Below are 134,744 nucleotides of genomic sequence, written 5' to 3' on the forward strand. Positions count from 1 at the left end.
CATGGCTCAGAGATGGCCAGGATTGATAGCTTAATGTTCCAGGATACAAATGCTACAGGAAGGATAGAAAGGGAGGCAAGAGAGGAGGGGGAGTGGCATTTTTGATAAGGGATAGCATTACAGCTGTGCTGAGGGAGGATATTCCCGGAAATACATCCAGGGAAGTTATTTGGGTGGAACTGAGAAATAATAAAGGGATGATCACCTTATTGGGATTGTATTATAGACCCCCCAATAGTCAGAGAGAAATCGAGAAACAAACTTGTAAGGAGATCTCAGCTATCTGTAAGAATAATAGGGTGGTTATGGTAGGGGATTTTAACTTTCCAAACATAGACTGGGACTGCCATAGTGTTAAGAGTTTAGATGGAGAGGAATTTCTTAAGTGTGTACAAGACAATTTTCTGATTCAGTATGTGGATGTACCTACTAGAGAAGGTGCAAACCTTGACCTACTCTTGGGAAATAAAGCAGGGCAGGTGACTGAGGTGTCAGTGGAGGAGCACTTTTAGGCCAGTGACCATAATTCTATCAGTTTTAAAATAGTGATGGAAAAGGATAGACCAGATCTAAAAGTTGAAGTTCTAAATTGGAGGAAGGCCAATTTTGACAGTATTAGGCAAGCACTTTCGAAAGCTGATTGGAGGCAGATATTTGCAGGTAAAGAGGCGGCTGGAAAATGGGAAGCCTTCAGAAATGAGATAACAAGATTCCAGAGAAAGTATATTCCTGTTAGGCTAAAAAGAAAGGCTGGTAGGTAAAGGGAATGCTGGATGACTAAAGAAATTGAGGGTTTGGTTAAGAAAAAAAGGAAGCATATGTCAGGTACAGGCAGGATAGATCGAGTGAATCCTTAGAAGAGTACAAAGGCAGTAGGAGTACACGAAAGAGGGAAATCAGGAGGGCAAAAAGGGGATAGGAGATAGCTTTGGCAAATAGAGTTAAGGAGAATGCAAAGAGTTTTTACAAATACATTAAGGACAAAAGGGTAGCTAGGGATAGAATAGGGCAAGGCAGATTTTGTGTGGAGTCGCAGAAAATGGGGGAGATGCTAAATGAGTATTTTGCATCAATGTTTAATGTGGAAAAGGACATGGGAGATATAGACTGCAGGGAAATAGATGGTGACATCTTGGAAAATGTCCACATTACAGAGGAGGAAGTGCTGCATGTCTTGAAATGCAAAAAAGTGGATAAATCCCGAAGACCTGATCAGGTGTATCCTAGAACTCTGGGAAGCTAGAGAAGTGATTGCTGGGCCTCTTACTGAGATATTTATATCATCGATAGTCACAGGAGAGGTGCCAGAAGACTGGAGGTTGACTAACATGGTGCCACTGTTTAAGAAGGGTGGTGAGGACAAGCCAGGGAACTATAGACCAGTGAGCCTGACCTTGGTGGTGGGCAAGTTGTTAGAGGGAATCCTGAGAGACAGGATGTACATATATTTGGTAAGGTAAGGACTGATTAGGGATAGTCAACACGGCTTTGTGTGTGGACAATCATGTTTCACAAACATGATTGAGTTTTTTGAAGAAGTAACAAAGAGGATTGATGAGGGTAGAGTGGTAGATGTGATCTATACAGACTTCAGTGAGGCGTTTGACAAGTTTCCCCATGGGAAACTGGTTCACAAGGTTAGATCTCACAGAATGCAGGGAGAACTAGCCATTTGGATACAGAACTGGCTCAAAGGTAGGGGGTGGTGGAGGGTTGTTTTTCAACTGGAGCAAAAGTGAGGACTGCAGATGCTGGAAATCAGAGTCGAGATTAGAGTGTTGCTGGAAAAGCACAGCAGGTCAAGCTGCCTCCGAGGAGCAGGAAAATCGATGTTTCGGGCAAAAGCCCTTCATCTCATTCCTGATGAATACAAGGAGAACTAGTCATTTGGATACAGAACTGGTTCAAAGGTAGAAGACAGAGGGTGGTGGTGGAGGGTTGTTTTTCAGACTGGAGGCCTGTGACCAGTGGAGTGCCACAAGGATCGGTGCTGGGTCCATTACTTTTCATTATTTATATAAATGATTTGGCTGTGACCATAAGAGGTACAGTTAGTAAGTTTGCAGATGACACCAAAATTGGAGGTGTAGTGGACAGCGAAGAGGGTTACCTCAGATTACAATGGAATCTTGATCAGATGGGTCCAATAGGCTGAGAAGTGGCAGATGGAGTTTAATTTAGATAAATGTGAGGTGCTGCATTTTGGGAAAGTAAATCTTAGCAGGACTTATACACTTAATGGTAAGGTCCTAGGGAGTGTTGCTAAACAAAGAGACCTTGGAGTGCAGGTTCATAACTCCTTGAAAGTGGAGTCGCAGGTGGATAGGATAGTGAAGAAGGTGTTTGGTATGCTTTCCTTTATTGGTCAGAGTATTGAGTACAGGAGTTGGGAGGTCATGTTGCGGCTGTACAGGACATTGGTCAGGCCACTGTTGGAATATTGCGTGCAATTCTGGTCTCCTTCCAATTGGAAATATTTTGTGAAACATGAAAGAGTTCAGAAAAGATTTACACGGTTGTTGCAAGGTTTGGAGGATCTGAGCTGTAGGGAGAGACTGAACAGGCTGGGGCTGTTTTCCCTGGAGCATCGGAGGCTGAGGGGTGACCTTATAGAGGTTAATAAAATCATGAGGGGCATGGATAGGTTAAATAGACAAAGTCATAGATAAATAGACAAAGTCTTTTCCTGGGGTGGGGAAGTCCAGAACTAAATGGCATAGGTTTAGGGTGGGAGGGGAAAGATACAAAAGAGACCTACGGGGCAACTTTTTCACGTAAAGGGTGGTACGTGTATGGAATGAGCTGCCAGAGGGAATAGTGAAGGCTAGTACAAGTGCAACATTTAAGAGGCATCTGGATGGATATATGAATAGGAAGGGTTTGGAGGGATATGGGCCGGGTGCTGGCAGGTGGGACTAGATTGGGTTGGGATATCTGGTCGGCGTGGACGGTTTGTACTGAAGGGTCTGTTTCCATGCTGTTTCCATCTCTATGACTTTAATGACCCCTCTTCCCCACTGCCTATTAAAACAGAGAGTTCCAAAGCCTCTGAGAGAAATAATTCCCCTCATTTCAGTCCTGAGAAGAATGGGCCTTAATTTTAAAACAGTTCTTCCTAGTTCTGGACTGATCCACAGGAGAATATATCCATAAAACCACAAGATATAGGAGCAGAATTAGGCCATTAGGCCATTTGGCACATCAAGTCTGGCTAATATGTTTCTCAACCCCATTCTCCTGCCTTCTCCCCTATTCTTGATCCCCTTACCAAACCCCCTCAAAATATTTTAAGTAGGTAGCCCAGACCCTAATATTTTCTTATGTTAAAAGTAAATGTAAAGAGTTGCATTCCAGATTGGTCAAACTATCAGCTTTAAGCAAAACACACTTTATTTTTACACGACTATTAAAATACAGACAAAATAAAAATAAAATAAAAGAATTGGCTTAACTATAACTCTATCAAAATGCCACACAAAATACTGTATATTAACTACTATTAATTAACTGTTCCAATATTGTTACATCTCATAAGCACACTCTTGGCAAAGGCAAATTCAGTAAAATAGTTTGTCTCATATGCAATCCTAGCAGCAGGAAGAGTACTCAGCTTTTAGTTCTAATGGAGAGAGGAATAAAAGCTTCCACCTCCAGCTTCAAGACCCCAGCAACTGCAGAAAGCTAAAACTAAAAACCTTGGTTCTGTGGGAAACTGACCCACCCATTCAGGCTGCTTCTATTGTTCCAAATTTACAAAAAAACACTCAAGGTCTGTTGTTTACTTTATGGGCTTTGAGAAGACCAGTTGGTATCTCGGTCTCAACATTTCTTCACAAAAAATCCAGGACAAAATACATCTCTAAAACCCATAGTATCGTCACATTAATCAAGAACCTATCTATCTCTATCTCAAATACATTCATTGAATTGGCCTCCACAGCCTTGTGCAGCAATCAGTTCCACAGTCACCACACACTAGCTGAAGAAATTCCTCCCCATCTCAGTTCTAAAAGGTCATACCTTCACTCTGAGGCTCTGCCCTTGGGCCCTATCCTTCTCCATGTCCACTCCATCCCGGCCTCTCAGTATTCTGCAAATTGCAATCAGATCACCCCCTTATCCTTCTAAACTTTATCAAGTCCAAACCCAGACTCCTCAAATGCTCCTCATATGACATGCCCTTCATCTCTGGAATCATTTTTGTGAGAATCCTCTGGACCCTCTCCAATGCCAGCATTCCTTAGATATAGGGCCAGAAACTGCTCACAATATTCCAAATACAGTCTGACCAGAGCCTTGTACAGGGAGAAAGCGAGGACTGCAGATTCTGGAGATCAGAGTCAAGAGTGCAGTGCTGGAAAAGCACAGCAGGTCAGGTAGCATCTGAGGAGCAGGAGAATCAACGTTTTGGGCATAAGCCTCTGATGAAGGGCTTATGCTCGAAACGTCGATTCTCTTGCTCCTCAGGTGCTGCCAGACTGGCTGCGCTTTTCCAGCACCGAACTCTTGACAGAGTCTTATACAGCCTCAGCAGTACATTCTTTCCATGTTCACCTTGCTGTGACATTTCAGGATCTTAAGCAGTTCAATCAGGTCACCCCTCACTCATTTATACTCGAATGAAAATAAGCCCAGTCTGTCTAACCTATCCTCATCAAACAACACACTCATTCCAGGTATCAGTCTCATGAAGAAAACAACAAATGCTGGAGATCACAGCGGGTCAGGCAGCATCAGTGGAGAGAGAGCAGGCTAAGGGCGGCATGGTAGCTCAGTGATTAACATTGCTGCCACACAGCGCCAGGGACCTGGGTTCAATCCCAGCCTCGGGCTGTGTGGAGTATGCACATTCTCTCTGTGTCTGCGTGGGTTTCCTCCTGGTGTTCTGATTTTCTCCCGCAGCCCAAAGGTGTGTTGTTCAGGTGAATTGACTGTGCTAAATTGCCCGTAGTGTGAGGTGCATTCATCAGGGGTGACTCTAGGGAAAATGAGTCTGGGTGGGTTACCCTTCAGAGGTTCGGTGTGGACTTGTTGGGCTGAAGGGCCTGTTTCCAGACTGTAGGGAATCTAATTTATGCAATAGTGGCAGTATTTATGCAATAGTGGATGCTGCCTGATCTCTGGCATGTTTTGTTTTCAGTACAGATTCCAGCATCTACAGTGATTCACTCCATCAATCTAATAAACGTATAAAACTCAACCTGCCCCATTATTTCCATTTGAGACTGTGCCAGAAAATACCGCCTTAAATGAAGCAGTGTCATTTTTTTCCATCAGTACCCAGTGGAACACCATAGATCACCGTCAGTGACACTGCAATCTGTATCTGAGTAACTCCAGCCATTGAACGCTAAGGGAAATGAGAAGATTTGTTTCATTCCAATTGAACTTTCCAAGTCTATATCTGAGCCACCACACAGCCAGAAGGATAGGTGCATACAGTGCCAGACTTTCCCTCTAAGGACGGGAGTGGATTTCTGGACAGGTAGCAACATAGGAACAGGAGGAGGCCATTCAGCCCCTCGAATGATATCATGGCTGGTCTGCGACATAACTCCATACACCTGCCTTTGGCCCATATCCCTTTACTTAACAAAACATTATGTATATTAGATTTAAAATTTACAACTGATCCAGACCTAATATTATTTGAGAGTTCCAAACATCTCCTACCCTTTGTGTGTAGAAGTACTTCTAGAACAGTCTGGCCCTAGTCCTCAGACTATGCCCCTAAATCTAGAATTCCCGAGCAGTGGAAATAATTTATCTTTATCTACCCTTTCTTTTCCTGTTGATATCTTGAAGACTTCAATCAGATTATCCCTGAACTTTCTAAATTCCAGAGAAAACAGGCCTAATTGGTGTAATCTCAGTTCCCAGGTCCCAGATCTATCATGAGGGAAAAGTCACCAGTCCATGTATCCTGGAGCCATCCCACTTAATGGGCAGAGATGGGAGTGGATGGGTTTGGGGGGGGGTGCGGTGGTGTGTGGCTCTCAAGGCTGGGGGTCTCTCTTGCCTCCCATTAACTGAGAAATGATATATTGATATTGGAGGCAACTCAGAGAAAGTTGACTAGATTGATTCTGCGATTCGGAATGGGACTATTTGGCGCCAATCATTTGGCCCCACCATTTTAGCTCTAAACTATTTTGGCGCTCATTACTTTGGCACTGAGCTGTTTTGGCGCCAATACATATAGATAACCATCGAGTGAAAATTTTGGTTTGTCTCTCTTGCTTAGAATGTTTTCAGCCATTTCTGGTATGGGCTCTACAAGAAAATAGAAAGAAAATTGTATTACAGCTTTCCAATATGAAGACAGAAGGGCTTAAGTATCATCAAGGTAGTAGATGACTATTAACAATTGTTAAATGAGAAAATGATTACAAAACGAAATTTGAATCTACAGTGGGTCATTACAGCTTTGACTATCAACTCTTGCTAGTTGAGAAGATAACATCCTCTCTTCTTTAACCAAACAAGACTTTTTTTTAATTCTGAATTGGCGCCAAAACAGCTCAGCGCCAAAGTAATGAGCGCCAAAATAGTTTAGAGCCAAAGCGGCAGGGGCCAAATGATCGGCGCCAAAAGGGCAGCACCAAAACATACCCGACCCCTGGGATTGGAGGGACTGTTTAATGAGGAGAGGTTAAGTAAGTTGGGCTGGTAGTCATTGAAGTTTAGAAGAGTGAGCGTAGGCGTTATTGAAACATTCGGGAGTTTCTCAGCACAGGGGCAGAGAGATTATTTCCCCTTGTGGGAGAAACTAGGACCAGAGGACCGAAACTCAAAATGAAGGATTGCCAATTTAAAAGAGATGAGGAAGAATTTCTTCTCTCAGAGGGTAATCACTCTGTGAAATTCTTCATCACAGAGGTGCGTCAAGGCTGGGCTGTTGAGTACATTCAAGGCAGATTTTTGATCAGGAAGTGGATTCCGGGTCATAGGGGAAAGGCAGGAAAGTGGAGTTGGGAATTATTAGAACCTATTGAATGGTGGAATGAGTTTGATGGACAGATTGGCTGACTTCCACTCCCATGTTTTAGGGCCTTATAGATCAGACAATTTGTGATGTTGAGGGGAGTAATATTGACTGAATCAAGCTACCCCTTCCCTTCTTCAAAATAATGCTGTGAGATCTTTTACCTCCCCATGAGGGGGCAGTTTGTTTAACACTTGACATAACAATGAGGAAAGGGTGAGCAGGTTAGGCCAGTATCTATTGGAATGCAGAAGAACGTAGCTCCTTGAAAGTGGACTCGCGGGTAGATAGGATAGTGAAGAAGGCGTTTGGTATGCTTTCCTTTATTGGTCAGAGTACTGAGTACAGGAGTTGGCTGGTCATGTTGCAACTGTAGAGAGCGTTGGTTAGGCCATTGTTGGAATACAGTGTGCATTTCTGGTCTCCTTCCTATTGGAAAGATGTTGTGAAACTTGAAAGAGTTCAGAAAAGATTTACAAGGATGTTGCCAGGGTTGGAGGATCTGAGCTATAGGGAGAGGCTGAACAGGCTGGGTTTGTTTTCCCTGGAGCGTCAGAGGCTGAGGGGTTATCTTATAGAGGTTTACAAAATTATGAGGGGCCTGGATAGGATAAATCGACAAAGTCTTTTCCCTGGGGTGGGGGAGTCCAGAATTAGAGGGCATAAGTTAGGGTGAGAGGGGAAAGATATAAAAGAGACCTAAGGGGCAATGTTTTCACACAGGGTGGTACGTGTATGGAATGAGCTGCCAGATGATGTGATGGAGGCTAATACAATTGCAACATTTAAAAGGCATTTGAATGGATATATGAATAGGAAGGGTTTGGAGGGATATGGGCTGGGTGCTGGAGGGTGGGACTAGATTGGGTTGGGATATCTGGTCGGCATGAACGGGTTGGACCGAAGGGTCTGTTTCCGTGCTGTACATCTCTATGACTCTATGACTCTAAGAGTGAGGGGATGATCTTATTGAAACTTTGATAATCTTGTAGAGACTGGATAGCATACTTGCCAAAAGGGTGTTTCTTCTTATGAGGGAGACTAGGATGAGGGAATGGAGTCCAAGAGGTCTTGTTTAAGACAGAGCTGGGCAGATTTTTATTCTCTCAGAGAGTTGTTACAGTGCGGAACCATCTTGTGTAGATGGTAGTGGAGGCTGGCAGCTCATTCCATACGCGCACCACCCTCTACATGAAAAGGTTGCACTGTAGGTTCCTTGTAAATCTTTCCCCTCTCACTTTTTACCTGTACCCTCTCGTTTTGGACTCCCCCATCCCAGGGCAAAGACCTTTGCTATTCACCCTATCCATGCCCCTCATGATATTATAAACCTCTATAAGGTCACCCCTCAGCCTCTGACGCTCCAGGGAAAACAGCCCCAGCCGATTTAACCTCTCCCTGTCGCTCAAACTCTCCAACCCCGGCAACATCCATGGAAATCTTTCCTGAACCCTTTCAAGTTTCCCAACATCTTTCTTACAGCAGGGAGACCAGAATTGTATGCAGTATTCCAAAGTCAAAACATGCAGGATTCTTGGGGATCTTGGCATGGTAAACGCTGAGAAGTTGTTTCTCCTTGTGGGAGAGTCTAGGACCAGAGGGTATCATCTCAGAATAAAGGGTCGCACATTTAAAACAAAGATGTGGAGGAAGTTTTTTCTCTCAGACAGAGTGAATCTTTGGAATTCTTTGCCGGAGAGGACTTTCAAGGCTGGGTCATTAAGTATATTCAAGGCTGAGATAGAGAGATTTCTAATCAGTAAAGAAATCAAGGGGTTGTGGGGAAAAGGTGGGAGAGTGGAGGTGAGGATTACCAGATCAGGCATGATCTTACTGACTGGTGGAGCAGACTCAGTGGGCTGAATGATCTACCTCTGCACCTATATCTTATGGTCTTAGGACCCAGGAAACCCACATTAAGTCACTATGCAAAGGATATTGTCAGTTTGCAACCATGTAGTTGACCAGTTGGATGAGGTGACATGGTGGAACCATCTGTGGAACTGGTCACCCATACAGAAGACGTTTTGTGTGAACCCTGGGAAATCCCTGTTCAGAGTTTTCTTGCTGATTAAAGACGAGCAACTCCAATGCTGTAAGTGGTTGTACCTTTCTGTAACTCTGTGACCCTTGACCCACTGCACAGACTGGCAAATTGTAGCCTACACTTCCACTGACCAACTGTATCATCCCCACAAAGACGTAAACGAATTCGAATGCAAGGCAAAAACACTCAGTGAACAAAAAACATCTCTGAAGTGAAGAGCACACAGCTGTGTGTGGAGGTGGAGTGGGAGAGCAGGGAGATAAAACAGAGGCTAAGAAAGTTAACAGTGAGACTAAATAATGCAGCCCCAAGGCCATCATTAGGCCAGACATTATTCCCCGGGATAAGGCGATTGAGCTCAAAGTGTGGGAAACAAGAGACGTGGAGTCATACAGCACCAAAACAGACCCTTCGGTCTAACTCATCCATGCCGATCACGTTCCCAAACTAAACCGGGACTGGGCAGACATCGCAGCATTGTTGCAGCATGGAAGGAGACCAGTCAGCACATCATCCCTGCACCTGGTCTATTACTTCATGCCAATCTCCTACCCCTCCCCCATATCCGTACAGACTCTTTATATCCAAATAATTATCTTATGCCCCTCTTGAACTTCTCAGTAGAAACTGCACACGCCACATTATCCAGGCCATGTATTCCTGACCCTAATCACTTGCTTTGTGAAAAGATGTTTCCCTCAGGCCAGTTTCTCACATCACTGTAAATCTAAGCCCCCTCGTTCTTTTCTCTTTCATGAGCAGAAACAATCTCTCCACGTCTACTCGTGATTTTGAAATCCTTCATCACGTCCCCTCTCAGCCTTCGTCCCCCGAAGGAGAACTGTCCCAACTTCTTCAATCGCTGAAGGTTCTCATGCCCAGAATCATTTTTATAAATTGGCATCTTTGGTCATCGGACCTTCAAAGTCGATGTCATGCAAGGATCAGGTTGAATGGGCCTCCACAGAGTTTATCGTGACAAGGGACATGTAAAGAAGTCTCGCTAACTGGGAGGGGGAATGTCAGGATGGGGAAGGAGAATTATCTGATCAGAGAAGGTTTGGAATCAGCCCCCTGTGGGGGAGAGGTGCTACACGGAAAGATGGGACTGGCAAATGTGAGCGACACCGTGATTCTGGTTAGCACTGTTGCATCAATCCCAGCCAACGATGACTGTCTGTGTGGAGTTTGCACATTCTCCTCGTGTCTGTGTGGGTTTCCTCTGGGTGCTCTGGTTTCCTCCCACAATCCAAAGATGTGCAGGTTAGGGTGGATTGGCCATGTTAAATTGCCCAGAGTGTTCAGGGATGTGTAGGCTAGGTGCAATAGTCGAATTAAAAGTAGGATAGGGGAATGGGTCTGGGTGGGTTACTCTTCAGAGAGCAGGTTTGGATTTGTTGAGCCGAAGGGCCTGTTTCCTCACTGTGGGGATTCTATGAATACATGAATACAGGCATCCTGCTGGGAGGGGGGTGTGATGCAAAGCAACTTTCTAAGTTCTTTCAGCCGCTGAAGGGCTGGAAATGGGGTCAACTGAAGCTGCATGTGTGATGTGCAATTGATATAGGAGAGGAGGCAAGAGAGGAGAGGGAGTGGCATTTTTGATAAGGGATAGCATTACAGGTGTGCTGAGGGAGGCTATTCCTGGAAATACATCCAGGGAAGTTATTTGGGTGGAACTGAGAAATAAGAAAGGGAGGATCACCTTATTGGGATTGTATTATAGACCCCCAAATAGTCAGAGGGAAATTGAGAAACAAATTTGTAAGGAGATCTAAGTTATCTGTAAGAATAATAAGGTGGTTATGGTAGGGGATTTTAACTTTTCAAACATAGACTGGGACTGCCATAGTGTTAAGGGTTTATAGAACATAGAACATAGAACATAGAAGAATACAGCACAGTACAGGCCCTTGGGCCCTCGATGTTGCGCCGATCCAAGCCCACCTAAACTACACTAACCCACTATCCTCCATATACCTATCCAATGCCCTCTTAAATGCCCATAAAGAGGGAGAGTCCACCACTGTTACTGGCAGGGCATTCCATGAACTAACGACTCGCTGAGTGAAGAACCTACCCCTAACATCAGTCCTATATCTACCCCCCCTTAATTTAAAGCTATGCCCCCTTGTAATACCCGACTCAATACGCGGGAAAAGGTTCATACTGTCGACCCTATCTAACCCCCTAATCATCTTGTACACCTCAATCAAGTCACCCCTAAACCTTCTTTTCTCTAGTGAAAACAGCCCCAAGTGCCTCAGTCTTTCCTCATACGATTTTCCTTCCATACCAGGCAACATCCTGGTAAACCTCCTCTGCACCCGTTCCAATGCCTCCACATCCTTCCTATAGTATGGCGACCAAAACTGCACACAATATTCCAGATGCGGCCGTACCAGAGTCTTATACAACTGCATCATGACCTCAGGACTCCGGAACTCAATTCCTCTACCAATAAAAGCCAGTACGCCATATGCCTTCCTCACCGCACTATTTACCTGGGTGGCAACTTTCAGAGATCTGTGTACATGGACACCAAGATCCCTCTGCTCATCCACACTACCAAGTATCCGACCATTAGCCCAGTACCCCATCTTTTTGTTATTCTTCCCAAAGTGAATCACCTCGCACTTAGCTACATTGAATTCCATCTGCCACCTTTCTGCCCAGCTCTGCAGCTTCTCTATATCCTGCTGTAACCTGCCACATGCTTCCTCACTGTCAACAACTCCTCCGACTTTCGTATCATCCGCAAACTTGCTCACCCAACCTTCTAACCCCTCTTCCAGGTCATTTATAAAAATGACAAACAGCAATGGTCCCAAAACAGATCCTTGCGGAACACCGCTAGTGACGGCACTCCATGAAGAAACTTTGCCATCAACTACTACCCTCTGTCTTCTTCCATCCAGCCAATTCCTAATCCAAACCTCCAACTCACCCTCAATGCCATATCTCCGTATTTTCTGCAGTAGCCTACCATGGGGAACCTTATCATTTAGATGGAGAGGAATTTGTTAAGTGTGTACAAGAAAGTTTTCTGATTCAGTATGTGGATGTACCGACTAGAGAAGGTGCAAAACTTGACCTACTCTTGGGAAATAAGGCTGGGCAGGTGGCTGAGGTGTCAGTGGGGGAGCACTTTTAGGCCAGTGACCATAATTCTATTAGTTTTAAAATAGTGATGGAAAAGGATAGACCAGATCTAAAAGTTGAAGTTCTAAATTGGGGAAAGGCCAATTTTGACGGTATTAGGCAAGAACTTTCGAAAGCTGATTGGGGACAGATGTTCGCATGGGAGAGTGATTAGCAAGGTTATATCTCATGGAATACAGGGAGAACTAGCCATTTGGATACAGAACTGGCTCAAAGGTAGAAGAAAAAGGGTGGTAGTGGAGGGTTGTTTTTCAGACTGGAGGCCTGTGACCAGTGGAGTGCCACAAGGATCGGTGCTGGGTCCACTACTTTTCATCATTTATATAAATGATTTACATGTGAGCACAAGAGGTATAATTAGTAAGTTTGCAGGTGACACCAAAATTGGAGGTGTAGTGGACAGTGAAGAAGGTTACCTCAGATTACAACAGGATCTGGACCAGATGGGCCAAGGGGCTGAGAAGTGGCAGATGGAGTTTAATTCAGATAAATGTGAGGTGCTGCATTTTGGGAAAGCTAATCTTAGCAGAATTAATACACTTAATGGTAAGGTCTTGGGGAGTGTTGCTGAACAACGAGACCTTGGAGTGCAGGTTCATAGCTCTTTGAAAGTGGATTCGCAGATGGATAGGATAGTGAAGAAGGTGTTTGGTATGCTTTCCTTTATTGGTCAGAGTATTGAGTAGAGGAGTTGGGAGGTCATGTTGTGGCTATACAGGACATTGGTTAGGCCACTGTTGGAATATCGCATGTAATTCTGGTCTCCTTCCTATCGGAAAGATGTTGTGAAACTTGAAAGGGTTCAGAAAGTATTTACAAGAATGTTGCCAGGGTTGGAGGATTTGAGCCATAGGGAGAGGCTGAACAGGCTGGGGCTGTTTTCCCTGGAGCGTTGGAAGCTGAGGGGTGACCTTTTAGAAGATTATAAAATCATGAGGGGCGTGGATAGGATAAATAGACAAAGTTTTTTCCCTGGGGTGGGGGAGTCCAGAACTAGAGGACGTGGGTTTAGGGTGAGAGGGGAAAGACATAAAAGAGATCTAAGAGGCAACGTTTTCACGCAGAGGATGGTACGTGTATGGAATGAGCTGCCAGAGGAAGTGGTGGAGGCAATTGTAGCATTTAAAAGGCATCTGGATGGGTATATGAATAGGAAGGATTTGGAGGGATATGGGCCGGGTGCTGGCTGGTGGGACTAGATTGGGTTGGGATATCTGGTCGGCATGGACGGGTTGGACCGAAGGGTCTGTTTCCGTGCTGTACATCTCTATGAATCTATGACTCTAGGTGATGGCATAGTGATGTTATAATTTGGCCATTATAATGCAGAGACCCAGGTGTTGCTCCAGGTATCTGGCATCAAATCCCACTGTGGCAGCTGATGGAATTTGAATTCAATAAAAATAACAAATCTGGAATTAGGAGTCTAATGATAGCTGTTGTTGATTTTTTGTGGAAACAACTGTTATTTTTATTTGTTCACGGGATGAGGGTGTCACATCCCTACTTGTGAATCCGTTAAGAATCAACCACATGGCTGTGGGTCTGGAGTCATCTAGGAAGGACATTAGTGAACCAGATGGGTTTTTCCCAACGATCCACAATGGATTCATGCTCATCATTAGGTTTCTTCATGTAGATTTTTAATCAAATTTCAAATTCTGCTATCTGCCATGCTGGGATTTGAAGATAGATCCCCAGAACATTACCTGAGTCTCTGGATTAACAGTCCAGCGATAATACCAGCAGGCCATCATCTCCCTGTTTACTATTGCCCACAGAAAAAATAAATTACCATCCTTACCTGGCCTGGGACTACATGCGCTTCCAGACCCATAGCAATGTGGATGACTCTTAACTGTCCTCTGAAATGGGCAATGAAAGCTCGCCTAGCCAATAACACCTACATCTCATGAAAGAACAAAATATATATTGAACACATCTGTAAATATAATGAGTAACATGCAGCCCTGGAAGAAAAGGATTTGGTTTTGTTATTGCTGCAATTTCAACTTTGAATGGTCATGTGATGTACTTTTATAAATTTTATGAATAAAGTATATTTTTTGGGAAAAGAACATGTGAATTTTGCATTGACTGATATAACCATGGAATAATTATGCAGAAACTGGGACAAGGACAGCAGATACATGGGAACTCCATCACCTGTCAGTTCCCCTCCAAACCACTCCCCATCCTGACTTGGAAATATATGGCCTTTCCTTCACTGTCGCTCGGTCAAAAGTCCTGGAGCTCCCTCCTTGATGGCTTATACCACACAGACTGCAGTGGTTCGGGAGAGTAGCTCACCACCAATTTCTCAAAGAGATGGGCAATAGATTCCCACATCTTGCAAAAGGGTGTATTTTAAAAATTAGGCTTCTGTCCATGATGTACGAGAATATTGCTGTGCCTATGTATTACTGTTCAAATGTTAGTCTGCAACAAAATTGCAATAAAATTGAGTGAGTGTTACCAACAATTATTATTTTGAACTTGGGAATGATCAGTTAAAGGGTTAGTTGGAGGGCAATTTAAGGGTTAATTGGATCCCTATGCCCTGAGTTCCAACAGTGTGTAGGAATTGCCAGCAGTAAAGGCAGTAAGACATCAGACGTTCTATGCTGCAAACATTTGCTACAACACAAATACCTTAACTTTCTTTACCTTACTGCGTTAAGTTTCTTTTTTTATTAGTTCACGGCATGTGGTCATCAGCGGCCGGGCCAGCATTTATTGCTTGTCGCTGATTGCCCAGAGGAGCAGGAGTCAGGAGTTACTTGTAAACTTACACTGTTTATATTCATTTCAAAGTGTGTGAGGTCTTTTTAGCTTTTTGCAAGTCGGGTCTACAGGAGAGGTGTTTCGCTCTTTATCTCCGATAGTCTTTGCATTGAACTGAAAATGGCAGGGGGAGTCCAAGCCAGTGTGTTGTGCTGCCTGCAGTCTGTGGGATTGTTAGCTGCTTCTGGCAGTCCAGATGACCACAAACGTGCCAGTACAAACAGTGTGGGCACTGGGGCTTGAAACTTGAGAATGGCTAGTGTCTCCAGGGGCCTGGAGACTATGTGGGTGCCCCATTTTCTGTGTGGTCACCCTATGGGAGCTTCAGAGGAAAGGGGTCAAGTCAAGAGACAGGAAATGCCCAGAGGGCATCCCACCTGAGAGCTGTTTCTCTGTGTCTGAAACTGATGATGGTGCAAGTTCCAATGGAAAAGTGTGGCATGGAGACAGTTCACAGCACAATGGGTGGCCCAGCTGTACAAGATGGGGAGGAGGGGGACAGGAGTAAGACTCCAAGGGAAGCCAAGGTCAGTGACCCTGATAAAAAGGGGGAGTGGATGGGTGTTTCTGCAGCCCGAGGTGGGTTGCACGGTGGCTCAGTGGTTAGCACTGCTGCCTCACAGCGCCACGGACCCAGGTTCGATTGCAGCCTCAGGTGACTGTTTGTTTGGGGTTTGCACATTCTCCTCGTGTCTGCATGGGTTTCCTCCCACAGTCCAAAGATGTGCAGGTGAGGTGAATTGCCCATAGTGTTCAGGGATGTGTGGGTTAGGTGCCATTAGTCGGAGGTAAATATTGAGTAATAGGGTAGGGGAATGTGTCTGGGTGGGTCACTCTTCAGAGGGTCAGTGTGGACTTGTTGAGCTGAAGGGCCTGTTTCCACACTGTAGGGGTTCTATGACTCCAGGTTGGTGTGTTCCCTCCCTGGTGCCAGGGTCAAGAATGTCATTGAATAGCTGCAGGTCATCCATAAGGGGGAGGTTGATGAGCTCACCAACGATATAGGGAGAGTGAGGGATGATGTCTTGCATTGAGAATTCAGGAGCTAGATGATAGATTAAAAAACCGAATCTCAAAGGTTGTAATCGTTAGACAACTCCCAGTGCAGGTGAACACCGTACCACCCATCCCACTAATTCTGAAGAACTCTTTAGCATTGGCAAGCAGATGTGAAATGGGTAGGGCTGGTAGGTTGCCTCAGGAGTTGTTGATCTCATCATGTGGGTTTCACAACCACACAAGATGGAGACCCACTGTCCGAGACCCAATTTTGCTCACCTGCGACCAGGCTGACCCCTCTTTGTTGCTGCCCTCTGCTTCCACTTTGGCCAAGTCTAATGCCTTTTAATAGATTAATTTAAACACACATATATTTTCATCATAGATATGAACTTGGGAGCTGGAGTTGGGAGTGGCTGTGATTTTCATGGCAAGCTGACCGTGAATAAAAACAAGCCTGAGAATGGTGAAATAACAACACGATTATAATATACGCACACATTTTTTTGAAAAAGATGTTACTGCTTTTTCAGCTCACAGAAGAAATCTTGCTGCAATAATATTTGTGCAAAGGATATTGAAGTCAAGGCCATACAAGAGCTCGGAGCATTATTTTGACTTGAATATTCTTGATAATTTTCCCCTTTTCCCTTCCTCTCCCTGAAGCTAATGGTGCCTTGTAGAAAGTTACTGCTATTGTTGTCCTGCATTTACATGACTCTGAACCATAAACTCTGGAAAACAGGCTGATTGACTATGAGGTAAAGTCACCATAATTACTAGCGGGCCATACAGCTGCTCTCTCATAGACACAGAGAGATAGAGAGAGAATTGGTGGTGGTTTAACCTGAGGGCCACCATGCCTCAGGCAAGGAGTGAGGTTGAGAAGGTAGAGACCTTTGCAGTAAACTCTTTGGGAATTGAACCCATTCTGGTGGTGCCACCCATTCCTCCAAGCTAACCGACCCCCCCTCTGGTTATAATGAATGGTGGACCAGGCTGGATGGACCAGATGGACTGCTCCTACTCTGATTTCCTACATTTCGAAACATTTCAAACTGTACACTTATACAGAAACACCAGTCACTAGCAAAGACTTAAGGAACAGAATAGATTTTTGGAAGTTTTGCCTGGAGATAAAGTCTGCTAAGAGAATTAATTATCTTGACACCTTTCAAAAATTCAAATGAAGCATAGACACCCTCATGACACCCTGAGTCTAATCTTTGAATAACATTGAAACTTTGTTCAAAAGTATTTTGTGAACTGTTCATATCACCCAAACAACAAAAAAAATTAATTCTGTCTTCGGATTTACTCCCCAGTCTACACAATGTTCAGACAAATGATTCTTTGTACATCTTGTTAACCTTTATATTAAAAATTATTTTTAGGTGTTTTGCATTTTAGATGCTTGAAATTAGTAAGAGACTGTTTGTGTGGAAGAGTTGTTATTCCAAATGTTGAAAGGTTGTTTCTCAGCTGGAGGTCAGGATACTTAGACTTTTGACTCATAAAAGGTATTGCAATTGTGTCGTTCTGCTGGCACCCAGGTGAGTTTTATTAAGAACCTTGAGTCTTCATTACTCAACTCTCGTACTGTTTAGCATTGCAAACATTTGCAGCTTTGTCACATTTAAACAGGAGAGCAATTCATCCAGAATATGGGCAATATCTCACTGCCAGTTATAGTGTACTCTGTCTTCTAGCGGAGAATAATCTCATGTCTAATCCATATTTGGCAATTCTTCAGTGCAGAGCACCATTAGATACTGAGGGTGTGTCTATCTGACCAAGTGTAAAGAGCCATGCTATATAGAGTCATAGAATCACCGGATGATTAAAGGGTAAAAGGACAGCATTTGATCCATCGTGCCTTTGTTAGTGCTTCCCAAGAGCAGCTCAGCTAGTCTTGCCCTCCCACCTTCTCTCCTATTGATGTCAAGCTAACAAATCTGTAGTTCTTCATTCTCATTTTAAAATAACAGGGTTACACTGACCAAGCCCCCAGTCCAATCATTGAAAGTCGAGCTGGTCTCAGTGCAGCATGTTAGCTTTATATCCCAGATATAGTATTAATTGAATTCAAATTTCGCCATCTTATGATGGAATGTGAACAGGTGGCAAGAGGATATTAGAAGGGACTTGTCCTGCTAGATCAGTGACATTATCATTGTATCATCAGCACCCCAGTGTAAAGCATGGTGCCATTGCAAGAGAGGAGCGAAATGACTCTGGGAGGGCTCTGTGTTAAACATTGTTCTCGTACGGAAATAAAAACTTTTTTTTGTGCAAATTTTAATCTCAATCATTTGATAAGTTTGTTTTTGATGCAAAGGCACTTAAATGGACATAATAAGCTCATATTATGTTCTTCACCAAGGCCACATTTGACCGAGTGTGGGATCAAGGAGCCCTTGCAGAGCTAGGGTCAATAGGAATCTAGAGAAACACTCTCCTCTGGTTGGAGTTGTATCTGGAACAAAAGAAGGTCACTGTGGTTGTGGGCAGTCAGTCATCTCAGCTCCAGGACATCTCTGCATAGTTCCTCAGGGAAGAGTCCTAGCCCCAACCATCTTCAGCTGCTTCATCAATGACCTTCCCTGCATCATAAGGTCAGAAGTGGAGATGTTTGAGTATGTTTATACAATGTTTTGCCCCATTCGTGATACCTCCGATACAGAAGCAGTCTGTGTCCATATATAGCAAGACTTGGACAACATCCAGGTTTGGGCTGACACTTTGCAAATAACAATTGTGCCACCCACGTGCCAGGCTATCTCCAGCAATAAAGAATCTAGCCATCGCTCCTTGACATTCAATGGCATTACCATCACTAAATCTTCCACTGTCAGCATCCTGGGGTTAACATTGACCAGAAACTGAACTGGACAAGCCATACAATACTGTGATTACAAGGGCAGGTCAGGAGTCAATATCTTGGAACTCTATCCCTAACAATGCTGTGTGTGTACCTACACCCCAGGGACTGCAACGGTTCAAGAATACAGATTACCACCACCTTCTTGATGGTCATTAGGGATGGGCAGTTCTGACCCAGCCACTGATGCCCACACCCCATGAATGAATTCAAACAACATTACAAAATTCTAAATTGGCACAGGGTGCAGAATATTGCTCAGCTTTGATAGCCTGTACAATGAATAGCATTCCTGTCTGAGTTGGAACCTCCTTTCAGATCTTCAAACCAGCTGACGGGGTTAAATATGCCAAACCCCCCCCCCAGATCCATGCTTTTAGAAACCAGCAATCGGGCAGTACATTGGGACCTTAACACTTTACTGGTCAGACATGCAAGTTCCTCAGACCTGTTGCGCTGCAATTGACAGATGAGTCAAGGATCCGTGGAAGGAGTTGACAGCTGCATTGGACAGAATATTGCCAAATCACTGCTTTCTCATTAAGTCATCGTTTAGTAATTCAATTAAAATCACAAGGGTTCTTGTGAAAATAATCCACTCTCTATTGTCAAACAGGATCATGTTTGTTTTGTCTATGTACCCAATAGTGGAAAAGAACAGTTGAGGAAATATTTGAAGCTTCTGTGCAGCTGTGATGTTGATTCTTTTTCAAAACCTCAGTGTTTGCATTTTTAACAGGTCCCACCTTATCTAATAATCATTTACAGTCTGCAAGAATAGAGCAGGATTTGTTTTTTTTTGCAAATTATTGATGGAACAGCTCTGAGCTCCTGTGCCAATCCTTTGGCAAAACTGTGGCTGCTGAAGCCTTTACAACTGGCAGTGGGAATAGTTTACAATTTTAACAACATGATGATTTTTATCTCAGATCAATCCCACTGTCGGAATTATCGTTGTATCATAAGCACCCCAGCTGTAAAACATGGTGCCATTGCAAGAGAGGAGTGAAATGACTTTGGGAGGTGTCAGAGAAATTAGCCCAATGAAGCAGAGATCACAAAACACAGATTGAAGTGAAATTGACAAACAGTTCATTAACACAGTGATATTGCAGAAGAGAAATTGACTAAGCTGAAACAGCACAGACAGTCTGTCCAGACAGCTGAAACTCTCTTCCTTGAGCTCAAAATCAAGCCAAGCTTTATAGGAATCGTGTGCAATGATGCTAATTAAATTTAGGGAAAATACAATGTTTTTGAGGTTCGGAGATGCCGGTGTTGGACTGGGGTGTACAAAGTTAAAAATCACACAACACCACGTTATAGTCCAACAGGTTTAATTGGAAGCACTAGCTTTCGGAGCGCCGCTCCTTCATCAGGTGACTGTGGAGGACACAATTGTAAGACATAGAATTTATAGCAAAGGTTCTCAGTGTGATGTAACTGAAATGATACATTGAAAAATACCTTGATTCTTTGTTAAGTCTCTCATCTGTTAGAATGACCATGTTAGTTTCACTTCTTTCATATGTAAATCACAATTTTTTAAAAAAAGTTACATGAGAATGTATTTGAGAATTGAGTAATCCAGTTACGAAGGTGCACAGCAGACATCAGAAAAATGTCCTGATTGTAGGGACAATCTAGCATCCTGGCAGCATCAAACAGTTTTTAATGGGATCGGGAGATTCCAGCTCTCTTCGAGGGGTGGTGAGAATGCCCCTTTTAAAGCAGTAAAGTGTTTCCATTGTTTTTCTCCTGTGAGCGAGGTATTCTGTTGCCTCTCTGTCTGACCTGTCCTTTGTGTGGTTTTGGTTCTACTAGGATACGAGACTGCCCTTAAGGCTTTGGGACAGCTAATTCCTGATGAAGGGCTTTTGCCCGAAATGTCTATTCTCCTGCTCCTCGGATCCTGCCTGACCTGCTGCGCTTTTCCAGCACCACTCTAATCTAGACTCTGGTTTCCAGCATCTGCAGTCCTCACTTTTGCCCTGTGTTGATCGGGTCCAGGAAGCTTATTGTCTTGGGAAGTGTATTCCCTGGTCTGCAAGTGACTATGATCACATCTGGTTTCCCCTGTTTGGTCAGTGCTGAGGCATTCTGTGTGTTTCTTGTATGGTTTGGACAGGCTTGATTTCCTGTGTTCCCTGTGGCTATGCTATGGGTAGGCAGGTTGGCAGATCATTTCCCACAGGAGGGCTCTGTGTTAAACGTTGCTCTCACACACAAATAAAAATGCTTTGTTTGTGCACATTTTAATCTGAATTGTTTGATGAGGATTACAGGGTTGGATCCAAAGGTTCTGATGTTCAAGTGTCTCGAGATTTGCTTGACTCAGAATTAGTTTTTTTTTTAAATGCCGTACACAACAGTGGATAGTTTTACAAATTAATGTCAGGGTCGATCATAGCAGACCTCAAACAAGGGGGAAATGCACAGTTGGGAATTTCTGATCCTCTGATAATGTGCGTTCTGTGATTCTGGGTGAGGCTGCAAGATCAAACTGGAAAAATAACCCTTGAGGAGCCAGTAATTCATACATGATACAGCAGCCAGTCTTAAGGCAGCAGCCTTTTAACCATCCATGGCTGCCAAACAGCCAGCAACTTAGCTATCACATTGTCACGGACATGTCCAATGATGAGAGGCATAGACAGAGTGAATAGCTCTGCTCCCCACTCCGGGAGTCTCCCCACTCCGGGACTATACCCGCTCTGGGAACCTATCCGCTCCAGGACTCTCTCTGCTCCCTCTCTGGGATTCTCTGTTCCCAACTCCGGGACACACTCTGCTCCCCGCTCCGGGACACACTCTGTTCCCCACTCCGGGACTCTCTCTGTTCCACGCTCCGGGACACAGTCTGCTCCCCACTCCGGGACACACTCTGTTCCCCGGTCCGGGACACAGTCTGCTCCCCACTCCAGGACTCTCTCTGTTCCCCACTCCGGGACTCTCTCTGTTCCCCACTCCGGAACACACTCTGTTCCCCACTCCGCGACACACTCTACTCCCCACTCCAGGACACACTCTACTCCCCACTCCGGAACACACTCTGTTCCCCACTCCGCGACACACTCTACTCCCCACTCCAGGACACACTCTACTCCCCACTCTGGGACACACTCTACTCCCCACTCCGGGACACACTCTGTTCCCCACTCCAGGACACACTCTACTCCCCGCTCCGGGACACACTCTACTCCCCACTCCAGGATATACACTGCTCCCTGCTCCGGGACACACTCTGTTCCCCACTCCGGGACTTTCTCTGTTCCCCACTGCAGGACATACTATGCTCCCCACTCTGGGACACACTCTACTCCCTGCTCCGGGACTCTCTCTGCTTCCCGCTCCGGGACACACTCTGTTCCCCGCTCCGGGTCTCTCTCTGTTCCCCACTCCGGGACTCTCTCTGTTCCCCGCTCCAGGACTCTCACTGTTCCCTGCTCCGGGACTTTCTCTGCTCCCCACTCCGGGACTCTCTGTGCTCCGGGTTTCACTCTGCTCCCCAATCAGACGAAGTTAATGCAGTTTCATATTTTAGTGTGGTCTCAGGGATTTTTTTAAGAATGCAACTGATTGATCGCTGAAAGAGAATCAGTCGAGACAAAGTGTCCAGATTTCCCAAAGGAATTCTGGATTCAGGATATGCTTCCGTGGTTAAGAAGCAGCTTTTCCAGATATTTGCTGCAACAGATTTTATTTGGAGAGCTCAGTGAGACAGATCCAAAGTTGCATTTTTTGTTGATTCATTCACTTTGCCATGTCTTCCATGAATTTGATCATTAATCCCCACCCTCCAGCCCCTGCCCCAGTCCCTGCCCGGTATCCTTGGAGACATAGAGAAAACTGTGCTGTTAACCCGGCTAATTCTTAATTTGTTTGGGAATTTGTTTTCATCTGCCCAGTACTAATGGTAGCAGATAGAAAAGTGGAGATCCAGCACTGATTCCTGCTCGTAATGTAGAGCAATCTGGCGACTCCATGAATTGGTACCCAATGTCATCACTAAGTTTTATGAGTGCACCAGATAGTAGTTGTGCCAGTTTACTGATGTAAAAACCAGCTCAAATAGAATGATCAGACAAAGTTAATGCGGTTTCACAAAATAGCACGGTCTCAGGGATTCTTTTAAGGACGTAGCTAGTAGGATCGCTAAAAGGTCAAGACAGACTGTCCAGATTTCCAAAAGGTACTTCACAGAATTGTTACAGCACAGGAGGAAGTCTCTCAGCCTGCAGGGGGCGGTGATCCCAAGTTACTTGCTGCCCTTGTCCCTCTCGATGGAAGTGGTTATGCGTTTGGAAAGTGCTGTCTGAGGATCTTTGGTGAATGCCTGGAGTGCCTCTTGTAGACAGTGCACACTGAGTGTTGGTGCTGAAGCAAGTGGATGCTTGTGAATGTGGTGCCAATCAAGCGGGCTGCTTTGTCCCGGATGGTGCGTTGAACTTCTTGAGTGTTGTTGGAGCTGCACCCATCCAGGCAAGGGGGGGAGTATTCCATCACACTCCTTGTAGATGGCAGATAGGCTTTGGGGAGTCAGGAAGTGAGTTACTCACTGCAGTTATTCTTAGGCTCTGACCTGCTCTTGTAGCCACTGTGGTGAGTCCAGTTGAGTTTCTGGTCAATGGTAACTCCCAGAATGTTGATAATGGGTGATTCAGTGATGGTAACACCACTGAATGTCAAAGGGTGATGATTAGATTGTCTCTAATTGGTGATGGCCATTGCCTGGCATTTGTGTGGCACGAATGTTATTGCCACTTGTTAGCCCAAGCCTGGGTATTGTCCAGATCTTGTTGCACTTGGACATGGACTGCTTCAGTGTCTGAGGACTCATGAATGATGCTGAATATTGTACAATCATTGGTGAACATCCCCATTTCTGACCTTATGATGGAACCAAGGTCATTGATGAAGCAGCTGAAGATGGTTGGGCCGAGGACCTACCCTGAGGAACTCCTCAGAGAGGTCCTGGAGCTGAGATGACTGACCTCCATCAACCAGATTGATTCCTGGGATGACAGGACTGATGTATGAGAAGAGACTCAATGGGCTAGCGCTATATTCACAGGAGTTTAGAACAATGAGGGGACGATCTCATTGAAACCTAAGAGAGGCAGACAGAATTTAATTTGGATATATGTGAGGTATTGCATTTTTGTAAAACGAACAAGGACTGGACTTATACAATTATTGGTAGGAGAAAGTGAGGTCTGCAGATGCTGGAGATCAAAGTTGAAACTTTATTGCTGGAACAGCACAGCAGGTCAGGCAGCATCCAGGGAACTGAAGAAGGGCCTGAAGTCATTCCTGAAGAAGGGCCTGTGCCCGAAACGTCGAATCTCCTGTTCCCTGGATGCTGCCTGACCTGCTGTGCTGTTCCAGCAATAAAGTTTCAACAATTATTGGTAGGACCCTGGATAATGTTGTAGATTAGGGTGACCTCGGGATTCAGATACATAATTCTTTGAAATTTGCCTCACAGGTGGACAGGGTGATTAAGGAGGTATTTAGCCCATTTGCCATCATTGCTCAGATCTTTGAGTATCAGAGTTGGGATGTCATGTTGAGGTTATACAGGACATTGGTGAGGCCACTTCTGGAATACTGTGTCCAGTTCTGGTCACCCTGTTATAAGCATATTAAATCAGAAAAGATTTACCATGATGTTGCCCGAAAGGGAGAGTTTGAGATATAAAAATAGACTGGAAAGGCTGGGACACTTTTCAATGGAGTGTAAGAGATTGAAGGGTGACCTCATAAAAGTTCATAGAATAATGAGGGGCATAGGTCAATGACAAGGGTCTTTTCCTGAGGGTTGGGGCATATTCTTAAAGTGAAAGGAAAAAGATTTAAAAAGTACACAAGGGCAACTTTTTTACACAGAGTGGTTTGTGCGGCCTGCCAGAGGAAGTGCTGGATGGAGGTAAAGTTAAAACATTTAAAAAATATTTGGATAAGTGCGTGAATTGGAAAGGTTTGGAAGGATAAGGGCCAAGTGCAGGCTGATGGGACTAGTTTAGTTTCAGATTAAGGTAGACATGGGCTAGTTGGACTGAATGGCCTGTTTACATGCTGTATGACTCTGACTAGAAAGAACCCTAAGTTTTTGGGATGACTTAGAGGAGCTGGTGTTGGATTGGGATGGACAAAGTTAAAAATCACTCAACACCAGGTTATGTCCAACAGGTTTATTTGGAAGCACTAGCTTTCGAAACGTTGCTCCTTCATCAGGGGCTCATAATCACCTGATGAGGGAGCGGTGCTCTGAAAGTTCGTGCTTCCAAATAAACCTGTTGGACAATAACCTGGTGTTGAGTGATTTTTAACTTGTATGATTTTTAACTAAGTTTTTTGAGGACCTTTGGAACATGAGGAAAGATTACAGTTGACCAAGGCATGAAACAGAGTGGACAAGTTATCAAATTACACACAAGGAGTTCAGCTTTATACCGAATGAGCTGTGTTTAGGAAAAAGATAGAAATACAATTCAAGATTTAAACACAAAGTGGAGATGTTACTTTGACTTTAAAGACTAGAAATACTCACCGATCCAGTTGAATTCCACTGCTGGAATCATAGAATCCCTGCAGTGAGGAACACCAACCCTCTAAACAGCATCCACCCAGTCCCATCTCCATCCCCATATTTCCCATGGCTAATCATCCTAGCACTTTCCTGGATACTGCAGGGAACTTTCAAGGAGCTATGAACCTGCACTCCAAGGTCTCTCTGTTCAGCAACACTCCCTAGGACCTTACCATTAAGTGTATAAGTCCTGCTAAGATTTGCTTTCCCAAAATGCAGCACCTCGCATTTATCTGAATTAAACTCCATCTGCTACTTCTCAGCCCATTGGCCGATCTGGTCCAGATCCTGATATAATCTGAGGTAACCCTCTTCGCTGTCCACTACACCTCCAATTTTGATGTTGTCTGCAAACTTACTAACTGTACCTCTTATGCTCCCATCCAAATCACTTATGTAAAGGACCCAGCACCGATCCTTGTGGCACTCCACTGGTCACAGGCCTCCAGTCTGAAAAACAACCCTCCACCACCACCCTCTGTCTTCTAGCTTTGAGCTAGTTCTGTATCCAAATGGCTAGTTCTCCCTGTATTCTGTGAGATCTAACCTTGCAAATCAGTCTCCCATGGTGAGCCTTGTCGAACGCCTTACTGAAGTCCATATAGATCACATCTACCACTCTGCCCTCATCAATCCTCTTTGTTACTTCTTCAAAAAACTCAATCAAGTTTGTGAGACGTGTTTTCCCACGCACAAAGCCATGTTAATTATCCCTAATCAGTTCTTGCCTTTCCAAATACATGTACATCCTGTCCCTCTGGATTCCCTCCAACAACTTGCCCACCACCGAGGTCAGGCTCACCGGTCTATAGTTCCCTGGCTTGTCTTTACCGCCCTTCTTAAACAGTGACACCACGTTAGCCAACCTCCAGTCTTCCGGCACCTCACCTGTGACTATCGATGATACAAATATCTCAGCAAGACGCCCAGCAATCACTTCTCTAGCTTCCCACAGAGTTCTAGGGTACACCTGATCAGGTCCTGGGGATTTATCCACCTTTACTCATTTCAAGACATCCAGCACTTCCTCCTCTGTAATATGAACATTTTGCAAGATGTCACCATCTATTTCCCTACAGTCTATATCTTCCATATCCCTTGCCAAGGTAAATACTGATGCAAAATACTCATTTAGTATCTCCCCCATTTTCTGCAGCTCCACACAAAGGCCGCCTTGCTGATCTTTGAGGGGCCCTATTTTCTCCCTAGTTATCCTTTTGTCCTTAATATATTTGTAAAAACCCTTTGGATTCTCCTTAATTCTATTTGCCAAAGCAATCTCATGTCCCCTTTTTGCCCTCCTGATTTCCCTCTTAAGTATACTCCTACTGCCTTTATACTCTTCTGAGGATTCACTCGATCTATCCTGTCTATACCTGACATATGCTTCCTTCTTTTTCTTAACCAAATCCTCAATTTCTTTAATCATCCAGCATTCCCTATACCAACCAGCCTTTCCTTTCACCCTAACAGGAATATACTTTCTCTGGATTCTCGTTATCTCATTTCTGAAGGCTTCCCATTTTCCAGCCGTCCCTTTACCTGCGAACATCTGCCCCCAATCAGCTTTTGAAAGTTCATTGAGTAATAGAATCATAGAGATGTACAGCACGGAAACAGACCCTTCAGTCCAACCTGTCCATGCCGACCAAATATCCCAACTCAATCTAGTCCCACCTGCCAGCACCCAGCCCATATCCCTCCAAACCCTTCCTATTCATATACCCATCCAAATGCCTCTTAAATGTTGCATCACATCACATCCTCTGGCAGCTCATTCCATACACGTACCACCCTCTGCGTGAAAAAGTTGCCCCTTAGGTCTCTTTTATATCTTTCCCCTCTCACCCTAAACCTAGTTACAAATCACACAACACCAGGCCATAGTCCAACAGGTCTAACTGGAAGCACACCAGCCCCCGGAGCAAAGCCCCCCCACCAGGCGACAGCGGAGGGCCCGATCGCAACACAGAATCCACAGCAAAAATTTACAGTGTGATGCAACCGAAACCACACATTGCAAAATTGACCGTCTGCCAATTGGCCTTTCTCCAATTTAGAACTTCAACTTTTAGATCTGGTCTATCCTCTTCCATCACTTTTTTAAATCTAATTGCATTACGGTCACTGACCCTAAATTGCTCCCCCAATGATACCTCAGTCACCTGCCCTGCCTTATTTCCCAAGAGTAGGTCAGGTTTTGCACCTTCTCTAGTAGGTACATCCACATACTGAATCAGAAAATTGTCTTGTACACACTTAACAAATTTCTCTTCATCTAAACCTTTAACACTATGGCAGTCCCAGTCTATGTTTGGAAAGTTAAAATCCCCTACCATAACCACCCTATTATTCTTACAGATAGCTGAGATCTCCTTACAAGTTTGTTTATCAATTTCCCTCTGACTATTAGGAGGTCTATAATACAATCCCAATAAGGTGATCATCCCTTTCTTATTTCTCAGTTCCACCCAAATAACTTCCCTGGATGTATTTCCGGGAATATCCTCCCTCAGCACAGCTGTAATGCTATCCCTTATCAAAAATGCCACTCCCTCTCCTCTCTTGCCTCCCTTTCTATCCTTCCTGTAGCATATGTGTCCTGGAACATTAAGCTGCCAGTCCTGCCCGTCCCTGAGTCATGTTTCTGTAATTGCTATGATATCCCAGTCCCATGTTCCTAACCATGCCCTGAGTTCATCTGCCTCCCCTGTTAGGCCCCTTGCATTGAAATAAATGCAGTTTAATTTATTAGTCCTACCTTGTCCCTGCCTGCCCTGACTGTTTGACTTGCTTCTGTTCTCAACTGTACCCGTCTCAGATTGATCTCTTTCCTCACTATCTCCCTGGGTCCAACCACTCCTCCCCACCCCCCCCCACCCCTTTACTAGTTTAAATCCTCCTGAGCAGCTCTAGCAAATTTCCCTGCCAGTATATTAGTCCCCTTCCAATTTAAGTGCAATCCATCCTTCTTGTACAGGTCACTTCTACCCCAAAAGAGGTTCCAATGATCCAAAAATGTGAACCCTTCTCCCATACACCAGCTCCTCAGCCATGCATTCATCTGCTCTATCCTTCTATTCCTGCCCTCACTAGCTTGTAGCACTGGGAGTAATCCAGATATTACTACCCTTGAGGACCTCCTTTTTAAATTTCTGCCTAACTCTCTGTAATCTTCCTTCAGAATCTCAACCTTTTCCTTCCAATGTCGTTGGTTCCAATGTGGACAATGACCTCCTGCTGGCCCCTCTCCCCCGTGAGAACATTCTGCACCGTCTCTGAGACATCCTTGATCCTGGCACCAGGGAAACAACACACCATTCTGCTTTTTCTCTGCTGGCCACAGGAACGTCTGTCTGTACCTCTGACTACAGAATCCCCTAACACAATTGATCTCTTGGAACCCGACGTACCCCTCGTTGCATTAGAGCCAGTCTCAATACCAGAAACTTGGCTGTTCATGCAACGTTCCCCTGAGAATCCATCACCCCCTACATTTTCCAAAACAGCATACCTGTTTGAAATGGGTATATCCACAAAAGAATCCTGCACTAGCTGCCTAGCTCTCTTACCCTTCCTGGAGTTAACCCATCTATGTGACTGTATCTGAGACTTTCCCCCCTTCCTATAACTGCCATCCATTCACATACTGTTGCTGTTGCAAATTCCTCATCGCTTCTATCTGTCTCTCCAACCGACCCACTCGATCTGATAAGATTTGTATCCAACAGCATTTATGGCAGATATAAACCGCAGTAACCCTTAAACTCTCTTTAAACTCCCACATTTGACAAGAAGTACATATCACTCTATTAAAGGCCATTTTTGCTCCTTCACAATCTATAGATCCAGAAAATAACACCATCTTATTCCTCTACAAACACTGCCCCAGGTTAAATTAATAGCTATGGCTTATATTTTAAGTTTAATCAAGAGACATATCTCCACAAACATATAATCAAAAAAGAACCCACTCTACTACTACTGCAGATTCTCTGTGGGCCACATTAAAAACAACGATTAACTTATTTGATTCTGTGATGTGAACTTCACCCAACAGTGTCTTTTCACACAGAGGGTGGTACGTGTATGGAATGAGCTGCCAGAGGAAGTGTTGGAGGCTGGTACAATTGCAACATTTAAAATGCATTTGGATGGGTATATGAATAGGAAGGGTTTGGAGGGATATGGGCCGGGAGCTGGCAGGTGGGACTAGATTGGGTTGGGATTTCTGGTCAGCATGGATGGGTTGGACCGAAGGGTCTGTTTCCATGCTGTACATCTCTATGACTCTAATTTAGACTGGCCAATCCACATCTTTGGACTGTGGAAGGAAACTGAGGCGTTCAAAGGAAACCCACGCCAACAGGGGGAGAATGTGCAAACTCCACACAGACAGTTGCCTGAGGCTGGAATTGAACCTGGGTCGCTGGAGCTGTGAGGCAAAAGTGCTAACCACTGAGCCACCCTGTATCCACCTGGCCAGTCTGTTGATATCCTCCTGACTAACCTCCTCATTAGTTACCACCTTTCCCAATTTTTATGACATCTGTGAACTTCTCCATCATACTCCCTCTGTTTAATTCCAAAGTATTAATATCCACCACTGCGAGCAAGCACCCCAGCCCTGTAGAATACTATTGGAAACATCAGTCTCAGAAACATCCCTCGACCACCACTTTCTTGGCAGCCAATTTTGGATCGGACGTTCCACAATGTCTTAACTCCCAAGAGCTCTTACTTTAGATTACTTTACAGTGTGGAAACAGGCCCTTCGGCCCAACAAGTCCACACCGACCGGCCGAAGCGCAAACCACCCATACCCCTACATTTTCTTGACCAGTCTGCCATGAGGGACCGTGCCAAAAGTTTGGCAAAATTTCATACACATACATTAAATGCATTTCCCTCGTTAGCTCTTTAAAAAAATCGATTAGGTTTGTCAAATCAATTTGTCTCCATCATATTTCTGGCAAAGGGTGGCAACACAGGATTAAGTCATGAGGTATTTCCAGCCTCCAGCAAGCTCACTTCTTCCTATTACGTCACGTCAAGTCTCCCTTTGTCCATCAGAAATAATTCTGTTCAGACAGAGGGTTCTCGTACTGATTTCAAAACTGAGCTGGGAGAGTTCTTGTTCCATCAATCGGAAAAAGTTCTCTTAAGAGTTGCTCCCTTCCTATTGAACATAGAACCCATACTTTCAAGCAATTTGTTTAACTGTTAATATAAAAACGATTAAACAAAAACACAGAAATTGCTCCAAAATCTCACCAGGTCTGGCTGCACCTGTGGAGAGAAATCAGTGTTTCGGGTCCAGTGACTCTTCCTCAGAACTGATGGTAGCTCGGAAAATGGTGGTTTTTATGCAGAAGATAAGGTGGGTGGGGGAAGGGAGGAGGTAAGGAGCGAATGATAGGTGGGGATAGACCCCAAAGAGAGAGGGCAGTTAGACAGACAAAGGAGTGAATAGCAGTCAGCCTGGGAGAATGGAGACTATAGGGACTAACAGTGGGTAGTGTGTAATGGCAGACCATGTGATAACAAGGCCTGGTGTATTGGGGTTGGGGTAAGTACATGGGAGAAAGTGCTTCAGGCTGTAAAATTGTTGAACTCGATATTGAGTTCCCAAGCAGAAAATGAAATGCTGTTCCCCCAGCTTGTGCTGAGCTTCACCGGAGCACAGCAGCAAGCCCGAGACAGAGATGTTGTCCAGGGAACAGGGTGGGATGTTGAAGTGGCAGGCACCTGGAAGCTCAGGGTCTTTTTTACAGGCAGAATGCTGGCGTTCTGAGAAGCCATCCACCCAGTCTACACTTCATTTCGCCAATGTAGAGGACACCACCTTATGAGCAGCGAATACAGTTGAATAGATTGCAGAGCTGAAAATGTGTTGCTGGAAAAGCGCAGCAGGTCAGGCAGCATCCAAGGAACAGGAGAATCGACGTTTCGGGCATAAGCCCTTCTTCAGGAATCCTGAAGCGCTTTTCCAGCAACACATTTTCAGCTCTGATCTCCAGCATCTGCAGTCCTCACTTTCTCCTTGAATAGATTGCAGGTAAAGCGCAATGTGTTTGGGCCCTTGGATACTGAGGAGGGAGGGAGGATGTACATAGGGGTGTGTAACTTCTTCTGTAATTGCAGGGCATGGTAGCATGGGATTGTGGGGGGTTGTTGGGAGTGAAGGTGGAGTGGACCGGGGTGTCCCGGATGGAATGGTCCTTGTGGAAGGGAGGGGAGAGGAATGTGTATCTGGTGGTGGCATCCCATTGGAAGTGATGGAAATGGCAGCTAATGATGCTCTGGATGGAGATGCCAGTGGGATGGTAGGTGAGGACAAGAGGGACTCTAATACTCGTGTGGGAAGGAATGGAGGGGTTGAGGGCTGAAGTGTGGGAAATGATTGGACCCAGTTGAGGGCCCGTCAACTACGGTGCTGGGGACTGCTCGGTTGAGGAAGAAGGAGGACATTTCAGAGCGACACAAATGGGAAGAACTAGAGAATAGAATAAAGTCTTTACAGGAAGCAGGGTGTGAGGATGTACAATAACAGTGGGAGTCAGTGGGTTTGTAGTGGATATTGGTGGCCAACATGTCCCCAGAAATGGAAACAGAGATTTTGAGGAAAGGAAGGGAAGAGTCAGAGATGGAGATCAGTTGAAGATGAGAGCGGGGTGGAAATTGGAAGCGAACTTGATAAACTTTTCCAATTCCGGACAAGAGAGGGAAGCAGTGCCAATGACATCATTAATACATCTGAGAAAGAGTTGTGGATGTGGGCCAGAATAGGTCTGGAAGAAGGAATGTTCCATGTACCCCACAAAGAGACAGGCATCACTGGCCCATGTGGGTACCCATGGCCACCCTCTGACCTGAAGATAGTGACAGGAGTTAAAAGGGAAGTTGTTTGGAGTGAGGACTGGCTCAGCCGGGCAGAATAGGGTGGGAGGGTGTGGGGACCGTTCAGGTCGTTGCTCCAGAAAAATGTGGAGAGCTCTGAGACCATCCTGATGGGGGAATGGACACATAAAGGGATTGTACATCCACAGTAAAAAGGAGGCAGAAATTCCGAAACTGTCACAAAGTGTCAGAGGAATCGCAGATGGAAGTGAGAAGGGACTGGACAAGAGGAGAAAAAAATCAAGCCATGGTAGGTTGGGATGAGTTCAGTGGTGCAGGAGCAGGCAGAAACAATGGGTCTGCCCGGGCAGTCCTCTTTGTGGATTTTGTGAAAGAGGTAGAAATGAGCTGTGTGGGGTTGGAAAACTATGAGCTTGGAGGCAGTGGGGAGGGAGATGACCAGAAGAAATTAGATTAGTGAGCATTGCAGACACAATAGCCTGATGTGCCATGATGGGGTCATGGTCATAGGGGAGATAGGGGGAGGTATTTGAGAGCTGGCACTCAGCTTCTGCAACACAGAGGTCAGTCCACCAGAGAACAACAAGCACCAGCCTTATCGGCACAAGCTTAATAACTAAATCGGGGTTGGACCTGAGAGCACAGAGTGCAGTCAGTTCCCGGGAGGATGTAGGTTGGAATGGGTGATAGGAGAAGGACTACAGAAAAATTGAGGCTGACCAATGTCATATCGACAGCTCTTGATGAAAAGACTAAGTTAGGGGAACAGGCCAGAGGAAGGGATCCAGGTGGGGGGAGAGTGTTGGAGGTGGGCGAAGGGGTCTGAGGGATGGGGAGAGGAGCACGAAAGTGATGGAAGGAGAGTTCAATGCCATGTCATGCCCAAAATTCATTAAAGGTGGGGACGCAGAGGAATAAAGCTGTGACCTTTGTTGAGGACAGAATATTCAGCATTGGACAGCGGAAGGTCAGAAGGGATAGTGAAGAGGTGGGGTTGGGGGAGGGGATTGAGTCAGAGGGAAGGGGAGGGGAGGAATGTTCCAGAGGGCCTGGGTTTTTGCATCTTGTGTTTCTTTAATGCCTGAAAGAAAAAGAAAAAAATTCTTATTAGTACGTCAAATGATAAAAATGGCCCATACTGTTCTTCATGGCTAACAGTGGCAAATCCCTTTGTGGTTCTGTGTCTCAGTATTTAAGGCCTGAAGTCTGTTGTTTGATTGTCTGTAGCTTTGGGCTACAGATCATGTGAGCCTGTCTCCAGGCACTATTTCCCATTCCAGCACACCCTTACTTTATAAGAGACAGTTTAAAATATAAACATTTCTTGAAGTCTCACATTTACTGAGCCTTAGTGAGACCATATCTGCAATACTGTGTACAGGTCTGGTCTCATTTCAAGATGAGTATATGAATAGGTAGACAGATATGGGCCAAGTGCTGGCAAATAGGACTGGATTAGTTTAGGATATCTGGTCAGCATGGATAAGTTTGACCGAAGGGTCTGTTTCCATGCTTTACATCTCTATGACTCTATAACATAAAAACTGGGAGCAGGAGTAGCCCATTAAACCCATTCAATTACAATCATGGCTGATCTCAACACTTCACTTCCCTGCCCGCTCCCAAGAAACCTTCAGCCTATTACTAATTAAAAATCTATCTATCGCCTCCTTAAATTTATTCAATGTCCACATATTCACTAGCCTATGAGAGAAATGATTTCTCTTTAACTCTCTTTCAAATCTGCTACCCCTTATCATAGAATCCCATTTGGCCCATTGAGTCCACACTGACCCTCTGAAGAGCATCCCACCCAGATGCAGACCCCTATCCCATTCCCATAATTTTACCTTCATTCTACCTAGGCTACACATCCCTAGTTACTATGGATAGTTTAGCATAGCCAATTTACCTAACCTGCACATCTTTGAACTAATACCCTATAGATTGCCCCACATGAGGAACAACCACATCTATTTTTGTCAATCCCTTGTAGTATTTTATATACCTCAATTAGATCTCTCCTTGTTCTTCTAGAGCCCAGAGAGTGGAGACTTAAACTGCTCAATCTCTCTTTATAAGACAAACCCTTCATTTCTGGAGTCAATCAAGTAAATCTCTAAGGAAGAATATATTTGCCACAGAGGGAATGCAACAGAGATTCACCAGATTAATCCCTGGGAGGATGGATTTGAGCTAAAAAGAGGAATGAGTAAACTGGTCCTTTATTCTCAATAGTTGAGAAGGAAGAGAGGTAATCTAGGAAACACATTGCCAGAATAAAAAGGAGTATCATTTAAAACTGAGATGGGAAGAAATGTCTTCACTCAGAGGACGGTGAATCTTTGGAATTCACAGAAGCTCAACCATTGAGAAGTTCAAGAAAAACATTGATAGGTTTCTGATGAAGGGCTTTTGCCCAAAACGCCGATGTTCCTGCTCCTCGGATGCTGCCTGACCTGCTGTGCTTTTCCAGCACAACTCTAATCTAAATTCTGATTACCAAAGACAACAAAGGATCGGGAGGGAGTGTAGGCAAGTAACATTGAGATAGATGATCAGTGGCCAGCATTAAGGAGAAGGTGCTGGGTGGCTGAAAGGTCTGAAGGTGGATAAATCTACGACCCAGCATTCTGAAGTAGATAGCTAAGGAGATTGTACAGGCATTGCTTACAGCCCAGAGGGCTCAACATTGAGTTCTCTAATTTCAAATAACCTCCCACCCCATCCCCAGACTCCCTTCCCATCCCCTCCCCTTCCCTGCCTCTGCTCCCTGCCACCAAGCACTGACGTCAAGGAGGGTCCCAGAGAACTGGAAAATGGCTAATCTAACACCCCTGTTTAAGAAGGAAGGGAAGCCAAAAACTGCAGATGTTGGAATCCAAAGTAGACAAGCAGGAAGCTGGAAGAACACAGCAAGCCAGGCAGCATTAGGAGGTGAAGAAGTAAATGTTTCAGGTGTAATCCTTCTTCAGGACTGGGGTGGGTGTAGAGGGAGGCGGGGGCAGGGTGGTGAAGTGGGGATAGGTGAAGACAGGTAGAGGGTATGACCTGGTTGGTCAATGGGAGGAATGGATCCAGTTGGTGGCAGGGAGCAGAGGCAGGGAAGGGGAGGGGATGGGAAGGGAGTCAGGGGATGGGGTGGGAGGTTATTTGAAATTGGAGAACTCAATGTTGAGTCCTCTGGGCTGTAGGCTGCCCAAGCCAAAGATGAGATGTTGTTCCCCCAATATGAGCTGTGTTCATTTTGGCAATGGAGGAGGCCAAGGATGGTCATGTTGGAAAGGGAGTGTTTTGGGGAATTGAAATGGACGGTGACTGGGAGGTCCGGTCGGTCCCTGCAGACCCGACTGCGATGCTCAGGGAGCTGTTCCTTAAGTTTACGTTCGGTCCCCTTGATGTAGAAAAGACGACATCGGGCCTACAGCCCAGAAGACTCAACATTGAGTTCTCCAATTTCAAATAACCTCCCACCCCATCCCCCAACTCCCTTCAAAGCCCCTCCCCCTCCCTTCCACTGCTCCCTGCCACCAACCAGATTCATTCCTCCCATTGACCAACCATGTCATACCCTATATCTGTCTTCACCTATCTCCACTTCACTAGCCTGCCCCCCCACCTCCCCCTTTATCTGCAGCTCTACCCACACCCAACCCCAGTCCTGACGAAGGGTTACACCTGAAATGTTGACTTCTCCACCTCCTGATGCTGCCTGGCTTGCTGCGTTCTTCCAGCCTCCTGCCTGTCTATTAAGAAGGGAGGGAGGCAGAACACATGAAATCATAGACTGGTTAGCCTGACTTTGGTCATTGCTAAGATTTTAGTGTCCATTGTCAGGATGAGATTGCAGACTACTTGGAAGTGCATGATAACATAGGGCTGAGTCAACACAGTTTTGTCAAGGAGAGGGTACACTAGAAATCTGTTAAAACTCTTCAAGGAGGTAGTGTGCAGGTTAGACAAAGGAGAGCCAGTGGATGTGATCTATTTAGATTTTCAGAAGAACTTTGACAAGGTGCTACCCAGGGGGCTGCTAAGTAAGAAAAGAGCCCCTAGTGTTGGGGGAAGGTGCTGGCATGGATAGAGGATTGGCTGATTGGCAGAAGGCAGAGAGTAGGAATAAAGGGATCTTTTTCAGGATGGAAGCAGTGACTGGTGGAGTTCTGGAGGGGTCCTTATTGGGATCACAACTATTCATGTCATACATTAATTATCTGAACGAAGGAACTGAGAGTATTGTTAGTAAGTTTGCAGGTGACAATAAGATGCTTAGAGGGACAGACAGTATTGAGGAAGCGGGGAGGTTGCAGAAAGACAGGAATACTCGGAGAGTGGGCAAAGAGGTGGCAAATGGAATACAATGTGGGAAAGTGTGAGGTTACGCACTTTGGTGGGATAAATAGAGGTGGAGACTATTTCCTAAATGGGGAAAGGTTTCAGAAATCTAAAGCACATTTAGACTTGGGAATTTTAGTTTAGGATTGCTTTAAGGTTAACACGTAGGTTCAGTTGGCAGTTAGGAAGGCAAATGCAATGTTAGCATTTATTTCAAGAGGGCTAGAAGACAAGAGCAGAGATGTACCACTGAGGCTGCATAAGGCTCTGGTCAGACCTCATTTGGAGTATCATGAGCTGCTTTGGGCCCCATATTTAGGGAAGGACATGGTACTGTTGGAGAGGGTCCAGAGGAGTTTTACAAGAATGATCCTGGGGATGAAAGGCTTGTCATATGAGGAGCGGTTGAGGACTCAATGAGGTTTAGGAGGATGAGTGAGGATCTGATTGAAACTTACAGAATACTGAGGGGCCTGTGGAGAAGATGTTTCCATGAGAAGGACAGTCTAGGACCTGAGGGCACAGACTCAGAGTGAAGGGATGACTCTGTAAAACTGAAATGAGGACAGAATTCTTCAGCCAGAGCGTGGTGAATCTGTGCAACTCATTGCTGCGGGGGCCTGTAAAGGTGAAATATTTAAGACAGAGATACATAGGTTCTTGATTAGTAAGAAGATCAAGGATTATGGGGAGCAGGCGGAAGAATGGTGTTGAGAAACATATCGGCCATGATTGAGTGGTGGAGCAGACTTGATGGGTCGAATGGCCTAATTCTGCTTTGTCTTATGGTCGTATATATTTCAACAGCACTGTGAGCTTGATGGACTGAATAACACAAACCTGCTCTTATTTCCTATGACCTCCAACACACCCAAAACAAGTGACCCAAGGGTAATCATGAGAAATTCTGCAATTTGCAAATGCAAATAAATTGATTCACAATGCTATTGCTGAAAATACGGAGGCATGGGATTGAGGTTTGGATCAGAAATTGGCTAGCTGAAAAAAGACAGATGGGAAATGTTCATCCTGGAGTTTAGTTACTAGCAGTGTACCGCAAGGATCTGTTTTGGGGCCACTGCTGTTGTTATAAATGATGTGGATGAGGGCATAGAAGGATGAGTTAGTAAATACGCAGATGACACTAAAGTCGGTGGGGTTGTCGATATGTGGAAGGAATTTGCAGGTTACAGAGGGATATACATAAGCTGCAGAGCTGGGCTGAGAGGTAGGAAATGGAGCTTAATGCCGAAAAATGTAAGGCAAATCACTTTTAATGAAGTAACAGGAATATGGAGCACTGGGCTAATGGTAAGATACTTGGTCGTATGGATGAGCAGAGAGATGTTGGTATCCATGTGCATAGTTCCCTGAAAGTTGTCACCCAAGTTGATAGGGTTGTTAAGAAGGTGTACAGTGTGTTAGCTTTTATTGATAGAAGGATTGAGTTTCAGAGCCATGAGGTCATGTTGCAGCTGTACAAAACTCTGGTGCGGCCGTGCTTGAAGTACTGCACACAGTTCTGGTCACTGCGCTATGGGAAGGACATGGAAGCATTGGAAAGGGTGCAGGGAAGGTTTACCAGGATGTTGCCTGGTATGGAAGAAAGGTCTTATGTAGTGTATCTAGTGTTGGTTAGAGGGACTTGAGACTGCTTTTGTTAGAGAGAAGAAGGTTAAGGGGTGACTTAACAGAGACATACAATATAATCAGAGGGTTAGATAGGGTGGACACTGAGAGCCTTTTTCCTCGGATGGTGATAGCTAGCATAGCTTTAAACTGAGGGGACAAAGCTTTAAACTGAGGGGTGATAGATATAGGACAGATGTCAGAGGTAAATTCATTACTCAGAGAGTGGTAAGGGTGTGGAATGCCCTGCCTGCAACAGTAGTGGACTCACCAACTTTAAGGGCATTTAAATGGTCATTGGATAAATATATGGATGATTATGGAATAGTGTGGGTTAGATGGGCTTCAGATTGGTTTCACAGGTTGGCACAACGTCGAGGGCCAACTGACCTGTACTGTGCTCTTATGTTCTATGATAATGATAAAATGGTAACGAAAAATGATAATGAAATTAAACAAGTGTTTTTTTACATAAACATATTTGGGGAAAAACATCTTAATCAAGTGTTGGTGTTAAAAATTAGGATGGTAAAGTTGTGATCAATGATCAGAAAATTGAATAACAGTGAACATTTTCAGTATTGCGAGCAGGTGGGAGGCGTGGTGGTTCAGTGGTTAGCACTGCTGTCTCACAGCGCCAGGGACCTGGGTTCGATTCTAGCTTTGGGTGACTGTGTGGAGTTGGCACATTCTGTCTGTCTGGGTTTTTACCAAGTGGCCTGGTTTCTTCCTATACTCCAAAAATGTGCAGATTAGGTGGATTAACCATGCTAAATTGCCCATGGTGTGCAGGTCAGAGCAATGAGTCATGGGAAATGCAGAATTACAGGGGTCGGAGTAGGTCTGGTTGGGATGCTCTTTGGAGGGTTGGTGTGAACTTGATGGGCTGAATGGCCTACTCCCACATTGTAGGAATTCTATCAAGTGAATAAAGGACTTTATGTAGACAACAAAATAGAAGATCTATATGTAGAATACAGAGCTAGAATGAATGGAAATAATACTGAAAGCACTAAAAATTTGTCAGATCCCAGAAACCAAAAGAGGTCACCAAGAAATCAAAAACGTGACTAACGTTTCCAGGCTTAGTGACTAATTTTGCAAAACTTCATGAGAGGACAAAGCTGTGTCAATAGGTTGGAAGATGCAGAAATTGTATGCATCAGTTCCGCAAGTAGATAAAAAAAATTGGCAGTTTGCCTATTTGTCAGTGGTAGGAAAATTACTGGACTACCAACTTACATTGTAATTGTCGAAACAACTCAAAGATAGTCAACACAAACTTCTAAAAACCACGCCCCTTTTGTCTACGCTGATAAGAATGCTTTGAATGAATAGCAGAAAGGACGTAGTGGGGAGAGATGCAGCTGAAACTAACTTTCAAAAAGCCTATAATATTGTACCATGTTTAAAAAATAAAAAAATTCACGTTTAGATAATGTTTTAAGACGCCTCAAAATGTTTCTTTTAAGTTAGGCAGACAGAGCAATAAAGGTTAAACTCTCTCAATGTCCCCATAAACAGCGAATGGAGTAATTAACCCATTATTTTCCTTGTTTTCTGGAGCATCACTGGACAGAACACCAATGAAAGGTCCCTCCTTTGTGTGGGAACACTGCTATGGGATCTTTTACATGATGCTTTTCCTCTTTTCAAAGCGCTTGAACACTGAATGCTTTCAGGAAGGGATTCATCGAATCCCTACAGTGTGGAAATAGGCCCAACAAGTCCACATCGACCCACCAAAGAGGAATGCACCCAGGCTCATTCCCCTACCCTATTACTCTACATTTACCCCCTGACTAATGCACCCAACCTACACATCCTTGAACACAACGGACAATTTAGCATGGCCAATTCACCCTAACCTACACATCTTTGGATTGTGGGAGCAAACGAGAGCACCCAGAGGAAACCTACACAGACACAGGGAGTTGCCCGGGGCTGGATTCAAACCAGGGCTCCTGACAATGTGAGGCAGCAGTGCTAACCACTGAGCCACCCATGCTGCCCTACAAGCTAGCTGCAGTTGTTGGGGCTAATGGATTCAAAGGGTTTAGGGAGAAAGCAGGAATTGGATGATCAGCCATGATCATGTTGAATGGCGAAGCAGGTTTGAGGTTTGAGTGACCTACACATGCTACGAGTTTCTATTAGTCTACATCGTCACCTCCTATGTTATGCTCAAACCTGTTGCAGCTCATGCTTAGACCCTTTTGATCAAAATGCTGTCCCTGCTATTGCACAGAAATAGTCCTTTTATATGTCACAAGTGAGAAACTTGTTGACTACAACAGCAATAAACAATTCCTCCTCATGCTCCTTATTACTTTACAGCTTTTGACATGATTGGCAAATATTGAATCACGTTTGCAAATGATGATTTCCAGTCCATAGGTATGACTCCTAAAGTGCCAGAGCCTTGACTTGTCCCAAATTCCTTCACAGTAAGTAAAGTAATCATTTCTGATATACAAACAATTAGCATGTTGACAAACACTGCATTTAATATGCACACAATGAACTCCAGAACAGCAAATGAGATGAACGGCCAGTGAACTTGGGGTTCTGAAGAAGGGTCGTAATTGACTCAAAACGTTAACTCTGCTTTCTCTCCACACATGCTGCCAGAACCGTTGAGTTCCACCAGCAGTTTCTGTTTTTGTTTCACATTGCCAGTATCTGCAGTATTTTGCTATTATTAGCCAGTTTTCTTTTCTTGCTGATGGTTGTGAGGAGAATAAAATAAAGAACTATAGAGAATGATCCATTTTAAAAAGTTTCATTTTAAAAAACACAAGGAATAAGTTTGTGAGCAGACCATTCGGCCCCTCAAGTCTGCTTCATCATTTAATGTGGTTGATCTGTTGCTTCAGTGCCTATGTCTCACCCATTCTCCAAATCCCATTAAATAATGGAAAGAAGGATAGATGCTAATCTGCTTATCAAAACCTGAGTCACAGTTGAGACCCTCATTTTAATTCGTGATATGAATCTTCTAATTACATTCCTTGTCAACCTGTATTCAAAAATGATACATCTAAAGATATAAAATGGAACAAGTCAAGCACAATTGAATTACTCTTTGACTTCTATTGGTAAGTTTCACTAGATTGGTCCCTGGTCTGCCCTCTGATGTAAGGCTGGGTACATTGGAATTCTCTTCTCCAGAGTTTATAAGGATGAAATGGCATCTCATTGAAGGTTTAAAAGGGTTTGGTCCCATTGACACTCATTGGTTCCCCTAGACAGGAATCTTAAAGACAGGGCAAAGTATTAGGTTAAAGGCACAATCATTTAGGAGTGAAATAGGGAGAGATTTCTTCACTCAAAGGGTTGTGAGTCTTTGGAAGTCTCTACACTCAAGGGTTATAAATATGCTTTTGCTGAATAAATTTCAAACTGGGGTAAGCAGTTTCTTAGTTTCTTGTTCTCTCAAGGAATCAAGGGATCTGGGAGCAGTCACGAAAGTGGAGTTGAAGCTCACGATCAGCCAAGACTGTTACTGAACAGCACAGCAGACTGAATGGGCTGAATGGTGTACTCCTGTTCCTATACTGTGCACGTGTGTCTCATTCTACCAGACTGTTATTTGTTCAGCAGTTTCTGGGACCTCTGCTGAGCATGTGGGACAAAGTGGCGAGATGGGTCTGTGTAAAATAACACAGCTACCTGATGAAGGAGCGACGCTCCAAAAGCTAGTGCTTCCAAATAAACCTGTTGGACTATAACCTGGTGTTTGTGTGATTTTTAACTTTGTCCACCCCAGTCCAACACTGGCACCTTCAAATCATTTGTAAAGCAAAACATTAAAGTCACCAGAATCCTACTGGACCATAGGGCTGTGCTCTCACCAGACAGAGAGAGAGAGAGAAACTGGTGGTGCTTTAACCTGAGGGTTACCACACCTCAGGAGAGGGGAGGGAAGGAGCGTGTGGGAATTGTTCTCATGCTGCTGGCATTGCAAACCAGCCTTGCAGCTAATTGCCCCTTTATCTGGGTAAAGCCAACAAATCAAAAGTCAAGAAATGAACCAATAGTCAATTTTAAAAATATACAGAAATATATTTTTGAAGACCTAAGATTTGAGTGCATTTCATAACCACATATAAATTAACAGTATTGTTGTGCTGTTGTATGCCTATAGCAACTTAGTATATGCAATTTCTGTATCACTCATGCAGGACAATTGTGGCTAGGACAATGTGTACATTGAAGTGACTAAAGGCATGGTAATGAGGTGCTATGGAAACACGAGTTCGAGATCTTTTCAGTTTTCAAATTGTACTTTTTGGGGGGCGGGGGGGGGCAAAAAAAACCTCAAAATGTTAATTCATCTTGCTATCAGTCTGGTTCATATAATTGTTCACAGGGGTAATGGTTTGCACTTTGAGGATGTTTCAGTGGAAGTTTTACGTAAGATTATCTTAAATCGTGGGGCTTTGTCCTAGTACTGCAGCAAGCAGATGTAATAAACACGTAGAATTACTGCCCTAATTCCGAACGAATAGGACCAGCACAATTGCCAGAGGATTAAATCCCCTTCAATGAAGCTTTTATTTTGTCAGACCAAGGTCGCAAAATCGGAACCAAATTCCATAAAACCATAAGGACTACAGTTCATCGAAGCATCTGTCTTCCTATACAATACACTGTCCCAACTGAATAAATTCATTGGCAATACAGTTACACCAAATGTTGGCAGAATCCTTATTGGGTCAGCACCATTTTGTGACGCATTACCTAATGTAAGTGCACGCTTCTACCACTATATTCAGCTCAGAACCTGCCTCCCCCTTCCCTAGCTCCATTCTGACCAAGAGGCACCTTCGGGGAAATATTGCTTTGTCCTCACTGTCCCTGACCCACTGGGAGGGGAGAGAGAACGAGAGAGAGAGAAACACCCTGTTTCCCCCCCTGAATTTCTTTTTCACCCAACAGTGCACTGTTGTCGTGGTTAATAAGATTAAAGATTAAACAGCTGATTTATTTTTTTTCTGGCCTGTGATAAATTCCTCGAGATTGTTCTTTTACAACTTTGCACGGACTCAGCAGCGTTTAAGACAGCTGACGGGGAGCAGAGAGCGTCACAGTGCAGTGCAGCCATGGAGGAGGTGAGACCATCGTGGGACAATCCTTTACAGTTTGTATTTGCCTGCATCTCCTTTGCAGTGGGACTAGGCAATGTGTGGCGCTTTCCTTACTTGTGTCAAATGCATGGAGGAGGTGAGTTGGGAATGTTTCATTTTATTTTTCTCTGGATAAAGCTCCAGTTGGATTTGGGAAGGAATTAGCCTTCCCAACGCTCATTCATTCCATACTGTGAGACAACGCCTCGCATCTGAAACCGAAATCCTCTTTACCCCTTAGTAAAATTTACCCCATCGTGTGACTGTTTATGTCCATCTGTAAAAATATTTGATCCTCAGTCACATTCCAAGTAAAGGTTTTTTTTCTTTTTTTAAAAAAAAGGAGTGCTATTCATTGTCTGATTCATTCGATCAGAGAAAGAAATTTCAAAATAAGCAATAGCGTTTTGTTTAATGTTTTTATATTAAAAATGCGTGGGAGTATTAAAGTATCCAAAATGAAACCCCAAACGCTGGGAATCTGGTTTTTCTTTTTAAATAACCCTACTGTTTAACTTGCTTTAACTGAATGCTTTGTACTGTACGTGTCTGTCAGCCGTGCTTGGCAGCTCGTTTAGTTAAACATGATATTGACACAGTTCATGGTTTTCAGCAATATTTTCAGTGAGCGGAATTATTTCATGTTTACAGGAATGTTTGTAACGTTTTTTGGGAGGGGGGGGGAGAGGTGTGTGGGGATGCTGGGTAGGGGAGAAGAATATATGGCCTTTTATATCTAATTCCATCCTAGTTCAGTGGCTTCCACGTGCTGTAATACAATGAATGGAAACTGTGGCCTCAGACATGTACTGCTGATCTCACTAGTAGAGCAAGCTGCACACATTTACAACGCGTTTATCTCTTCCAAATGATAGAAAGAGATTGGTGCAAAGATTTCTAGCAGGCTCTCAGAAAGACCTAAACCTAATTCCAAAACGTAGTTTGAGATAAAATGGCGAATATTACGGTTTTCTACAATTTCCCTTATCTCGTGTTAATATTAAAATATATTGTCAAATAGGTGTCTTTTTCTTCCTCCCCGCCCCCTCCCATCTGTTGAAATGCGTATTTTAAATACCTGCAGATTTGGCTGTAATTAAAAAAAAACATGTTGTTGGTACTCCTCTGACCTTCAGACAAAGGCTGCCTTTTTCCCCTTATATAATCTATCCGTTGTCTGCTAAGCTTTCAATGTGAGACTTGAGTCGAGGGGATGTAGACAGAAGGTCTCACGATCATTCTCGAGATTTAAAAAGGATGTGTCTGCAGGGGGTTTCCTGCCTCTTGGTATTTCCAGTATTTGACTCGTCTGTAATAAAGGAGCTTCAATATTCTGCATTAATATTTACAAAGCTGGTCTCAGCCTAACCTCCAGTGTAACCTGGTACAGTGGAATAAGCAGCTTGGCTTGCAATCAAAGAAAAAAGTTAACAAAGAGAAAACAAATTATCAATAAGAGCTAGTACACAGGGTTCGGTTCTATTTGGAGATGCTGGCAGCTGGAAAATGAAGGAAAAATGCCCAGATACTGAGTACAACAAAAATGTCCAAATGGACTTGAAACCAGAAAGTCAATGTAGCTGCAAGACAGTTATGGCATTTTAAACAAATGGGATCTTACTTTGCATCAATGGTTATATTGCAAAGAAATTTGGAATTCAAATTTGGACATTACCCTTTTCTCCAGCTCCACATGACCTCTTGTGTCCTTGCTGGGGGGTGGGGGTGTTAATGGGAGTGGTATGGGTGCATGCACCCCACCAGTTGTGAGAGAATTCCATGTGAACACAGAGGGATGGCCCTAGTTTGATTCAGAGGCCCATGCAATGTTCTGGGGAGCCTGTGTTCGAATCCTGCCATGGTGGATCCAATAACAATCTGGAATTAATGAGGGGTGTGGATAGGGCAATTAGACAAGGTCGTTCCCTGGGCTAGGGGAGTCCAAAACTAGAGGGCATAGGTTTAGGGTGAGGGGAAAGCTATAAAAGGGACCTAAGGAAAAACTTTTTCACACAGAGGATGGTACGTGTATGGAATGAGCTGCCAGAGGAAGTAGTGGAGGCTGCTACAATTACACCATTTAAAAGGCATCTGGATGGGTATATGAATAGGAAGGGTTTGGAGGGATAAGGACCAAGTGCTGGCAAATGGGACTAGATTTATTTAGGATATCTGGTTGGCATGGACGAGTTGGACTGAAGGGCCTGTTTCCATGCTGTACTATGACTCAGGGAGTCTAATGATGACCATGAATCAAATGTCAAGGAAAAATCCCACCTGGTTGCCTAGTGTCTCTTTAGGGAAAGAAACTCCTTACCCAGTCTGGTCTACATGTGTTAGAGCAATGTGATTGACTCTTAACTGCCCCCTTGGGCAATTACGGATTGGCAGTAAATGCTGGTTAAAAAAATCACTGTGAATGAATAAAAAAAAACTCAGTTGGGAACAGGTGTGACAATTCCTCCGAAATTTGCCTTGGCTCTGACCTTCAAAGAACAGGCCACAGCTTGCCCAGTGCATTGCTTTCTCAGACAGCCCTCTCTGTGTTGCCTCTGAAGTGTGACAGCCAACTTAGTTGGTGATGAGTGACAACTCAGAAACAACAGGTTCTGACTGTTGTTGAATATTTTGATGCCACTAATTTTGCAGTGTACCCCAGCCACCAAAAGCACTGGGCCCAACTTGTGCCACCAAAGGGAAATGACAAGTTAAGAGTTACACAGCAGTTTTTCAACAACACGCTGGAAAATGGTAGTCTGTCCAGGAAATGTGGCAGTACCCTTTGCGCACAATGAGCTCCCACAGACAGGAGGACAACAGCGGCTGAGTAATCTGCTGCTGCAAGTTTGATTAGGTTAGATTCCCAACAGTGTTGAAGCAGGTCCTTCGGCCCAACCAGTCCACACCAACCCTCCGAAGAGTAACCCACCCAGACCCATTTCCCTCTGACTAATGCACCTAACACTATGGGCAGTTTATCATATCCAATTCAGCTGACCTGCACATCTTTGGACTCTGGGAGGAAACCAGAGGAAAGACACAGGGAGAATGTCTGTGTGGAGTTTGCACAGTCACCTGAGGCTGGAATCGAACCTGGGACCCCAGTGCTGTGAGGCAGCACTGCTGACCGCTAAGCCACTGTGCGTATTATCAGCCAACAGACCAGGTTCTGCTCCTCTTTGAAATAGTGCCATTGGCATTTTTTACACCCACCTTGAAAGAACAGAGAGAGCCTCCATTAAGTGCCTCTCAGAAGGCAACACCTTTCTGCGTATTGTCTTGAGGTCACTGGAGTGAGACATGAACTCACAACACCTTGTGACTCAGACTGGAGCATGACACATAGTAACAGCAATACATCTTCATAACAGGAGGCTTCTACCCTTTGACCTGAAGTCCACTTCCTGAAGTCAGTGCATGCACTGTGGAATGGGCAGATTAGATTTGAGTTAATTGGATTCTAAGAGATATGAGCAAGATCAAAGACATTTCTTTGAATTGATAGTTATTGATTGATTGATTTTTATGACGATAAGATTCAGGAGCAGAAGTAGGTCATTTGACCCATCAAATCTATTCCATCATTAGTTGAGACTATGGCTGATCTCATAATCCTTATCTCCACTTTCCTGCCCTTTCCCATTACCCTTCATTCCCTTACTGATTTTAAAAACTGGAGAAAGTGAGGACTGCAGATGCTGGAGTACCAGAGTTTAAAAATGTGGCGCTGGAAAAACACAGCAGGCCAGGCAGCATCCGAGGAGCAGGAGAATCGACGTTTCGGGCTGAAGAAGGGTTTATGCCCAAAACGTCGATTCTCCTGCTCCTCTGATCTGCCTGGCCTGCTGAGTGTTTCCAGCACCACATTTTTCAACTCTGATTTAAAAAGCTGTCTGTCTCCACCTTGAATACATTCAATCATCCAGCCTCTAGAGGCCACTATGGTAAAGAATTCCAAAAATGTGGAGAGAAGAAATGCCTTCATGTCTCTTAAATGGGTGACCCCTTATTCTGAGGTGGTGCCCTCTGGCCCGAGACTCTCTCACAAGGAGAAACCAATCTCTCCACAGCTACTCTGTCAAACCCCCTAATGTTACAATAGAGTTATCTCTCATTCTTCCAAGCTCCATTGAGTATGGGCCCAAACTGCAGTTTTGCTATTAAAAGTATCATCTTAAGATTATAGTCCTCGTTCAGGCCTTTTTATTAATGTTGGACAACACAAGCAATGCTGGGCCCAGAGCTGAGAGGTAAGACACTATGACATCAGTATGTTGGCAACTATGTGAATGGTCACATACAACACTCACATAGAAGGGACTGAGAGCAGAGGGTGTGAATGTGTGATTGTACAGTTTCAACCGAAGTCGTTAAAACTTGAAATGTGTTTACTGCACAGTCATTTTCAAAAGCAGTCCATGATATGGACCCTTAAGAGCTGCAGTATAAATGCACTCTTTCAGCTCATCAAGCCTAAATTGAAAATGAGCTCATCAGAAGTGAAAGGTTGACTAAATGTTTAGAATATGCAATGTATTACATATTACCAATTTGGCATCTGATTGAGATCCTCTGCCAGTTGATTGAACTGGATACACAAGCTCAAATACCTCTGCAGTAACTAGAGGATTTAAATTCCAATTTCATTTCTGGGACTGAATATAGTGGTATTTGTTTTTTCATTCCCAGGGTGTGGGTATCTCAGGCTAGGTCAGTTTCCTTCCGTAAAGGGCATTTGTGAACCAGATGGGCTTTTCTGATAATGATTTTGTGACCAGCTGTTAATTCCAGATTTTATTTAATTCACATTTTACCACCCGCCATGGCAGGATTTGATCCCCTGGAGTCGAGAACAATGGTTTTGGATTGTTCATCCCGTGGCATTACCACTGGCTGCCTCAGTATCCGTAATAATGACCACAGAGTTACTGGATTGTCCTTTGGTCACTAATTTAGGGATGACACAGGAGCAGATGTAGGCCATTCAGCCCATCAAGCTTGCTCCATCACTTACTGAGATAATGGCTGATCTGATAACCCTCAATTCCACTGTCCTGCCTTTTCCTCCCATAACCTTTAATACTCTTACATCTGCCGTCCTCACCTGATCTGGTCTCTGTGTGACTCCCAACCCCACAGCAATGTGGTCGAGTCTTTATTGCCTTCTGAAATGGCCCAGAGAAGTCACTTGTTTATGAACCAAAGAGGGCAGTTAGGGTTTGGCTATAAATTCTGGCCAGTGATAACCACAGCCCAAAATAAATATTTTAAAATACATTCTTGACTGACCTAACATTTAATCATCTCCCTAAGGCTTTGGAGTCTTTCAATATTTACACTGCAGAGTACCCTGGGGTATTTTTCTGGTTGAGAATTACTTTGTAAATGTAAGTTATTGATAAGCTGGCAGGTAATATGCATTCAGCCTAGGATCTGATGAGGGAAAAGCTGGGCTTATATCCACTGGAGCTTAGATAAGTGAGAGATGATCCTTTGAGACTTAAGCAATTCAGAGTGGGGGCTTGGCAGGGTGGACATTGAGAGGATGTTTCTCTTATGGAAGAGACTGGACTCCTTTTCAAACAAGTTTCCCATTTGACTTGGAGATAAACAGATGTTTTTTTTTGGAGGGCAGAAGTTCGTGGAACACTTATCTTTTTCAGAGAACAGTAAGGGACAGGTCATTTGGGTGGAGTGAAATTGATTCTTGTGTAACTATTAAGTCAAACAGTTATTGAGAAGAGATATGAGTGGGGAGTTGAAATTGCAAACAGATTAGCCAGGGCCAAATAACAGCTGCTTCTTCAGAGCTCACCGGGTCATACGTATCTTACATTCATGAATCTTGCGTTGGAAGTTCTCAAATCTGAGTGAAGTCCAACAGTATGTAGCTCGAAACAGAAAGAGATGGTTTTTCTTTTAAAAGGAGAAAGCAAAATGTTTACAACCAGTCATTCAACATTGTTGAGATTTTCACGACAGCTCCAGAGGAATATGGTGAAGACCGGAGAAATATGGGAACATTGTGGGAGTTCACCAAGCAAGCGACCAGTTAACGTGCAAAAGAAAAAGTGTGAAATTCCAGCCAACAAACCTTATTTTCCCATTGTCATGACTTCTGGTTCTATTTTTGTCAACAGCATTGTGAATTGCATTGTCAACCTTTCCAATATAGTTTTGTTCTGCTCATTGTCACATTGTAACTGTACACTTGATTAGATTGCACTATAAAAGTGGGATACTTTGTTGTCTTTCCTCCCAATCCCTTGCATTTTATATATTTAAAAGTAATCTATTAATTGACTGCCTGTGAGTATCATTATAAATAAGAATGTTTTAAATGGTTCATGGGAAAAGGCTTGAAGAATTGTGGTGTCATCAGGCAAAAGAGGTCTGGAGGTAGGGGGGGCGGGGGGGGTGGTGGGTGGTCACTATCTAGGACTTTGAATTCTGTAACTGAGATACATAATTGACAGTCTCAGAACTAGACAGGAGCAGTAATGTGTGGGTCACATCAGGGGTCTGTTATCTTTCCATTATGACAGCACTGCTATTTTAATAGGAATGATATCATACACTGACAAAGCGGTGAAGGACAAAAGTTGGCCCATTATGCCCTCTGCAAGAGAAGCTCTGCGAACCTCACTCTCCGAACCTTACTCTCCTGCCCTTAAACCTGTACGATCGGCATGTTACTACTTCTCAAAAAATTATCGTTTTCTTTTGAAAGCCCCAATTGAAGCTGCCCCCACTACTCCCTTAGACAGTGCCATTCCAAATTATAAGTGTAAACACACACAACCATTTTCCTTGTAGAAACACAAACTAGGAACAGGAGTAGGCAGTTCGGTCTATCAGCCCTTCTGTGCTATTCAGTGTGATCATGGCTGAACGTCTGTCTCAATGACACATTTCTGCTTGCTGCCATTCACTTTTGATGCCTTTTAAACCTTAAGACTTATCTATCACTTCTGAAATGTATTAAATAACTTGGCCTCTGCAGCTTTCTGTGGCAGAGAATTTGACAGGTTCACTGCTCTGTGATTAAAGAAATCTTGCTCCTCTCCATCCTAAATGGTCTACCCCATATCCCGGGCCTACGTTCTTACGTCTAGGCTGCTGCCCCCAAACTGGGGGGAGCATCCTACATCCTCCCTGCATCTTGTCTATCCCGATTTGTTTGAAGGTTATGGTTTCAGTCAGATTCCCCCCCCCACCTCGTCCTTGTCAACTATAGCCCAGTCAAATCAGTCTCTCCTCATTGGACAGGCTTGCCATTCCCATTATCAGCTCTGTGAACCTTCTCATGTCGCCTCCAGTCCAGTTCTTTTTAAATCAATACTCCGTGTTACTCAACCCCTATGCCAATAAAAACACTTTTTCTTCCTATCCATTCTATACCCGTCACTCCATAATCTTACATTCCTCTATCAACTCTCATCTCAACCTCGTGCTTTCTCAGATCAGGAGAAAAAGGGTCCCTCCCTTCTTCAATGTATACCTACAACTGAACACTCTCACCCTGGGGACAACTTTCAAAAGTCTTTTCTGCACTCTGTCCAGTGCCTTTAAATCTTTCCTTATAGCCCTGAGGTGGACATAAGTAAGGCTGAACTTGTATTATAAAGGTTCCCCATAATATCTTTGCTCAATTTCTGTTTTTATGAAATGCAGGTTCTGTATGTCTTTTCTTAACTATTTTCTAGATCTGCTCTTCCCCTTCAACAAATTCTGCTCACATACTCTTGGCTCCTGCACCTCCTGAGAATTGTATCCTTTTCTCTTCCCTCACCTCATTCTTCTGACTTGCATCTCTGCATGAGATATCATCTGTCACACGTCCTCCCTTTCACCAGACTATCCATGTCCCCTTGAGTCTATTACTGTTGTCCTCACCGACATTATCAGGGTAACCACACAGTTTGTTAATGCCTTTTTATTTAAGATTTGAGAAGAAATGGGTGATGGTTATGAGTTGTCTCAGTACATATATGTAGGGAGCACCTGTAACATGAGGGAAATAGAAGGAGCTGTAAGACTGAGTGGTCAATAAACTCTTTCCAATAAATGAAAGTGTTGGTTTGTGCTTCACTGACTTGCTTCAATCCAGACTGGCACTCGAAATTCACAAATTTGTTTTTGCCATTTGCTGATTTTGAAATGTGTCCTGCATACTCAAGTCTAGGACATGAATATTAATAAGTAATGGTTCATGAACTGACCCCGAGGGAACTGTGTACCTTTTTCCAAATGGGAAAGGCAATTCCTCACCACTGCTGTTTTCCGTCTCTCAGTTGGCTTTTGGACTTGTGCTGTTCTTTTTATTCCATGGGCTTTAACTTGGCTGACAAATATGGAGCACTTCAGAAGGCATTTGATAAGGTCCACGTGCACATCAACCACAATGCCTTCATCAATTGTCTGAGAACATAGAACAATACGGCACACTACAGGCTCTTCAGCCCTCAATGTTGCGCCGACCTGTGAAACCAATCTCAGCCCATCTAACCCACACTATTCCATTATTGTCCATATGTTTATCCAATGACCATTTAAATGCCCTTAGAGTTGGCGAGTCTACTACTATTGCAGGCAGGGCGTTCCATATCCTTCCTACTCTCTGAGGAAAGAACCTACCTCTGACATCTGTCCTATATCTATCACCCCTCAGTTTAAAACTATGTCCCCTCATGCTCACCATCACCATCTGAGGAAAAGGGTTCTCAGTGTCCACCCTCTCTAATCATCTGATTATCTTATGTCTCTAGAAGGTGGTTGAGAGGTGACATAATAATGAAAACAACCTCAAGTCCCTTAGCCTTTCCTCATAAGACCTTCCCTCCATAACAGGCAACATTCTGGTAACTAGAGAACAGAGGTTGTACTGGGCAGAAAATCCAATACATTCTCTCAACTCCACTGATCCATCCTATAGCCCTCAATATACATCATTATAAGTTCTTCAAAATGCCTGATTCATGGGATGTGAGTGTCGTTGCCTGGGTCAGCATTTATTGCCCATCCCTAATTGCCCTTGAAGGTGGTAGTGAGCTACCTTCTTGAACAGCTGCAGTCCATTTGGTGTAGGTAGACCCAAAATGGATTTCTGGAGGGAATTTCAAGACTTTGACCCAGTGACACTGAAGGAACAATGATACATTTCCAAGTCAGGCTGGTGGGTGGCTTGGAGGAGAACCTGCAGGGGTGGTGTTCCCATGTATCTGCTACTATTGTCCTTCTAGATGGTAGTCATTGTGAGTCTGGAAGGTATTGTCGAAGGAGCTTTGGTGAATTGATGCATTTTGTACATGATGCGCATTACTGCTGCTACTGAGCATCACTGGTGGAGGGAGTGGAAGTTTGTGGATGTGGTGCCAATCAAGCGGGCTGCTTTATCCTGGATGGTGTCAAGCTTCTTGAGTGGTGTTGGAGCTGCACCCACTCAGGCAAGTGGGAAGTATTCCATCACACTCCTGACTTGTAGGTGGTGGACAGGCTTTGGGATTCCTAGCTTCTGACTTGCACTGGAAGCCGCTGTGTTTATATGACTGACCAGAAACTGAACTGGACTAATAGTAATCCCCAGGATGTTAATGGTGGGGGGAATTCAGCAATGACCATGCCAAGAGGTAACTGTTAAAATGACCATCTCAATGAGAGAGATTGTCTTGCATTTGTGTGCTGTGGATGATACTCATCCCAAGCCTGGATATTGTCCAGATCCTGCTGTATTTGGTCATGAACTGTTTCATTTTATGAGGAATCACAAAAGGTGCTGAACCTCATGCAATCTTCTATAAACGTACTTGTTTCTGGCCATAAGATCAAAGGTAGGTCATTGAAGTAGCTGACATTGTTTGAGCCTGGGACCCCACCATGAGGAACTCTTGCTGAGATTACTCTCGAGCCCTCTAGAGGTGACTGACCTAGCACTACCACAACCTCCTCCTTCTGTACCAGGTATGACTGCAACCAATTGCTAAATATGGTAAAGTCCCACAATAATTCATTTAAAAATAGGCAGGACATGTCCTTGATTAAATAATGAATGAAGCGTCTAAGAATATGACCACATTGTATGTGCAATCAAGTGTGCAGCTCCATTTTAGATGTTCAGCTTATAACAACATGGTGCCTTTTTCACAAGGTTGAATTTAACTCTGCACTTGAACATTATTCCTGTTTATGACTTTCTTTCTGACCATAAACAAATTAGTTCATGCAAATTGTACCTTGCCAACTTGATGGAGCAGGATAAATGGTGTTTTTGGCTCCTTAATTCACAATTTATTGTTGTTGATTTTAATTTGTTCATGTGAGATCTTGTACAGTGAATATCTTGAGAGCTCCTTTCCATGATTGATAGTCCTTAAAAACTAGAGTTTTTTTATGTATTTTATTCAATGGAGCCCCAAAATTAAAACGTTATACCACTTAATAATATATTCCCTATCCCTCTCTTTCTCTCTGCCCTTTTTTTAACTGGAAATGCTCACTATCATTAACTCAGTTTGCAAGTGATTTGATACAGTTGCTGCTGAGGGAAGGTTGTGACTTAATTTAGGATCACAATCAAAACTTTTTTTATTTTCATTTTACTGTTGCAGCACTATACAAGTCTAGTTAGCTGATGAGGAAATTCTTTAGCCAGTAGGTCACATCAAAGACTGTCCACTGTTCTCTGAAATAGCCTTGTAGCAATTCCTCAATTTATAATGTTCCTGAACTCAGAAGTTGCCAATGATTTTTGGAAAGAAAATCCATTTGCATGTTCCTTTTTCTCATTCTGTGGAACGGGTGTGCCTCAGGCCAGCATTCTCCCATTTTCTATTTGCCCTCTAACCAAGTGCCTTGCCATGGTCATTTCAGAGGGCCAATTCCCACCCTGAGAAGACTTGTCTTGGAGGTGAGATCTTATCTCTGATGTGCAACTTTCTCTATGTCCCTGTCTCCATAGGGGCTGCAAACATTGTGCCCTGTCTCTTTCTGGACTTCCTCTCATAACTAGCACCCAGCCAGCTCCAACCCCATGAAATTCATCAGATCCCTAGTCCCTCCTGCGGTCAACTCCCATACACCTCCCTGTTCTTCCTGATCTTGCCCCTCGTCGCCTGGCTCTCTGTCATGTTCCATTCCCATTTCATTGAGGGGACGTTTTTCTTTTTAAAAAAAACAAGGGTCCATGAATAAAAGTTGGTCATTAATAAATCCCACAAGAACTTCACATGAATTCCTCCTTCAGCCAGTACTGGGAATGTGCAGTTGCAATCCCAGTGACTGGTCATGGTGGACAATGAGATCCTTCAAACAGGACGCTGAGTAAGTATAAGATGGTGAAGGGGTTGGTGGGATACAGGAGACATCTTGTTTCCCAATGCTGTGTTGTAGTTTCAGTTTGCACAGTCAAATTTTAAAGACATTTTAGGCCACTTGACCCAAGCATTGACCTTTGTGAATGTCTTCTGCTATGCATGACCCCTTTTCATACCCGACTGTCCACTCACTCCCTGACTCCCCTTTCTTGTCTGTCCTTCCTCTCACTGACCCTATTCTGAAACACCCACTTCCCTCACCTTAAACTTCAATGAGAATATGGTCTCTGGCAATGAGCTACCAGATACAGGAGTAACAACTTTAACTTGATTTAACTGGCTTGTTTAAAGTAATTTCACAGATCATTGAAATTTTCAGAAATATAGCTTATTACTATTTACTTTTCCACATGCGATTAATAGAACAGTCACATCAGAGAGGAGGCTATTTGGCCCTTCATGTCTGTGCCAGCCCTCTACAAGCTGTCCCTGCTATCAATATCTTGGGAATTATCACTGACCAGAAAGTGAACTGAACTAGCCATATAAATACAGTGGCACAAGGACAGGTCAGAGGCTAGGAATACTGTGGTGAATAACTCACCTCCTGACTCCCCAAAGCCTGTCCACCATCTGCAAGGCCCAAGTCAGGAATGTGATGGAATGCTCCCCACTTGCTTGGCAGGGTGCAGCTCCAACAACGTTCAACACACCAGCCAGGACAAAGCAACCCACTTAATTAACACCACATCCTCAAGCATCCATTCCTATCACTACTGACTCTTAGTAACAGCCGCCTGTACTATTTACCAGAAGCACTGTAGAAGTTCATCAAAGAGTCTGAGACAGCACCTTCTGAATCCATCCCCATTTCCATCTAGAAGGACAAGGGCAGTAGATACATAGGAACATCACCCCTTCCAAGCCACTTGCCATCCTGACTTGGAAATATATCACCGTTCCTTCACTGTCGCTGGGACAACATCCTGGAATTCCCTCCCTAAGGGCATTGTGGGTTTATTTACATCACATAGACTGCGGTGATTCAAGGAGGCAGCTCACCACCACCTTCCCAAGGGGTAACAGGGGACAAGGAACAAGTTCTGACCCACACAGTGGCATCCACATCCCATGAATGGTTTATTTTTAAAAAGCTGTGGAAATGTTCTCTCATCGGATAATGAATCAATTAACTCCAGAAAGCCACAACTGCATTCCCTCCACCGCAATCTCAGCGAATGCCTTTCAGATCCTAACCACTTGTTATGTAAAAGCCCTTTTCCTCATGTTTTTAGTTCTTTGGAAAAATAGACTGGAAGGCAATTTCTTTAAGTGTGTAATTTCTGTCTAGATCAGAAGGACACTTACCTCAAAAATGCCACTTCACAGCTTGTTTCCCACATTATAGCAATGACTAGATTGCAAAATAAAAATTAGTTCACTGACTGAAGAGCTTCAGGAAGTTCTGTGATAGTGATCAGTGTTATGGTGATGCAAGTCTTTGTTAGGATTAAGGAGTCAGTGTTTTAACTGTTGTAGGTGCGAAAGTTTATTCATTTTAAAAGTTTCTGTTTTGCAAGTTTGGCTTTGCAAGTTGTATCACTTTTGGTTTTCTCAGTCTCGAATCGGCTGGTTTGTGGGCAGCATGGTGGCTAGCATTGCTGCCTGACTGATTTGGGGAAAAGTGACATTGACCGGTTTTTCTCCTGAAAGAGAAGTCACAGTTGGTTGCTGTTGACCTGGGTGAGCTGACCTTGTTTTTTTAACATCTCTGAACAACAAGGGGGGCGACAGCACTGGAAAAGGCCTTGTTGGATTAGGTGGAAGGGGCACATGACAGGGTCAATCGATGAGGAAATCCAAATTTGTCGAAGATGATTCCCCTTTCACTGGAGATGAACTTAGATTTGTTGCACTTCAACTTTTGAAGATGATTGTTCAGTTCATTTCCAGAGTTAGTCCTTCGCATATGTGCTTTTCATTGGTCGGCATGTTGTAAACATTAGCCAACAGTTCTACAGCATATACCAAACAGTTCAGGGCTCCCTAAATCCTCTCAGGCATCACTAATAAGATATAAATCTCTCCTGGTTTTAAGGTAATGTGTATTTTGTTGCATCTGAACTGTAATTATCTGACTAAAAGAGTTCTTATAGCTTTTTAAGCAAAACGTTTTTTGGAATGTCCAAATGATTGCATTAAGTGCATGACCCCTTTTAAATTTTTTAGTGTAACTACACTTGCACAGTCTTTCAAAACTGTATTGTGGCCTGTGTGGGACGGCTTTTGGATTTCTCGACTGCCCCTTCATAAGACCATAAGACTTAGGAGCAGGAGAAGGCCATTCAGCCCTTCATGCCCAATCCACTATTCAATAGGCTTGTGGCTGATCTGACATTGCCCACATCCCCTTTCCTGCTTATTCTCCAAAATCCTTGATTCCCCAATTGATCAAGAATCTGTCTCAGCCTCACATGTACACAAGGACTCTTCCCCCCCACAGCTCGCTGTAGCAAGGAGTTCCAAAAACATTCAACACTCTGAGAGAAGAAATTCCTTATCTCAGTCTTAAATTGATGCCCCTTTATTCTGAGTCTATATCCTCTGGTCTTGGACTCTCCCATGAGGGGAAACATTTGTCTCAACATTGACCCTGTCAAACCTCTTCAGAATCTGATATGTTTCAATGAGATCAACCCTCATTCTTCAAAACTCCAGAGAGTAGAGTCCCAACCTGCTTAGCCTTGCCATTCCTAACGAGGGGCCTACGCCCAAAACATTGACTCTCCTGCTCCTCGGATGCTGCCTGACCGGCTGTGCTTTTCCAGCGCCACACTTTTTGACTCAAGATAATCTGGCCACACCAGGGACCATTCTGGTGAACCTTCCCTGAACTGCCTCCAATGAAATAATGTTTCTTAAATAAGGGGACCAAAACTGCTCATGGTACTCCAGATGTGTCTCATGAGCATCTTGTACAGTTACAGTAAGACTTCCCTACTCTTACACTCCAACGTAAGGGTCAACACTCCATGAGCCTTCCTGAATACCTGCTGCACCCTGTGTGCTAGCTTACAGTATTTCATGAAAAATTCTCTCCATTTCATTGGAGCTTCTCTCCATTTAACCAATATTCTCTTCTTTTGTTCTCCTTTCCAAAATGACCGACTTCACATTTTTCCACATTCCATTTTCCAAATTAATGCCCACTTACTTGACCTATCAATATCTCTCTGTAAATTGTTTGTATCATCCTTGCAGCCTGCCTCTCCACCTATTTTAGTGTCATCTCTACATTTGGCTCTAGTGCGTTCATTTCTTCCCTCCAAGTCAGCCATGTGTAGTGTAAACAGTTATAGTCCCAGCTCTGATCCCTCTGGAGCCACACTGGTAAAAGGCTGCCAACCAAAAAATGAAGCACTTTATCCCGACTTCCTGCCCATGATCCAATTCTCTACCCATGCCAATCTGCTACCTCCCAACACCTTCCAGGGCTTGTAGGACAACTTTGGGCATAACATTGGACTTGGTACCACATTGCAGTTGCTGCTTGGGGACTGGTCTAGTGTCTGATTCATGTCGTCTGTGACTCTCCTGCTGTGAAACAGAACAGTCGCTCTGTTGTCAAAGGCACCTGGGTGCGAGTGCACCTCCTACCTTCTGGAAGTATATAGAGCAGGCAGATTGTAGCATCATTTGTTGTATAAGGCTGAATTTGATGCTGGAGATCGACACCCTAGACCATGCCCTGCCTTTAACCTCACACTTCAATATGCATTAAGTAGCAGAAAGGACCAACCCTCCAGCTTGCTTTATTTGGACAGGTCATCAACTATTGCAGGTCTGTTACAGGAATTGATTTCAAGCAGGTTGTGATGGATCTGTTGCTAATCGTGGAGCCGGGATTCCTGACGAAGGGCTTATGCCCAAAACGTCGATTCTCCTGCTCCTCGGATGCTGCCTGACCTGCTGAGATTTTCCAGCACCACATTCTCGACTCCCAGTCGTGGGTGGTTTGGAATGCATCAGAGAATGAACAGCATCTATGCAAAATGGAGCAAGAGGGAGGAGCAAGGGGGCAAAATAATCAAGGGCCAACCTTAGTGTCGAGGGGAAGGAACGGTGCATGGGTGACCTGCCTTTCTGTTGCCCATCGCCACCTCCTCAATGATCCATCCACAAAACCGACTGAGGGTGGCGTTGTCAGTGGCAATGAACCTTGGGTACATCTGAGTCATTTTCGGCTGAAACTGGGGAGCTTTTGAAAGTTTTTTGTTTTGGATGAACGGCGTTGAGGAAGATTATCCGTTCAGTGAGAGCCGAGCACATCTCGTGGCTCTTCTGTCAAACTCCTGCGAATGACATTGGCTGAGGCGGGTCATGCAGTTGATGGCACATAGCATTTCAAAAGACATTCACTGAGTTTCACCACTTACCTGCAATCATTAAAAATCTTGCGGCGGCTTCCTGACCTTTGACCTTGATGGCTCCTACTGCCTTTTGGAACATGCATCTGGAAAGCATGCAAAGGGCATGCACTTTGGTTGGAAGAATAGAGGCATGGGCTATTTTCTAAATGGGGAGAAAATTCAGAAGTTTGAAGTGCGTAGAGAGTTCTAGTCCAGGCTTCCCTCAGTGTAAACTTGCAGGTTGAGTCAGTATTTAGGAAAGCAAATGCAATGATGGCATTTATTTTGAGAGGATTTGAATATAAAAGCAGGGCTGTACTTCTGAGGCTCTATAAGGCTCTGGTCTGACCACATTTGGAGTTTTGTGCACACTTTTAGGCCCTATATCTCAGGAAGGATGTACTGCTCCTGGAGCATGTTCAGAGGAGGTTCATGAGAATGGTCCCAGGAATGAAAAGCTTAACATGTGAGGAATGTTTGTGGACTTTGGGTTTATACTCGATTGTGTTTAGAAGGATGAGGGGTGATCTAATTGGAACACACAGAATATTGAATGGCCTAACTTAATCTAGTCCCATTTGCCAGCATTTGGCCCATATTCCTCTAAATCCTTCTTATCCATAATACCTATCCAGATGCCTTTTAAATGTGGTAATGGTACCAGCCTCCACTATTTCCTCTGGCTCTTAACTAATAAAATTTAAGATGGATATACAGAGGAGAAATTGCGAATTCTGCAAAGAGGTGGAGGGGAGGGGAATGTAAGAAACCCAGAAATGTGCTAAGTAGTTAAGCAGAGGAGGGGAAACTTGGAGGCAAATGGAGGATAGCCAGAACAGGTGATACCATTACTGTTGGAGCTGTGGTTAAAAAGCCACATCAGTGCACAGTGGGATTGAAATACATTCACATTAGATAGCTGAGGGCTTTTGTTTTGACATTCTTACTACTTTCATGGGACATGGGCGTCACTGCCAGGGCTAGCATCTGTTGCTCGTCTCTCATTGTCCTGCAGGAGGTAGTGGTGAGCTGCCTCCTTGAATTGCTGTAGCCCTCGGGGTGCAGGGAGCTGCAGAATTTTAGACAGTGAAGGAGCGGTGACCCAGTTCCAAGTCAGGATGGTCAGTGACCCGGCGGGGAAAACGTTCAAATCCCGCCCTGACAGCTCTGACATTTGTAAATGATGCAAATAAGATCTGGAATTGAAACCTCGTCTCAGGACATTGACCATGAACCTATCAATTAGGAGAAAGTGAGGGCTGCAGATGTTGGAGATCAGAGTGGAGAGTGTGGTGCTGGATAAGCACAGCAGGTCGGGCAGTATCCAAGGAGCAGGAGAATCAGTGTTTCGGGTGGCTTATGCCAGAAACATTGATTCTCCTGCTCCTTGGATACTGCCCGACCTGCTGTGCTTTTCCAGCAACACACTCTCAACCGTGAACCTACCAATAATTGTTTTTTTTCAAAAAAAAACACTTGGTTCACTTTAAGGGGGAAGAAATCTGTCATCCTGAATTGCCCTCTAAAAGACACTCAGTTCATGGGCAATGAGGGGGTGGGTGTGCTGCATGCATAGTCCCTCTGTGTTGTTCACATTACATGAAAGAATTTTTTAAAACAATTATCTTTTGATCTCATGTCAAGAGAAAACAAGAGCAAGTGTGTGCAGCAATGCAGTGGCAGGGGTGAAAAGGATTATTTTAAATTATTATTTATTTATTCCCTGATCAGTGACTTTATTCTCTGAAGGCAGCTTGCCCACAAGACCAGAAGGCGGAAATTCTGAATTGTTCTAACATTTTGTTTCAAGAATTGGAGAGTGGGTCTTTTAAAATAGTTTTTTTAAGAGCTGCTGTAATTTATTCAGGGTAAGGGCACATTGCAAGTAATTCAATCTAATCTTGGCAGCACATTGTGTTCAATGAGTCAGTACAATTACCTCTACGATAGAGAACTTGGCCAGCGTTGGTTAACAATATAATGGCATCCTGTGACCAGACGTCTGGGCAGGGATCGAAGGTTAATTCCTGTGATAAGGTTGTTGCCCTGTAAGAGGGACTGAACAGAGAGGGACGTGCTTTCTCAGGAGTTTACTGGATGAGGAGAAAGTGAGGACTGCAGATGCTGGAGATCAGAGTCGAGAGTGTGGCGCTGGAAAAGCACAGCAGCTCAGGCAGCATCCGAGGAGCAGGAGAATTGACGTTTCAGGCATAAGCCTTTCATCAGGATGATGGGTTTTTGCCCGAAACGTCGATTTTCCTGTTCCTCGGATGCTGCCTGACCTGCTGTGCTTTTCCAGCACCACCCTAATCTAGACTCTGATTTCCAACATCTGCATTCCTCACCTTTTTGCCTATTTCGAGCATAAGTCCATCATCAGGAACGACATCATCATCACATTCCTGCTTTTGCCCTGTCTATCAATACCACATTAGGGCCTGAGAGAAGTGGGCGAGGACTGTGGAATCCTCCTTAGTGAATGGATGTTGTTCATGTTTTCAACTTGTGTGCCCACGAGGAAGTCATTTATGTTCCATCATTGCAGAGCATTATATTGTCCCCCATCATCTGTTTGAGAGAACAACACGCTCACAGTTTCATGCTGACATGGGCGAAGTGAAAAGAGACACAAGATGTTGATTGTGTTTCAGTGGACTGGCTTTGCGTGGTGAAGTGGGAAGTGTTAATGCTGTACAGGAGAGCTCTGTGGTATGCTCCATTTTTGATTGCCACTCCTGCCATTGAATGAAGTGTTGAGCCTTCCCTACTCTCTGTGAAGAAGGATATTCTCAAGAATGAGTATCCCCATGAGTCTTCAACACAACTGCAGTGGAGAAACACCAGGAGTTGGTTTCCAATCTTTCCTCTCAACAGGGAGTACACACCAGTACTGGAATGTAATCTGTATATCCCCCAACCCCCGATACTATCGCACTCTGGTTAGTCATCACCTCTATGCTCTCAGGCCCACGGCAACTCTCAGTCTGTATGTCTCGATTTTTCACATGTTCATCCTTTTTGTTTTTGGATTCCTCCATGGCCTCATCTCTGCACGGTCTCTTGTAACCCCTGCCAGCCCCACAACCATCAGTGTTCTGTTATGCTCCAAATCGGGCCTTGCTATTAATGAAAGTATTTAAAATTAAGACTTCTCTCCTCTTCCTCTCTTTTCCCTTTTAAACCTTTTTTTTTCCCTCTTTTCCTTCTCCTGCCTCTTCTCCTTTTAAAATGCTCTGTAAAGGTTTTGCCAAAGAGGTAGGATTTGAGTATCTGTTTCTTCTCTCCTCTGTGGCTCTGATTGATGGTACTTTTGTAAGGCAACCTTTTGTTAATGTCTTCTAACCTTCAAGGCACCATATAAATTCAAGTTGTTGTTGATGGACGTAAAGCCTTGAAGGGAAAGTGGAGGAAGAATATTGAAGCACGGGAGTGATATGTTTTGCTGCTGGGAGTGTGATGGTGAAGTGTAGGATCTTTACACACTTTCCTGAGCATTTATTTGTAGAGTTGCATTTTACAAGTATGCACCAACAACCACCTGTTCCAGTTTAGAGGCTGAGGGTAGCCACTCAGATACAACTAACATACAACAAATGTCTGATGGAAGATATGCGGACCAAATGTTAATGAATGATCCTCATTTCTCTGTATTTCTTTCTTTTTCTCCCTTTCAGGTGGATTTTTAATTCCTTACATGATAATGTTAGTTGTGGAAGGGCTGCCTTTGTTTTACCTGGAATTGACTTTGGGCCAATTGATGAGGCAAGGAAGTATAGGAGCATGGAAGACTGTTAATCCATATTTGGTTGGTGTTGGTATGTGACTACACATTTTACATTCTCTCTGCCGCAAGCTTTAGTCCTGTCCCACTGACTATATTGAGTTACAATGTGGTTTTTTTTTTGCCCCTCTGAATACAGGAATAGGAAGTCTGGTGATATCATTTCTGGTGTGTGTCTACTACAATGCAATTGTGTCGTGGAGTCTTTGGTATCTGTTCCATTCGTTTGAGGTAGGCATAACCAAGAATTGATTTATATTCTTTCTGAAATTCATAAAAGCTTAACGTCTGCTCTTTCCTCGCTATGCCACACAGTAGGCAAAAGTCTTGCTTTCTCTGTCAAAGGTCTAGAGACTTGAGCTAGAGTCTCCACCCTTTTTTGCAGTGGATCTGAAGGGACTGTCAAAGGTGCAGAAAGGATCTGGGGATTATGGTGCCAATGTGGCTGAGCTAGTCAGAGATGTACAGTGTGGAAACAGACCCTTCGGTCCAACCCGTCCATGTTGACCAGACATCCCAACCCAATCTAGTCCCACCTGTCAGCACTCGGCCCATATCCCTCCAAACCCTTCCCATTCATATACCCATCCAGATGCCTTTTAAATGTTGCAATTGTACCAGCCTCCACCACTTCTTCTGGCACCTCATTCCATACACGTACCACCCTCTACGTGAAAAAGTTGCCCCTTAGGTCTCTTTTATATAAATCCCCTCTCACCCTAAACCTATGCCCTCTGGTTCTGGACTCCGCCTCCCCAGGGAAAAGACTTTGCCTATTTATCCTATCCATGCCCCTCATAATTTTGTAAACTTCTAAAAGGTCACCCCTCAACCTCCAACGCTCCAGGGAAAACAGCCCCAGCCTGTTCAGCCTCTCCCTATAGCTCAAATCCTCCAACCCTGGCAACATCCTTGTTAATCTTTTCTGAACCCTTTCAAGTTTCACAACATCTTTCCGATAGGAAGGAGACCAGAATTGCACGCAATATTCCAACAGTGGCCTAACCAATGTCCTGTACAGCCGCAACATAACCTCCCAACACCTGTACTCAATTCTCTGACCAGTAAAGGAAAGCATACCAAATGTCTTCTTCACTATCCTATCTATCTGCGCCTCCACTTTCAAGGAGCTATGAACCTGCACTCCAAGATCTCTTTGTTCAGCAACACTCCCTAGGACCTTACCATTAAGTGTATAAGTCCTACTAAGATTTGCTTTCCCAAAATGCAGCACCTCACTTTATCTGAATTAAACTCCATCTGCCACTTCTCAGCCCATTGGCCCATCTGGCCAAGATCTGTAATCAGAGCCTGAAGGTAATGGCCCAGGAACACGCTCCCACCAGAGCACATTGAAGTCCAATTCACGAAATCTGGAAATGAAAGCTGGTAATGGTGAGAATGAACCAATCAGCAATTGTTTGTAGAAGTCCTTCAGGTTCATTCCTTTCCTGGCCACCTATTACAACGCCGATTTTCCCCCCAGCCACACTCTGTTTGGCCTGTCCCTGACATTCGATAAGATCATGGCTAGTCTGATTATGGCTTTGACACCACTTTCTCCCTTCCCTTGGTGACTGCCTTGTCAGTCAAGGGTCCATCTGTCACTGCCTTTAAAATATTAATTACACTCGAAGCTCCAAAGACTCAAAGCCCTCAGAGACAGGATTTCTCTTCATCTCTATCTTCAACTTCTTATTTTTAAATTTCCCCTAGTTCAGGTCAGTCACGAGGGAAAACATCCTTTCAGCATACATCCTGTCAAGTCCTCTCAGGGTCTTATACATTTTAATAAGAGCAAAGTTTGAAATGTACTGTGTAGTAATACAATTGTAGCTTATCTACCATCTGTGAGTTGGAATGATATTTCGTACTTCCATAGCAATGAAGAAATGTTGCATGACTTTTTTTTCAATGTAAAAGCACAAAAGGAGGTTTTCATAAGTGAGTTTTTTTATTGATGTCTGTTAATAATTTGCTGTTTATTTCTCTGTGAAACAGAACCCTCTGCCGTGGGCACACTGTCCATTAAATGCAAACAACACTGCAATCCTGGAAGAATGTGCAAAGAGTTCACCCACTGAATTCTTCTGGTACAGAAAGACATTAAATATTTCTCCCACCATCGATGACACAGGGACATTGCACTGGGGGCTTTTGCTGTGTCTGATCCTCTCCTGGCTTATAGTTTACCTCTGTATCATTAGAGGAACAGAATCAACTGGCAAGGTACTGTCACTATTGTTAACCTTCACAGACTTTAGAAGTCTGTGTCTAGTGTGTGTTCTTCTAAAAGGAAAAAATGTCCCTAGTTGCTCAGAGAAGGGCTGTGCTGTTCATCTCACTCTCTGTGTCCTTTCCCCTCTGTGTCCCTCCTGCTTTCTCTCTCTCTCTCTCTCCCTCTCCCTCTCTCTATCTGTCCTGTGCACTCTCTCTCTCCTGTGCGTGCGTACTCTCTCTCCCTCTCTCTCTATCTCTCATATGTTCTGTGTCACACATGCACTCTCTCTCTCACACATGCTCTCTTTCTCTGTCTCTCCTTCCTGTGCTCTCTCTCTTGCATGTTCTCTGTCTGTGTCTCCAACTTCCCTCCCACTGTGTTTTCCTCTCCATTAACACAAAGCTAATGTATTAATCATTTGAGCAGTAGCTGTCTTTCCACTCCAGTGGCCCTGAAGCTGACTGTGAGCAGTATTGGCTCCATTAGCTTCACCTGTACATCAGCACATTCCCAATACAGAAGGCAGAGTCAGCGAGATGGGTTTCCTTTGGGGGTGGAGGTTGGTGGAGAAGGAGTGGACTTTGAGCAAGATCAGCATCAGCAGCTTCCCTTTCGGAGTCTGTCTTCCACTGGAGGTATTTAACTCTCCAGAGCCTTCGGGCATAAGCTTGCAAAGCTGTTCTCATCAGCTAATTGTACAAGGACCAGCGGACAGCAATTTTTATTTTTTTTTTCCCCCATTTTTCGGGCAAGAGATGCCAGTGGGATGTGAGGAGCAACTTCTTGGAGTGAGCAGGAGGGTGTAGGGACCAGTCTCATCCCTGGTTAATCTTTGATTCCTGGAGGTTACCCAGCAGTCAGAGAGTCCTACAGCACAGAGACAGGCCCTTTGGCTTAAACTGGTCCATGCCAACCAAAATGTCCATCCACGCTAACCCCATTTCCCTGCACTTGGCCCATAACCCTCTAAACCTTTCCTATCCATGTATTTGTTTAAATGCCTTTGTTAATGTACACGCCTCAACCACTTCCACTGGCAGCTCATTGCATACGCGAACCACACTCTGTGTAAAAAGGTTGCCCCTCAGGTTCCCTTTTATTCTTTCCCCTGTAACCTTAAACTGATGTCCTCAATTCCCGAAACCTGGGGAAAAGACTGAGTGCATTCACTGCATCCATGCCTCTCATGATTTTATGCACCTCTATAAGGTCTCCCCTCAGTCTCCTATGCTCTAAAGAAAGACGTTCTTGCTTGTCCAATCTCACCCTAAAACTCAGACCTTTCTGAATGGAATAGAATCCCTACAGTGTGGAAACAGGCCCTTCAGCCCAACAAGTCCATGCCGACCCCTCCAAAGAGCAACCCACCCAGACATATTCCCCAACCCTATTTCTGTACATTTCCCCCTGACTAATGTACCAAGCCTACACATGTTTGAACACTGCAGGCAATTTCCCATGGCCAATTCACCTAACCTGGCTATGAGAGGAAACGTGACTGTTCAATGGTTACCGAGAGAAACCGGGAAAATGGGGTTGAAAAACTTATCAGTCATGATCAAATGGCAGTGCAGATTTCATGGGCCGAATGGCTAATGGCTACTTCTATGATGTTATGAACTTGAAAGCACTAAAACTCAACAGAATGATTTCGGGTAAAAGTGGTAGGTGTAAAGCTGGTTTGAACCGTCTCTTTCTCTCTCTTTGGCAATAGGTGGTCTATGTAACAGCTTGCTTTCCATATTTCGTGTTGATAATTTTTCTCATTCGAGGGGTAACACTACATGGAGCAGGAAATGGCCTCGTTTACATGTTCACTCCAAAGGTAATGTATCATGTGATTTGATTGTAACCCAAACTGATTATCAAAGTCAATATTCTGATGATTGAAGTCTTACTCTTCAATCTGCCTTCAATCAAATGAACTTAGGAATTATTGCAAAAATGAGATGTGTGTTTTCTAAATTTGGCACTCTTGTGATTTGTCTTGATGAATGAAAGATAAAAAGCTTCCTTTAACAACAGCATGTTTCTCTCTTGTTTCTACAAAATTCCAGTTCTGCATCACTCAGGGACTGTTAGTCGTATTCTTCAGTAAAAGTAATGATGTACATTTATGTAGCACCTTTCATTACCCCAGGATACTCCAATCCCTATTTCATCTTCAATGAAATACTTTTTTGATGTGCAGGTACTGTTGGTACTGTAGGAAATGTGGCACTTATGTACTGTACACACAGCAAGTTCATAGAAATCGTAATGTGATAATGACCAGATAAACTCTTTAATATCAATTTGTTATCTGAGGGATAAATACTGACCAGGACACCGGGGTGAAGTCACCTTGCTTTTCAAAATGGATGTTGCCTGACCTGCTGTGCTTTTCCAGCACCATTCTAATCTTGACTCTAATCTCCAGCATCTGCAGTACCCACTTCCATCATCATGTCCCTTTTGCAAGTCGAGACGAATTTCCTCTGTGTAGTGTATGTTTGTACTGCGACTCACTCCTGAACCTTTGGGGCAGCACGATGGCTCAGTGGTTAACACTACTGCCTCACAGGACCAGGGACTTGGGTTCGATTCCAGCCTCGGGTGGTTGTCTGTGTGGAGTTTGCACATTCTCCCTGTGTCTGCGTGGGTTTCCTCTGGGTGCTCCGGTTTCCTCTCATAATCCAAAGATGTGCAGGCCAGGTGAATTGGCCACGCTAAATTGCCTGTAGTGTTAGGCGCATTAGTCAGAGGGAAATGGGTCTGGGTGGGTTGCTGTTCGGAGGGTCGGTGTGGACTGGTTGGGCAGAAGGGCCTGTTTCCACACTGTGGGGAATCTAATCTTAAAAAAAAAACTTTTGCTCTTCACACCCCTCTAGGTGGAGCAGCTGATGAACCCGAAATCTTGGATTGATGCGGCTACCCAGATTTTCTTCTCGCTCGGCCTGGGCTTTGGGAGTCTGATTGCGTTTGCCAGTTACAACCAGAAAAACAACAACTGTGAGAAACAAGCAGTTATCATTGCTTTAATTAACAGTCTGACATCCGTGTTTGCCAGCGTTGTCACTTTTGCCATATATGGTTTCAAAGCTACATATAATTATGAAAGCTGTCTTGAAAGGTAAGAGTATGTTATAGGGAGAATCTCAACCTCGCACGCTCACTCTCTTTCTCCTTCTTGCTTTCTGTCTCTCGCTCTTGCATCTATTTTTGCTCTTGTGCTGTCTCTCATTCACCTTTTCTCTTCGCTTCCATACTGCCTCCCAATCCAGTCTTCTTCACCTTTACCAGAATCAATCTCAAAAATAAAAGCATTTACACCAGTGTAAGTAGCAACAATATTTAACCTATCACACCCAACCAGAAGTGCATGCAAAACTATGGCAAATGGTTTTTGATTGTAGTCAAACCTTAGATTGAGAAAGTTTTTTAAGATTCTGTGATTTCTTAAAAGCAAAAACTGGAAACAGTAAAGGTCTAAAGAGACCAAGGTGGAGCCCAGGCATCATTAACAAGCTTAGAAAATAATTGAAAGGATTAATGGCTTTTATATCCAGAGGATTCAAGTAGAAGGGGATTGAAGACAGTTGGCTGTGGAAAACCCTGGTTAGGCCAATACCTAGAGTTCTGCTCTGGTCTGGGTGCTCCACTTCAGGAAGGCTACATCAGGCTACATCAGCCTTGGAGAGTGTGCTGTGTAGATTTATCAGAGTGGACTCCAGTCATTAGATTTTAAAGAGAAGTTAAATTGTAATTCCTTGAGTTCAGAAGGTTAGCTAAAGGGTGATATCGTCAAAGTTGTTTTTCAAGGCATTGAGCAGGTCAGAAAGGATTAAATGGAAATAATGTGCTCTTCGTTTGTAGGTGTTTAAGAATGTGGGGTGTGGTCAAAAATCTAGAATGGAATCTATCAGAAGTGAAATAAAGCAGCGCACACTGAGATGGAGTTTGGAGCTCTCTTCTGCAAATAGGAACTGATTATCGACCAACAATTAATTTTAAAACAGGAGTATTAATAGATTTTATTTAATCAAAAGTATTCAAGGCAGTGGGATATTGTGGAATTAAGTCAGTGTTTGGCTTCGATCTCATTGAATGGTGTGCCCAAGGGGCTGAATGGACACCTCTCTGTGTCTTTGTGTTCCAGTCTCCTGTATTCATTGTCAACTCAGAGTCCAGGCTGTGGCATTGCTCTGACTCATCCCATCAGAGCTGGTGCCTTGGAATGACCTTGGTTTTTATCATTTGACAGTTTGACAGGAAGTCAGCTCTGGCAGCTGCCCTGGAGCTGTGACTATCCACTGCTTTGGTTCCTCAGTTGGAGCCTGTGGCTGAGTTTGGAGAGATTTTGAGGAGACCAACATACAGAAGTCCATAAATAATATAATTGGCAGCATGATACAACGATGTTTGCACAAGTGACTGAGCACATGACAAATATAAGTAACAATCTCTATGAATAACAGCAAGTATCTTAATACAGGCACGATACAAATAACATGTGAAAGTTCCTTCATTGTCACTGTGAGGGCTGACATTATGGTAATGTCTCTGAGCTCGTAATCAAGAACTGGGGACACTGCTTCAATTCCCACATTGGCAGATGGTAAAATTTAAATGCAATAAAATTTCAGAATTAAAAGCTAGCCTTATGACAACCATATAGCCATTGTCAATTATTGTAAAAACCGATGTGGAAATCTGCCATTTTACCCAGTCTGGCCTCCATGTGACTCCAGACCCACAGAAATGTGGTTGACTCTTAACTGCCCTCTGAAATGGCCCGGGCAAGCCATTTAGTTCAACGGGCAGTGAGGGATGAGTGATAAATATTGACCCAGATATTGAGGTCAACATCCTATGAATGGATTTTTAAAAAATCAATTGTTCAAGTGCGTGAAGAAAGACCTCCTGTGTTTAAGTGGTATTCTGAAGGCAAGAGCAGACTGCTGCTGCTGGCAGACCCTGTGTCTCTAACACAAGGCACCTTGCATGGGACAGTCATCTTATATTGCATTGCTGTTGTTGGGGGTTATGACGGAGAGCAGCGTAGGTTTTCTGAGTGTACTTCTTGTGTAGTGTAAGGACATGGGAGTCTCTGATTCTGTTTTGTGTCCCACAGCTGAAAACCTTCACACTGATCCCATTAAACCCCCAATGCACTGTCCTGACCAGGTGACACCCATCATTCCTTCAAAGCTATTGGCTCCATGCCACTGGATGTGTCACCTGTACAGGAACTGGGATTGTTCAAAGGGGACTGGGAGACACCTACTTTCTGAGAGCACCTAAAGATCAGGAATAAATGCCATCTCCTTCAAGTCCCAAGATAGATAATGTTGAGGGCACCCTTTCAATGTGATCGTATTAAGACATCATTGATGCTTGAGGGTTAAACTATAGGAAAAGATTTTGAAATCCCAGCTGAAGTTTAGGAAATTGCTGGGGGGGTGCAGGAAACATAATTTGATGAACGATCTCGAGACACGAGGGGACGCCAATAAGGGTAGTTTGGGCGCAATCTTTTTTCTACGCAATGGAGAATATAGGCTTAGGGGGCCATCGACAAAAAAAAGAGGCTGATCTTGTAATCATGCAATGACAAAACATTGCAAAGGATGGCAGATATGTTTATAGTAAACCTCTGGAATGGATAGAATTTAAATCCAACCTCTGACCCAGTGCACCACAAGAAGGGCGGCACGGTGGCACAGTGGTTAGCACTGCTGCCTCACAGCGCCAGAGATCCGGGTTCAATTCCCGCCTCAGGCGACTGACTGTGTGGAGTTTGCACGTTCTCCCCGTGTCTGTGTGGGTTTCCTCCGGGTGCTCCGGTTTCCTCCCACAGTCCAAAGATGTGCAGGTCAGGTGAATTGGCCATGCTAAATTGCCCGTAGTGTTAGGTAAGGGGTAAATGTAGGGGTATGGGTGGGTTGCGCTTCGGCGGGTCGGTGTGGACTTGTTGGGCCGAAGGGCCTGTTTCCACACTGTAAGAAATCTAATCTAATCTAATCTAAAAGGGCATAGAAGTTTATAACTCTCAATGGAACTCCACCAATGGCTATTGATGATCCACTAACCTTTAATTTAAAAATGGAGACTGAGGGATTTATGTTATTCAAAGATAAAGTCACATTGGTAATCTCACTCAGTGCCTTGCTGTTGCTTAATTGCAAAATAAACTGCTGATATCTTCAAGTGTGTTTCAGACAATTAAACTGACATTGAAATTCTGTAGACCTGAGTTAAAAATAATTGTAAAGCACATGATGAGTAGAATTGAGCTGGTTAGAATGAGAGTTGCAACAATTTAATTGAGATGGGAATGAGAAATATAATGATGAATAGGCGACATGGATTTTGAAAGGGGAAATCAGACTTGGTTCAGTCTTAAATTTCTGAAGAAGCGGAGGCAGTTAACATAAACTGTCTGGATTTTCATTGAATTAAAAGCAGGTTCTAAATTTGCAAAAGGCATCAAATGGTGAGAGAGAGATTTAGTCAATACAGCAAATTACTGGGGGATGTCAGTAAATTTGCGGAATGGGCAAGAAATTGGCAAATGGAGGTCAATGCCAATTAAATGCATCCTGGTAGGAAAAATAAGGAGTCTTTTAGTTCTTGGAAGGTGCACGTCTGGGTGGTACAGTTACATCAGTTACTAGAGGTTGCTCCATAAATTAGTAAGACCACAGGGAAGGCAAAACAAGGTTTTGGAGCTGGAGGAATAGAATTGAAAATGAAGGAAATTATGCTAAACCGCTATTGAACCTTGGCTAGAATTCACTTTAAGAGAGCAGTTCTGGTTGTCCTGCTGTAAAAGAGGTATAAGGACACTGGAGAGGGTGGATGCAGGGAAGTTTGGCCAGGAGAATTCCAGAGGTGCATGTGGGGCTGTATCCCAAGATGTTAGGGTGGGTCTGTTCCTCTTGAAGTAGAAGGAGGCCAAGGGGTGACCTAACAGGTTTTTAAAACTCCTGAAAGGTTTAGGTTGAGTGAATACACAGAGAATGTTTCCTCTGGGGTGGAAGAGTGGATCTAGAGGCCATCGATACAAGGCAGTCACCAAGAAATCCATCATAAGGATAGTCAGAATGTGGAACTCACTATCACTGGGAGCAGCTAAAGCAAGTATATCGATACAATTAAGATGTACAAATAGAGAAGAAGGGATTACAGTGGTAGATTTGGGAGAAATCTCAAGTGGAACAGAAACACCAGTATGATCTGGTTGGGCTGAAAGGCCTGTTTTGGTGCTATGTATCTGATTTAATGGTGTGAAGGTGGTTAAGTTTGAATGCATTCTGTGATCCTGTCTGAAATTCTGCATCTCTTGATGAAGCATTAGATGCTTGACGATAGTGCTATTGAGTGTTGGAGTGTTGTCTCATGATGTACATAACATGTCGAGCAAGGTCACCTGGGGAAGAACTGGAAGATTAAGGCCTAGATTTTCTTCTGGCTTCCTGCTCAAGTCCAGCAGCTTCAGTGTGTGCCATCCAGAAGATGCACTTGCTGTGGGGTACCTTCCAAACCCATGACCTCTGCCATCCAGAAGGACAAGGGCAGCTGATGCAATGGGCATGCCATCACCTTGTGGGAGTTGCCCTCCCAAAACAGAGACACCCCGACTCACCACTACCTATGGCTGCCCTGAGACTGTTGCTCGGGTCAAAATCCCAAAGCTCCCTCACAGCACTGAGGGTGTTCCTACAACACAGGAACTTCAGTGATTTGGAGACAGTGGCTCCCTGATATCTTTTTCCAGGACATTTGGAGATGGGCAATAGGGCTTGGGGCGGTAAGGAACAGCCCCCATTCTGTGAGGGGGGAGGGGTGTAGAAGCATAATGAAGTGGGTTCTTACAAGACCAGATCCAATCTTGCCACTTCTAGACTGGCACTGGAAAAATGCCAGCTCTTGTTCCTTGGCTGAGAGAATCTGTGAAACAATTGCAGACTTCTCACTCCGTGATGTCTTCCACAGCAACTAGGATTGAGCAGTAGAATACAACTGAGGCCGCATCCCCACAATATTTCACCAAAACTGTCCCCTGCCCCATCCACCACTCCATCAAATGACAGTTGCCTCCATCTTGCTCTGTGAGTGAGGACTGAGGTGAAATGTGCTTGTGGCCTGTAGTGCCAATAACCTTCATAACCAATTGAAATGTTGCTGTGGCAACGGTCTCCCGGTTTCCCTTATGCTTGGCCAAAAACTCAAAGTCATGCTCTCCTTCATTAGACACAAGCCCCTGAGAGGTTCTTCAGTGAAGCTCCAAATGTCAGCGATGACCAAAGAAATGCACTGAGTTAGCTGGATATAACTTGATTCTGTTCAGTCAGGGACTGGTGTTGTTTGGAGAAAAGAGCACCGATCCCGAAACTCTTCAAAGGGGCATGAGTTTTTTGTGCCGGTCACCCAAATGGCAGATCATTCCTGACTTAACTCTGAATAGCAATACGTCATTCTACATCTCCGGGAGAACGAAATAGAGGTATGAGCTAGCTCTGTGGAGCATAACAGCTAGTACAGTCCCTGAGGATCGAATGGCCTGTGCCATTCATTGAAGAATGACGCAACCACATGAAGGACTTTAGAACAAATTCATTCTGATGCATGAGTTGAATGTAAACCCTTTCCATTTTAAATACTTTGGTTAAATTTTTAAAATCGCAATTGTAGAGCTTTTGAAACTGTATAATCTAATCAAGAGAACAATTTTGCAAGAGGACTTTATCTTGTCTTTAACTTGGAGTTTAATGTTTACTCATAGTTTTGAGTTATTGGTTCACTATTGTTCTAATCTTGAGAAGTTGATTGCTTCCTGTGGGAACTAACAAGCAGTTTCTGTCTAACTGCAGAATGCTGTTACTTCTAACAAACACTTTTGACCTGGAAGAAACAGCAGTACAAACGGACACTCTTGATGACTGGATAAATTTCCTGAATTCAACACAACCGAACAAATTTGCAACAATTGCATCACAGATTGAAAAATGTGACCTTCAGTCCCACTTGGACACGGTGAATAGCTTTTGTTTTAAAGAGTGTGATTCCCTTTGATAGTGGTCATCGAGCACAGAAACAGGCCCTTCGGTCCAACTCACCCATGCTAACCAGGTTTCCCGTACTAAAGTCACCCCACTAGCCTGTGTTTGGCACATATCCCTTTAAACCTCTCCTATCCGTGTACCTTGCATCCACCACTTCCTCTGGCAGTTCATTCTGTATACTAACCACCCTCTCTGTGTGAAAAAGTTGTCCCTCAGGTCCCTTTTAAATCTTTCCCATCTCACCTTTGTGGGTGGCACAGTGGTTAGCACTGCTGCCTCACAGCGCCTGAGACCCGGGTTCAATTCCCGCCTCAGGCGACTGACTGTGTGGAGTTTGCACGTTCTCCCCGTGTCTGCGTGGGTTTCCTCCGGGTGCTCCGGTTTCCTCCCACAGTCCAAAAGCGTGCAGGTTAGGTGAATTGGCCATGCTAAATTGCCCATAGTGTTAGGTGAATGGGTCTGGGTGGGTTGCGCTTCGGAGGGTCGGTGTGGACGTTTTGGGCCGAAGGGCCTGTTTCCACACTGTAAGTAATCTAAATCTTAAACCTATGCCCTCTAGTTTTGAACTCCCTAACCCTCGGGGGGGAAAAATTGCCATTCACCTTATCCATGCCTCTCATGACTTTATAAACCTCTATAAGCTCACCCCTCAACCTCCTATCTTCCAGGGAAAAAAAGTCCTAACCTATCCAGACCCGCTTTATCACTCAAATACTCCAGTGTAACATCCTTGTAAATCTTTTCTGCACCCTTTCCTATGCAATACTGCAAAAGTGGCCTCACCAATTCTCCACATGCCACGCAGTTTGATGTTAAAAAGCCCAAACCATTCTTCAAAGGGAGGTTTCCTGGCTGTACTTTGTCACTATTTCTGATATGCAGAAAACACGTAATCTGGTCACTGATCTCATGCTGTCTGCAGAACTTTGCTGTGTACAATCTGACCAAGTTCTATCCCCATCTTTTTAAAGTACCTACTTTAACTCTTTGGAGTGCTCAGTGGTCAGGAAAGGGACAATATCAGTGTAAGTCCTTCCTTTTCTCTCTCTCTGTGTGATCGTGGTCAAGAGACTTAATAGAAACTTGTGAGGACAGGTTAGATCAGCGCTGACCTGCCACCCAATTGGCCGACCTACACCCCTGTGCACCCTGTAATTTAATTTGGCATTCTTGCATTTGTTCCAATGAGTGCAACACTCAGCACTTTGGGCCCTGTGTCAGCAGGAATTAGACTACAATGGTGTATAAGGAGGCTGCCACTCACATTGTCCATTTAATGGAGTGAACAGTCTATAGCAAATATTATTACCTCAAGATTATTGAGGTGCCGTGGCCAATATCCCAATCTCTGGGCCAGATGCTTTCCTGTTGGACCTGTTGGGCTTTGGAATGTGGTGACACCGGTTGACTGTTAGCAGATAGGTTGTCCCAGTACTCACTGGCAGGCAGTAAAAGCAGGAACATCTCCTGGGTCAGCCATCATACAGCACCCAATCACAGCACTTCACCCAGAAGCAGAATCCAATCCATTGGGAGACCATAATACCAGTCTCCAAAAGAGGAAGGGAGAGTCAGCCATTTTCTTATTGAATGGCAGAGTGGGCTAGATGGGCCGCATGGCCTACTCTCCGCCTACTTGAGACAATTGGAGCTGTACTTGGAACCAGCCAGATTCCAAGGGGGTGAGGAAAGCAAGCGTGGTAGTACCAGGAGCTGGCACTCCCCTGTGCTGTGATTCTGTAAGGCTATTCTTCCTTCCACTGTTTTTGTGAGTTTATTTACCGAGTTTGCCTTCTCTGTTTTTGCAGGCTGCAGAAGGAACTGGGCTCTCATTTATAGTCTTCACTGAAGCAATTGTGAACATGCCTGGGCCATCTCAGATCTGGTCGATATTGTATTTTCTGATGCTCCTGATGTTGGGCATCGGTAGTATGCTGGGGAACGCCGCTGGTGTCATCACTCCGCTCAGCGACATGAAGATCATTTCCAAATATCTGCCAAGAGAGGTCATGATAGGTGAGGTGCCCCTGATGGGAGCTTTCTTCTTTACTGGTTCCTACCAAGGTTAGAGTGCTGCCCTTCCCTGCTGGAACTGGCACTCCTCTCTGGGTAGAGACACGCTCTTCAAAGGGTAGCGGTCCTGTACTGGAGTATTATGCTTCTGATTTCAGGCTGCACAAGCCCAACAGTGACCTGTATTGCCCATCTTCCTTCCAATCCAGCCTGTCAGTCCCTGGTAAAAAGGGGCGTGCTGTTAGAGAGATACTGAGTAATGATAGTCTGAAGAACCTTGGAGCTCTCTTTGCTGTGCCCACCACCAAGGATATATTTCCCTCCCCTCCTCTATCAGCTTTCCGTAGAGACCACTCCCTCCGCGACTCCCTTGTCAGATCCATACCCCCCACCAACCCAACCTCCACTCCCGGCACCTTCCCTTGCAACCGCAGGAGGTGCAACACTTGCACCCACACCTCCCCCCTCACTTCTCTCCAAGGCCCCAAAGGAAACTTCCATATCCGCCACAGATTCACCTGCACCTCCACCCACATTATCTACTGCATCCGCTGCAGCCGGTGTGGCCTCCTCTATATTGGGGAGACAGGCCGCCTACTTGCGGAGCGATTCAGAGAGCACCTCTGGGCCACCCGGACGAACCAACCCAATCACCCTGTAGCACAGCATTTCAACTCCCCCTCCCACTCCACCGAGGATATGCAGGTCATTGGACTCATCCACCGCCAAACCACAACAACGCGACGGTCGGAGGAGGAGCGTCTTATCTTCCGACTGGGAACCCTCCAACCACAGGGGATGAACTTGGACTTCACCAGTTTCTTCATCCCCCCTCCCCCCACCTTGTCTCAGCCGAATCCCTCCAGCCCGGCACCGCCTTCCTGACCTGCAGTCTTCTTCTTGACCTCTCCGCCTCCACCCTACTCCGACCTATCACCCTCACCTTGACCTCTTTCCACCTATCACATTTCCAACGCCCCTCCTCCAAGTCCCTCCTCCCTACCTTTTATCTTCTCCTGCTGAACACTCTCTGCTCATTCCTGAAGAAGGGCATGTGCCCGAAACGTCGAATCTTCTGTTCCCTAGATGCTGCCTGACCTGCTGAGCTGTTCCAGCAATAAAGTTTCAGCTTTGATCTCCAGCGTCTGCAGACCTCACTTTCTCCACCGTAGGATTATACATTCCCCACTCCCTGTTCAGGGCTGGGTGTGAAGGTTTAAGTCAGGCCACTGTTATTGGTTTTAGTTTTAAATCATTCTCAGTGATTGCTCAACATTTTTGGGTGGGGGAAGAAAAATGGTAATTATTGCACCAGTCAAGTCAGGGTGAAGGAGCAGTGTTTGAGGGACAAACACCATTTTTTACCCTCTGCACCAATTCACTTTTTGCTTCACCATTCCATTTTCCTTCGCACACCCACCACTCTGCATAAAATGCACTGCCAGCGATGGTAGTAGTGTCAGAGACATTAGGCCTTCATTCCTGATGAAGGGCTAATGCCCGAAACGTCAATGTTCCCGCTCCTCGGATGATGCCTGACCTGTTGTGCTTTTCCAGCATCACTCTAGTGCAGACTCTGATTTCCAGCATCTGCAGTGCTCACTTTTGCCTCAGAAACATTAGGGACATTTAAGCGACTGCTGGACAGGCACATGGACGGCAGTAAATTGAGGGGTGTGTAGGTTAGGTTGATCTCAGATTAAGGTAAATGCTCAGCAAAACATCATGGGCCGAAGGGCCTGTACAGTTCTATGTTCTTCGAACCTCTTCTCCCCCATATTACTTTGCATTAAAACACAACAGTGGTTGCATTTTGAAATCCTTCGGGAAAGTTCATGAATATTTTTTTTAATTAATTCCTGGGATGAGGATGTCACTGGCTAGGCAGCATTTATTGCCCATCCCAGGAGCAGTTCAGAGTCAACCACATTGCTGTGGGTCTGGAGTCACATGTAGGCCAGACCAGGTAAGGATAGTAGTTTCCTTCCCTAAAGGACATTAGTGAACCAGATGGGTTTTTCCTCGACAATCGGCTTTGGATTCATGGTCATCATTAAACATTTAATTCCAGATTTTTATTGAATTCAAATTCCACCATCGGCTCAGGATGAGATTTGAATCCAGGTTCCACCAGCATTACCTGGGTCTCTGGATTAACCGTCCAGTGATAATTACCACCAGACTATTGCCTCCCCTGTGTTAATCCTGATCATGAGTCTTAGCCAGTGTTTCAGAGGGCTATCCTTGTCAGATCACTACCCTTTTCCTGAACACTGCCTGTCCTGAACATGCTGCAGACTCTGTGTTGGTAACCTCTCGGCCATTTGCTCACCTCAAACCCTGGTTATAGCTGGCCTTTCCTTTATAGGAAAATGGACCCCATGTTAATGGACTGTAAGTAGCACAGACACATTCTCTCATCACTTACATTGAGACTCCCAGCAGCGCAGATTCTCTCCACAGTGAGAGTAGCAGACAGAATACATTGTGGCTGGTTTATAGAGTGACTGTGCTATTCTGGTAGGAGAAAGTGAGGACTGCAGATGCTGGAGATCAGAGTTGAGAGTGTAGTGCTGGAAAAACACAGCAGATCAGGCAGCCTCCGAGGAGCAGGAGAACCAATGTTTCGGGCATAAGCCCTTCATCAGGAATGGGAAGAGCTTATGCCTGAAATGTCGATTCTCCTGCACCTTGAATGCTGTGTTTTTCTAGCAACATACTTGCGACTGTGCTAATCTAGTGCTTGGCTCTTACTAGGATTTTGCACTGATAATTTTAATAATCTGTCAGTGATAATCAGTGACACTGATAGTCTATTGGTGGAAAGATAGGGGAGGCTCAGGGCTGGGGAAAGGAATTGGAGCCAAACAATCTTTAGCTTCTTGGTCAGATTCTAAAGTTTTGTTGTTGTTTTGTTTTCCTCCTTGTTGTTTTGTCAGGTTGTTATAAATCTTTAAGCTGTTCTATCTGTTGATAGGTACAATATGATCAAGGCGATAAGATTATACGTTGATAACCTGTTGTATTTAATTGTGCGGCTTGATTATCTGTCAGGTTCTTCTCCGGGTACCTGATAACAATAAGCATACAGTTAATGCCAGGATCCTGAACAGCATTGACGTACAGAGGGATCTTTGGGTTCAAGTCCACAGCTCCCTGAAGGTGGCCGCATAAGTCAATAGGTTGGTAAAGAAGACATATGACACACTTGCCATTATAGGTTGGGGAATTGAGTACAAGAGACAAGAATGTCATGTTGCAGCTTTATAAGACTTTGGTTAGGCCACACTTAGTGTATTGCGTTCAATTATATGCACCACATTACAGGATGGATTTGGAGGCATGGAGAGAGTGCAGAAGAGGTTTACCAGGATGCTGTCTGGATTACAGGATATGAGCTATAAGGAGAGGCTAGAAAATCTCGGATTGTTTTCTCTGGAGCGACAGTGGCTGAGGGGAGACTTGATAGAAGTCTATACAACTATCAGATGCATAGATAGTGTGGATGATCAGAATCTTTTTCTCAGAGTTAAAATGTCTAAACCTAGCGGGCATGCATTTAAGGTGAGGGGGGAAGGTTCAAAGGAGATGTGAGGGGTAAGGAGTCTGGAGCACCCTGCTAGAGGTAGTGGTGGGGGCAGATATGATGGAGGTATTTAAGGGACTTTTAGATAAGCAATTGGAAATGCAAGGAATGGATGGATATGGACCAAGGGCAGGCAGAAGGCAGTAGTTTAATTTAGGGTCATATTCAGCACAACATTGTGGGCTGAAGGGCCCATTCCTACGCTGTACTGGTCTGTGTTCTACTTAGTCTATCGTCTCTAACCAGACCATATTATTCAATAAGGAGGGAACCTACTCCTAATTCGAGACAGGCCAAAATATTACTGACATGGATCCACTTGAAAGTAACTTGCTGCTGATATTGGACATTCTCAGCTTACTTTGTTCATTAACAATCGATTTTATAGCCAGTTTCTAAATAACAATGACTTCCTTGAAGCTGATTTTATAATCTATTTCCCCAACACAAAAAGGAACTTGACTTTGGCCCAGTTTATTAGTTAATGAGACTCGGATAAGAAGAAGCATTTTTTAAATTGCTTTAGAATATCTACAATTGTACAACAGTGAGGTTATAAGTGGGCCGGACACCTCAATGCCATAATAGCATGGAAAAATTACAAGCGCAGCACACTGAGAGAATTCCCACCTTGTTATCTGTTAATATTATGTCAGATTGTCAATAAGTCAAGTGGTTAAAAGTCCTCAAGTGCTGAGTGTAATTAAGCCAGTCGTTGCGAAATGAGCTCATTGAATTTTGTTTTGTTGTTGGTCGTGAATAGAGATGTTCAGCACAGAAACAGATCCTTCGGTCCAACTCGCCCATGCTGACCAGATATCCTGAATTAATCTAGTCCCATTTGTCCCATAACCCTCTACTCCCTTCCTATTCATGTCCCCATCCAAAAGTCTTTTAAATGTTGTAATTGTACTCGCCTCCACCACTTCCCCTCGCAGCTCATTTCCATACACACCCCACCCTCTACATGTCCTGTAACATAATGGATATCAAAGGGTTAATTGATTAGCTAAATTAAAGTCAGGTCTGACAGCCACTGGGTGGATTAGGTGTTTCAGGGAATCTACAGGAATCTTGGGGAGTGGGATACTGTCTCCTACTCCAATTAACATTAGTATAATGTAGCCTGTATATAATTACTAAGCTGTATTGTTACCTAATGAAAGCGTCTCTTCCAATGAGATTTATTTGTGGTTCTGTCTGTCAGCATTAACTATTGGAATGCACAAGACTAGAATAGTTATGGGATGAACTTAATGTAGAAATAACGTCACTGTAGTGGTAATTCCGAGGGATCAGGTTCATGTCCCAGGTATAAGAGTTCAAATCCCACTATTGAATCTGGAGATTTATACATTTTAATTTTTAAAAATCTGGAATTGAAGACTAACTTCAAATCACTGCCACTGATTTATCATAAAAACTCTATCTGCTATCCTTGCTTGAGTGGTCTACATGTGACCCAGGACAAAGTGATTAATTCTTAATTGCATTCTGAAATGGCTCCACCAAACTCTCATCCATACCCCATAATTTTAAGGCTATTTATTTCCCCACCCCTCCCACATGACTATCAGTTATCTTCATTAAACTGTGCCCATCTCTTATAGATAATCAACATGCTCAGGTGCATGACGCCACACCTCTGGAGTAGGTAGCTCAAGGTACAGGCACTATCACCGTGCCTCAAGAGCCCCATGCCAAATGCTTATCTGCTATGATTGTGCACCTTTGAGCACTTAGTGGGAGAGACTACCATGAGACTGGGATTGTGGGAATGAAGCAGACAGCCAGAATGCTGCACTCTGTAAGAGAGCAAGTTATCAGAATAGGTCTCTCACTTCAACCCTTCCTCACTTGACCCTGTGATTAGATTTAGCACTTTCTCTTGCCGTTCTTGAGATGAGATTCATAAAGTGTGGCGCTGGTAAAAGCTCAGCCTGTCAGGCAGCATCCGAGGAGCAGGAGAGTCAGCGTTTTGAGCATAAGGTCTTAATTGAGAATGAAGCATCTGCAGTCCTCACTTTCTCCTTGCTTAAGGAAGGATGGAGTTTTATTGGAGACAGTTCAAAGGAGGTTCAAGTTTTGATTCCGGAAATGAACGGTTTGTCTTATGAGGAGAGATTGAACAGTTTAGGCCAATACTCCCTGGAGTTTAGAAGAATGAGCGGAGATCTGACTGAGGTATACACGATGCCAAAGGGGATTGACAAAGTAAACATTGAATGTTTCCTGATGTGGGGTAACCTACAATGGGAGGCCATGGTTTTACGATAACATATTTAAAACAGGGAGAAATTATCTCTTTGAAAGGTCATGAATCTGTGGAATTCACTGCCCCAGAGTGTGGGGAATGCTGAGACATTGTGTAGATTTGAGGAGGAGATAAGGCAGACAGATTTTTAAGTAGCAATGGGTTGAAGAATTATGGAGAGCAAACAAGAACTCCAATTCCCAACAGCTGGGACATTGCCCCCTTCTCTTCCACCTCCTACGCCCCCCCCACCCAAACCCCTCTCACCACCACCTCCCACCCACCGACGATAGCCTCTCAGGAGTTGGGAGATTGTGAGATTTCTGGTAGATCTTCCCATGTCTGATGATCATTTAAATGGCAGAGCAGGCTCAAGGGGCTGAATGGCCTCCTCCTGCTCCTAGTTCTCACGTTCCTCCTACTCAGGATAAAATCAAAAATGGTGGGTTATGGACCAAAGCAAATTTAAGCTGTTCTCCCAATTTCCTGGTAGCCAAGCCTGGTTAAAATGGCCCAGCGGGTGCCTGAAGCTGTGATGTGTTCTGCTGCCTGGCAGCAATGACCATTGTCTTGAGGGAAGAGAAGTAAATAAAACCTGCTAGGGTCTGTGTCTCTCTGTCAGACTCCTTTTGAAACAATGCCAGTTTGTCATTTTCTTTTGTCCAAATGTTTCCTCACAGCACTGGAGCCTTGGATGGGTTGACTTTCTTCCTGTTGCTGTATGTTGGCAATTAACCGTAAATTGCAATGTGAAAAGCGGGGAACAAATTGTTCAATTGAATCATTCATTCTTTTACAACTTGTACAATTGCAAAACTACGAGTGTTTTGTGTCATTTCGCAATGACCGAAAGCAATGCAGACTATACAAGCGATGGAAAGTAAATCTGGATTATAATGAGGTGGCTGTAGTTTATGCTTTGTAATTACCACTGTATTTAACTTCTCTTTTCCTTCTCACAGGGATTGTGTGTCTCGTAGCTTGTGTTATTGGGCTTGTGTTTAACATTGGATCGGGGAATTATTGGTTCTCCATATTCAATGACTATGCAGCGACCTTGGCCCTGCTGGTGATCGTTTTGGTGGAAGTCATTGGGATCTGCTACGTCTACGGGCTAAGAAGGTAGGTCCATTAACCTTCGCGTTGTGATCTTTTACTGGCTCCTCATATGGCAGTAAAACGCAGTTGACAGTCCCATCTGGAGGCAAGCTGTGGGTGTGACTGGTGTTGTTTACAGGGGTGTTGATGGAACTCCATTTCCCAACAGTCAGGACATTGTCCTTGTCTCTATCGCCTCCTCTCCCCTCCCCCCACCACCCATGAGAGCCTTTTGGGAAAAGTGCAAGGTTTCCAGATGGACCTTCCCTTGTTAACACTTGGGAATTGCATTTTGACATCTACAAAAGTAGCTTGTGACGGAATAAAATCTTGGAATGGTTACAGCACAGGAGGAGGCCAGTCAGCCCACTGTATCACTGACAGCCCTCTGAACACCTACTCCCACATAACCCCCCAAATGTTTCCCTTTTAAATACTTGAGCAATTTAACATGCCCTGTTAAGTCAACCCCTCATGGACCTGATGAAACCTTTGGTTTGTACGTGGACATTTTTTTAAAAAAGGTCATATTTTCGTATGTAATTTTTAAATTTCATAATGATGAGCCACGGTTTAACTCCTTTCCTGTTGATGAAGATCTTAATCTTTATTTGATCTATATTTGGAGTGGAAGATCACAGCCATGGGGCACTCTATTTATTTCCCAGCCCTGCCTTACAAAAGAATTTTTTTATATATCAGACGTTTAACTGTGGAAAAATACTGCCTCTGTATTGCGGGGCCTCTAACAGACATCCTTTTGGCAGTTTGTCAAGTTAGAACCTCTTGCCAAGAATCCAGAAGGGTGGAGTTTAATTTTAATGCTGATGGAATTCATGCAAGTCACAGTTCCAGTACGTGTTAGGAATAGGAGGGGAACTGTTAGCAGAATTCTCACAGGCCCTGGTCAGCGGTTCTGTGGTTAAAAAGCAGATCATCCTGGAAGCGAGTGGGATGTGTCTGGAACAGAAGTAGAGTTAGTATTCCGAGTGCAATAGGCCGCCTTGTCTGAACGGAGCGCTAAGGAGCAGTCATACTGGGGTCACTCTGCATCTGTCTCCACAGACACTAGTCTGATTCTCCAATGCTAATCAGACACGGCCAGAATAGACTCCACATGTGAAGCTTGTGCTGTCGTGGTTTATTGAAATAACTTTTTGAAGGTCTCCATATTCGATTTCCTTTTCCCCCCCGAGTCATTCCACTGTGGTCCTATCTTTAATGCTTCCATCTGTCTGCAGACTCTGGGTGGAATGGGAAAAGACCCCAAATAAGGAAGTAATTGACTGCTTCAGCCCTGTCTACGTCCTCTGTACACATTCCACTGAGTGGTCAGGCACTGTGGGAGGGAAGCCTCTGTTTCTGCATTCGATTTGTTTAAAGGACGTCTCTGCTGCTGAGATTGGGATCAGACTATCCCTGGGATGTGTTGGGGGGAGTGTGGGGGGAGGGCGGCAGGGTCATGGACAAATGCTGCACCTGCCAGGAGCTCGCAATCCCGCCCACCCAAAAAAACCCCATAGACACCCACCATTCCCCCCCACCCCAAAATCAGCATAGGCATTCCCATTCTCCCCCCCCCCACCCCCCAACTGGGACACACACCCCATTGATACCCCCTGCCCCCACAGCAACACACCCCACCCGTTCCCCCCCCACACATACACACAAACCACAACCCCACCCCACAGACATGCCCGTCTTCTCCCCCACCCCTCACACAACAAACCCCAAGAAAACGCCCAGCCCCACAACCCACTCCAAAAACCTCATAGACACACACCCACTGCTCCCTCCATGGGGACAGACCACAGTGCATGGACACCCCACCCTCACCATCCCCACCATCCCACAAACTCCACAGACACACTCCCCACCCTACCCCATGGATGCACACCCCCACTCACCCTAGATACAAACAACCCCCCCACCTCATGTATATATGCTCACACCCCAAACCCAGAAAACCCAACCCAAACAAACACCCCCCCCCAGACAAACACCCCCCCCAGACATCCCAACCCAGACACCTCACCCCATAGACATCCCACCTCCCAGATACCCCACCCCCCAGACACCTCCCCTAGTCCCCACACCCCCTGAGACACTTCACCCCACTACCCCAGACACCTCCCCGCAGAATCCCACCCCGAGACATCTCACCCCACAGGCACTCCAGCCCCTCCAGACACCTTTCCCAGCCACCTCACCCATCCCACTCCATGAACACCCCAACCACACAAACACACACCATCCCTCCCCCATTCCCACCCCCACCCCCCGCCACCCCCCCCCACCCCCACAGACACCTCGCCCGACCCTGCGGACAATCCATCCCAGCCCCACGTATGGACACATACTCCCCCACCCCTTTGTCAGTCCTACATTTACCCTACAAATACTGACAACCACCCCACCCCCACCCCTCCAAATGCAGCCTCACTCTGCCCTGCACCCCCTTTCACCTTGGCCTTTCCCGCTCCTCCTTTTCTGCATGCCCATTTCCCCCCCCCCCCCCACCATGGATGGGTTTGAGTTACAAAACCATTTGTTTTGCTCAGTGATGATCATGTGGGAGCTAGTGAGGCCCAGTGAGGCATTTGTTCCCATGCTGGGGTTGGGTGTGTTGGGGGGGGGCAAGTTAGTTTCCATGTTTTCTGTTGATCTTCGACTGTGCCATAGGCTTGCTGATATATATCAGAAAACATTGCCACTATATAGTGCCTTTCACAACTGCTGGATATCTCAAAACACTTTCTCCAAAGTTCTTCACTGCCTGTGGTGTAGCAGCTGCTAAAAGGCAACTGATAGTTTGTGCACAGCAAGCTCCCATGAGCATCCATGATCGGATCACCTGATTGTGAATGTTTTTTACCAATACCGGCCAGGACATAGACCAGGAAACTCCCTACCTACAACAGCTGAGAGAGCAGGCCAAGCCTCCAGTAAAGATCACCCCCAGTACACTACAGCACTCCCACAGCATTGCTTCAGGCTAGCCCTGTAGTTCTGACGAAATAGAGGGAGGGATCTCTGTGTAACTCCATACTCGTGCTTGACCATAAGACATAGGAGCAGAAATTAGGCCATTCAGCCCATTCAGTTATGGCTGATAAGTTTCTCATTCCCATTTTCTCCCCGAAACCTTAGATCCCCTTGACAATCAAGAATCTATCTCACCCTTAAGTACACTCAATGACCTGGCCTCCATCGCCTTCTGTGACAATGAATCCCACAGACTCACCACCCTGTGGTCTCTTTTCTTATGAAAAAACTCCTGAAGAGAGTCCTGGTCACAGCTAGTTTGTTCCTCCTTGACCTTCAATGCCCTTTGGTTCTGGCCGGTTGGGTCAAATGGCTCCTTTCTGTGTTTATAAGTACTTTGTAAGAGAAAGCAAGCTAGCATTTGGTCAACACTGAACTGAGGAGCCACTAAAATCCTGGTGACTTAAGATGTCTTCTAAATTCCATTAGATCAAAGAAATGGAACAGCAGAGAGAAACCACTAATACTGAGTTTGATGAGTCAGTAATGTCAATGATCTAGTAATCCAGGGACCCAGGCTAACAGTCGGAGGACATGGTTCTAATCCCAGCACAGCAGCTGCTGAAATTCACGGAGGTGTTGCCAGGATTGGAGGCTTTGAGCTACAGGGAGAGGCTGAACAGGCTGGGGCTGTTTTCCCTGGACCGTCAGAGGCTGAGGGGTGACCTTTTATAGAGGTTGATAAAATCATCAGAGGCATGGATAGGATAAATAGACAAGGTCTTTTCCCTGGGGTGGGGGAGTCCAGAACTAGGTTTAGGGTGAGAGGGGAAAGATATAAAAGGGACCTAAGGGGCAACCTTTTCACACAGAGGGTGGTACGTGTATGGAATGAGCTGACAGAGGAAGTGGTGGAGGCTGGTACAATTGCAACATTTAAAAGGCAGCTGGATGGGTATATGAGTAGGAAGGGTTTAGAGGGATATGAGCCAACTGCTGGCAGATGGGACCAGATTGGGTTGGGATATCTGGTCACCATGGATGAGTTAGACCAAAGGGTTTGTTTTGATGCTGTATATCTCAATATGAGTCTAAATAAATGTGGAACTGAAAGCTGATCACAGTTATGATGACCATGAGACTTTAGTCAAGAGTCACTCAAGTCTACCTGGTTTGCAAATGCCCTCTTTAGGGAAGGGTATCTTCTATCCTTACTCATGTGACTTCAGTAACTCTCCGCAGCTGAATGCTGCTCCCTGAAATGGTCCAGTAGGGCACACCATTTGTGAGCTGTTAGTAATGGGTTACATATATTGGGGTTTACAGGGATATGTGCATCTCTTGTCCCAGACAGGAGTGTGTCAGATAGCCCACAGAGCACAGAAGGGTCCTGCCTTTTTAAAAACAAAACAAATTACTGCAGGATTTTTAATGTGCAGAGATTTACTTCGTGTGACAATGTCAGGAGAGGGGTCAGTAATAATGGCATAAAGACTGTGGGTAGATTTGTCACTCTCGACACGCACTGAGAGTGAATGGTAAAAAATAACTACTGGCAAATTGGAGGCAAAAACAGAAAATTCCAGAAAGTCTCAGCACACCTGACATAGTCAGACAATCAAAAGGATAAGTTCACAGCCAAGTTATGTAGCAACACAAAAGGAGGAGCTGGGGGTGGGTCATTCACCCCTCCAAGCCTGTTCCACTATTCAATAGGATCATGGCTGATTGCCCACCTCAGTCCCCTGTTCCTGCTTTCTCCCCCAAATCCTTTGATCTAAGAACTCTAATCAAACTCCCATCTTGAAAACATTCAATGTTTTGGCCTCATCTGCTGTTCTGTGGCAGGGAACTTCACAGGCTGCCCGCTCTCAGTTCTAAATCGTCTACCCCCTATTGTAGCTTCCCTACAGAGTGGAAACAGGCCATTTGGCCCATCTAGTCCACAACCACCCTCTGAAGAGCATCCCACCTAAACCCACCACCCCCACCCTATCCCTGTAACTTTGCATTTCCCATGAATAACCCATCGAGCCTGCCCATTCTGAGACACTGTGGACAATTTAGCATGGCCAGTCCACCCAACCTGCACATTTTTGGATTGTGGGTGGAAACCAGAACACCCGGAGGAAACCCAAGCAGACGCGTGGAAAATGTACAAATCTCACACACACAGGCCCCCAAGGCTGGAATCGAACCCAGGTCCCTGGCGCTGTGAGGCAGCTCCTTTAGACTGTGATTGCTGATTCTAGAACCTTTGAACCTTTCCCAACCGAACCTTGATTTGATTAAGGATTTTTGACTTGAAAACAGTTGATATGCCTTCCCTTCTCAGTCTCCAGACCAATATCCATCAGCCTCTGTCCCCTCCAATCAGCATGACCAATGCAGAATCTCTGGACTCTGATCACATTGCTGGAATCTTGCTGTGCGGCAATCCATCGCTGAGTTCCGCGCATCACTGCAGTTTGAAAGTACATCATTGGGGCTTCAAAGCATTTTGGCATGTCCCAGGGAGGCGAGAGTTGATATAAGAATGCAAATTTTCTCTTTCTTTTATTTTCTTTGGAGAATTAATGCCAGCTTCATACATTAGTGATATACACCATGTTCCATTGGCCAGTGACTAATTGCAAAAGTATTTCTTGCAGATTTCGGAAAGACATTGAAAAGATGATGGGACGCAAACCAAACTGGTACTGGGTGGTCACCTGGGTTTTCGTAAGCCCTGTTTTAATCATAGGTCTCGTGATTTTTTACATTGTTGACTACAGCATAACAGGAACACTAACGTACACTGCCTGGAATGCAGCTGAGGTATGTGCATTATCTGATTTGCTTTAGCTGTGCTCAGGTCCAAGCCTTTGATATCACTTGACTGTCGACTGCATTCAGGCGACTGAGAGTTGCAGGCACAGCAAGGGTCAGGCTGCACAGAGGTAGCACGTCGATTCTCCCCAATTCCCTGCTGCACCCACTGCATTGAGAACGGCAACCTCCGGGCTCCACAAGGGGTGGAGTGAAAAAATCCAGAAGGGTCCCAGTTGGTAGCCACGCCGCAGCTAAAGCTGGACAGCAAGTACAACACCGAGACCCGGGAATGTGCCACATCTCTCCGCTGTCTGGGACAATGAATGGGAGTGTCCTACAGACTGGGACGATGCTCTAATGTGTGATGGGGTCTCCTGCGGGTGAACTGAACAAAACTCTGTTGGATGAACAACCTCAAAGTTGCAGTTGGCCACAGACATCCCAAGCATTCAGTTGTCCAGAGGCTCTGTTTGGTTGCTGCTGAGATGACCAGGGTAGGGTGGGGGGTGTGCACGGGTGGTGGGGGAACAAGAGGGCTGTCCATTTGAGAAGACTGGTGCGAGGAATCCTGCTGAGTGTGAGCACTCGTCATGTCTGAGCCAGACCTGCGGGACATTAAAGGCTCTGCACCCAGGAGTGAGAATTTAGATGATCATCCCATTTTAGTATGAGCATTGAGGAATCCCAGCAAGAAGACCAAGTGGGCCGAATGGCCTGTGTCTGTGCTTTAAACCGTATGTGCAGCTTGAATGTGTTGGACAACACCTTAAGGAATCAGATATTTACCCTTGCCAAAGGGATATTCAGACGAGGACGTCACCAAGTAGATGTGTTTAAGGAGGGCATGTTGTGTTAAAGTGGCAGCACAGGAGCAAAGCACTTGTTTTGTGAGGATCATAGAAGATTGAGGCTTCTACTGTGCCATTCTCTCTCTGACTGATTTTGAGGACCAGACTCCACTGTTCATGGCACCCAGCACATTCCCAGGATCCAGCACGTTCCCAGGACCCAGCACATTCCCGGGACCCAGCACATTCCCAGCATCCATGGGATCTCCGAGTGTGACATGATTTGACTGGTGACTGGCACATCCCTCTGCACATTGGCACACTCGTCAGTTCGAACGTCAGAACGCAAGGCTCCTTTGGGATGGGGCTGTGAGATTTTATGTGGGACATGCAGGGTGCGATAGATGACTGTGTTGCTTTAGCCAGAATCAACAAAGGACTGCACCCAGCTTACTCCTACCTCGATTTGCCTCCACGGGAGCATCTTTCACTGTCGCCGGGGTCAAAATCCTGGAGCTTGCTCCTGGAACAGCACTGTGGCGGCGGGGGGGGGGGGTTGGTGTATCAGATGGACCGCAGCAGTTTTCACAAGGTGGCTCACCACCACCTTCTCAAGGGGCAATTAGGAATGGGCAATGAACGCTGGTCCAACCAGCCACACCCATGTCCTGCGGGGGAAATATAAATTCAAATGACCAAAACAAAGGGATGCCACTCCCTCTATCTACAGATTGCAAACAGCACAGTGCAAAAGATCCTGCCCCTCACCTGCAGGATTGGCTGGAGGTTATTCTGGTGCACTCGTACCTTTTGAGATTCCGATCCTTTAGAGACACCACCTTAAGTGAAGACAATTGTGTCAGCATATTCGCTGTCAGAGTATTCCCTGCTCTCGTGCATGGTGACCATGATAAAGAGCAGCAACAGACACACCTGCCTCTACAAAAGTGGTGACTGAGTGGACCATTGATGTCCCCAAGTGGCACTTAACGCTGTCCAGGCAAAATCTGTAACGGGGCTCTTTGTCTGTCTCTCTCACATGTATGTATTGTGTAACATGCTAAGCCCTGGGCATTTAGACTGGAGCTGGAATCTGGGCATTGCTGTTGATTTCCTACAGTCTCTGTAAGCATCACTCCCTGTCGGAGGATGCAGTTGTGAAATGACCCTGTAGCTTTTTGACCGAATGGTCTTCTGTTAACTCTTATGGATTAACTAATATGTGGCTGTAAGATTGTAAATGATCTATGATACATGAATTGTATTGTACTCTGTGTAATCTGGACTGTGTACATTATTTCCAGGCACTCGCTATAACATTATATCTTACAGGGGCATTCGGTGAAGCTGGAATATCCTCCTTACGCTCTGGCTGTTATTGGACTCCTGGTGTCCGTTTCCACAGTTTGCATTCCTCTGGCTGCATTAGTTACATACATAAAGAAGAAGCTCCAAAGGGAGAAATATTAGGGTTAAAACGCTAACTTGGATGCCAAAAAAAACCAATACCCTTAAAAGTCCATCCCTTCTAAGCTCCTTGAACAAATACCCTATTATTGTTTTAAATACGTTTTTGATCATATTTTTATTACAAACCACACGTTCAAGAAAATGTGAAGGATACAATTTCTGAAGAAGGGTGCTTTTTTTTTCTTTTTTTTTGAAAGAAAAGGAAGATGGTATTTTAAATGTTGTTCTATCCCTAGATCAACAAAAGGGAACTTTCCCCACACCCGAGACAGGAGCAGCAACCGTTTGTTGTAATTCTTGGATTTAACCAGGTGGCAACCAAGTAAATGCACCCACCATTTCAGGTAGCTCAATAAATTAGCTCCTCATTGATCCACCTTTTTTTTTTTTGCTGATTTTTTTTTCAAAAGATCTGATTTTTTGAGTCTTCAGCCAGCTTTTTGGTCACTTTGGTGATAGGACTCTTGCCATTGATAACAATTTGCAACTTGTACCACTCCCATCCCCTAAGATACAGAAGCATTCTGTGTTTATGTGTAGCAACACCTAGACGTCATCTTGCAGTCAGAAATGGCATTGTGGCATCTGATCATCTCCAACCAGCGTGAATCTAACCATCTCCCTTTGATCTCCAGTGGTATTACCTTTTCTGAAGTCCCCCAGCATCAACATCCAGGCTTGCTACTGATTAGAAACTCAACTGGACCGGCCATGGAACGACAGTGGTTACGAGAGCAGGTAGAGGCTAGGACTTGTGAAGTAACCCATCTCCTGATTTTCCCCAAAGCCTGTCCACCATCGACAAGGCACAAGTCAGGAGAGTGATGGAACACTCCCCACTTCCCTGGATGGGGGAATCTCCAACAACACTCAAGAAGCTTAACATCATCCAGGACAAAGCAGCCCGCTTGATTGGCACCACATCTACAAATGTCCACTCCTTCCACCACCAACGCTAAGTCGCAGCAGTGTGTACCATCTACAAGATGCACTGCAGAAACTCAACAAGACTCCTTAGATGGCACCTTCCAATCCCGTGACCTCAAGCATCTAGGAGAATTAGGGTAGAAGATACATGGGAGCACCACCACCTGCAAGTTCCCCTCCAGGCAATGCATCATCCTGACTTGGGAATATATCATCGTTGCTTCATTATCGCCGGGTCAGAATCCTGGAACTTGCTTCCCGAGCAGCACACTGGGTGTAATCACACTACATAGCGATTCAAGAGGGTGGTTCTCCATTACTTCCACATGCTCTTCGGCAGTGGATGCTAGGTGAGCCAGTGACACCCACATTCCAAGAAAAATTTCCAAGCATTCGCTCGCAACTTTGAAACGCTTTGCGAAGACGTTGCACGATGGAGTTTTTGGGCGTTTGAATCGAGTCAGTATTTTTGTTTTTTTTTAAAAGACTGTCTTGGTTAAGTCTGACCAAGTTTCATTATGATGTTTCAATGCTGAAACCTATGTTTAACAACACCGTTCCTGCTCTAATTGGTGGGGACTGTACTATTGTTGGAGTTCCAACTGATCCAAACAGAATTGACAGACCCAACTGTCATTGGCTACTGAGAAAAGATAGCAGAGTAATTTGAATTTTGTCTTTTGGTTCCCAAGCCGACTGTAATTAGGAGGCCTTTGTGTGGAGCCCTGTGAGTCTGCATGATAATGTTTCAACACTTGTGGTTGACAGAAAGGTTGTTAAAGTAGAGAATATAATATACTGTAAATAAACTGTTCATAACTGGACGGATCTATGCATCTATTCATTGCAATTTGTAATAAATTTCTACTTGTAACATTTCAAAATTGGTTGTTTTAGAAGTGGCAATGGAATCTAATGGATGCATTGTAACATATTTTGGAAATTCTATATATCGTAAGATTTAATTGTGTACACTTATAAGTAAAACATCTTCTGCATGGGGTGTTTGAAAATGTGGGTTATGGTACTGTCAAAAATACATTCTGCTTTTGAGGGGGGGGGGGGTGGTCTTGTAGTTTTTCCAAACGCAGGAGGGTCTGGAGCCAGTGCTGCTATCAGCTGGAAACCAAACTGGGACCTTTTGGCACTGGAGCTGAATGTCCCTGAGCATGCTGCTAAAGCCGGGTTCCCAACCCGCTGTACCGTGGGGAGGGGGGATCCAGGATCCAGCAAGAGGCTGAGGGAGTCCGTCTGAACAGCTCACAGACTGGGAAGAAGAACAGGTCCCGAAACTGCAGTGACCCGTGCTCCAACTTTCTCCTTGTCTGTGCCTTCTGCTTGAAATGCAGAGCAGCAAGATGTCTGACCGCCTGCCGGAATCGGACCCCTTGGGGGAACATGGGGTGGGTGGGGAGGATGGGTGAGGATGTGGGTGATGGTAAAAGGGAGATCTTGAGCACTAGAGCCCCAGTCTACAAGCTCCGAAAACCACACGAGGAGGCTTCCAGGCCCAGCCTCCAAGAAATAAGACAAATGATGGCCCTTAATCAGTCAAAGTAAAAGGCAGTCATCCACAAAAGAGCAATGGTTAGTATTGGGATTCCAATGCTTTGAATTAACAATAAATTAAATGAGTGGTGCACTTGTGGCACAGTGATAGTGTCCCTGCCTCTAAGCTGGAAGGTCTGTATGCAAGTCTCACTTGCTCCAAATGTGCATCATAATATGCCTGAACAGTTTGATTGAAAATATCTAACTTAATTGCGTTTTAAACTCATGCAACAGACTACAACAAACCATAAGGCATTTCAGCACAGTGCCTGAGATACATTGCTACTTTGAGTAGAATAGCTGAAGCTGTATTTAAAGCCTTACTCAAGAAGAGGATGCATCTGCCTGGTATTGAAGATTGTGAATGAATAACACAAACTCTTTTATACCACTGCGTTCCCATCCTCTCTACAGCTTACTTGAGTGGTTAATATTCATAAAAGAGTATGATTAATGTGCTTATGATTCTAATGTCATATGGAGTGAATCGATGAAATGCATTGTATTTCCAGTTCCTAGTTAAAGTGTTATTTTTTTCGACATTTATTTTTGTAATGTTACAAGCTGGGATAAGGCAGATTGCCCTGATTGTAGACTGTGGCTGAAACCAATGACAAACTCGCTTCCACAGCACAATCCAGTCATGTAGCTGTTAAAAATCAATCCTTTGTCTGAGATGGTAACTTTTTTTAAATGTGAACTTGTTTTCGAATCAAATGGTACATATGGAGAAACCATTTGTACTTTCTTCCGAAGAAGACTAGCATTGAAAAATTATGGAACAAGATAATCAGTAATTCTGGACTAGCATTTAGACATGTAATTAGTGTAAGTGATTACAGCTTAGTTAAATAGTGGTGAAACTGCTTCTTCAAGTTCACTATAAATGAATACCTCCTCAGCAACTGAAGTTATTCCGAAATGGATATCAAAATAAATTCTCAGTCGTCTGTCTATGGATTCCAAACAATTTCCTGGTAGAATGGATCGTGTATTAATGGGTCCAACTCTTAATATTTAATAGTAAATAGTTCATCTTTCACTGGCTCATGCTATTTTGTAAAATAAAACAGCAGATGTCACATACATATCTGTGACAGGATGACCGAGCATAAGTTGGATCTAACAATGCAAGTGTTTACTGCAAACTATTTGTAGTAAGTATTGATGTTACTGGTCAAGGGTCAGCAGTTAAGATCAATATTGGACTCAGAGGAGCTGCATCCTTCTGTGTTCAGAATTTATAGAATGCTTACAGCACCTTTTCGCTCACTGAATATGTGCTGGCTCATTTCAAGAGCAATTTAGATCTCACTTCCTTGAATTTTTAACCTGTAGCCCTGCAATTGTTTTCCCCTTTAATTATACGATTCCCTATTGCAAAGCCGTGTCGTTGTAACTTGCCTCCACACTCCCAGGCAATGCAGAAGCCCTAGCCCAGTCCTTTCCCACAGTTACCCTGTTTTGAGACTGAAAGTTCCCCCGTCAGGGGTGAGAGCAGGTGGGGGTGGGAACTATGAGAGCAGAGCTCTCTCGGGGCTGGGGGGTGAGTGAGACCGTGATGGGTCAGAACTCGCGAGCCGACTTGAGGTCCCTCAAACCCCAGCACCACTTTGGGAACCATTTTTCCTTGTTCCCTTCGTTAAACACTGAGCTGCTCTCAGCCTGGCAACGGATAGCAGACTCGCTGTGGTGTAACGGTGCAGAGGAGGCCATTCACCCATCCTATCCATACCAGCTCCTTAAACGTGCGTCGTTACCCAGTGCCCATCTCCTGCTTTCTCCACGTGCCCTTGCACATTATTTTTATCCAGATAATCACCAAATTTTCACATGGTTACAGCCAGCATGTTGGGAAAGGTCCTGACATCAAAACTCAAAAGACTCGACTCTCTAGACCCGCCAGAACATGAGGATTCCCACATCAGGGTTTAAAACATTAAGAGGATTTCAAACTGTTAACATCTCATTAATTTTTACAATGTTGTGTAATTCAGTGGTGGACAATGTTGTCTTTTCCTTTGTTGTCAAGTCAACATTTAATAAAAAGTTACTGTGCTACCTTTTGATGTGTCCGCTCAGTTTGTTCAACTTGTTTCCTGCCCTCCTGTATATAAATTCTTGTTTCTTATAAATTCTGTGCCCTATGTATCCTGCCCCACTAGCTCCTTAATGAAGGAGCAGCGCTCCTAAAGCTTGTGATTTCAAATAAACCTGTTGGATTATGACCTGGTGTGTGACTGTTGACTTGCTCCTGTATAGTGGGACTCGGATCCACCTAGTGGAGATGGTATCACTCAGCAAGTAACAGGAGCAAATTTGTGCAATAACTTGCCCAGTCCCTGAGAAGGTCAGGGTGGGATGAGATGTACCCCAATTCCTGAAGGCTTTTCCAGAGCCATTTCATGAGTGTTAGTTGGGTCAGGATGGGATTTCCACCTCCCCCCCACCCTTCCCATTTAAGGGCCTGGGATCTGCTGAGTGCTGTGGTGACAGCAGTGGTCACTGCTGAGACTTCAACCGGTTGCACAGTGTCAGGAAGACAGGATGGAAGATAAGTCTAACAGAACGGGCGTGTTGGTAAAGGGATACCCTGGATGTAGGGCAAACGGGGCACCAAGGGGTTGGGGTAGGGGGAGGCAGAAACTTTAAAGGCCAGGTTGCAAAGGCTGAGGGCATAACCACGTGGGCTGGACATTGGGATTAAATGGTCTCCTCACTACACCCTCTTTAGGAATGGAGACTGTGAAGTGCCCGGATACACTTGCTTCCCATTACCCTCCTGAGCTCTTCTCCAACACCAAAACATGCAGCTGGGCAGGTGACAGCCTTTAACTGGCGACTTGAGGACCTCATTTAGAGTGAGGGGGAAACAGCCTAAGCTCAGTCTTGCCCAACTCCTCCCCCAATGCCGCTGACAGGTGGGTAGGCAGGCAATGGGGCACCCAGAGAATTTTACCGGTCAACTTTCCCTTTCCCCTGTAACCCTTGACTTCCTCGTCAATCGAAAATCTGTCCTCACTCGTTAAATATCCCATCCTGCTCTGGAGGTGGGATTTCCAAACACCAACGATTCTCTGGGAACCTCATCCACATCTGAAATGAGACACCCCTTTCATTTTGAATCTTAGATTAAGATTCCCCATCACCTCCCCTTCAGGAGGGAAACATCCGCACAGAATCACAGATTCCCTCCCGAATTTTAAACCTTGCTTATAAAGGCCTTTCTGATTACATGCTGTACCTGCAGGCCGCTCCCATGAGGGCACCCAGGTTCACTTGGTACGAGCTAATCTCACTGCTGGGCATCAAGTCACTAACCACCCCAGAACACACTAACATCTGTATGGTCATTTTTCCAGCCACTCTTCCCCCAGGCAGAATTAAATCTTAGTGCAGTTTCATTTTCACGAGGGGGTTGCCATTTCCGAACGTGCAGTGTTTGAACGAGGGGCTTGCTGTTTCTGGGCGAGCATGCTCTGCCGATCCAGCTCACAGCCCAGTTTCCTCCACACTCTACCCCCTCCCCAACCTCAGTCCTTCTAAAGGTGGAGTGGCCTCTATCCACTGCTCAATAATCTGTGTGAAAGCATCTGCGTAACAGCTCCAGAGATGTACGTCAGAGCTGTGTTAGATAGGCACTGCCTTCAGGAAAGGCAGAAATAGAAGCGATTTTTAAAAAATTATTTTTGTTTTTCTTCCTGGCTGTGAATTCCATGGTTTCCCACTTCCCTCGCCATGCTGTAGGGAAGAGCTGAAGGTGTTAGTGGTTGATTACATACAAGCCCACTAGATCCAGATTTGTCAAATTTCCCAGCACTTGGCCTGTAGCCTTGTATACCTTGGCATCGCAAGTGCACATCTTCTTCAATGTTGTGGGGTTTTCTGCCTCTCCCACCCTTACAGACAGGGAGTTCCAGATTCCCACCACACTCTGGGTGAAAACATTTTTCCTTAGATCTCTTTCAAACTTCCTGCCCCTCACCTTAAATCTATACCGGGCAAAAGTGAGGACTGCAGATGTTGGAAACCAGAGTTTAGATCAGATTGGTGCTGGAAAAGCATAGCAGGTCAGGCAGCATCCGAGGAGCAGGAAAATCGACGTTTCGGGCCGGACCCCTTCATCAGGAATCCATACCCCCTCATCATTGATCAAGGGGAAACATTTCTTCCTATCTCTTCCGTCTTTGCCCTTGACACGTTTATACATCATGTCCTCCTCTCAGTGTCCTCTACTCTAAGGAAAGCACTACAGTCTGTCCAATCCCTCTTCGTTACTGAAATGTTCCACCCAGGCAACATCCTGGTAAATCTCCCCTGCGCCCTCTCCAGTGACACAACATACCTCCTACAATGTGGAGTCCACAAGTGCACACAATTCTTTAGTTGATATTAAGACTGATTGTCTGGGAACCTGAGTTCAATTCTGTTGACAGCACCTTGGGGAATTGAAATTTGAAAAACAAATCTGAAATATAAAGCTAGTTATAGCCAGCTCCATTGTAAATCTTCGGATTCATTAGTGTTTTATACAGGATGGAAATCTGCCATCCTTACCCAGCCTGGCCCACGTGTGACTCCAGGTCCATAGCAAAGCCACTTGACTCTGAACAATGGCAAGTGAAGTTAAATCCTGGAAAGGGTGGTGTATTTTTGGGAAGTCTAATAAAGCAGTGGAGAACATAATGAATTCCAGGACCCTGTGTAATACTGAGAACCAGCAGGACTTGAGGTCAATGCACATAGATTCTTGAATGCAACAGGACAGAACAATACAAGTTCACAACATATTTACAGAGCAGAAATGAGTCAATGAGACCAAGAATTAGAAATAGGTCTTTTTTTATAGATATGTTAATTGAAAATTTAACATATTTTTACAAGTTTACAAATAAAAAAACAACTGCCGCCGCGACATTAACCGCCTCAACCTGTCCACCCCTCTCACCCACTCCAACCTCTCACCCTTGCAACGTACAGCCCTCCACTCCCTCCGCTCCAACCCCAACATCACTATCAAACCGGCAGACAAGGGAGGCGCGGTGGTAGTTTGGCGCACCAATCTTTACATTGCTGAGGCTAAACGCCAGCTTGCGGATATCTCCTCCTACTGCCCCCCTTGACCATGACCCCACCTCCCATCACCAAACCATCATCTCCCAGACCATCCATAACCTCATCACCTCAGGGGATCTCCCATCCACCGCCTCCAACCTCATAGTCCCACAACCCCGCACCGCCCGTTTCTACCTCTGCCCAAAATCCACAAACCTGACTGCCTCGGCCGACCCATTGTCTCAGCCTGCTCCTGCCCCACCGAACTCATCTCTGCATACCTCAACACGGTCCTGTCCTCCTTAGTCCAAGAACTCCCCATCTACGTTCGGGACACCACCCACGCCCTCCACCTCCTCCATGATGTTCGCTTCCCCGGTCCCCAACGCCTTATCTTCACCATGTTCATCCAGGCTCTATACACCTCCATCCCCCATCACGAAGGCCTCAAAGCCCTCCGCTTCTTCCTTTCCCGCCGTACCAACCAGTACCCTTCCACTGACACCCTCCTTCGACTGACTGAACTGGTCCTCACTCTGAACAACTCTTTCCAATCCTCCCACTTCCTCCAAACCAAAGGAGTAGCCATGGGCACCCACATGGGCCCCAGCTATGCCTGCCTCTTCGTCAGATATGTGGAACAGTCCATCTTCCGCAGCTACACTGGCACCACCCCCCACCTTTTCCTCCGCTACATTGATGACTGTATCGGCGCTACCTCGTGCTCCCACGAGGAGGTTGAACAGTTTACTAACACCTTCCACCCCGACCTCAAATTTACCTGGACTATCTCAGACTCCTCCCTCCCCTTCCTAGACCTCTCTATTTCTATCTCAGACGACCGACTCAACACAGACATTCACTATAAACCGACCGACTCCCACAGCTACCTAGGTTACACCTCCTCCCACCCTGCCCCCTGTAAAAACGCCATCCCATATTCCCAATTCCTTCGCCTCCGCCGCATCTGCTCCCAGGAGGTCCAATTCCAATACCAAACAACCCAGATGGCCTCCTTCTTCAAAGACCGCAATTTCCCCTCAGACGTGGTTGACGATGCTCTCCACCGCATCTCCTCCACTTCCCGCTCCTCCGCCCTTGAGCCCCGCCCCTCCAATCACCACCAGGACAGAACCCCACTAGTCCTCACCTACCACCCCACCAACCTCCAGATACATCGGATCATCCTTCGTCATTTCCGCCACCTCCAAACAGACCCCACTACCAGGGATATATTTCCCTCTCCTCCCCTATCAGCGTTCCGGAAAGACCACTCCCTCTGCGACTCCCTCATCAGGTCCATACCCCCTACCAACCCGACCTCCATTCCCGGCACCTTCCCCTGCAACCGCAAGAAATGCAAAACTTGCACCCACACCTGCCCCCTTACTTCCCTCCAAGGCCCCAAGGGATCCTTCCATGTCCATACAAATTCACCTGCACCTCCACACATATCATTTACTGCATCCACTGCACCAGATGTGGCCTCCTCTACATTGGGGAGACAGGCCGTCTACTTGCGGAATGTTTCAGAGAACACCTCTGGGACACCCGGACCAACCAACCCAACCGCCCTGTGGCTGAACACTTTAACTCCCCCTCCCACTCCGCCAAGGACATGCAGGTCTTTGGCTTCCTCCATCGCCAGACCATGGCAACACAATGCCTGGAGGAAGAGCAACTCATCTTCTGCCTAGGAATCCTCCAACCACAAGGGATGAATGCAGATTTCTCCAGCTTCCTCATTTCCCCTCCTCCCACCTTATCTCAGTCCCAACCCTCGAACTCAGCACCGCCTTCTAGACCTGCAATCTTCTTCCTGACCTCTCCGCGCCCACCCCCTCTCCGGCCTATCACTCTCACCTTAACCTCCTTCCACCTATCGCATTCCCAATACCCATCCCCCCTACCTTTTATCTTAGCCTGCTTGGCACACCCTCCTCATTCCTGAAGAAGGGCTTATGCCCGACACGTCGATTCTCCTGCTCGTTGGATGCTGCCTGACCTGCTGCGCTTTTCCAGCAACACATTTTTCAGCTCTGATCTCCAGCATCTGCAGTCCTCACTTTCTCCTAATAACCAAAATCTATCAAACAAAAGAAGAGATACCGAAAAGAAAAAAAAGACAAAACTCAACTAACTACTAATCTAACCTACAACTAACCAGAGTGTATAATTAAATCTCTTACATTACTCAAGAAAAGAAAAAACGACGAATAACACAGAAATTGAGTAGTAAAATGCATGCTCGGAATGTGTTAACATCAGATCGTAACAAAACCCGTATTCGTGCAGGATTCCTCTCTCAAGGGGCCCCGGACCAGCCAGGTTCGTTGTCTCAATTAGATAAAAGCCCTTGATAGAACGGTCGAAATATCTGTATCTGTGTAATTCAAGAAGGTCTGCAATATTTTATAGAATAATTCCGTTTTTTTGGTGCACCATGTTTGTAAGGAAGTCAGGGGGAATATATTCCATGATTATTCTATGCCATTTCGAGAGTCCAGGAGGGCCCTCAGCCTCCCAGTTTACCAAAATATGTTTCCTTGCACAGAAAGAGAGAATGGAAAATAATCTCTTCCCGTGCGTATCCAGGGAGGGTGAGCTCGAAAATCCCAAAACGAGAGATACTGGATCCACTCTAATTTCCGTTCCCAAGATTTCTGTCAGGGCATTTGCTACTTTAGTCCAATATTTACGGATCTTATGACAAGTCCATAAGTAGTGTACAAGAGTGCCCACCTCTGTTTTACATTTGGGACACATTGGAGATGCTCCTGCCTTAAATTTTGCCAATCGGTCCGGTGCTATACGGGCCCTGTGAAGTATCTTCAACTGAATGGTCTGGGTTATGTTGCAGATGGAGATTTTTCTGGCATTTTCCCAAATGTCATTCCACGTTTCTGTGGAGATTTTCAGCCCCAAATCCTGATCCCATGTTTTAAGCAGATTGTCCATATCTTCCAATACTTCATCATATAATAAATGATAAAGAGTGCTGACCGAAGGTACCCCCATTGGCCATAACACTCTACGTTCTCTGTCTGATTCATAAAGACTACCTAATAGCGTAGTCTTCTTCTGTATGAAATCTCCAATTTGGAAGTATCGAAAGACATCACCATTAGGTAATCCAAATTTCTGATGCAGCTGTTCAAAAGACATCAGGACCCCTTCCTAAAACAGATCCCCTAAACAGGAGATACCCCTGGATCTCCAGAGTTTGAATGTGGCATCTGTAAGCCCCAGTTGAAACCCCCATGCCCCCACTATCAGAGTATAGGGGGATGTTTTATGTGAATTGCCCTCATTTTGTCGCATTATGTTCCAAGCTTTAATTGTATTTAGTATTATAGGGTTTTTACAATGATCCGTGATGATTTTCCTCTTGTCTGAAAACAAGAGGTTAATAATTGGGCATTTTACTTGAGAAGCCTCGATGTCCAGCCAGATTGATTGCGGGTCAGACAAGACCCAATCGGCTATGTAGCTTAATAGGGAACTTAACTGATATTTCCTAAAATCTGGAAAATCCAGTCCTCCCCTTGCCTGTGGAAGCTGTAGCTTCCTCAGCTTAATGAGGGGCCGTCTGTGATTCCAGATGAAGGAACCCAGCCAGCCGTACAATTTACGTATTGCCAACCTCGGCAGCATCACCGGAATCATTCTCATAGGGTATAGGAGACGGGGCAGGACGTTCATTTTAATTAGTGCTATTCTACCTAGCCAGGAAATTGGAACGTCTCCCCATCGCTGGAGGTCCTGCCTTACCCTCTCCAGTAAATGCACAAAGTTAGCCTTGTATAGCTGGCCAAATACTGGGGTGATAAAAATGCCTAAATATAAGAAACCTTCCAGGGACCACCGAAAGGGAAAATGGGATCCGTCCACTAAGTGGGGTGTCATAGCAAGGCCACCCATTGGCATAGCCTCCGATTTTGAAAAATTAATTTTATATCCTGAAAATGCACTAAATATATTAATGACTTGGATTAAGTGAGGCACAGACATCAGGGGATTACTGAGGAATAGGAGAACATCATCTGCATATAGGGTAATTTTATGTTTACCTGTACCAATCCTCGAGGCCGTTATATTAAGGTCAGCCCGTATAGCTTCTGCAAGTGGCTCGATTATTAGCGTAAATAGCAATGGCGAGAGAGGACATCCCTGACGGCAGCCCCTACCCACACTGAAGCTATCCGAGCCTAATCCATTGGTAATCACAACTACTTTGGGATCATTATACAGTGTTGAGACCCATTTGGCAAACACCTTTCCAACGCCAAACCTTTCCAATGTGTAAAACAGATATGACCGTTCAACCCTGTCAAATGCCTTTTCCGCGTCTAATGAGACTACTACTCCTGGTATCTTTCCCTGATGGCAGGCAGAAATAGGTTTTATTGTTACATGTACTCAGGAGTACAGTGAAAAGTATGCAAAGTCGCCACTCTCCAGCACCGTCTTAAGTACAAAACCCCGAACTTTAAAACAAAACTATCTTAGATACAAACATCCTCCTATTCCTTGTTATCTAATTACATCAACAAGGGGCAAAGATAAGATGAATAGCAAAGATCTTTTTTTGGGTTAGGAGAGTTCAAAACTAAAGGGCGCACGTTTAAGGCGAGACAGGAAAGATTTAAAGGGACCTGAGAGGCAACTTTTTCACATAGAGGGTGGTGCATCTATGGAATGTGGGGGAAGTGGTGGAGGCACACACAGTTACAGCATTTAAAAAGCAATTGGATAAGATACACGAATAGGAAAGATTTAGAGGGATTTGGGCCAAATGAGGGAAGTGGGACTAGTTTAGTTTGGGAAACTTGGTCAGCATGGACGAGTTGGACCGAAGGGTCTGTTTCTGTGCTAGGTGACTGTATGAAAGAAACGGGATTTTGATGACTGAAAACTGGAGTGTGGCAGTTAGACCAGAGAAGAATAGGTCAGAGCTGTGTACGTTTGTTTAGGATAGCCCATGTGGAATCGAGGTACCTAGCCCTGGATATGGACCTGGACACTGGGAGATGGGGTGGGGGAAGGAGTCAGATTCCATTTGAGATGATCAACTGTGGAGAAGGCTGTCCGTAAAAACCCCTTGAAACTGACAATTTCCTATTGGAAAGATGTTGTGAAACTTGAAAGGGTTCAGAAAAGATTTATAAGGATGTTGCCAGGGTTAGAGGATCTGAGCTATAGGGAGAGGCTGAACAGGCTGGGGGCTGTTTTCCCTGGAGCGTTGGAGGCTGAGGGGTGACCTTATAGAGGTTTACAAAATTATGAGGGGCATGGATAGAATAAATAGACAAAGTCTTTTCCCTGGGGTTGGGGAGTCCAGAACTAGAGGGCATAGATTTAGGGTGAGAGGGGAAAGATATAAAAGAGACCTAAGGGGCAACTTTTTCATGCAGAGGGTGGTACGTGTATGGAATGAGCTGCCAGTGGAAGTGGTTGAGGTGGGGACATTAACAACATTTAAAAGGCATTTGGACAAACACATGGATAGGAAAGGTTTAAAAGGATATGGGCAGGGAAATGGGGTTAGAGTGGATGGACATTTTGTTCAGCATGAACCAGTTTGGGCCAAAAGGCCTGTCTCTGTGCTGTAGGACTCTATGACTCTGGTTGGTTGCACAGGATATTGCAAAGACTATGAACTCAGACAACATTCCTGTAATAGCATTGAAGGCTTGTGCTCCCAAACTGGACACTTCCCCAGCCAACCTGTTCCAATACAGTTACAATACTGGGCATCCACCTGCAAAATTGCTTGCTTATGTCCTGTACAGAAAACAGGACAGCCTGACCCACTACCACCCATCAGTTTATTATCATCAGTAAAGTGATGCAAGGTATTATCAACAGCAACTGAGTGTGGTATCACTTGTGTATCCACAAGGACTCTTATCAATTTTTATAAATGCACCATTGAAAGCATCCTATCTGGATACATCACAGCGTGGGTTTGGTAACTGCTCTTCCCAAGAATACAAAAAATTACGGAGAGTCCTGCACATACCCAGTCCATCACACAAACCAGACTTCCATCCATACTTGCCACTGCCTCGGGGAAGCAACCAACATGATCAAAGACCCCTCCCATCCCAATTACACACTCTTTCACATCTTCCATCGGGCAGAAGATATAAAAGTTTGAATAAACGTACAAATAGCTTCAAAAACGGCTTCTTCCCGGCTGTTATCAGACTCTTGAATGGACCTTTCAAATATTAATTCTGATCTCTCTCTCTGCACCTTCTCTGCGGCTGTAACTCTGTATTCTGCACTCTGTTCTGCTACCCTGATGCACTTTGTATGGTACGATCTGCCTGTAGAGCATATAAACAATACTTTTCACTGTATCTTGTTACATGTGACAACAATAAATCAATCAATCAATCAAGGAGTCATCACAATCAATGGGAATCAGGGTCAAATCCATGGGTTAGAGTCATATCTGGCACATAAGGAGATGGTTGTAGTTGTTGGATGTCAATCACCTGAGCTCCAGGACATCTCTGCAGGAGTTCCTCAGGGTAATGGCCCAGGCCCAACCATCTTCAACTGCTTCCCTCCATCATAAGGTCAGAATGGTGACCAATGATTGCACAATGTTCTGCACCCTTCACAGCTCCTCACATACTGAAGCAGCAAGGCTTGGTCAATACCCAGACTTGGCCTGACAAGTGGCAAGTAGCAGTCACACCACAAATGTGTCAGACAATTACTATCTTCAAGAAAGATTTGAGCCATTGTCCCTTGACAGTCAATGGTATTACTATCACTGAATCCTCAACTAACAGCATCCTGGAGTTACTATTTACCAGTAACTCAACCAGAATGGCCATATAAATAATGTGACTTAAAAACAGGTCAGAGGCTAGGGGACTTGCAGTGAGTAACTCATCTCCTGACTCTCCAAAGCCTGTGCAACATCTACAAGGCACAAGTCAGGAATCCGGTGGAATACTCCCCACTTGCCTGGATGGGTGCAGTTCCAACACCACTTGAGAAGCTTGACACCATCCAGGATGAAGCAGCCCGCTTGATTGGCATTACATCCATAAGCATCCACTCCCTCCACCACCAATTCTCAGTAGCTGCAGTGTGTACCATCTACAAGATGCACTGCAGAAAGTCAATAAGGTTCGTTAGGTAGCACCTTCAAAACCCACAGCCACGACCAACTAGAAGGACAAGGGCAGCAGAGAGATGGGAAGTCCAACAACTACAAGTCTCCCTCCACTGAGCCACACACTATCCTGACTTGGAAATAAACCACCATTCCTGCAGTGTCACTGAGCCAAAACCCTGCAATTCCTCCCTAATAGCATTGTGAGTGGAGCCATGCCAAACTGGCTGCAGTAATTCAAGGTGACAGCTCACCACCATAAGGGCCATTAGGGATGGGCAATAAATAGTGGATCAGCTGGCAATGGTTATGCCTCATGAATGAATTTTAGAAAAAAAGAACAAACATTCAAACTAACACAGGAATAGGCCATGTGAACACTCAAGTCTGCTTCACCTTTCAATTTAGATCATGGTGTGATCTGTTTATGTTTGGAATTCCACATTCCCAAATACTGCTAATAATCTCGGATTCTATTGCCTTACAAGAATCTATCAACCTTCACCTTGGGAATATTTAGTGACCCCACCTCCACTGCCTTCTGAGGTAGAATTTCAAAGTTGCATACTCTCCATGAGAACAAAATTCTCATCTCTGTCCTCAAAGGATGACCATAATTGGAAATCAGTATCCCCTAGTTCTGGACTTACCCACAAGAGGAAACATCTTTACAATGTCATAGAGATGTATAACACAGAAACAGACCCTTTGGTCCAACTCGTCCGTTCTGTCATTTGTCATCTAATCCCATTAGCCAGTATTTAGCCCATAATCCCTCTCAACCCTTCCAATTCATTTACACATCCAGTTGCTTTTTAAATGTTGTAATCGTAAGAGTATAACAGGACCTTACCAGATGGGCCGAGGAATAGTAGATGAAGCTTAATTTAGAAAATGTGAGGTGTGCATTTTAGTAAGACAAGATTTATTACACTTAAGGGTGGGGTTCTGAGGCGTGTTGCCAAATAAACAGACTTTTGGGTGCAGGTTCATTGTTTATTGAAAGTAGAGATACAGGTCGACAGGATAGTGAAGGTGGTTTTGGTATGCTTGGTCAGTGAATTGAGTATAGGAGTTGGAATATCATGTTGCATCTGCACTGGACATTGGTTTGGCCACTTTTAGAACACTGCTATTCTCCCTGTTGTAGGAAAGATGTTGTTAAACCTGAAAGGGTGCAGAAAAGATTTAAAAGGATGTTGCAGGATTCGGAGGGTTTGAGCTACAGGGAAAGACTGAACAGACTGGGCCTATTAGTTAAGATCAGTCAGGATCTTATAAACTTCAATCAAATCACCACCACTCACTTTCTAAACTGTGGTGTTGCCTGCTGGATAACTCTACCTTAAGAAGAGAGTTGACTCTTCAAAGTTCAGCACTGGAGGAAGGCAATTTTATTGAGATGTCGGAGGGTGTAGAAATCAGCCACGGGAACAATAGAATCTTACAAGGATAAAGATAGCCTTTTGTTGGGTACACATCTACACCCATAACAACATTATAGCAGTTATAATTTTAAACCAAACTCACATTGCGTGCATTTTGAACTCTCCCTCTATACTAACTCCTCTTAGGTATATTGACCAATTACACCTAAGTTATAGAGGTAAAATAACACAAGATAACATGCAAGGTGTGTTTCATCAGTCAATAGCTGTTTTACTGGGAGTTCAGTGACGATTGTTCATTTATTTACATTTTTACTAAGACTGGGGGGGGGGGGGTGAGGAGGTTTTAAAATATTACCTTGCATAAAAGACAGGTAGAAAACAATGTTTACTTCATATGGAATCAACATAACGAGGACTATTACACTCATGGAGGGAAAGCACCTGAAGCAAAAAACAAGTGCAAAGCTATGATGGGAAGTGTGAGGGCTGCACTAGTTTTGGGCTGCTCTAACAAAAACTTACACCAATGAGATTCACCTCCTGCTACACTGGACAAGTTGTGCAATGGTGCTAACCGCTGCACTCTTGGGGTGCAGGTGTTTCTCGAGTGCCTGGCTGAATGGTTTTCCCATCCTCCTGTCTGCCATTTACACAACAGTTAAAGTGTTCAAAGGGAGACAATAGATGTGCTCCTACATTTGGGGTGGCACGGTGGCTCAGTGGTTAGCAACTGCTGCCTCACAGCACCAGGGTCCCAGGTTCGATTCCAGCCTTGGGTTACCGTCTGTGTGGAGTTTGCACATTCTCCCTGTGCCTGCGTGGGTTTCCTCCCACAGTCCAAAGATGTGCAGGTCAGGTGGATTGGCCATGCTAAATTGCCCATAGTATTAGGTACATTAGTCAGAGGGAAATGGGTCTGGGTGGGTTGCTCTTCGGAGGGTTGGTGTGGACTGGTCGGGCCGAAGGGCCTGTTTCCACACTGTAGGGAATCTAATCTAATCTAATCTACCCCAAACCACAATTGTGTGCATTCTTACCCTGCCATTAGTACCAGACACTAGTCTCTGGGAAAGCAGGTTGAGTAAAACAATCTGGATTAAGAAACCACCTTTCCTTTTTGCCAACTGTTGGAAGACTAGGAGGGAGGGAGATCTCTGCAATGTGGTAGCCAATATCTTGTTGGTTACAGTCTGGACACCCAAGATAACTGTCCTTCGGAAATCCTTCCTCTGGTTTTTCTTCACAGATGCTGCCGGACCTGCTGGGCTTTCCCAGCAGCATCTGTTTGTATTCCATATTATTCCAGTCTTTTGATTTGTCTCCAGCACCATCTTAGTTTTAATTTTTGTAGTTATCTCTCTGCCTCACTTAATTGGGTTATAGGTCATCCCTTTAAATTGTTATTCAGCTATTGACACTTCACACACTGTCTCACATCCTTGGTCGCCTGCAGAGACTTATTATTTCACACTCCACCCTATCTGTACGATCTTTTGATCTCTGTACCCATAAATTCTGTGTTCTGTCTGCTTCCCTCTCACTTCACCTGACAAAAGGGCTACACTCTGAAAGCTTGTGATTTCAAATAAACTTGCTGGACTATAACCTGGTGTTGTTTGATTTCTGACTTCATCAACTTCAGCACCTCCACAGCTTAGGAAATCTGTTATATGATACAGACAAATCTGTTATGTGCTACAGACAAACCTGTAGGCGTCACAAATTCCATTAAAGCCTGCAGTGCTGCATTGTCATTCATTCTACCACAGGTACAGGAAATGGACTCCACAAATTAATCTACCATCCAGAGCACTTTTCTGGAGATTATTTCTAGAATTCAAATAGATGACACTCTGCAAGCATCTTTCTTTTAAAAGCAAAATCCATAAGATCATATAGGGACAGGACAGTTAAAAAGACGTTTGGCAAACTTGCCTTCGTTGTTCAGTCCTTTCAGTTTAGAACGTTGAGGTTGTACAGGACATCGGTGAGGCCTCTTCTGAAATAGTGTGTCCAGTTCTGGTCGTCCAGCTATAGGAAGGCTATTATCAAACTGGAGAGGGTTCAGAATAGATTTACCACGATGTTGCCAGGTATGGAAGGTTTGAGTTCTAAAGAAAGGCTGGATATGCTGGGACTTTTTCCACTGGAGCACAGGATGTTGAGAGGTGACCTAGTAGAAGTTTACTAAATATTGACGGTATGGATAGAGTTGATGGTAGCTGTCTTTTCCTCAAAATGGGGAATTTCAAGACTCGGGGGAACATTTTTAAGGTGAGATTTAAAAAAGACATGACGAAAATGTTTTAGAGGGTGGTTCACATGTGGAATGAACTTCCTGAAAAAGTGGCAGATGTGGGTACAATTACAATGTTTAAAAGACATTTGGATGGATACCTGAATAGGAAAGGTTAGCAGGGATATGGGCCAGGAGCAGGCAGGTATGATTAGCTTAGCTTGGGATTATGTTTGGCATGGACTGGTTGGGCCAAAGGCTCTGCTTCCGTGCTTCATGACTCTATGGGGACCAGGACCTAGATCAATCAGGTTTCCAACCCACGAGGAGTGAGAAAGGAGCATTCCAAATACTGGATTTCTGGGAAAGTAAAACCACAACATTAAAAACAGTCTTGCAAATATCTAAATAACCATGTGGCTTTGCTGCTGAGAGACAATATTTCAGCCACTTTTTTCTCATCTTCAATCCCAGAATCTTTTGTCCATTCACAGGAACATGATGTATGGGTAATATCAGTGGACATATGATCCAGAGCTCCAGAAAGGTGCAATGCCAGGTATACAGAATTGACCATTCGCCAGTCAGTATATTAGAGTCATCAAGACTCTGACCGTCAGCTTGTTCTCCCTCTCGGTGGATGAAGTGTAGCCCGCTATGACCTCCAGCTTTTGTTGCTGTTGTCAGGACAGATTGCAGCATCTGCCTAATTTGCCAGTACATTACTCCAGCTGTCTGTAATAGGCAGAATAAAAACTACGCTCAACCAACCCATGCTTGTAAAACTCAAAACATCCACTGATCAATGTGATTTGGTGATTGGACAACACTTGCTAAACAATCCCAAATGCACAAATAACAACATGAGCAACCAATCACAGAAAATATCCTTGCTTACTCGAAGCAACACACACTCTCAAAACAAAAGGATTATGCACAAGTTTTGTGCCTTTTACAAATTATTTGCAAGTTTGGAGAGCCTAGAATTCCAGCTTGCTTTCTCTGTGGCAACACCTTGGTCATTCAGTTTGTTTGCCAATCATTCAACATCTTTTGTCCTGTGGTATAAATGGTTGCGATTGTACTGAAATTTTCAGGTTTTGCTTCTGAAGTGCTTTGGCAACCTCTCTTGCATTTCAGAAATATTTTGTGATTTAATTTCTAGATTTCACGCTATCCTTTGATATAACATACCATCTGTATGAAGTTGGCACTTCGGTGATAAAATTAGATCTGTCGACTATTGTGGCATCTCTGAACTGAGACTATTTCTAGTGTGTAGAATCTTAATACATCAATCATATCTTTCAACTTGTAATGCATATAGAACAATACTTAAAAATAAAGGAATTTTTCTTAAGATGTAAACAACCAAAAGGCAGGCTATACAACTGTGTCCATAAAGAAACATGAAGTTTTTGTTGTTGCAATAGATTATTGTGCTGCTGAACCAAGTAATGCAAAGATAATTTTTCACCAGTAGTATCTCTATTCCTGATGAAGGGCTTTTGCCCGAAACGTCAATTTTCCTGCTCCTTGGATGCTGCCTGACCTGCTGTGCTTTTCCAGCACCACTCTAATCTAGACTCTGGTTTCCAGCAATTGCAGCCCTTGTTTTTACCCAGCATTATAACAAAGCCAAACTCTCCTGTACATTCCAAGGAGTTCCTTTTCCAATACGAGTTCAAAAATGTATTTTCTAATAAACTGCTGTGTAGTTCTTCCTCAACATTCTTGGACTGCAATCCTACTCAATTATTTCTCACACTCGACACCTCTATGGATAGTTCTGTAATAGACAAATTACTGGCAGCACACAATCTTGACAAGACACCTGCTGCTCAAATAGGCCAGTCAACTACCAAAATCTTGCATTTGCAGTCAGCAGTAATCGGGAAGGAGGGAATATTTAATGTAAAAATAAATAAATAGCACAACTTGTTTCTGTATAGACATTTTAACCTCTAGAACTGGACTGCTAATTTAGTATCACATATCAACTGATCGACTTTGGCTGGGGAATCTAGTTTCAGGAGAAAGTGAGGTCTGCAGATGCTGGAGATCAGAGCTGAAAATGTGTTACTGGAGAAGCGCAGCAGGTCAGGCAGCATCCAGGGAACAGGAGAATCGACGTTTCGGGCATAAGCCCTTCTTCAGGAATCTAGTTTCAGGTTAAGTAGCCTGTCATTTAGGAGAGAGATGAAGAGAAATTTCTTCAAAGGGTTGTGATTTTGTGGAATCCTCTCTCTTTCTCTTGAATGTGCTACAGACAGTATTGGATATAGATATGGGTGGGAGATAGATTTTTGGTGTCTTGCAGGACATGGGGAAATGCAGTTGAAGGAGATGATCTGTCACTGCTGTACTGAAGCAGGCAGGAGGGGGTGAATGGTCTAGATTAGATTAGATTAGATTAGATTACAGTGTGGAAACAGGCCCTTCGGCCCAACAAGTCCACACCGACCCGCCGAAGCGAAACCCACCCATACCCCTACATTTACCCCTTACCTAACACTATGGGCAATTTAGTATGGCCAATTCACCTGACCCTGCACATCTTTGGACTGTGGGAGGAAACCGGAGCACCCGGAGGAAACCCACGCAGACACGGGGAGAACGTGCAAACTCCACACAGTCAGTCGCCTGATGCGGGAATTGAACCCGGGTCTCTGGCGCTGTGAGGCAGCAGTGCTAACCACTGTGCCACCGTGCCGCCCACTGCTCCTGTGTGCTATATTCTTATGAAATAAACAGGCCACTTCAATCACTTCTTGACAAATTTAAGAAAGATCAATTTGGAATTTGCTACCAACCAACAGGATAATACAGGAGGATTAAGGCTTAAAACAAAGATTAGGCTAAAAGGAAATTAGTTTTTAAAAAAATGTTGCGGTATTTAATGACGCCATCAATAGAATGTAACAGTGGGAAACAAAATCATGTGAATTAAGTTTATTAAAAACAAAAATAATGCAAAATTCCTCCAGTAAACAAAACTTGTACAAACATGAACGGCAATGTCTCCACAAAGCAGAACAAAATATTATCGCCTTGGTCCTCCTCGGCCTCTCCCACGTCCTCTTCCCCTGCCTCGACCTCTCCCCCGGCCTCGGCCTGCAACTGGTGGTTAAAACAAGGAGATCAAGATTAGTGAGTAAACTAGAACCAAATTCAATCGGATTGTAATGACATTCTGCTACAGTAAGAAAACATCACAGAAAAGTGATGTGCCTTTACAAATGCACAAGATTGTGTGAATATCAGAATATTTCACAGAATCCCTATGTGGAAGCAGGCTATTCAGCCCATTTGAGTCCAAACTGAAGAGCATTCCATCCATTTCCCACAGCCAATCCATCTAATGTGCACATCTTTGGAATGAGGGGGGAAACCGGAGCACCCGGAGGAAACCCAAGCAGAATGGGGAGAAAGTACAAACTTGACACAGACAGTTGCCTGAGGCTAGAAGTGAACCCGGGTACCCAGCATTATGAAGCAGCAGTGCTAACCACTGAGCCGCCCTGTTTCTCAAATATTTTGTCGCTCTCCCACCATTTGTGAAATCAACTGTCAGGCATGATTTCTCCAATTTTAAAAGTGTGGATTAGACACAAATAAAGCTTCAAATGCTTTAGACCCAGCCTTGCAGAACCATTCCTCGGGGGTCCTGCATTACTTTCATCTTTCCTGCCAGTTGCTAACACATCAAACAGGCTCAAGGGGCCAAACTTAATGCTCCTGCTACTAGTTCCTAATTTCTGTTTTCAAGGCTCTGGTGAAGGGAGTTAAAGTTACTGCACTGACTCTTAAAACAGATGCACAACAGCCTGTCAGCTCAGGTCAGATTACAATCGAAATGCTGACAAATAACTGCCTTTCACAATTTCTGGAAAGTGAGATTTTCAACATGCCTCACCAAAAAGGAAAAGTTTCTAAAAACCAACAGCTGGAGGGAAGAGGGAGAGAACCTTCTCCTAAGAACAGCAATCTGACTAAGTTAATGGTGAAGCTGTCTATCTGGGTGAGCAAGGGATTGAACACTACCCACTGCGCTGTCAAAGCCTGGCTGCGCTGGATGCTACTCAAGACAAAATCATCTTGGCCCCCAAAATAAGATGGAAGATGATTTAATAATTAGATTATAACGTTCCAGCAACCCATTCAGCAAACGCCGTACCTGCTTCTCTCTTTTTTGATTTAACTTTGGGCTCAACGTCAACGAGCAACGTGTCCAACGGTAAGCTGTCTGGGAGAACAAAGTAGCGAATATTGTTTCCTCGGATACTCAGTGTCTCGAGCTGTACAGGTTCTCTGTTCTTTAATGTCATCTTCACAGCTTTCAGGTGAGTATTCATACTGACATCCACGCCTGCAGGAGAAATCAAACCACAAAATGCTTTGCATCAAGCTGCTGCAATGGGATCAATCACTTCGTTCTTTTCTTAAGAAAAAACCTATTCCTTGAAGGGATGTGGGAGCCCCTGGCCTTTGTCGTCCCATCACTAACTACCCTCAGGAAGGTACAAAGATAACCAGATTACAGGAAGGTCAGAATTACTTCACAGAGAGTACAGTGGAAATTGATAAGAATGTTGGCAGGGCTTGAAAATTGCAGCTCTCGTGAAAGAGTGGATAGTCTTGAGTTGTTTCCCTTAGAACATGCTGCCCCTCGAATGGAGCAGGTTGAGGGGTGAATTAATCAAGGTGTATAAGAATATTGAGAGGCTCGGGTAGAGTGGACAGAAAAGGCTAGTTTCCCCCGACGGACATGTCAATTTTAAAGTTTTTAGGCGAGCAGGAGGATTAGACGGGGCATGAGGAAAAACCGTTTCATCCAGAAGGTGGCGGGTGCCTGGAATTCACTGTCCAGTCTGGTGGGTGAGACGGAAACCCTCAACTCATTTAAAAGGAACAGGATCTGCATCCTTGGCACTGGAACATGAAAGGATATGGACCACATCCTGGAAAATGGGATTAAAATGCACACTCATTTTTTCAGCGGGATCCATTAAAGAGCAATCCAGTTAATCCCACACCTAATTTCCCACAAATGTTTCTCTTTTATAATAATTATCCAATTCCTTTTTAAACGTTACGACTGAATGTGTTTTCACTGCCCTATCAGGCAATACATTCCAGTCCCACCCCCCCAACCCAACTCTTAGTGCAAATATAACATTTTATGAATAAAAACACAATAGGAGTTTCAGATTGATCACCAAAATGTCAGGTTAGAAGTTTATTTGTTACATCTTAACACCAGTTTAAACCAACTATGAAGAGTTAAATTTTGCGCTCCCTCTTTACCTGTGATAGTTCCATGTACCTGGGTTCCATTTTTCAGCTCAATGGTCACAGTCTCATGGCTCAATTTCATCAGAAATCTGTGCAAAGATATTCCCATTAAAACATGAGAAAATCATGAATAATACATAATAGTATAGAACAATAAATGCAGAATGGTACATCACAGAAGGGCCACTCTTCAGTCGATTGGGTCAGTATCAGCTCTTTCCTTTCAAAATAATTATCCAATTACTTTTTAAAAGCTACAAATGAAGGACAATAAGTACCAGCCTTTCAAGCAATGCACGGATTTTCAGCACCAGGGACCCAGGTTCGATTCCAGCCTCAGGCACGTTCTCCCCGTGTCTGCATGAATTTCCTCCGGGTGCTCTGGTTTCCTCCCACAGTATAAAGATGTGCAGGCCAGGTGAATTGGTCATGCTAAATTGCCCATAGTGTTAGGTGCATTAGTCAGAGGGAAATGGGTCTGGGTGGGTTACTCTTCGGAGGGTGAGTGTGAACTGGTTGGGCCGAAGGGCCTATTTCCATACTGTAGGGAATCTAATCGAATAAGATGTGTGTGGCTAACTCGGCCAGCATTTCTATTATCCACAGGGCAGTTAACAGCAAACCACATAGTTGTGGGTCTGGAGTCACATGTAGACCAGACTAGATAAGGATGACAATTTCCTTCCCTAAAGTTTTCCCAAAAATTGTCAATGGTAATCATTAGACTCTTAATTCCACATTTTTACTGAATTCAAATTCCTAGGTCTCTGGATTAATAGCCTATGATACATCCATGAGGCCATCACCTAATGACTTGTTGCGTCAAAAAGAAATTGTGTCACCACTGGTTCTTTTGCTAATCTTTTAAATTTTATCCTCTGGTTACTAACCCTTCAGTTATTGGAAACAGTTCCTCTTTTTTTATCCCATATTGTTCCCTATTCTAAAAACCTCTGAATTTCTTCATAGCCTTCCCTACTCCAAATAAAGGTTGAAGCCTCCCTGCCACAGAGGTGCTCCCTGACATATCTAAGCATGTATCTTAATTTTTAATTCTAAACCACTTCACCTGACGAAGAAGCAATGCTACAAAAGCTTGTGATTTCAAATAAATCTGGTGGACTATAACTCGGTGTCGTGTGACTTCTGACCTTGTGCAGCCCAGTCCTACACCAGCACCTCCCCATCATACTGATTTTTGTCATTGCCTGGGATTTGCATGCAGAAGGTGTCTTGCTACAGTTTAGATTAGATTAGATTACTTACAGTATGGAAACAGGCCCTTCGGCCCAACAAGTCCACACCGCCCCGCCGAAGCGCAACCCACCCATACCCCTACATTTACCCCTTATCTGACACTACGGGCAATTTAGCATGGCCAATTCATCTTACCTGCACATCTTTGGACTGTGGGAGGAAACCGGAGCACCCGGAGGAAACCCACACAGACACTGGGAGAACGTGCAAACTCCACACAGTCAGTCGCCTGAGGCGGGAAATGAACCCGGGTCTCTGGCGCTGTGAGGCAGCAGTGCTAACCACTGTGCCACCGTGCCGCCCACCAGCACAATGGATTAGCAGTCCATCGCCTTAACCACTCGGCCACCTCAAGGGTCAAGTTGTCTTGACCCTTCAAGGGAGTATTCACGTGCAGTAGTGTGCACAGATTTGGTTTCTTTATTGAAAGAAGGATATACTTGCCATTAAGGGAGTACAACAGAGATTAAGCCCTGGGATGGTGAGATTGTTTTATGAGGACAGATTGAGATGATTGGTCCTTTATTCCCTTTTAAAGATTTGAAGAATAAGAGGCAATGTCATTGAAACACAATTCATACAAGGCATGACAGAGTGGATATAGATATGATTCCACCCCCCCAGACGAGTTCGCAACCAGGATAAGGACAGACCATTTACAATGGAGCTAAGAAGACTCACTTAGAATCATCGGTAGTTCTCTCCCTAAGAGGACTGTGGAAGCTCAATCACAGGTTCAACACAGAAATCAACAGGTTCCTGGAGATTAACAACATTAAGGAATTGGAGATAGTACAGGAAAATGACAGAGGAGCTGATCAAACACAACCTGGAATGGTGGGACAGGCTCAACGGGCCGAATGATCTAATTCAATTCCGATTAAACTTTTTTTGTATCCTTTGAAAAGTGAGCATGTCTCCCCCTAAAGGTTGGAGCCAGAGTTGGAGACAATACTCATGCTGGGGATGAACAGGGGTTTGTTCAGCCTGAGCAGAATATGGGCGACGCCTTATGGACAAAACAGCATTTGTCTGCTCACAAGACTTTAAAGAAATACAGCTGATTACTTGTTCAAATCTCAAGTTCTGAAATTCCAGTCTGTGCAATCAAAAACTAATCACATACTTTTATTCAAATACTGCTGACACATTCTTTTTAATACAGTGTCCCTTTGTGCCTTACTTCACGTGTATATTTGCACAAATCCCCGTCTAAATGCAGTTGACATTTGAAAGGATGCAAACGTTATGCAACTGCATAATAGTTTATTTGGACAGGTTATAATTCGATGATTTAGATTGTGGAAAAAGACAGAAACAAGCAACGATGAAAATACTCAACAGGAAAGAGAATCGAAAAGGGATTTGGACCAGATTGGCTAAAATAATAATCAACTTGTCAGCAAAATTAAAGCCCAGGACTGAATGGATTATGTGTAAGCAAAACTGGCTAAAGAACAGAAAACAGGGAGTAACAGTAAACAGTTATTTTTCCGATCCAGAGAGAACATTGATGCTCCCTCAAAGCCAATCAACATCAGCACCTGTGCTCCTTTTTACATAGATTAATGAGCTGGGGTACAGAGAATCACTCCATAGTTTTCAGGACCACAATTCTGAAATGTAGCAATATTAGCAAATTATAGACTTCAGGAAGTTAAATTGGGAAGCAAACAAACGAAATTTCATACAAAAAAGGTGAAGTGCTCCACTATCAGATGAAGAATGAGGAACAGCAGTATTAAATAAATGGTATAAGAGTGCAGGGTTTGACAGACCTGGGGTATTAATTATGCAGATTTTCAAAAACAGCAGGTTGAGAAGGCTGCTCAGAAAGCAAATGGGATTTTTTTTTAAACAGAGGCAGGGTGCAAAAGCAAGCAAATTATACATTTACAAAACATTGGTTGGGCTGAGCCAGATTATTATGGTGTCCACAGCACGATACATTTTAGGAAACTGCCAAGACATTGGAGAGCACGTTGAGAAAATTTACTAGCAAGGTAAGAAAATGGGAAGCTTACTTATGAGTGTGTGTACTGAGGCAGGGATGGTTCACCTGGAGTGTTCAGAAGACTGGGAAGATTCAATAAAGATTATGTACAATTTTAAAAGGGAGGAACTGCTGTAGTGGCTGAAAGTCAGTGAGGCTCAGACACAGCTTGAAGATAATTGACAAAATATCCAACAGGAAAATGAGGAAACATACTGACACGTGCAGCGGGTTGCAACTTAAAACTAGTTCTTGATTGGGCAGTTCAAAGGGAATGGGATAAATACTAGAAAAGCAGGAATTTGTACCATTCTGGGGAAAGAGCCGGAGACAAATTGGACAGCTCATTCTAAGGGCTGGCAGAGAAACAACAAGCTGAATGGATCCCTGTGCTGCATATTCTGTATTCTGTGTTATGAGATGCTGAGAACTGGTGGTCAGCCTTCAGGAACACCACTCACAATTATCATCCATGGACTTTGAAACCAGAGAGTAGGCAGCCCTGATTTTGCAAACAAAGTTGCCTACTTTAGGCAAATCCTTGCCAGCAATTGGACCTCAGAACAATCTCATCAATAAATTCTGGCTCCAATCTCACACTCTTGGGCTTCTTTCTCTATCACGCAGAATGGAAGATACCCAAATATATCAAAACTGCTTCAAAAAATATTTATTAACAAAGGAATGAGGGCTTTTACTGATGTTTTAACTAAGATGCAAGAATCTGGCTGACGCCCACATCCTATGAAATATCAGCAAACCCTGAAATCACTTAAGGCAAATTCATGATATATATAAATAATTTGGAAGAGGAGACAGAGTATAACATATTCAAGTTTGCTGCTGACATTAAATTGAATGGAAAGGCAACTAAATTGAGTGCAGAGGATGTGGAAAGTCTGCAGAGGGATTTAGACAGGTTAAGTGAGTGGGCATGGGACTGGCAGACGGAGTACAATGTTGGTAAATGAGAGGGTGGAAATAAAACTCGTAGATCAGAGTATTATTTAAATGGCGCTAGATTGCAGCATGCTGTTGTGCAGAGGGACTTAGGACTGCTCATACATGAATTGCTACAAGTTGATTTTTAGGTGCAACAGGTCATTAGGAAGATAAACGGAATATTGGCTTTCATTGCTAGAGGGATTGAATTTAAGAGAAGGGAGGATCTGTTGCAATGGTACAAGGTGGTGGTGAGGCTGCACCTGGAGTATTGTGCGCAGTTCTGGTCTCCTTACTCGAGCAAGGATCTGCTGGCTTTGGAGACAACGTAGAGGTAGTTCACCAGGTTGACTTCGGACATGAGGGGGGTTACCCTATGAGAAGTTGGGCCGCCTGGGACTGCACTCGCTAGAATTTAGAAGAATGAGAATTGTGAAGCAATGAACAATGAGAATCTTATAGACACATAAAATTATGAAAGGAATAGATAAGACAGAAGTCGGCAAGTTGTTTCCACTCATGGCTAAGACTAGGACTAGGGGACATGGCCTCAAGATTAGGACAGAGATGAGGAGGAACTGCTTTACCTAGACAGTAGTGAATCCATGGAATTCTTTGCCCAAGAAAGCAGTAGAGGCAGTTGCATTAAATATATTCAAGACACAGTTGGATGCATTTTTGCATGATAGGGGAGTTAAGGGTTCAGGGGATAATGCTGGTAGGAAGAGCTGAGACAATGGATAGATCAGCCATGATCTTAACAAATGGCAGAACAAGTTTGATGGGCCAAATGGCCTCCTCCTCCTTCTATTAGTATAAAATTATGAAATGCCAATAGTTCCTTCAGAACAGATTGAAGCCATGTATTTCCAAAACATAACTGATTGATAAATGCTTAGATATTGGAGCTTATCTTGTAGGACATTTTAAACCATGCACACTCCAAATGCTACCTCCTGCCAATTCACCCTTGCATGCATTGTCAGATGATTTACTTTAAAAACAGTGAACCACTTCATGGCTTCACAATTCATAGATTTCTAATCTAAAAGGAACTCTAGATGGAGTAAATGCCACCACTTCCCCAGAAGCTCCCTTGACAGTCATTCTCCTTCCTGGGACTCTGTTTGCTCTTCATTACCACACTCTCTTCCCACCTACCAAATGGCAATTCCGCCTCCTGCATCTACTTAACTTACAGGACACTGTCTCTGGCCTTAGTCCAGTGACTCATAAGAGATAATCTTTTCCCAAATCTAGAGATTTTACCTCCGATTATGTTACTGATGTGAAGAAATTACAGAGCTATTCTCATAATTCACAGCTATTTTAAAAATTGGGGCGCTGGAAAAGCACAGCCGGTAAGGCAGCTTCCCAGGAGCAGGAAAGTCGACGTTTTGATCATAAGCTCTTCATCAGGAATGTGATCTTTCCTGATGAAGAGAGTATACTCGAAACATTGACTCTCCTGCTCCTCGGATGCTGCCTGACAGCTGTGCTTTTCCAGTACCACACTTCTTGACTCTGATCTCCAGCATCTGCAGTCCTCTCTTTCTCATAGCTATTTTAAGCAAATGCAACACAGAACAAGCTGAAAAATGTTGCCTTTCGTACAGTTTCAATCAATTCAATGCGCAATTCTTCACTCAGAAGAGGGCAGTTAAGCCCACAATTATCACATAGATTAGATTAGATTCCCTACAGTGTGGAAACAGGCCCTTCGGCCCAACAAGTCCATACCGACCCTCCGAAGAGTAACCCACCCAGACCCATTTCCCTCTGACTAATGCACCTAACACTATGGGGCAATTTAGCATGGCCAATTCACCTGGCCTGCACATCTTTAGACAGTGGGAGGAAACCAGAGCACCTGGGAGAAAACCCACACAGACACGGGGAGAACCTGCAAACTCCACACAGACAGTCGCCTGAGGCTGGAATCGAACCTGGACCCTGGTGCTGTGAGGCAGCAATGCTAACCACTGAGCCACCATGCCACCCAACTCAGGATATCACAGCTAGGGGAGAAAGTGAGGACTGCAGATGCTGGAGATCAGAGCTGAAAATGTGTTGCTGGAAAGGCGCAGCAGGTCAGGCAGCATCCAGGGAACAGGAGAATCGACGTTTTGGGCATAAGCCCTTCCTGAAGAAGGGCTTATGCCCGAAACGTCGATTCTCCTGTTCCCTGGATACTGCCTGACCTGCTGCGCTTTTCCAGCAACACATTTTCATATCACAGCTAGGGCAGATCAGGTAAAGAAAGGAGATTTATTTTTCTAAAAGGCTATCAATGAACTAGATGGGTTCTTATGGCAATTGAAACGGTCACCATGAGACCAGCTTATTATTCTCCATTGTTTATCAAATTCAAACTGCACAATCTACAATGATAGTATTCAAATCGATGTGCCCAGTACATAAGCTGAGTTCTGGATTACTAGTACAATGATATCTCCACGATACCACTACCTCCTCCACTGAAATTTAAAGATCCTTGTTTTGTCTTGCACCATTATGGCAATTCAACTTTCATCCTGTCAGATAATTAAAATGCAAGAGATTAAAAGCTGAGAATTCAAACGCTACCTTGGTGTATGTAAAATTGAATTCAATAAATCTGCTAATTTGTGGGCTTGCACATTACCATGTAAATGGCTCAGGGGGTGGGTGAGGGCATTCTTTATTAGCCCATATCAATGACAATGACAATCTGGTAAAAAACCTAAATTGTACATAAATTATTTGTTTCTACTGCTGGTGCACATCGGCACACTACCCCAACATTGGTGCAGATCACAAAATTCATTCTTTACATGGTAAGGATAAAGTGAAAAGGAAAATTGCAAAGGAATAACACCAAGACTGAAGACTTAGAGTCTGGGAACCAAAACTACAATCAACCCAGTACAATACACTGCTGTTCCATGGTACCATGCTAGAGAAACAACCTGAGAGCGAGGGGCAGACTTTAGTAAAGCCTCTGACAAGGTTCCACATGGTAGACTAATTAGGAAAGTTGGATCACATAGAATTCAGAGTGAGTTTGTTAATTGCACACAAAATTGGTTTAACAACAGGAGACATAGTGTGATGGCAGAGGGTCATTCTTCAGGCTGGAGGCCCGTGACCAGCTGGATCCCTTTGATCCACAGGGATCAGTCCTGGATCATTTTCGTTCATCATTTATATAAATGATTTAGATGAGAACACAGAAAACATGCTAAGTTGAGGACAACACCAAGATTGGTGGTGTAGTGAAGCAAAGTTATCTAACACTACAAAGACGTCTTGATCAATTGGGTCAATGGGCTGAGGTGTGGCAGATGGAGTTTAATTTGGATAAATGAGCGCTGTTGCATTTTGGTAAAACAAACAAAGGCAAGACTTACAAAATTAAAAATAGGGCCTTGGGTAGACCTCCAGAAGAGGGCAGTTCAGCCCACAATTATCACATAGATTAGATTAGATTCCCTACAGTGTGGAAACAAGCCCTTCAGCCCAACAAGTGCATACCGACCCTCCGAACAGTAACCCACCCAGACCCATTTCCCTCTGACTAATGCACCTAACACTATGGGCAATTTAGCATGGCCAATTCACGTAACCTGGAGATTCAGATACATAATTCTTTGAAGTCTGCATTACATAGAGATAGAGTCGTTAAGAAGGCGTCTAGCACGCTTAGCTTCAATGCTCAGACTTTTGAGTACAGACGTTGGGACGTTACATTGAGATTGTACAGGGTGTTGGTGAGGCCTCTTCTGGAGGACTGTGTCCAGTTCTGGTCTCCATGTTATAGGAAGCTGGAGAGGGTTTCAGAAGCAATTTACCAGAGTGTTGCCAGAAATGGAGGGCTTGAGTTATAAGGAGAGGCTGGGACTATTTCCACTGGAGCGTAGGAGGTTGAAAGGTGACTTTAGAGATTTTTAAAAGAAGGAGGGGTATAGATAAGGTGAATGAAAAGTATATTTTCCCTAGCATGGGGTATTCCAAAGCTAGGGGCATATTTTTTAAGATGACAGTTTAATTAAACATAGTGTGGTTCGTGTGCGTGTGGAATGAACTCCAGAGGAAATGGTGGATGCAAGTACAATTATGATGTTTAAAAGGCATTTAGATAAATACACAAATAAGAAATGTTTTGGAGGGATATGGGCCAAGTGCAGGCAGGTGGGACTAGTTTAGTTTGGGATTATGGTCAGCATGGACTGGTTGGACTGAGGGGTCTGTTTCCATGCTGTATAGCAATGACAGACTTCACAATCCTTTCAAAGTCACAATTCACCCAGGAGTCAATGCCAGCCAGGCCCAGACAGGTAGCGCAGAGACAGTGAGGAGTATGTGATGGGCAACCCTTGCTGGCCAACTACTTGGCACCAATGAGGCTGGGGAGGGGGCACTGTCACAGTGACTATTGTACGTGCACACGCAGAGGTCAAAACAGGCAACTCTTGGCTGACCACCCGTCCTGCCACAGGCATCGCTTGGAAGGGCAAGACTGACTGCGTGTGGGTGGAGGTCAATGCCAATAGTCCTGGAAGACCTGTCGTCCCCACTGTGGGTCAAGGACAAGAGTGAGCACAGACAGCTCTCGCTGACCATCGGTCTCTCCATGGGCACTGTTAGAGAGGACAGGGGGTGACTGGGTGTTGGGGGAGAGACACTGAACCCTGTGGATAGACAGCAGCAGGAATGGGAGGGGGAGCAAGTGATGCACCCTCCAGTCGACCAGCGGGACTTTGTTAGAATAAGACTGAGTAAAATGTTGTCTGTTTTTAATCAGACTTTTTGAAATGGTTTACAGACAAAAGGGAGAGAGGAGTGAGTCTGATCCATGGTCAAAGAGCTCAATCAGAACAGGAGCAGCTCCTTCCCCACTGTAAATCCGGGGGGGGGGGGGGGGGGAGACACTACAGCCTCTCCTCCCCCCAGGATCCTAGGCCTTTAAGCGCCGGGGTCGCCCCGTGCCGGTATGCGGGTCTCCCCACGGCCGGTGCGGCCTGACTGGGCCCCAGGCCTCATCTAGGCCGCGGCTTCTCCAACCTCATCCTCCTCCCCACCGATCTCTCCCATTCCCTGCCCATACCCTCCGTTCCGGTAGGTATAGGCCCGAGGTCACCCATCCCCGGCCTCCGATGCCTCCTCTTACCGGACCAGCTTCATGATGGAGGCGGATTGTTCCTGGGGGCCGCGGAATACAGGCGCCACAACCCGTCCTACAATAAGCATGCGCAGGTGGCCGGCAGCCGGCCGCTACTACTGAGCATGCGTTGAATGCCGGTGGCCGGCTGCTATTATTAGCGAGCGCAGGTTCGCGCTGATTTAGAAATGAGCATGCGCAAACATTGGGCCAGCCATGCGCATGCTGAACACTGGAGATACGGTAGGCGGTGCTCCCTACTGCCACCTTTAGTCAAATATGGAAATAACGCCCAGTATAGAAAATCTCACTCTGGAAAGTTACTCATTGGAATTTAGAAGGATGAAGGGGAATCTCATACAAACATTAAATCCTGACAGGACTGGACAGGCGAGATGTGGGTAGAAGGTTCCTGATATTGGGGAAGTCCAGCACTAGGGGTCACAGTCTAAGAATAAGAGGTAAACCGTTCAGGACTGAGTTGAGGAAGAATTTCTTCACTCAGAGAGTTGTGAACCTGTGGAATTCTCTCCTACAGGAAGCTGTTGGGGTCAGTTCATTAAATATATGGAAGAGGGAGCTGGTTGTGGTGCTTGCAGCTAAAGGGCACAAGGAATACAGAGAGAAAGTGGGAATGGGATACTGAAATTGCATGATCAGCCATAATCATACTGAGTGGCAATACAGGCTCAAAGAGCTGAATGACCTACTCTTGCACCCACTTCCAGTGTTTCAATGAGGGTTGTAAAGTATTTTTGTTTTAATAGATTGCATTTTCTGCTGCCTCAGTGCCAAACAACCAGGTTCAATTCGAGCCTCGAACAATTGTCTGTGTCGAGTTTGCAGTTCTCTCTGTGGGATTCCTCTAGGTGCTCCGGTTTCCTCCCACAATCCAAAAATGTGCAGGTTAGGTGAATTGGCCATGCTATATTGTCCATGGTGTTCAGGGATGTGTAGATAAGGTGCATTAGCCATGGGGATTGTACAGTAATAGGGTAGGGGAATGGGTCTGGGTGGGTTATTCTTCGGAGGGTTGGACCTAATGGCCTATTTCCACACTGTGGGGATTCTATGATCCATTTGAAAACAAAATTATAAATATTCATTTTAAGCCTTTCTTTACACTGTTCAACTTGTGACTTTGTTGGATAAGAAGCTTTGGTGCTGAGCATCATAGAACTACACAACACTGAGTGTGAACCCGTTATTTCCAATGTTCTTTTGCTCCAGTTCCGTTTGCAAATATTCTCTTTCAACTATTTGCACAAATTCAATATAATCGAAACACCACCAGCTACATGTCTAGTCACACACTAAGCTCAGCTGATACCCAAATTATCCTTAATCATAGAGCTTTGCAGCATGGAAACAGACTTTTCGGTCCAACTCGTCCATGCCAACCAGATATCCTAAATAAATCTAATCCCATTTGCCAGCATTTAGCCCATATCCCTCTAAACCCTTCCTATTCGTGTACCCATCCAGATGCCTTTTAAATGCTGTAATTGTATCAGCCTCCACCACTCCTCTAGCAGCTCATTCCATAAACACACCACCATCTGTGTGAAAAAGTTGTCCCTTAAATCATCCCCTCTCACCTTAAACCCTGCTCTCTAGTTTTGGACTCCCTGTCCCAGGGAAAAGATCTTGTCTATTTACCCTGTCCATGCCCCTCATGACTTTATAAACCTCTATAAGGTTACCTCTCAGCCTCTGATGCTCAAAGGAAAACAGCCCCAGCCTATTCAGCCTCTCCCTATAGCTGAAACCATCCAACCCTGGCAATGTCCTTGTAAATCTTTTCTGAACCCTTTCAAGTTTCAAAACATCCTTCCTATAACAGGGAGAGTGGAATTGCGTGCAGTATTCCAAAATGGCCGAACTAATGTCCTGTACAGTTGCAAAATGACCTCCCTATTCCTATACTCAATGCACTGATCAATAAAGACAAGCATACCAAATGCTTTCTTCACTATCTTGTCTACCTGCAGCTCCAATTTCAGGGAACTATGGACCTGACTCCAAGGTCTCTTTGTTCAGCAACACTTCCAAGGACCTTACCATTAAATATGTGATTCCTGCTGTGATTTGCCTTTCCTAAACTGCAACACCTCTCACTTATCTAAATTAAACTCCATCTGCCACTCCTCAGCCAATGGTCAAGATCCTGTTGTACCGAGGTGACCTTCTTCGCTGTCCACCACAACACCAATTTTGGTGTCATCTGCAAACTTACTAACTATACCTTCTCTGTTCACATCCAAATCATTTATACAACAAAAAGCAGTGGACCCAGCACTGATCCTTGTGGCACTCCACTTGTCACAGGTCTCCAGTCTGAAAAGCAACCCTCCACCATCACCCTTCGTCTTCTACCTTCAAGCCAGTCCTGTATCCAAATGGCTAGCTTTCCCCGTATTCTAAACTTTCTAACCAGTCTACCAAGAGGAACTTTGTCAAATGCCTTACTGAAGTCCATATAGATCACATTCACTGCTCTGCCCTCATTAATTCTCTTTGTTACTTCTTCAAAAAAGTTAATAGGACATGAGACATGATTTCCCTGCACAAAGCCATGTTGACTATCCCTAATCAGTCCTTGCCTTTCCAAATACATGTAAATTCTATCCCTCAGGATTCCCTCCAACAACTTGCCCACCACCTCCTCCCTCACCTCCATCCAAGGCCCCAAAGAAGCCTTCCACATCATCACAGTTTTAGCTGCGCATCCACCAATATCATTTATTGTATCCGTTGCTCCCGATGTGGTCTCCTCTACACTGGGACGCCTCCTAGCAGAGCGCTTTAGGGAACATCTCCGGGACACCCGCACCAATCAACCCCACCGCCCTGTGGCCCAATACTTCAACTCCCATCTGCCGAGGGCATGCAGGTCCTGGGCCTCCTCCACTGCCTCTCCCTCATTACCCGACGCCTAGAGGAAGAATACCTCATCTTCTGCCTCGGAACACTTCAACCCCAGAGCATCAATGTGGACTTCACCAGTTTCTTCATTTCCCCTTCCCCCACCACACGCCAGTTCCAACCTTCCTGCTCAGCACCATCCTCATGACCTGTCCTACCTGCCTATCTTCCTTTCCAACTATCCACTCCACCCTCCTCTTTGACCTATCACCTCCATTCCCATCCCCATTCACCTATTGTACTCTATGCTATTTCTCCCCACCTCCACCCCCCTCTCATTTATCTCTCCACTCTGCAGGCACCCTGCCTCTATTCCTGATGAAGGGCTTTTGCCCAAAACGTCGATTTTCCTGCTCCTCGGATGCTGCCTGACCTGCTATGCTTTTCCAGCACCCTTCTAATCAAGACTCTGGTTTCTAGCAAGATTAGCAAGGTTAGATCTCAGGGGATACAGGGAGAACTAGCCATTTGGATACAGAACTGACTCAAAGGTAGAAGACAGAGGGTGGTGGTGGGGGGTTGTTTTTCAGACTGGAGGCCTATGACCAGTGGAGTGCCACAAGGATCGGTGGAATATTGCGTGCAATTCTGGTCCCCTTCCTATTGGAAAGATGTTGCGAAACTTGAAAGGGTTCAGAAAAGATTTACAAGGATGTTGCCAGGGTTGGAGGGTCTGAGCTACAGGGAGAGGCTGGGGTTGTTTTCCCTGGAGCGTCAGAGGCTGAGGGGTGACCTTATAGAGGTTTACAAAATTATGAGGGGCATGGATAGGATAAATAGACAAAGTCTTTTCCCTGGGGTCAGGGAGTCTAGAACTAGAGGGCACAGGTTTAGGGTGAGAGGGGAAAGATATAAAAGAGACCTCAGGGGCAACTTTTTCACACAGAGGGTGGTACGTGTATGGAATGAACTGCCAGAGGATGTGGTGGAGGCTGGTACAATTGCAACATTTAAGAGGCATTTGGATGGGTATATGAATAGGATGTGTTTGGAGGGATATGGGTCGGGTGCTGGCAGGTGGGACTATATTGGGTTGGGATATCTGGTCGGCATGGACGGGTTGGACCGAAGGGTCTGTTTCCATGCTGTACATCTCTATGACTCTATGTGCAGTCCTTGATTTTACCTTGCCCACCACCAATGTCAGGCCCACTGGTTTATAGTTCCCTGGCTTTTCCTTACCACCTTTCTTAAATAGTGGCACCATGTTAGCCAACCTCCAGACTTCCTGCACTCATCTGTGCCGATCGATGATACAAATATCTCAGCAAGGGGCCACAGCTTGCACCAAGTCATGTTTGTTGATGTACATAGAACATTACAGAACAGTACAGGCCCTTCGGTCCTCGATGTTACACCGACCAGTCATACCAATCTGAAGCCCATCTAACCTACACTGTTCCATGTACGTCCATATGCTTGTCCAATGACGACTTAAATGTACTTAAAGTTGGCGAATCTACTACCGTTGCAGGCAAAGCATTCCACACCCTTACTACTCGTTGAGTAAAGAAACTACCTCTGACATCTGTCCTATATCTATCACCCCTCAATTTAAAGCTATGCCCCCTACTGCTCGCCATCATCATTCTTGGAAAAAGGCTCTTCATGTCCACCCTATCTAACCCTCTGATTATCTTATATGTCTCTATTAAGTCACCTCTCAACCTCCTTCTAATGAAAACAGCCTCAAGTCCCTCAGCCTTTCCTCATAAGACCTTCCCTCCATACTAGGCAACATCCTAGTAAATCGCCTCTGCACCCTTTCCAAAGCTTCCTTCTTATCATGCGGTGACCAGAACTGTACACAATACTCCAAACCTTCACAAACCTTGCGAACTCCAAGTGCGGCCTCATGGTTCTGGAACTCAATCCCTCTATTAATAAAAGCTAAAACACTGTATGCCTTCTTAACAACCCTGTCAACCTGGGTGGCAACTTTCAAGGATCTGTGTACATGGACACAGATCTCTCTGCTCATCTACACTACCAAGAATCTTACCATTAGCCCAGTACTTTGCATTCCAGTTACTCTGACCAAAGTGAATCACCTCACACTTGTCCGCATTAAACTCCATTTGCTACCTCTCAGCCCAGCTCTGCAGCTTATCTATATCTCTCTGTAAACTACAACATCCTTCATCACTATCCACAACTCCACCGACCTTAGTGTCGTCTGCAAATTTACTAACCCACCTTTCTACGCCCTCATCCAGGTCGTTTATAAAAATGACGAACAGCAGTGGACCCAACACTGACCCTTGCGGTACACCACTGGTAACTGGACTCCAGGATGAACATTTCCCATCAACCACCACACATTTTACACTGGGCCTGCAAGACGCACTGCAGAAAATCACCAAGGTTCCCCAGACAACACCTTCCAATATTGCAGCAGAGTACAAGTCCTGAGATGGACCTCCTCTTCTAAGTTCAGTACTTGTCTTCTTTTTTGTCTTTTCATGTTCTTTTTCTCCTTACCTCCCATCCTTGGATGGCATCAGTGGCAGTGAGTTGAGCCAGTGTGGACTCGAGGAGAAACCCAGCACGGACTTCTCTGCGCTTAGAATTTTTTTTCTCTCTTTCTCTGCTTTAGAAGCTCTGTAATGCTGAACTTTATTTTCCTCACTTACACCTACGATTTTGTACCTGGGCACTTTTGTACCTAACATGGCGCCGGAAATGGTGACATTGTACATTTTCCATTAGACTCACGTATCCCTCTGCTTGAGTACTTGACAATAAAACCAAATTCCTTATCCCAAATGAGCCTACAAGATGCACTGCAAAAAATCACCAAAGTTTCCCAGACAGCACCTTCCAAACCCATTACCACTTGAAAGACAACGACAGCTGATACATGGGAACACCTTCACTTGCAACTTCAATTCCAAATGTTTCAATCCAAAATGTTCTTAATCCACTCGAAGACTTTTGGAAGTTTCCCATGTAATGACGTAGCCTGTTATGTTTTACTCTCATTTAACTTTGTGACCTGAGTGAAGTGTAGAAGAGGGGGCTTGACAGGGTGGACACAGATGCATCTTCCCTTTTGAAAGAGAATCTAGGACCAAGGGTCACTGTTTAAAAATAAGGGATCGCCCTTTAAAACAGGAATTCAGATTTTTTTTTTTTACCCTGTAAGGGGGGACTTTTCTTTCTGTACAGGTTTTGAAAGCAGAGTCCTTGAATATTTCTAAAAGCAGGGGTACGTAGATTCATGACAAGCAAGAGGTGAAATATTATTGGAGTGGAGGAGAATATGGAACAATTATAGAATCCCTACAGCTTCATAGAATTCTTACAGTGTGAAAACAGGCCCCTCGGCCCAACAAGTCCACACCAACCCTTGAAGAGTAACCCAACCGAGACCCGTTCCCTGATCCTATTACTCTCCATTTTATCCCAGACTAATGCACCTAACCTACATATCCCTGAACACTCTGGGCAATTTAACATGGCCAATTTATCTAACCTGCACATCTCTGGTCAGCCATTACCTTAAAATGAATTAGAGTGGTGCTGGAAAAGCACAGCAGGTCAGGCAGCATCCAAGGAGCAGAAAAATCGATGTTTTAGGCAAAAGCCCTTCATCAGAAATAGAGCAGGAAGCCTGCATGGTGGAGAGATAAATGAGAGGGGGGTGGAGGTGGGGAGAAAGTAGCATAGAGTACAATAGGTGAATGGGGGTGGGGATGGAGGTGATAGGTTAGAGAGGAGGGTGGGGGAAGGTAGCAAAGAGTACAATGGGTGAATGTGGGTGAGGATGGAGGTGATAGGTCAGAGAGGAGGGTGGAGTGGAGAGGTGGAAAAGAAGATAGACAGGTAGGACAGGTCATGGGGATGGTGCTCAGCTGGAGGGTTGGAACTGGGGTAAGGTGGGGGGAGAGGAAATGAAGAAACTGGTGAAGTTCACATTGATGCCCTGGGGTTGAAGTCTTCCGAGGCGGAAGATGAGGCATTCTTCCTCCAGGCACTATGGTGGTGAGGGAGCGGCGGTGAAGGAGGCCCAGGACCTCCATGTCCTCGGCAGAGTGGGAGGGGGAGTTGAAATGTTGGGCCACGGGGCAGTGGGATTGATTGATGCGGGTGTCCCAGAGATGTTCCCTAAAGCGCTCTGCGAGTAGGCGTCCTGTCTCCCCAATGTAGAGGAGACAGCATCGGGAGCAACAGATACAATAAATAACATTGGTGGATGTGCAGGTGAAACTTTGATGCATGTGGAAGGCTCCTTTGGGGCCTTGGATGGAGGTGAGGGAGATGATGAGGGTGCAGGTTTCGCAATTCCTGCAGTGGCAGGGGAGGATGCCAGGACGGGAGGGTGGGTTGTTGGGGGGGGGGGTGGACCTGACCAGGTGGTCATGGAGAGAACCTTAGAAAGGCAGAGCAAGCTGGAGGCCGAAGTGCTTCGACTTCATCTTAAACATGTTGGTCTTTCCTTTAATGCAAATGTACCAATTCCACAACAAAGGATGGCACAGTGGCTCAATGGTTAGCCCTTCTGCCTCACAGGACCAGGGACCTGGGTTTGATTCTAGCCTCGGATTACTGTCTGTGTGGAGTTTGCCACATTCTCCCTGTGTCTGTGTGCATTTCCTCCCATAGTCCAAAGATGGGACTAAGAAACAAAATAGGGATGATCACCTTATTGGGTTTGTATTAAAGACCCCCTAATCATCAGAGGGAAATTGAGAAACAAATTTGTAAGGAGATCTCAGTTATCTGTAAGAATAATAGGGTGTTTCTGGTAGGGAATTTTAACTTTCCAAACACAGACTGGGACTGCCATAGTGTTAAGGGTTTAGATGGAGAGGAATTTGTTAAGTGTGTACAAGAAAATTTTCTGATTCAGTATGTGGATATACCTACCAGAAAAGGTGCAAAACTTGACCAACTCTTGGGAAATAAGGCAGGGCAGGTGACTGAAGTGTCAGTGGGGGAGCACTTTGGGACCAGCGACCATAATTCGATTCGTTTTAAAATAGTGATGGAAGAGGATAGGCCAGATCTAAAAGTTGAAGTTCTAAATTGGAGAAAGGCCAATTTTGATGGTATTAGGCAAGAACTTTCAAAAGCTGATTGGGGGCAGATGTTTGCAGGTAAAGGGACGGCTGGAAAATGGGAAGCCTTCAGAAATGAGATAACAAGAATCCAGAGAAAGTATATTCCTGTTAGAGTGAAAGGAAAGGCTGGTAGGTATAGGGAATGCTGGATGACTAAAGAAATTGAGGGTTTGGTTAAGAAAAAGGAAGCGTATGTCAGGTACAGACAGGATAGATTGAGTGAGTCCTTAGAAGAGTATAAAAGCAGTTGGAGTATACTTAAGAGGGAGATCAGGAGGGCAAAAAGGGGACATGAGATAGCTTTGGCAAAGAGAGTTAAGAAAAGGGTAAGTAGGAGAGAATAAGGCACCTCAAAGATCAGCAAGGCGGCCTTTGTATGGAACTGCAGGAGATGGGGGAGATACTAAACGACTATTTTGCATCAGTATTTACTGTGGAAAAGGACATGGAAGATATAGAATGTAGGGAAATAGATGGTGACATCCTGAAAAATCTCCATATTACAGAGGAGGAAGTGCTGGATGGCTTGAAATGCATAAAAGTGGATAAATCCCCAGGACCTGATCAAGTGTACCACAGAGCTCTGTGGGATACAACAGAAGTGATTGCTGGGCCTCTTACTGAGATATTTGTATCATCGATAGTCACAGGTGAGGTGCCAGAAGAATGGAGGTTGGCTAACATGGTGCCACTGTTTAAGAAGGGTGGTAAGGACAAGCCAGGGAACTGTAGACCAATGAGCCTGATGTCAGTGGTGGGCAAGTTGTTGGAGGGGAACATGAGGGACAGGATGTACATTTATTTGGAAAGGCAAGGATTGATTAGTGATAGTCAACATGGCTTTGTGTGTGGGAAATCATGTCTCACGAACTTGATTGAATTTTTTGAAGTAGTAACAAAGAGGGCAGAGCAGTAGATGTGATCTATATGGACATCAGTAAGGCGTTCAATAAGGTTTCCCATGGGAGACTGGTTAGCAAGGTTAGATCTCATGGAATACAGGGAGAATTAGCCATTTGGATACAGAACTGGCTCAAAGGTAGAAGACAGGGCTTGGTGGTGGAGGGTTGTTTTTCAGACTGGAGGCCTGTGACCAGTGGGGTACCACAAGGATCAGTGCTGGGTCCACTACTCTTTGTCATTTATATGAATGATTTGGATGGAAGTATAAGAGGTATAAGTTAGTAAGTTTGGTGATGACACCAAAATTGGAGGTGTAGTGGACAGAGAAGAAGATTACCTCAGAATACAACGGAATCTTGATCAGATGGGCCAATGGGCTAAGAAGTGGCAGATGGAGTTTAATTTGGATAAACTGATGTGCTGCATTTTGGGAAAGCAAATCTTAGCAGGACTCATACACTTAATGGTAAGGTCCTAGGGAGTGTTGCTGAACAGACACCTTGGAGTGCAGGTTCATAGCTCCTTGAAAGTGGAGTCGGAGGCAGATAGGATACTGAAGGCGGCGTTTGGTATGCTTTCCTTTATTGGTCAGAGTACTGAGTACAGGAGTTAGGAGGTCATGTTGCGGCTGTACAGGACATTGATTAGGCCACTTTTGGAATATTGTGTGCAATTCTGGTCTCCTTCCTATCGGAAAGATATTGTGAAACTTAAAAGGGTTCAGAAATGATTTACAAGGATGTTGCCACGGTTGGAGGATTTGAGCTATAGGGAGAGGTTGTATAGGCTACAGTTGTTTTCCCTGGAGCATCGGAGGCTGAGAGGTGACCTTATAGAGGTTTATAAAATCATGAGGGACATGGATAGGATAAATAGACAAAGTCTCTTCCCTGGGGTGGGGGAGTCCAGAACTAGAGGGCATAGTTTAGGGTGAGAGGGGAAAGATATAAAAGAGACCTAAGGGGCAACTTTTTCATGCAGAGGGAGGTACGTGTATGGAATGAGCTGCCAGAGGAAGTGGTGGAGGCAAGTACAATTGCAACATTTAAAAGGCATCTGGATGGGTATATGAATAGGAAGGGTTTGGAGGGATATGGGCTGGGTGCTGGCAGGTGGGACTAGATTGGGTTGGGATATCCCGTCAGCATGGACGAGTTGGATTGAAGAGTCTATTTCTGTGCTGTGCATCTCTGACTCTGTGCTGATTAGGTGGAGTAGCCATGGGGAATGCAAGGTTATAGGGTAGGGGAGTGGTGTGAGTGAAATGTTCTTCAGAGGGTTGGTATGGACCTGATGAGCCAAATGGCTCCCACACTGTAGGGATTCTATGAACTTGTGTAACAATAATCTGGGTTCTTTATTTGAAGATGAGACTATACATAGCCTCCCAGTGAACATTGTCTATGTAGATACACCTGAACTTTGGAGCTGTTGCTCTGTTCTGTGCACGGTACATGGGGTAAGACATCACATTCTGCCTAATAGAGTCATAGAGGTGTACAACACAGAAATAGACCCTTTGATGCAACTTGTTCATGCCGACCAGATATCCTAAATTAATCAAGTCTCATCTGCCAGCATTTGGCCGATAGCCCTCCAAACTCTTCCTATTCGTATACTCATCAAGATGCCTTTTAAATGTTATAATTGTACCAGCCTCCACCACTTCGTCTGTCAGCTCATTCCATGTATGCACCACACTTTGTGTGAAAACTTTGCGCTGTTGGACAGTAATTTAAGCTGCACCCCCTT

At 44.7% G+C, this 134,744-nt stretch overlaps 2 protein-coding genes across 3 annotated transcripts; one reads left to right on the plus strand and one right to left on the minus strand.

The window, feature by feature from the left end:
- Positions 1-43,078: 43,078 nt before the first annotated feature.
- slc6a20 (solute carrier family 6 member 20) lies at positions 43,079-95,720 on the plus strand. Of its 2 annotated transcripts, none has more exons than XM_043719588.2 (11): positions 43,079-43,501; positions 62,800-62,940; positions 63,046-63,137; positions 64,908-65,135; positions 66,842-66,952; positions 67,998-68,239; positions 73,983-74,145; positions 75,983-76,190; positions 82,990-83,149; positions 88,762-88,927; positions 91,042-95,720. In XM_043719588.2, the coding sequence occupies exons 1-11, from the start codon at positions 43,381-43,383 to the stop codon at positions 91,177-91,179; spliced, it is 1,770 nt and encodes a 589-aa protein (XP_043575523.1). In that variant the 5' UTR covers positions 43,079-43,380; the 3' UTR covers positions 91,180-95,720. The 2 variants fall into 2 exon arrangements, with proteins under 2 accessions (XP_043575523.1, XP_043575524.1); XM_043719589.2 differs by having other exon boundaries at positions 43,080-43,389.
- Positions 95,721-112,411: 16,691 nt separating this feature from the next.
- On the minus strand, positions 112,412-124,236 carry snrpd1 (small nuclear ribonucleoprotein D1 polypeptide). The gene is made up of 4 exons (XM_043719587.2): positions 124,111-124,236; positions 114,782-114,858; positions 113,652-113,843; positions 112,412-112,594 (listed from the first exon to the last, which is right to left on the minus strand). Exons 1-4 carry the CDS (start codon positions 124,188-124,190, stop codon positions 112,518-112,520), a joined length of 426 nt encoding a protein of 141 aa, XP_043575522.1. The 5' UTR covers positions 124,191-124,236; the 3' UTR covers positions 112,412-112,517.
- Between the last annotated feature and the right edge of the window lie 10,508 nt (positions 124,237-134,744).

Source organism: Chiloscyllium plagiosum, unplaced genomic scaffold, assembly GCF_037043375.1.
Source record: "Chiloscyllium plagiosum isolate Xiang-an unplaced genomic scaffold, Cpla_swu_hap1 HiC_scaffold_34, whole genome shotgun sequence".
NCBI lineage: Eukaryota > Metazoa > Chordata > Chondrichthyes > Orectolobiformes > Hemiscylliidae > Chiloscyllium > Chiloscyllium plagiosum.

Coding starts and splice junctions, on each gene's coding strand:
- slc6a20 (XM_043719588.2), top strand. CDS start 43,381: ATGGAGGAGGTGAGACCATCGTGGGACAATCCTTTACAGTTTGTATTT. Junction 43,502..62,799: donor GTGTCAAATGCATGGAGGAG/GTGAGTTGGGAA, acceptor TCTCCCTTTCAG/GTGGATTTTTAATTCCTTAC. Junction 74,146..75,982: donor TTCAGTCCCACTTGGACACG/GTGAATAGCTTT, acceptor CTGTTTTTGCAG/GCTGCAGAAGGAACTGGGCT.
- snrpd1 (XM_043719587.2), bottom strand. CDS start 124,190: ATGCTTATTGTAGGACGGGTTGTGGCGCCTGTATTCCGCGGCCCCCAG. Junction 114,859..124,110: donor TCCATCATGAAGCTGGTCCG/GTAAGAGGAGGC, acceptor ATCTTTGCACAG/ATTTCTGATGAAATTGAGCC. Junction 112,595..113,651: donor ATCAAAAAAGAGAGAAGCAG/GTACGGCGTTTG, acceptor TTTAACCACCAG/TTGCAGGCCGAGGCCGGGGG.